The 144,179-nt window shown below is 37.5% G+C and overlaps 1 long non-coding RNA gene across 2 annotated transcripts; it reads right to left on the bottom strand.

Annotated features, from left to right (window-relative positions):
• Positions 1 to 62,895: 62,895 nt before the first annotated feature.
• On the bottom strand, positions 62,896 to 142,744 carry LOC123595917. Of its 2 annotated transcripts, none has more exons than XR_006711429.1 (6): positions 142,611 to 142,744; positions 83,811 to 83,906; positions 82,601 to 82,676; positions 81,979 to 82,069; positions 70,359 to 70,449; positions 62,896 to 63,119 (listed from the first exon to the last, which is right to left on the bottom strand). It is a non-coding gene; the product is annotated as an uncharacterized LOC123595917 (long non-coding RNA). The 2 variants fall into 2 exon arrangements; XR_006711430.1 differs by lacking the exon at positions 142,611 to 142,744 and adding an exon at positions 115,357 to 115,471.
• Positions 142,745 to 144,179: the final 1,435 nt, after the last annotated feature.

Genomic DNA, 144,179 nt, shown 5'->3' with positions numbered 1-144,179 from the left:
GTAATCCAGTTTTAGTTAATTTTTGTATTCAGGATGAGGCAGGAGTCCAACTTCATTCTTTTGCATGTGGATAGCCATTAATCCCAGGATGATTTGTTGAAAAGACTATTCTTTCTCCTTTGAATTATTTAGGCACCTCTATTGAAAATCAATTGACCTTAAATGTAAAGGACTCTATATTCCACTGATCTTAATGTCTATCCTTATGCCACTACCACACTGTGTTGATTACTGTTGTTTTGCAGTAAGGTTTGAAATTAGTAATGTAAGTCCATCAAATTTGCTCCATTTTTCCAGATCATTTTGCCTCCTCGGATCCTTGAATTTCAAAATGAATTTTAAGATCAGTGTGTTAGTCTCTACAAAGAATAAAGTTGGGATACTGACTGAAATTGCATTGAATCTGTAGATCAATTTAGGGAGTATTTTCAGCTTAAAAGTATCAATCCTCTATAAACATGAGATGTATTTCCATTTACTTAGATGTTCTTTCATTTATTTCAGCAATGTTTTATCACCTTCAGAGTATAAATTTAACATTTCCTCTTTTAAGTTTATCCATAAGTGTTTGTTTTAGATGCTATTTTATTTTTTTAATTTTTCTATTTGAGTGTAGTTGGCACACAATGTTACATTAGCTTTGGGTGTACAACATAGTGATTCAACTTCTCCATATGTTATCTATGCTTACCACAAGTGTGGCTATCATCTGTCACCATACAATACTATTAACTAGCACTGACCATATTCCTTTTGCTGTAAATACCTATTCTCAAACAATTCCAAGAAGAAGAAGAAGAAGAAGAAGAAGAAGAAGAAGAAGAAGAAAGAGGAGGAGGAGGAGGAGAGCTTCCAAATACCTTCTACAAGGCCAGCATTACCCTGACACCAAAACCAAAGACATCACAAAAACAAAACAAAACAAACAAACAAAAAAAAACACTACAGGCCAAAATCTCTGATGAACATAGATGCAAAAGTCCTCAACAAAATATTATCAAGCTGCATTCAACAAAACACTAAAAGAATCATTCACCAAGATCAGGTGGGATTTATTCCAGGGATGCAAGATAGATCAATATTCACAAATCAATCAACGTGATATACTACATCAACAAAATAAAGGATAAAAATCATATGATCATCTCAATACATGCAGAAAAAAGAATTTAACAAAATTCAACATCCATTCATGATAAAAACTCTCAACAAAGTATGTTTAGAAGAAACATAATAAAGGCCATATACACAAAATCCACCGCTAACATCATATTCAATGGCGAAAAACTGAAAGGATTTCCTCTGAGATAAAGAACAAGGTAAGGGTAGGTGTTCATTCTCACAATTTCTATTTTGCATAGTGCTGGAAGTCCTACCCACAGCAATCAAACAAGTGAAAGAAAAAAGAAGCATCCATACTGGTAAAGAAGAAGTTAAACTGTCACTATTTGCAGATGACATGATACTATAAATAAAAAACACTAAAGACTCCATCAAAAATATATCAGAATAAATGAATTCAGTAAGGTTTCACAATACAAAATTAATACCCAGAAGTTGTTAGTGTTTCTGGGGCACCTGGGTGGCTCAGTTGGTTAAGCATCTGAGTTTGGCCCAGGTCATGATCTCGCAGTTCATGAGTTTGAGCCCCATGTCAGGCTCTAGATTAACAGCTCAGACAGAGCCTGGAGCCTGCTTCACATTCTGTGTCTCCCTCTCTTCTCTGCCCCTCACCACTTATGCTCTGTCTCTCTCTCAAAAGTAAACAAACATTAAAACAGATATTTTTAAAGAAAAAAATTATTAGTGTTTCTCTACACTAATAATGAAGTAGCAAAAAAGAAAAATTAAGAAATCCATTTACAATTATACTAAATAGAATAAAATACCTAGCAATAAACTTAACCAAGGAGCTAAAAGGCCTGTACTCTGAAAATTATATGCTATTTTAAGTAAAATTATGTTCTCAATTTCACTTTTGGGATTGTTCATTGTTAGTGTCTAGAAATACAGTTGACTTTTGTATATCGATCTTGAATCCTCTAAACTTGGGGGACTCATTTGTTACTACTAAAAGTTTTAATGAATTCCTTATATTCAGTATCATGCCATCTTTGATTAGAGAAAATTTTACTTCTTCTGTTCTAATTTGAGTGCCTGTCATTTCATTTTGTTGTCTAAAATTTCTCTGCTAAAATCTCTAGAACAATATTGCATAGAGATGGCAGGAGCATACATCTTTGTCTTGCTTCTTATCTTAGGGGTAAGATATTCAGTCTTTTACCATTCTGTATGATCTTAGCTGTGGGTTTTTCACAGATAGTTTTTATCAGGTTAAGGAAATTCTCTTATATTCCTAGCTTGTTGAAATAGTGTTGGATTTTGAGAAATGCTTTTTCTGCATTTAATAAAATTATCAGGTTGTTGTTTTTTTATTCTTTATCTACTGATATGATGCATTACATTCAGATGCTAAACCAACTTTGCTTTCCTGGGATAAATCCCACCTGGTCTTGGTGTATAATTACTTTTCCTATATTCCCAGATTCTTTTGCTGGCATTTTGTTAAGCATTGTTTCATCTATATTCAAAAGAGATATGGATCTACAGTTTTCCTTTTTGTTGTTGCTTTTGACTGTTTTCTTATCAGAACAACTTATATTCTTATACAAAACTTTAGATGCCTTCCCATTAAGATAAGGCAAATACTATACGTCCTCAAATAGCATTACTATTTAACATAACATTCGAGGGCTTAGGCAACTCTTTATTATAATAAAAGGGTGAAAGAATTTTATGAATTAAAAGAAAATAAATTTAACTTTTGTTGTTTGCAGATGTTATCATCATTTATGTAGACACTGAACTATGCCAACTGTTAAAACTAATATGAATGCTCAATAATATTGCAAGCTGCAAATCCAACCTAAAAATGAATACTATTCCTATATACTAGTAATGGCTAACTGGAAAATCTTGTGCAATCTGAAATATCATCCAAAATAGCAACATAAAATTTAAATAATCTAATAATTATGTGACAGTCTTTTAAATCAATCAGGGGAGCCTGGGTGGCTCAGTCGGTTGAGCATCCAGCTTTGGCTCAGGTCATGATCTCGCAGTCTGTGAGTTCGAGCCCCACGTTGGGCTCTGTGCTGACAGCTCAGAGCCTGAAGCCTGCTTCGGATTCTGTGTCCCCTTCTCTCTCTGCCCCTCCCCCACTCATGCTCTGTCTCTCTCTGTCTCAGAAACAAATAAACTTAAAAAAAAAATTAATAAATAAATAAATCAAAACTCTATTAAAACACATGAAATTAGCCTACACTTTGATTTAAAAAGCATATCATCTACAGATACATATCACATATATAGAGAGAATGACTTAACACTTACTAGGTCAATTATCTCAGATTAGTTCACATATTCATTGCAATTTTGATCAGTATTATAGTCAGATCTTTGGAGGAATTTGGCAAACCTATTCTTAAATTTATATGGAAGGATAAATGCTATTAAATAACTAATTCAATTTAGAAAAAGAAAAATACAGAGATGAAACATTTTACCAAATATCAAGGCAGACAATAAATGCCATAATAATAAAAATAATTATCATGCTTACTCAGGAACAAACAAAACAAACAATGGTACAAAATAAAGTTTAGAAATACAATCATAAATTTTACTTCCACATTTAGATATTTTATTTTTAGTTATTTTATTTATTTATTTATTTGAAAGACAGAGAGAGACAGAGCAAGAGAGACAGAAAGAGAGAGAGATGAGGGGGCAGAGGAAGACAGAGAAAGAATCCTAAGTGGGCTTCCTGCTAAGCATGGAGACCATCATTGGGCTAGATTCCACAAGCCTGGGATCATGACGAGTTGAAATCAGGAGTCAGACACTCAAATTACTGAGCCACCAGTTGCCTCCTACATTTAGATCTTTAATCAAACTGGAAGACTTTATTTAGGGTGCCAAGTAGGCATTTAGCTTTATTTCTCTGCATTTATTGAGAAGGTTTGCCCTACACCATCCATCAAACAATCTTTCTCCTACTGGCAACTGTGTCATATATCAGACTTTTACATACACATGGAATATTAACATATAATCAATTTGTAAACAGGAAAAGATGGAAACATTTGTAAGGTAATGACAGCTTTCTGGGGTTTGATATTTTTACTTCAAGGGCTCTATCTCTGTAAAAAGTTTATTAAAATATTCAAGTATGTACAATATGAGCAGAGGAACTGAAAACAGACATTTTTCCAAAGAAGACAGGTATATAAAAGATGCAATATGCAATAGGCGACAGGTATATAAAAGATGGTCAACATCACTAAACATCAGGTAAGTGCAAACTAAAAACATAATGAGTTATCTCCTCACACTTATTAGAATGGTTATCATCAAAAAGACAAGAGAAAACAAGTGTTAGTGAGGATATAGAGAAAAGAGAATAGTTGTGGACCATGGGAAGAACACAAATAGGGCAGCCACTGTGGAAAACAGTATGGAGATTCCTCAAAAACATTAAAACCAGAACTACTATGTGATCCAGCAATTCCACTTCCAGATATATATTTTAAAAATACTAAAATAAGAATTCAGAGATATATCTACATTCTCATGTTCACTGCATTATTTATAATAGACAAGATATAGAAACCACCTAAGCGTCTATCAATGGGTGAATGGAGAAAAAAGATGCAGTGTGTGTGTGTGTGTGTGTGTGTGTGTGTGTGTATAATGAAATACTTTTCAACCATGAGAAAGAAGGAAATCTTGCCATTTGTGACAATATGGATAGATCTTAGAGGCATTATGCTAAATGAAATAAGCCAGACAGAGAAAGACAAACACTGCATGGCATCACTTACATGTGGAACCTTAAAAAAAAAAAAGTGTCAAACTCTTAGAAACAGTGGTTGCCAGGGACTGTGGGGTGGAGGGAATAGAAAGGTTGGTTAAATTTTAGCTATAAGATAAATACAATCTAGGAATCTAATATAAAACATGGTGACTATAATTGATAACACTGTATTATATAATCAAAATTTGCTAAGAAAGTAGAACTTAAATATTCTTAGCAAAAAAAAAAAAAGATAAATATGTGAGGTGATGGATAAGTTAATTAACTAGATGGTGGGACTCCTTTCACAATATATATATCTAGTTACCATATGTACACTTTAAATATCTTACAATTTTATTTGTCAATGATACCTCCATAGAGCTGGAAAAAAAAATTTCAAGCAAGGATAGCATTGGGATCACACACACACACACACACACACACACACACACACACAACAAGTAAAATGAGGTAAAATGATACCAGAAACTGAAAAGATAATATTGTTAGAAGTGGAGGAGAGACACTGAAGTATTCCCCAAATTGAGAAGCCATTTTGAGACCAGTTTTATCCAGGGTAACTAAGTGACAGGAGTGGAGGTTGGTATCAGCTGGAGGACAGTCTATGGCAGCTGCAGTTATTTTCCACAAAGCCCAGACCTTAGTCCACACATTTTATAAAGAGGACATGCATGGTAGTGAGGGCAAGGGTTTCCACATGCACCTCAAAGGACTTGCATGCACCTAATAGATGGCTTATCTTTAATTAGATCCTGTGGCACCACCTGTGCATCAGGAAGGGGCAACACTACGTTATCTTTAACAGATTCATGGGAGGCCAGAGCAAGCCTTCTTTGTCCCATCCTCAGCAGGCATTTCTAAGGTACACATACTAATCTTCAAGGACCCTGGAACACGGAGCCCCAAGAGAGGTGACCAAGCAAACATGAACAAGATTGAGGGCCAGAGGTGGAGTCAGTATTGTTACAACCCTACGATTGTCAAGAGAGTACTTCCAATTCATTTATTCAAAGTTCTTGTTAAGGAAAACTATATATAAGCCTTTTAGGATTTGATTTTTTAAAAAGATCTTGAATTAGATACAAGTGAAAGTAATGTCTTTTATTGAAACACCTAACCTCTAACATCTACCACAAGAGAAGAAAATCTGTTCTTGCATTCAGTAGCATGTATCAAGTATATTAGCTGAATCACTATATTCTATTCCTGAAACCATCATTATACTGTATGTTAACTAACTTGGCTTTAAATAAAATTTAAAAAATTAAAAATTAAAAAAAGAAAAAAAATGTCCTAGCTTTAATTGATTCAGCTCTAAAATACCAGAGTATCACATCACAAGATGGTGCAAGGAAAGGAAGTTACAGAGGAATAGTGTCAATATAAAACAATCGATAAGCATGGAGGACTAGATTTCAGGAGAGATCCAAAATAGCATCCAAACTGTACGGTGAACTCAAATTCAATATCTGCAGGGGTCTATAATCCAATATAGTGGGTGGGAGGCAGAGGAAATTTTCAAGAAATGGCAACATTTAGAGCTGAGCAAGTGACAATAGGACCCAGAAACCACAGAAAATGAAGAAATGAAGGTAAACCATACCAACTGTATTTCAGTGAAAGGTTTATCTATCCAGATATTTTATTCTACCTGAACAAACACATAGAATAACCTTGAAATGTGCATTAGTTCAAGTCACATGTTTCTAAATATATATGACATAAAGGTGACCAATAGCCAAACGATAGATTGAAACTTCACTGTTGGTTATGGACATCTTGGTGCTATGGGAAAAGATAATTGTGACTGTCTTACACATACTGCGTTGTACTCAAATAATCTGTAAGTGCCTCCTCCAAATATAAAAAAAAACAGTCCACCTAGGAAAGAATAAAAGTGGTGTACCATCTACTTTTGGAAATTCATTTTCAATTATTTTATAGTGTCTTTGTGCTGTAACATTTTTTATATTAATTCTGAATGAAATCAGAGTGAACAACAGGACTGTTTTAAAAAAATAAATGTACAACGTACCAAAGGTGATTCTCATGTAATTGACTTTGACTTTCTAGGGAGGAAATATTTCACTCATTTAAAAATTCTGATTTGAGCTCCATTTCCAACTCAACGGGAAGATCACAATTTGGAAATGACAAGACCACCCATCAGAAAACCTCCCTTTGAATACTTGTTCCACAGGCTCCTGCTCATTGAGTTAGAAAAAGGAAGCCTAGGAGTACAATGACCTTAACTTCTAGAGAAGGGGGTTCTGAAGCCTTTGAGCACATACTAAGTTGTCAGTTCGCTGAATCATAAGTGAATCTATATCTCCGTATCTTTGCAATAGACTTATTTAATATTGTAAAAAGAGGAATCTTGGAAAACATTTTGGGAATGAGATAGAAAGAAGGACTACTATCTACCTGCTTTAAAAAGGGGGTTCTGGGGGCACCTGGGTGGCTCAGTCGGTTGAGCATCTGACTCCGGCTCAGGTCAGGATCTGCGCAGTTTGTGAGTTCGAGCCCTACATCAGGCTTACTGCTGTCTGCTGTACTTGCCTGTCAGTACAGAGTCTATTTCTGATCCTCTGTCCTCCTCTGTCTGCCCCTCCCCTGGTTGTGCTCGCCCCCAAAATAAATTAAAAAATTTTAAAAAGGGGGAGGTTTGATAAGAAGATCAATACAGATTTAGAAAACTATTAAAACTTCAGCTACAAAGGAAATGAAAAACGTGAATTGTCTGTATTCCTGCCATCTCCTCATCCATCCATCTTATAATAGCCTTATTGCAACTAGACATAGGGTGATGAATGCAGAAATGTCAGACAGAAAGGAACATATAAAGATAAAAGACTAAAGGGGGAGGAAAAAAACCCACACAACAAAGAAGTGACTGCATGTTGCTTTTGTCATCATTTTGTTTCCAAAAGCTGCCTGGGTACGAGTTAAAAGCCAGAATTCCATAAAGACAGAAGCAATCCACAAAAGAACCCTAATGTGTCTGAAAAAAAAATTATAATACAGAAAAAAAAATGGATAAAGCTACCACCAACAGGTTCTCTCTCTGTCCCTTTAAAGTAAAGCTCTAAGCTCACACACTGAAAGCTTTTATTTAAGGATCTCAAAGCACTTTACCAGCAAGTAATTATCCTAGCATTTCCTACTAACAGTTGAAAACTTGGAAATCTTGAGACTCAAGTTCAGTAGTGTCTTCAAGTCCTATAATGCAGAAATATAGAGTATAAGTTACTTACTTGAGCACCATAACCATCAATAAAAAACCTATTGTTGCTTTGCTTCCCTCTGCTTTAACCATTCTTTTCTTCCAAAAAATTGCTCATTGCAATCTGCCAGAGATTGCAGGGGGGGGGGGGGGGGGGACTCACCTCCTAAAGAGTCTTTTCTCTGCCAAGACATTAACCTTACACACCAAATATGTATCATCTGTTATACTATAGATTTTAGTTGAACCAAATTGCACAGAGAAGAATTTCTCACCGCTAAAAAAAAAAAAAAAAAAAAAAAAAATCCTAAAGCTCATTAGCAATGTTTGTAAGGACTCTGCTCCTTCCAAATTTTCATTGATCCATAATACAAATATTTAAATAGATTTTCTTTTCCGATTTTACTCCTCCTAATTACACAAGAATTATCTTATGTAAATAATAATAATAATAATAATAATAACACTGTTCCATTTTTTCCCCAAGTGGTACAACATATCCTCTTAAAGGGAAATTTTTTTAGGAAAAATTCATCGATTTGTAATATTAATAGAGAGTCTTCCACAAGAGACTGAATATCATTAGTTGAAGTAAAAGTCCAATAGTAAGGGGATACATCTCTGCACAACAGAAATAGAAGTCTCTGGAGCTTCTGGAGAATATCTAGGACTGAAGTGTAAGAAGGGAAAAGGGAGAGAAAAGAAGGGGGAAAGAAACCAAGCTGGGGACAACAGTCTGTGGATTATGAATTGTTACTCATTCCTAAAATCTCACTCCTCAAAATAACTTCACCAAAGTCAATTTGATTGTCCACTCTAGAAAGTAAATGAAGGCACTTGTCATTGATCCCCTCCACTGCACCAAACCCATCAGATGAAGAATCAGAATGAAGATGAAGCATGGTTGGGGCAGTGGGGAGAGAAGAATGGAATTAAAACTGAAACTGAATTGAGGTTGTTGCTTTTCATTGATAGGAAAAAATAAATACAACTATGGATCTTAATTATAGTGGTAATGAATAGACAATAAAAAGAGAATGCACTCTTTCCTCCCAAGGATCCAGGAAATAAAAACAAATCTGAACAAAGGAAATTTTATCTCCAATCAAAAGTGGGAAAGAAATAAAGCACGGTAAGTATGAATACAAAATAAAGTGTTAGAAATAAGTCCTGACTTACATTAATTATAATAAGTAGAGTTAAGCTCAATTTTTTTTTTCATTTTTTTAATGTTTACTTATTTTTGAGAGACAGAGAGAGAGAGAGAGAGAAACAAAGAAAGAAAGTGTGAGCAGGAAGGGTCAGAGAGAGTGAGGGAGACACAGAATCTGAAACAGGCTCCAGGCCCTGAGCTGTCAGCACAGAGCCCAATACATGGCTAGAACGCAGGAACCGTGAGATCACAACCTGAGTTGATGTCGGATGGTTAACCGACTGAGCTATCCAGGTGCCCTGAGTTAAACTCACTTTTTACGAAATAAAAACTTTCAAAATAAATTTTTTACAAATAAATCCAACAATGTTATTCTAGAAGTCTCAATAACAAAGAAATAGATGTAAAAAGATGCAAAACAAATGGATGAAAATATATGTTAAGCAACATATACCAGCCAAAATATAATTTAAGGTAAAAAACTCCATAAAAGATAAAGATGAACATTTCACCCTGGAAAAAGAAACAACATGCTAATAACTTAATAATCATAAATACAGACACTCAATAATAGAGCCTCAAAACATGCAAAGCAAAAACTTAAATACCAGGAATAAATTAATCTTTAGTTTCAGTAGAAATTCAAACACATTCATCTAGAAACTAACAGATTGGGATGCCTGGGTGGCTCAGTCGGTTAAGTGTCCCAACTTCGGCTCAGGTCATGATCTCGAGGTCTGTGAGTTTGAGCCCCACGTCAGGCTCTGTGCTGACAGCTCAGAGCCTGGAGCCTGCTTCAGATTCTGTGTCTCCCTCTCTCTCTGACCCTCCCCCATTCATGCTCTGTATCTCTCTGTCTCAAAAATAAATAAACATTAAAAAGTTTTAAAAAAATAAAATAAAATAAAAACCAACAGATCAAGCAAAGAAAAAAAAAAGATTAGAAACATATCTTTATGATTTTTTATTGAAGTATAGTTGACACAATGTTACATTAGCTTTAGGTGTTAGAATTATATTTTCAACTTTGGCCTAATGAATATATCAAAAAAAGTAGGTCCAGTAAACATAGAATGTACATTCTTTTCACATACACAGAATATACTAAAAAATCCATCATGAATCAGGTTAAAAAGCAATCTGATGAGGTAAGCATTACCTAATACTAAAACAAGACAGAAAAGAAATCTATAGACCAGTATCTCTCATAAAGAGAGATGCAAAAATTACCAACAAAATATTAGCAAATTGAGTCCAACATGTATAAAAAGAATCATGCATCATGATCAAGTGGGATTTGTCTCAGGTATACAAGCCTGGTTCAATATTCAAAATTTAATTACTATCATCCATTACATCAATAGGCTAAAAAAGAAATGTCACCATATAAATAGATGTAAAAAAAGCATTTAACAAAATCCAATACCCACTCATGATAAAAACTTCCATGATATGAACTAGGAATAGAGGGGAAATCCTCAATTTGATAAAGAAAATCTACAAAAACCTATAGCTAACATCATACTTAGTGGTGAGAAAATCAGAGCTTTCCCGCTAGATAAAGAACAAGGCAAAAAATGTCCTCTCTCATCAACCCTTTACAACACCATACTGAAAGTTCTGACTAATGCAACAAAATAACAAAAGGAAATAAAAGATATACAACTTGGCAAAGAAGAAATAAAACCAGCATTGTTTTCTGCAACTATCACTACAGATGACATGATAATATATGTAGAAAATGTGAAGAGATCAACAAGAAACTATTGGAACTAATAAGCGATTATAGCAAGAAGTGAAGGATACAACATTAATATACAAAAGTTAGTTACTTTCCTATTTGCCAGCAATGACCAACGGAATTTGAAATTAAAAACACAAGGGGCTCCTGGGTGGCTCAGGCGGTTAAGTGCCAACTTTGGCTCAGGTCATGATCTCGAGGTTCATGAGTTCAAGCCCCACATTAGACTCTGTGCTGACAGTTCAGAGCCTGGAGCCTGCTTCAGACCCTGTGTCTCCCTCTCTCTCTCTCTGCCCCTCCCCCATTCTCTCTCTCTCTCTCTCTCTCTCTCAAAAATAAAATAAACTTTAAAAAAAATTAAAAACACAATACCATTTACATTAGTACCCACAAAAATACTTAGGTATAAATCTAACCAAATATGTACAGTATCTGAGGGCAACTACAAAACTGACAAACAAAATCAAAGAATTAAATACATGGAGAGCTATTCCATGTTCACAAATAGGAAGACTCAATATTATCAAGACATCAGTTCTCTTCAACTTCATCTTGGGATTCAATGAAATCCCAATCAAACTCTCAGCAAGCTATTTTGTGAATATTGACAAGCTAAGTCTAAAGTTTATACGGAGAGGCAAAAACCCAGAATAGTCAACACAGTGTTGAAGGAGAAAAAGAGGACTGAGGCTACCTGACATCAGCATTTACTATAAACCTACAGTAATTAAGAGAGTGTGGTTTTGGTGCAAGAACAAACAGATCAGTGGAACAGAAAAGAATACTGAGAAATAGACACACATAAATGCAGTCAACTGATCTTTGACAAAGGAGCAAAAGAAATATAATGGGAAAAAAAATTGGCTTTTAAATAAATGATGCAGGAACAACTAGACATGAACATTAATAAAAAAATGAATCTAGACACAGACACTACACTCTTCGTAAAAATTAATTCAAAAACAGATCATAGGCCTAAATGTAAAAATAAAAAAACTATAAAACTCTTAAAAGACAAATAGGAGAAACTTAGATGTCCATGCATAATCCATGAAAGAAATCACTGATTGGCTGGACTTCATTAAAATTAAAAACTTCTGCTCTTTGAAAGACACTGTAAAAAGAATGAAAAGACAAGCCATGGACTGGCAGAAAATATTTGCAAAGAGCACATCTGACAAAGGACTGTTACCCAAAACATATAAAGACCTTGTAAAACTCAACAAGAAAACAAATAACCCAATTAAAAATGAGCCAAAGACCTTAACATATACCCCACCAAAGAAGATAGACAGATAACAATGAGTACGTGAAAAGGACAACCACATCACATGTCAACAGGGAAACCCAAATCAAAACAAGAAACAGCCAAAATCTGGAATATTGACCAACCCTAAAAGTTGGTGAAGAAACAGAATATCAGACACTCTCATTCATTGCTGGTGGGAGTTACAAAATGGCACAATTTGGAGGACAGGTTGTTTCTAACAAAACTAAATAACTTTTACCATGATATGGCAGTTGTGTTCCTTGCAGTCACTGAAAATTTTGAAAAGTTATATCCGCACAAAAACCTGCTCATTGATGGTTGCAGCCACTTATTCATAACTGCCAAAACTCAGAAGCAACCAAGATGTCCTTTAGTGAATGGATAAACTATGGTGCATCCACACAGTGGAATACTACTCAGCACTAAAGGGAAATGAGCTCTCCTTTGAAGAACACATGGAGGAATTAATAAGTGAAAAAACAATCTGAACAGGCTACATACTGTCTGAATCCAATTATATGACATTTCTGGAAAAGGCAAAACTATGGACACCGCAAAAAGGTTATTACCTGCCAGGAGTTAAGGGGTGAAGGGAAGACTAGGCACAGCATAATTTTCAAGGTAGTGAAACCATTCTCTATGATACTACATAGATACATGCCATGGCACATTTGTCCACACCCATGGAAGGTACAACACCAAGAGTGTACCCTAATGTAAACTATGGACCTTAGTTGATAATAACGTGTCAAAGTAGGTTCATCAGTTCTAACAAACGTTCCACTGCAGTGAATCATAGAGGCCCAATCCTCCAAATGCCAATGTCCAAGCCTGCATGCAGAAACGTGATGTTCAATGCCATCCTGAAATCATCAAATAAGGTGTGTCAGGCCAGCAGAGGACCAGAATGGCAGCTTACCTGATAACACCCGGGCTCTGGAAGCTTCGGCCACCTTCCAAGGCCAGTCAGCATTCTCCTCTTTCTCGTCTTCGTGCAGCCCTGTGTATGGTCCCCTCCAAACCCCACTTGCTCTACATCCACACAAACCACAGGCAATGGAGGCAGGTTGGGCTGAGGTCTGGTCCCGGTGAGTGGAGCGTGAGGTTTCCCTGGGAGGCAAACAGGATGTAGTTGGAGCCAGCGGGGTCTGCATTGTGGCTCTGGGTGTGTGAGGGGCAGTAAGTGTGATTCCAGATGGAAGGGCAAGGAGAGGAAAAGCTGAAATGAGCAGAGCAACAGAGGCAGCTGAGAGAACGGCAGGAGAGGGCCCCAGCCACTGCTGCTGACACCACTCTTCCCAGAGGAAGCCTAATCTCACGGGATCTCAGAAGATCTGTGGGGACTGGATAAGAAACACCTGAGTGCCACAGGTGCCAGAGGTCTCGCATCACAGACTCATAGTTGAGGAGTCCGACACATGGCACCTATCAAGCAAACCCCAGTCCTCATGGACACCTCCCCAAATGCCCTAATCAGAGTCACGATGCGGTGGTGTCTCGCCCCACGGGCCCAGTCAAGCGTAAGGGACCAAGCTCTAGCCCAAAAGCAGTTCAGGGGCAGGACTACCAGAAATCGGAATGGGGGAGTGAACTGCTCATACTTGCAGCGCAAGCCTCTCACCTTCCAGAGACCAAAAGCACCGGGATGGTAACCCAGGCTGCTGGCACTGAACCCTGGGTCCCCAATCCCATGTCTGCTAAGGTCCAAGGCCACAGAAACCTGAATGCACAGTGCCAATCTGAAGTCGGGAACGTCAGGCCAGCAAAGGTCCTGAATGGGAGCTCATCTGGTAATACCCGGTACTGTCACGGCTTTGGCCGCCTACCTCAATCTCCAAAGCTCCTCCTCCTTCTCCTCTTCCTGCAGACCTGAGAATGGTGCCTTCCAAACGGGACCTGCCCCTACCACAGACTGTGTCACCCTCGCTTGTTAAGGCCTCCAATAGCTACTACAGTTTAAAACAATTAGAAATCAAAAGGATAGCAAAAGAAAATGAAATACCATATAATTGAAAACCCATTATCCTACATCCCAAAATCAATGGGTCAGAGTAAATAGCTCATATTATGAAACACTTAAAGTACCATGAAAGGACTGCACACCATAATTTTGAAAGCAAAGTTACATATATAAAGTAAAATGTAGATGAAAACATCTAACAGGGAATAAAATGTCTAAAATTAGTTGAGCATTCAACTCAAAAATTAGAAAATAAGCAATGGAAGATTTTTTGCAATAATACTTTTTAAAACTATGTAAGAAACCAATAATTAAGATAAGAGCAAAAATCAATGAAATGGAAAAAGAAGAGAAAGGATTAACAAAACTAAATCTATTTTTAAAAGGCAACTAATAAGGCAATTCTCTAGTAAGATTCATGAAGAAAAAAGAAAACACTGATAAATAAGCAAGATTCAGAATGAAAGAGGGAAACTCACTGCTTATAAAGCAGAGATTTTTTTTATTATTATTATTATCAATCTTTTGATTGCCAAGATTGGCCAGGAAATATTTCCTAAGAAAAAGGACTAGACAAGGTAAGTAACCATTAAAAGTAATAGGATGATTGGGGCACCTAGGTGGCTCAGTCGGTTAAGTGTCTGACTTTGGTTCAGGTCATGATCTCATGGTTTGTGAGTTCAAGCCCTCCGTCATGCTGTGTGCTGACAGCTCAGAGCCTGGACCCTGCTTCAGATTCTGTGTCTCTTTCTCTCTGTTCCTCTCCTGCTTGCACTCTGTCTCTCTCTCTCTCTCAAAAATAAAGACTAAAAAAATTTGTTTTAAAAAAAGGTAATAGGATGATAGATGAAAACATCTCTTCGAAAGTCTCCACCCAGATAGTTTATCCAGGCAGTTTTTACTAACCATTCAAGGAACACATAATAACCTACAGCTTCTATAATTTTTTTCTAGAGTACAGAAATAGAGACAAAGTGGCCTCTAATTTTTATAAGACCAGTATAACATATATGACAAAATTAGACATTTAAAAAATTAACGTTTTAAATAATTTCCATTTGTGAATATATTTACAAAACTTCTATGTAAGGATTACCTAAATGAGTCCAACAGTATTTTGTAGACACTATAAGTTCTATTGTTTTTATAAATTATACTAATTTTACAAATTTAAAGATGCTCCAAAATTAGGTAACTTATTAGTTACAGTAAATGATTAAAGGGGAATAATATGTCATTTCAAATAATGTAAAAATGAAAATATTCAATAAAATGTAACGTTTACTTATTTGTTAAAAACTCTTATCGGGGCGCCTGGGTGGCGCAGTCGGTTAAGCGTCCGACTTCAGCCAGGTCACGATCTCGCGGTCCGGGAGTTCGAGCCCCGCGTCGGGCTCTGGGCTGACGGCTCGGAGCCTGGAGCCTGTTTCTGATTCTGTGTCTCCCTCTCTCTCTGCCCCTCCCCCGTTCATGCTCTGTCTCTCTCTGTCCCAAAAATAAATAAATGTTGAAAAAAAAATTAAAAAAAAAAAACTCTTATCAAAATAGACAAAGAGGAAATCTTTAACTGTGTTCAGGTGCCTAGAAAAACATACTGCAAACATCATGCCTCCTTCATGGAGACCAATACAATCAAACAAGATAAAAAGAGACTTAAATATTCAAATAAAGGATCAAAATGTCATTTCAAAAAGATAGGATCATGAATATAGAAAAAAAGGAGAATCAATGGATAAACTTCTACAACTAACAACAATGTAGCAATAAGAAACTTAACGTCATACAAAAAAAAAGCAAAGTTACTCTATGCCAATAGTTACTATTTAGAGTAATATGCCAGTCATAATAACAATAAGATCTGTAAGGGTCAGATTTAACCTAACAAAAGCTTTTACAAAGCCATTCTGGAAAACAGGTAAATGGCGTTAAATGGCATTTAATATACATCCAGATAGACCAAAATAGGTGGAGAGATATCCCATACACATGAATCAATGAATGAATGAATGAATAGAAATTCATTCAGCAATTATTTATTGAATTCCTGCTGTGTCAGACTCTTATCTAGGTTGCAGCAGTGAAAAAGAAAATGAAGGAAAATTTGTATCCTCATAGATTATATATAAATATATAACTACATGAAGCCTATAATAAAATAAATATGTCTATTTCTGCCAAGTTAGCCTTCACATTCAGTGGCAAATGCAGTCAAAACATTTAAAGAGTTTAAAGGAATTTACCACAGGACCATATTGTCATAGTTTGTATTCCACATGAATGGTGACCCTTGGACTCATGCGATGTAGCAGTCATAATTTGCAAATTTTAAAATAAAAAAGAAAGTTCTAAAAATAACTGTATAATTCTTGGGGCGCCTGGGTGGCGCAGTCGGTTAAGCGTCCGACTTCAGCCAGGTCACGATCTCGCGGTCCGGGAGTTCGAGCCCCGCGTCAGGCTCTGGGCTGATGGCTCAGAGCCTGGAGCCTGTTTCCGATTCTGTGTCTCCCTCTCTCTCTGCCCCTCCCCCGTTCATGCTCTGTCTCTCTCTGTCCCAAAAATAAATAAACGTTGAAAAAAAAAAAAATAACTGTATAATTCTGAATAAGGAGAGAAAATAGCAGATCTTAAATCAACAAAGATATTAAGATATTTCACAAGGCTATAGTAATTAGGGCAGTGTTATAATAATAGGAAAGAAGCCAGATCTAGAAACAGATCCATGTGTGTGCAAAGATCCATCCATGTATAGTTATCATATCCACTTTACACCAATGTGACTCACAAACATGATAATTTAGACAACATGAAATGTTAGAAAGGACTGTGGGGTTATGAATCATTGGGATCATTTTGAGGTACACGAGTTTGATAGACTAGTGAAACCAAGTATATGCACACCCTGTGCCCTACTCCACTTTTGGCATCTTTTTTTTAAGTTTTTATTTAAATTCCAGTTAACACACAGTGTAATATTAGTTTCAGGTGTACAGTGTAGTGATTCAACACTCCCACACATCACTGGGTGCTCATCAGGACAAGGGCAGCACTCCTTAATCCCCATCACCTATTTCACCCATCCCCCCACCCACCTGTCCCCTGGTAACCATCAGTTTGTTCTCTATCACCAAGAGTCTGTTTTTTGGTTTGCCTCTCTCTCTTTTTCCCCTTTGCTTGTTTGTTTTGTTTCATAAATGGAAGCATCTTTAAATATCCAGGTTGAAAGATAAATAAAATGTTGTGTTAGGTATGATTGCTAAAATTACATATATCAACATAGATCTTAGAAACTAAAGTTTTGTGAAAAATATCAGATGTAGAATGAGAAGTACATCAAAATGCCACTGTATGAATGTTTTAAATACATAACATATATATTAAACATATTACAAACATAAAGTATATTACATATTACCATACATTTTATGATATGCATTTGTATAAAAATAAGGACACAGAAGGTAGATTCGCATGGAAAGTAGATGTGAGTGGGAAATTTTATACAAAAAGATTTTTTTTTAATTTAACGGAGAAACACAAATAAAGTCTATTGTATTCATGAATACTTGCTCGAGTGATATTTTGGCACTGGAAAATCAATTAAAGAGCTAGATTTCACCTTGGAGCGATACACTAAAGAACAAAAACAAAGTAAGAAGAAAAAAAGAAAACTGAAGAGTTCCAGGCTACCTACGTTTTTCATTGCCCTCTCTACACAAAGAATAAACAGACATACTGATAGAGGCTCTGAATTTCTACAGACCATAGAATCGGAGAATTGAAGTCACCATTCTCAGCTAAGTAACACAAGGCTATAGTAGCTCCCAACTGATGTCACACATTAATAACAATCAATCTTTTATTGAGGGCAAAGGCTGTGTCTTCATTTAGTTAATCTCATGAACTCACAGTATGTTTCTTTTTTTTTTTTTTTCAATATATGAAGTTTATTGTCAAATTGGTTTCCATACAACACCCAGTGCTCATCCCAAAATGTGCCCTCCTCAATACCCATCACCCACCCTCCCCTCCCTCCCACCCCCTATCAACCCTCAGTTTGTTCTCAGTTTTTTTTTTTTATTTATTTTATAATATATGAAATTTATTGTCAAATTGGTTTCCATAAAACACCCAGTGCTCATCCCAAAAGGTGCCCTCCTCAATACCCATCACCCACCCTCTCCTCCCTCCCTCCCACCCCCCATCAACCCTCAGTTTGTTCTCAGTTTTTAACAGTCTCTTATGCTTTGGCTCTCTCCCACTCTAACCTCTTTTTTTTTTTTTTTTTTCTTTTTTCCTCCCCCTCCCCCATGGGTTCCTGTTAAGTTTCTCAGGATCCACATAAGAGTGAAACCATATGGTATCTGTCTTTCTCTGTATGGCTTATTTGACTTAGCATCACACTCTCCAGTTCCATCCACGTTGCTACAAAAGGCCATATTTCATTTTTTCTCATTGCCACGTAGTATTCCATTGTGTATATAAACCACAATTTCTTTATCCATTCATCAGTTGATGGACATTTAGGCTCTTTCCATAATTTGGCTATTGTTGAGAGTGCTGCTATGAACATTGGGGTACAAGTGCCCCTATGCATCAGTACTCCTGTATCCCTTGGATAAATTCCTAGCAGTGCTATTGCTGGGTCATAGGGTAGGTCTATTTTTAATTTTCTGAGGAACCTCCACACTGCTTTCCAGAGCGGCTGCACCAATTTGCATTCCCACCAACAGTGCAAGAGGGTTCCCATTTCTCCACATCCTCGCCGGCATCTATAGTCTCCTGATTTGTTCATTTTGGCCACTCTGACTGGCGTGAGGTGATACCTGAGTGTGGTTTTGATTTGTATTTCCCTGATAAGGAGCGACATTGAGCATCTTTTCATGTGCCTGTTGGCCATCCGGATGTCTTCTTTAGAGAAGTGTCTATTCATGTTTTCTGCCCATTTCTTCACTGGGTTATTTGTTTTTCGGGTGTGGAGTTTGGTGAGCTCTTTATAGATTCTGGATTATAGCCCTTTGTCCGATATGTCATTTGCAAATATCTTTTCCCATTCCGTTGGTTGCCTTTTAGTTTTGTTGGTTGTTTCCTTTGCTGTGCAGAAGCTTTTTATCTTCATAAGGTCCCAGTAATTCACTTTTGCTTTTAATTCCCTTGCCTTTGGGGATGTGTCGAGTAAGAGATTGCTACGGCTGAGGTCAGAGAGGTCTTTTCCTGCTTTCTCCTCTAAGGATTTGATGGTTTCCTGTCTCACATTCAGGTCCTTTATCCATTTTGAGTTTATTTTTGTGAATGGTGTGAGAAAGTGGTCTAGTTTCAACCTTCGGCATGTTGCTGTCCAGTTCTCCCAGCACCATTTGTTAAAGAGGCTGTCTTTTTTCCATTGGATGTTCTTTCCTGCTTTGTCAAAGATGAGTTGGCCATACGTTTGTGGGTCTAGTTCTGGGGTTTCTATTCTATTCCATTGGTCTATGTGTCTGTTTTTGTGCCAATACCATGCTGTCTTGATAATGACAGCTTTGTAGTAGAGGCTAAAGTCTGGGATTGTGATGCCTCCTGCTTTGGTCTTCTTCTTCAAAATTCCTTTGGCTATTCGGGGCCTTTTGTGGTTCCATATGAATTTTAGGATTGCTTGTTCTAGTTTCGAGAAGAATGCTGGTGCAATTTTGATTGGGATTGCATTGAATGTGTAGATAGCTTTGGGTAGTATTGACATTTTGACAATATTTATTTTTCCAATCCATGAGCAGGGAATGTCTTTCCATTTCTTTAAATCTTCTTCAATTTCCTTCGTAAGCTTTCTATAGTTTTCAGCATACAGATCCTTTACATCTTTGGTTAGATTTATTCCTAGGTATTTTATGCTTCTTGGTGCAATTGTGAATGGCATCAGTTTCTTTATTTCTCTTTCTGTTGCTTCATTGTTAGTGTATAAGAATGCAACTGATTTGTGTACATTGATTTTGTATCCTGCGACTTTGCTGAATTCATGTATCAATTCTAGCAGACTTTTGGTGGAGTCTATCGGATTTTCCATGTATAATATCATGTCATCTGCAAAAAGCGAAAGCTTGATTTCATCTTTGCCAATTTTGATGCCTTTGATTTCCTTTTGTTGTCTGATTGCTGATGCTAGAACTTCCAGCACTATGTTAAACAACAGCGGTGAGAGTGGGCATCCCTGTCGTGTTCCTGATCTCAGGGAAAAAGCTCTCAGTTTTTCCCCGTTGAGGATGATGTTAGCTGTGGGCTTTTCATAAATGGTTTTTATGATGTTTAAGTATGTTCCTTCTATCCCGACTTTCTCAAGGGTTTTTATTAAGAAAGGGTGCTGGATTTTGTCAAAGGCCTTTTCTGCATCGATTGACAGGATCATATGGTTCTTCTCTTTTTTTTTGTTAATGTGATGTATCACGTTGATTGATTTGCGAATGTTGAACCAGCCCTGCATCCCAGGAATGAATCCCACTTGATCATGGTGAATAATTCTTCTTATATGCCGTTGAATTCGATTTGCTAGTATCTTATTGAGAATTTTTGCATCCATATTCATCAGGGATATTGGCCTGTACTTCTCTTTTTTTACTGGGTCTCTGTCTGGTTTAGGAATCAAAGTAATACTGGCTTCATAGAATGAGTCTGGAAGTTTTCCTTCCCTTTCTATTTCTTGGAATAGCTTGAGAAGGATAGGTATTATCTCTGCTTTAAACGTCTGGTAGAACTCCCCTGGGAAGCCATCTGGGCCTGGACTCTTATTTGTTGGGAGATTTTTGATAACCGATTCAATTTCTTCGCTGGTTATGGGTCTGTTCAAGCTTTCTATTTCCTCCTGATTGAGTTTTGGAAGAGTGTGGGTGTTCAGGAATTTGTCCATTTCTTCCAGGTTGTCCAATTTGTTGGCATATAATTTTTCATAGTATTCCCTGATAATTGTTTGTATCTCTGAGGGATTGGTTGTAATAATTCCATTTTCATTCATGATTTTATCTATTTGGGTCATCTCCCTTTTCTTTTTGAGAAGCCTGGCTAGAGGTTTGTCAATTTTGTTTATTTTTTCAAAAAACCAACTCTTGGTTTCGTTGATCTGCTCTACAGTTTTTTTAGACTCTATATTGTTTATTTCTGCTCTGATCTTTATTATTTCTCTTCTTCTGCTTGGTTTAGGCTGCCTTTGCTGCTCTGCTTCTATTTCCTTTAGGTGTGCTGTTAGATTTTGTATTTGGGATTTTTCTTGTTTCTTGAGATAGGCCTGGATTGCAATGTATTTTCCTCTCAGGACTGCCTTTGCTGCGTCCCAAAGCGTTTGGATTGTTGTATTTTCATTTTCGTTTGTTTCCATATATTTTTTAATTTCTTCTCTAATTGCCTGGTTGACCCACTCATTTGTTAGTAGGGTGTTCTTTAACCTCCATGCTTTTGGAGGTTTTCCAGACTTTTTTCTGTGGTTGATTTCAAGCTTCATAGCATTGTGGTCTGAAAGTATGCATGGTATAATTTCAATTCTGGTAAACTTATGGAGGGCTGTTTTGTGACCCAGTATATGATCTATCTTGGAGAATGTTCCATGTGCACTCGAGAAGAAAGTATATTCTGTTGCTTTGGGATGCAGAGTTCTAAATATATCTGTCAAGTCCATCTGATCCAATGTCTCATTCAGGGCCCTTGTTTCTTTATTGACCGTGTGTCTAGATGATCTATCCATTTCTGTAAGTGGCGTGTTAAAGTCCCCTGCAATTACCACATTCTTATCAATAAGGTTGCTTATGTTTGTGAGTAGTTGTTTTATATATTTGGGGGCTCCGGTATTCGGCGCATAGACATTTATAATTGTTAGCTCTTCCTGATGGATAGACCCTGTAACTATTATATAATGTCCTTCTTCATCTCTTGTTACAGCCTTTAATTTAAAGTCTAGTTTGTCTGATATAAGTATGGCTACTCCAGCTTTCTTTTGGCTTCCAGTAGCATGATAAATAGTTCTCCATCCCCTCACTCTCAATCTAAAGGTGTCCTCAGGTCTAAAATGAGTCTCTTGTAGACAGCAAATAGATGGGTCTTGTTTTTTTATCCATTCTGATACCCTATGTCTTTTGGTTGGCGCATTTAATCCATTTACATTCAGTGTTATTATAGAAAGATACGGGTTTAGAGTCATTGTGATGTCTGTATGTTTTATGCTTGTAGTGATGTCTCTGGTATTTTGTCTCACAGGGTCCCCCTTAGGATCTCTTGTAGGGCTGGTTTAGTGGTGACAAATTCCTTCAGTTTTTGTTTGTTTGGGAAGACCTTTATCTCTCCTTCTATTCTAAATGACAGACTTGCTGGATAAAGGATTCTCGGCTGCATATTTTTTCTGTCTAGCACACTGAAAATCTCGTGCCAATTCTTTCTGGCCCGCCAAGTTTCAAAAGAGAGATCAGTCACGAGTCTTATAGGTCTCCCTTTATATGTGAGGGCACGTTTACCCCTTGCTGCTTTCAGAATTTTTTCTTTATCCTTGTTTTGCCAGTTTCACTATGATATGTCGTGCAGAAGATCGATTCAAGTTACCTCTGAAGGGAGTTCTCTGTGCCTCTTGGATTTCAATGCCTTTTTCCTTCCCCAGTTCAGGGAAGTTCTCAGCTATGATTTCTTCAAGTACCCCTTCAGCACCTTTCCCTCTCTCTTCCTCCTCTGGGATACCAATTATGCGTATATTATTTCTTTTTAGTGTATCACTTAGTTCTCTAATTTTCCCCTCATACTCCTGGATTTTTTTATCTCTCTTTCTCTCAGCTTCCTCTTTTTCCATAACTTTATCTTCTAGTTCACCTATTCTCTCCTCTGCCTCTTCGATCCGAGCTGTGGTGGTTTCCATTTTGTTTTGCATTTCATTTAAAGCGTTTTTCAGCTCCTCGTGACTGTTCCTTAGTCCCTTGATCTCTGTAGTAAGAGATTCTCTGCTGTCCTCTATACTGTTTTCAAGCCCAGCGATTAATTTTATGACTATTATTCTAAATTCACTTTCTGTTATATTATTTAAATCCTTTTTGATCAGCTCATTAGCTGTTGTTATTTCCTGGAGATTCTTCTGAGGGGAATTCTTCCGCTTGGTCATTTTGGATAGTCCCTGGCGTGGTGAGGACCTGCAGGGCACTTCCCCTGTGCTGTGGTGTATAACTGGAGTTGGTGGGCGGGGCCGCACTCCGACCTGATGTCTGCCCCCAGCCCACCGCTGGGGCCACAGTCAAACTGGTGTGTGCCTTCTCTTCCCCTCTCCTAGGGGCGGGATTCACTGTGGGGTGGCGTGGCCCGTCTGGGCTACTTGCACACTGCCAGGCTTGTGATGCTGGGGATCTGGCGTATTAGCTGGGGTGGGTAGGCAAGGTGCACAGGGGCAGGAGGGGCAGGCTTAGCTCGCTTCTCCTTAGGTGATCCACTTCAGGAGGGGCCCTGTGGCAGCGGGAGGGAGTCAGATCCGCTGCCGGAGGTTTGGCTCCGCAGAAGCCCAGAGTTGGGTGTTTGCGCGGAGCGAGCAAGTTCCCTGGCAGGAACTGGTTCTCTTTGGGATTTTGGCTGAGGGATGGGCGGGGGAGATGGCGCTGGTGAGCGCCTTTGTTCCCCACCAAACTGAGCTCTGTCGTCCGGGGGCTCAGCAGCTCTCCCTCCCTTTGTCCTCCAGCCTTCCCGCTTTCCAAGCAGAGCTGTTAACTTATGACCTCCCAGACGCTAAGTCGCGCTTGCTGTCGGAACACAGTCCGTCAGGCCCCTCCGCTTTTGCAAGCCCGACTCCGGGGCTCTGCTTGGCCGGCGAGCCGCCCCTCCGCCCCGGCTCCCTCCCGCCAGTCCGTGGAGCATGCACCGCCTCGCCGCCCTTCCTACCCTCTTCCGTGGGCCTCTCGTCTGCGCTTGGCTCCAGAGACTCCGTTCTGCTAATCCTCTGGCGGTTTTCTGGGTTATTTAGGCAGGTGTAGGTGGAATCTAATTGATCAGCAGGACGCGCGGTGAGCCCAGCGTCCTCCTACGCCGCCATCTTCCCTCCGTCCTCCACAGTATGTTTCTTATGCATAAGATATTGTGCTAGAAGTTGATAGAAAGAACAGAAATGATGTTTTTTAATTGAATCAGTAGAACTTTAATTTGTAGAATGTTCAAAATTGCCTCACATGCTACGTATCGATCACACTCAGAGAAGTTAAACAATTCACCCAATAACCCACAGTTAATAAAGGGAATGAAAATGAGAAGTAGAAATGCCCAAAGTTCTGGGAAATTTACATAAATACTAAGGATAGGATCAGAAGAGTAAATTCATAGCAGTATTCTACTTAACAGCAAAAACAAAATACACAGTATTCATGGACATGAATATATTGAATGATGTGATGTGAAGACTGTGGGAAGATATGATATTGGATGGGAACAAAAGATAGACACTGCAGAATTTTTTTAAAAAAGGAAAAAGACTATAAAGTATGGCAATGACATATCTACACTAGGTGACCTATTTTTCTCTATGTCTAATGTAAATAGTTTGATGTCACTGGGCTGCCTTGCTCATACTCAACCTGTCATCACTTGAGTGCTCTTTCAGCACAGGGCCTAAATCAGCACGGTCTTTTCTAAGTCAGAAAACACCACTGTTCTTTATCATGAATCACAACTTTGAGGTTACTGTGGTGACTTTATCTGGGCAGTAGTAATTACATTATCAGTGCCAGCAATAATTATTCAATTAATCATCTAATTGTCAAGGAACCCAAATTTGGGATCAATAGTAACATGAGGTGCTATTTTTCAACTTTCCACCAGGAGTTTGGAAACTATGGATTTATTGGTGAGGAGGTGAGCACCAATTGAGAATGAACAGTAGTCTCAGCTTTCATCATGAGCAGACTCTGGGGCAGCATTTCCATCCTTTGGATGGGAAATAGAAAATTTTATTCTCATTTCCAGCTCTGCCCAGGGCCACAGGCAGAAATGTGAAGATTATTGTTCTCCAAAAAAGAGACATGAATATAACCACAGGCCAACAACATCATTAGCCTCCCATTCAATACCCCGGTAATGATTGATGGGAAAAGGGAAGCTTTAGTCTCCTGGGATTGTCCAGAGTGGCTCATGACAGGAACAGCATTATTTCAGCCAGCCATAAATCACCAATGTTACTACAGTTCTCTTGAAAACCTCTATAGCCATGGTCTCAAGAGTTTGCACAGTGAGTCTGCCTTGCATTTTAATATTGGCATTTTGATTCAATCCCTGAAAGAGGTCCTGGTACAATAGGAATTACTTTAACTTCCTTATTATCCATAAAAGTTTATTCAACTTGATGTCTTTAAAGTTTGATGTGTTTAAAGTTCTTAGCCAGGAGTTTTCATATTTACTTTAAGGGATCTTATTTACTTCTTTTCCTGTATTTAACTTCTTATCATGGTGTTCTACAGCCCAAATTAGAAGTAAAGTTTACTTCTGAAGAATATATTTAGGATATATAGGACCTAAATTAGAGTATAGGATACTTGTCTTAAATGAAGTAACTTTTTTTTTAATTTCCCAAAAAAGAAACAAATAACAAATTTTCTATAATGTCAGAGGTGAAAAGTATAATTTGTGAGTAGTAAACATATTTTTCCCCACTAAGATGCTACAAAAGTGATAGGAGAACTGATGGCCTCATGGATGGTAATTTTGTTTGTTCTGAGGAACAAGAAAAATATGATGGCTTAGTGGAGCCCCTAAAGTTGTTAACTGAATAAACGGGGGGAATCATGTAAGAAAGAAAGACATCTAGTACAAGAAGGAGGTAAGAGTAAATGTGTTTGCTTCCTTTCCTTCCCCAAATCCCACTGAAATGACAGAAAACATAACCAAAATTAATTCAAATGCTCTTTAAAATATAATTACCCAGGCAAGTAGTTATGAGAACTTTCTGGAAGAGAGAGACAGAGCTTCTGGCATTAGCTAGATGGAGAAATAAGAGCCCAGAAAAATGTAGGCCAAAGACATAAAAGATCTGAAAAAAATAAGAGCTATTCTTTCCAACAGACTTCTGGATTAACTTCTCACAGAGTCATCAAGTACAGAAGGTGAAAGCAAATTGTGGGTAATTAATAATTGTACCAATGGAAATTCTGAACTAGTAGTTCTACTTCTCATGTAGGGGAGATGGATGGAGATGTGAACCGCAGTTTCGCCCTGGACAAATACAAAAGAAAAGGTCTATAAATAAGTAAAGCTGAGGAATCAGTTATTTCCTAGCATGAATGTATATTAACACACACACACACACACACACACACACACACACACACACTCATATACTTATAAAAGAGGAGTTTGTCATTCTCTGTTTTATAAAATGGGACAATATTGTACAAAATTTTCTGAAGCATTGAAATAAAAAGTAGTTCTATTTTAGGATATAAGATGCCTGGCATGTGCCATAATTCAGAATATGTGAAAGAATTTCTAGTGAATAAAAGTTTTTATGTAATTAGTTCAAGTAAAATGAAGAACTACTATTCTAACCATTGCATCTATTTAACAGGACTCACTGGCTGATTTTTAAGAGAAGCTTTTTAACTAACTGTGACATGCCATTCAATTAAGAAAAAATTAAAACTGCAAGTTTTACCAAAGAATAAACCTTGAGATTACTAAATGTGAATATCATATAATTGTAAGCTTGCTATAATGCTCAAGATTGCAATTGTGAGCTAAGAAAAAACTCTGGGTCACCATGATGGCATAACTGCCAATGTCTCACTCTTCTATTGCAATGGTTGAAGAATATAGTTTGAAATTATACAGCTAAATCCATGATGTATATCACATAGCCTTCATTTAGGTGCAAACAACATAATCCCAGCTAATGGTAGGCAAAGTGATAAAGACATTTAACTATCTCACACAACAAGTCTTCAAGTAGACAATACAAGGGCTAATGCAGAACTCAATGACTTTAAATGACAATTTTTTGTACAAATGTATGCTACTATAGAAATACATGATGACACTATTACATAAAAGTAACTGAAGCGATCATCAAATAAATAACTTCAACCATCACTAAGGTCTGCATCAACTTGGCTGTATTTATTTTTCTACCTTCTGTTTCACAATTTACGAGCTTTTGTTATTGATTAAATTTTGTATGCCAATTTCTGTATTTTAAAATGTGAAAGAATTTGACCTTACATATAAAGAAGGAAAAACAAATGGATAAATACAGTACATTATATCTTAGTTCAAAATAATACTTTCAGATATTCAAGGACCCAGAAAGTTCACCATCCACATACTCCTTCTAAAAAGGTTTATTCCTGGACAAAGTCCAGCAAAATAAAAACGCAATCCACAAGACAAACATAGGATCCAAGAAATGGTGAAATCACCTAATGCATCAGTCAGCCTGGGCTGCCATACAAAATACTATAGACTGGGTGGCTTAAACAACAGAAATTTATTTTCTCACAGCTCTGGAGGCCGGAAATCTGAGATCAGGGTTGTCAGTTTCTAGTGAGAACTCTTCCTAGCTCACAGATGGCCACCATATCCCTGTAACTTCTTTGAATACTGTGGAAAGAATGAGCTTTCTACGGTCCCTTCTGATAAGTAACCCACCTTGAAGACCTAATTTAACCTTACTTATCTCCTAAGGTTCTATATCCAAAAATAGTAACATTGGGAATCAGGGCTTCAACATCCGAATTGGTTGGGGGGTGGAGGGGCAGGGAAGGATACAATTCAGTCCATAGCACCTAAGATAAGCAATTTAAAAAAGAAATCTCTGTAGGAACACTGTGTCAGTGCAAAAAATGGTTCCAACCAGAGCAGGAAGTCTGCGAACTTTGTGAAAACTGCCTTCAAAATTAGACTAGATACTACTATACAAATTTTTGAGGAAGAGTGTATAAATTCTAACATGCCCTTAATGAGAAAGTATTTCTCTTCTTAATTCACAAAGAAAGTTTTTAATTATCAACAAATAAACATAAAAAGTTATGATCCAAAGTAATACATGGTATAATTTTGAGCAGCTAAGATTATGAGAACTTTCAGAAATAATGAAGCCACTTAGTCATGTAACTCAGAAAGACAAGTAAGACCAAGCTGATACTCACAATGTATAGTTCTTTGTATGTTTCCTAAAAGTGATTTGTCATTTTACCATACATTTTGCTTACAGATCAGTCTTTTCATATTAATTTCTCTTAAAGAGTGATCCTAAAAGTAGTCTTAAATTTTAAACTTGTTTTTAAATTAACGAAGGATTATCTGATTTTTATTAATAACTGATAGTACCTTAAGTTTTATTATCTGGAAACTTCAGTCTGTGCTAAAAAATGTGCAGTTCCAAGTCTCACTAATAACCACCACCACAACGGGGGTGCCTGGGCGGCTCAGTCAGTTAAGCGTCCAACTCTTGGTTTTGGCTTAGGTCGTGTTCTCACCGGTTCGTGAGTTCAAGCCCTGAGTCAGGCTCCACGCTGGTAGCAGGATTCATGCTAGTAGCGGGCTTCAAGCTGTTAGCATGTAGCTGGAAGCCTGCTTGCGATTCTCTATCTCCCTCCCTCTCTGCCCCTCCCCCACTCATGCTCGCTCACATGTGTGTGCTCTCTCTCCCTCAAAATAAGTAAATAAACTTAAAAATTTTTAATAAACACCACAACAATAAAACTTTATCTAAAATCTTTTCATTTTTTTCTTAGTATTTTAGTTTAACTTTAGTGGAACTTCTAGCAACTGATAATACATATCTTTTCACGTGATTAAAGGTTATTATCCCCTTCAGTTACATTGTAGTATCTTTTTCCTTCTGTCAAATCCAAGTAAAGTTAAACTTAGTGTTTTTAGTTTAAAACGTAAACTATCATTCTTTAGATAGACTATGAATGATTTCAATTTTATCCTTTTTCTTTTTTTATTTCCAAATTTCCCACCATAAACATATTACTCTTTAAATCAGAACAGTCTAAGGAATGCTATTCTATTTAAAGCATTAAAAAATATGGATATTAAAAATGAAATATCTGAGGGGGTATGATGTGGTCATCGATTTAAATCAACTCTGAACCAGAGACAAGAAGAGCAGAATTAAAAGAAATAAGAAAGAGAGATCACTGAACTAAATGTTTCCCACTGTTGGAAACAACCGAGTAGACTAGAATCCAACCTCCAAAATGTGTGAACATCGATCATTTTGGTAAGTAAAACATAACTGCCATAAGTGCTTTTATACTTTGGAAGATATCTGGACCATTTCCTCATCAATTTTATCTTTTTTGCTTATTTGTCTTCTTTGATATTTCCTAGAAGCAATTTGGATTATTTTTAGCAAAAAAATGTAAGTAGAGTGGCCAAGGTCAGTCCCTGAGGTTTATCCTAAGTAATAATAGTAACAATAGCAACTGACATTTGCTGAGCACTGACTATATGACAGGGACTATTCTAAGTATGTTATATTCTTTAGCTTATTTACTCCTCCCAGGTCTGCCCTGAGGTCAGTGTGACTACCCTCACCTTACAGATGAGAGAATGGACACATAAAAATTTGTCACTTGCCCCAGGTCACTCAGATCAAGTGGGAGCTGGACTCTAATCCAGACAGTCTGACTCCTGAGGCTAGCTCTAAACGACTACGACCTCACTAAACTGTCCCTTTCAGGACAAAGAAGACTGATCAATACTTGCTCCAAGATGAACCGAGAGCCACATGAGAGTGAAAGGAAAGCTCGGTTTTCAATTTTCAATTTGGTTTATTAAAAAGACACAAAGCTTCTCTGTGTGAATAAACTTGCTACAAGGAAAATGAAATTGGTTAACACTGGAAAAGCATTTTACGCTTTACAAAGAAGTATTACATGCTAGAACTCACTTAATGGGCCTCAAGATTGGGGAGCATTAGTAGGATCATTATTTTGGAGCTGAGAAATATGAGCATCCAAAAGCCAAGATCATTCTACTGATTATAACAGAGTCAGAACAAAAGCATGCTTTCTAACCTGGATCTTCGGCTCCTTCCGTCATTATTTCCAAGATGAATGCCAATTTTTTAAAAAAAAATGACACAATACTTCAAAGTCCATCTTTGTTTGAGAAGTGCCAGGAGGAAACATAGAATTCCTTTTATTTGTTTCTGTGATATATTTCCCCATTCATCTTTGTTCTCCACTCCTGTCCCCACCACCCACACTCCTGCCCCTCAGGCACCTGTTTACTGTGTTCAACATCTGTCCTTAACCTAGCATGTTTGCTTACAAAATGATGCATGGAAAAAACTCCCATATTTCTCTTCAACTACTCACAATACTTCTGGCCACCAAATGTGTGGGTTTTTGCCCCACCCCAACCAATTCTCTGACACCAGGTGGGTGCCCTCCAATTCAATTAAGTTCTAACACTGTCTAGCTAGAGAGAGTTAATGTCAGATCCCACAAGGATCGTACAAGAGCACTCCCAATTCAGATGCCAGTTGCAAGACACAGGTTGTCACCTGTACTTCTAAACAACTGGCTATAAATTAGAGTTCTCATGATGCCCTCTTCTAGTCTGATCATTTGTTAAGATGACTCCTAAAACTCAGGGGAATACATACTATGTTTACTAGTTTGTTCATAATAAAGGATGTCATAAAGGATACAGATGAACAGCCATATAAAGTGATACATGCTGTAACGACCAGAAGGGTTCTGAGCATAGGAGCTTCTGTCCCTGGGGAGCTGGGGTACAACACCCTCCCAGCATGTGGATGTGTTCACCACCCTGGAAGCTCTCCAAACCCCGTGGTTCAGGGATTTCTATAGAAGCTTCATCACATAGGCACAACTAATTCTTAACTCGATATCCAGCCTTTCTTTCCTCTCCAGAGGATGAGGGATGGGGCTTGAAGCTCCAAGCTTCTAAACATGACTTGGTCTTCCTGATGACCAGCCCCCATCCTGAAGTTCTCCAGGAGCCCACCAAGAGCAACCTTGCTAGAAAAAAGAGATGCTCCCAACACCTAGGAAATTCCAAGAGATTGAGAAACTTTGTCTTGGGAACAGGGCCAATACCAAATATTAGAACAAAAGATACTCCCAGCACCTTTATCACTTAAGAAGTTACAAAGGTTTTAGGAGCTCTGGCCAGGAGCCAAAGACAAAGATTAAATATATATTTCTTTTTATAAATCACAATATCACAAATGGGTTTCTATGTCATGCATTAATTTTTTTTTAATTTTTATTTAAATTCCAATTAGTTAACATAGAGTGTAATATTAGTTTCAGGTGTACAATTTAGTGATTCAGCACTCACCTACAACACCCAGGTGCTCACAAAAAGGCATGTATTAATTTATAAAAATGCACTTATTCTGTGACTCTTATTCTGCTTCCTTATCTTTGTTTTGTCCGTATCTTGTTCGAGATTTGCACGTACACCTAGTTCACCGTTTGCAGTTGTTATGAGATTTTCCTTACTGTGCAGCCACCAGATTACTCATTTATCTCCTAGTGATAGATGCCTACTCTACCTTTATCTCCCCACTACCACAAACAACAGCCTGGTAAAAACTCCTATACAAGTTTCCTTAGTGACCTGTGAAAAAATTTCCTGGCATTTATCCATGGGGGTGAAGGGGTCCTGAAACATGCATATTCTTAATCTTACTAAGGACCGGCACTCTGCTTCCAGGAAAAAAAAAAAAAAATGCACCATTTGCATTCTCAAGCATAGCACAATAAAAATTGTAGTCTCCTACATCCTCTCCAACCTTGGCAGCATACTTCCTTCTAATGATGACTAAACCAATGTATATGTAAAATTGTATCTCAGTGTGTTAATTTCCATTTCTTGGATTACTACTTTGTATACTCAGTGGCAAATCAGGCTTTCCCTTATGTAAATTGCTAATTCTTATCCTTTGCCTATTTTTCCATTTGATTCCCTGCCTTTTTAAAAGAATTTTATTTTTTAGGGGTGCTTGGGTGGCTCAGCGGTTTGGCATCCCGCTCTCAGTTTGGGCTCAGGTCATGATCACAGATTTCATGTGTTCAAGTCCTGCATCAGGCTCTGTGCTGATGGTGCAAAGCCTGCTTGGGATTCTCTGTCTTCTTCCTCTCTGTCTGCCCCTTCCCCACTCACTCTGTCTCTGTCTCTCTCTAAATAAATAAATTTTAAAAAAGGAACTTTATTTTTTTAAAGAATTGTTTTCTAAAGAATTCACTTTATAGTCTAGAAATTGAGCCCTTCTTCATCTTACAAAATTCAGATGTTGTCTCCTGAGGAGCAATTTATCACTTTATTTGGTCAATGGCATCCTTTACTGAGCAAAAATATTTCACTTCAATGTAACTATATCTGACTATTTCCCATCTTAGAACTTGTGCTTTGAGAATCTCATTTAAAAATTTTTCCCTTCCCCTAAATTACAAAATATTTCCTATGTTTCCCTATAAGTGATACTTAGCCTTTCATAATAGTTTCAATCCATCAGATTTACTGTTGGATTGGTAAAACAGGGATCAGATTTATTTTTTCCCGATATGGGAAATCAGATTTTTCTAATGCCATTTGTAACTGTCCCTTCCCCTTGCTTTCTGGTCATTTTCATTATCCATCATATTCCCAAAATATACAGATTTCATAGTGGGGGAGGAGTTCATAATGGTAAAAGGTTTTCACCGAGCCACTAGCCCTAGCCCTAGCTTGGCTATTGCATCGTATGTAAAGGAAATTAATTAGCCTACATTTGGTCTCCTCATTTGGGACTCCACCTTCACTTAAGCTATAGAAACTACATTTAATATGTGTTGTTTAATTAGTAGCTACCTGTTCCCCTCCTCAAATTCACTCATCTTTTCATATGTCCAAACTTCTTCCCCTTGGACAACGCTTCTACTTCAGGGCTTCCTAAAACCCTATGGATTTTTTGGCACAGCTTGCCATTATATGCCCTGTCTATGCAAAACATTGGTCTTCCTTAGCTAAATTGTGAGACTTTCTTATTTAAGAAGAACTGCATGAAGTGACAGTCAAAAACACTACACAGCATGCATAATAATAATATATGGGTAATCAAATCTCATGCTTCAAGAAATAAAGTAATTACTGTGGGATTTAGGAACCAGAGCCTACCACTTCCATAAATAGCTCTGTCCAAATCACTGGAGGCTTTGTGTATAAATGTGTGTGTGTTTAAATATGAGTGCTTATGTGTGTTTGTGTGAAGGAGAAAGACAAACCATGTATATTAACAGAGGCCTTGGAGTGAAACTTTCCCCCTTTTTCCCCCTAAACTTCTGGTATTAGCCAGTAAAAGAAATCGGAGTCTAGAACACATAGAGTTATACTCTACCTGACTGTAATAAATCTCAGATTTTCACTGTTCATCTCTGCTGCATTGCTCACTAGAGAATACTCTCCCCTGAGGCTGTGCCCAGGTAAAAAATGCCAACCAGCATTCACAAAAGAGATTGCTTCTAGAATTCCTCTTGCAAAACAGTAGTTTCTCCCTCCTGTGGTTTGGGTACATTTGACAGACTGGGAGCAAATCTAATATTTTCAACTGTATCACCACTGCATGAAATACTGTAAAAAACAAACAAAAACTGCTTTTCCAGTGTTTTCCCCATAACGCAAACCTACTTCATCTAATGATAATTCATCACAGTGTGGCTAGTAACAACCCATTCAAAAACAGACATGAAGAGCTTTGACCTAATTTCAAAAATTTAATGAAAATCAAATTTATCTAATAAAAGGCTATAGAACATCTTAAAACTAATGAGTTTACTTTGGGACTACATTGTATGAACTCAGAGTACATTGATGTATATCTTTCCCACTAGATTATAAACTCCTTGAAGGAAGGAATATGCTTTATTCACCTTTACACTCTCAGTGCCTGACATGTGACAAAAACATAATAAATTAAACTGCAATTCAATCTGGTTATTAAGATTGATCAGAAGCTCTGCTTGGAAGTTTGCTATTTTATTAATGATAAAAATATGGGACTACAAATTAATTATTAGTTTATAAAGACAGTTTGTCTGAGAGATAGAGTCCACAGAGGAGGATTTATTTTTTTTAAGTTGGAAATCATGGAATTATACTAATCCCTGAATCACCCCAACTTTGGATTTCTCAAATATGAGAGATGAATGTTGAATACCACAAGAACATAAAATGAATCTATGAATAAAACTATAATGAATGTGGGTCCTCAAATAGGTGGACTTATTTTCTTGGTAATTCATCTTTAATGTAGTTATGAGCATATGAGTAGAAACCGTGAAGTAACAATACAATAAGAAAATAATATGCAACCTTGGGCAGAACTAATGGCACCCAGAAATACTTTACCAGGAATTAAATCTGCTTTCTACCACCACCAACTATGCTGCTAGACTTTTAAATTGCTATTAAAGAGGCAGAAATACTCAGGGAAATGTGAATGCACATGGAAGACCAGATGAGATAGAAATGACAAAAGAATATGCTAGGATCAATTTCATAAATAATTCAGGAGGGAATGGGGCATAGTATGTATAGAAAAATCACTCCATCTACTCCATCATGGAAGACAATATCAGATAGGAATCCAGGGTAATCTAATTAGCTAGTGCTCTCAGATGATAGATGATGATAGATAGATACATAGATAGATAATTATGTTCTTGAAGATATTATATTCTTGAATGTTTTTGCTTATTCCTGTTCCAAAGTTCTAGTTTAGTCAAGATTAGGAGAGTAGAATCCATGCAGGAAAAAAACAATATTCATTTGCCAATCTCAGTTTCCAGGTACTAAAAAATGTCAAAAGCAATAATCAAATGGCTAGAACATGATGATTTTGGAAGCATCCTTCTTCACAAATTCTCAAAAAAAGGAATACAATCATTGTCATATATGGAAGCAAGTCAACAAATACTTATTAAGACATAAGATCAAAATTGGTGAGGGGCACCTGGGTGGCTCGGTTGGTTAAGCGTCTGACTTCGGCTCAGGTCATGATCTCACGGTCTGTGAGTTCGAGCCCCACGTCGGGCTCTGTGCTGACAGCTCAGAGCCTGGAGCCTGTTTCAGATTCTGTGTCTCCCTCTCTCTCTGCCCCTCCCCTGTTCATGCTCTGTCTCTCTCTGTCTCAAAAATAAATAAACATTAAAAAAAAAAAAGATCAAAATTGGTGAAAGCTCTTAGTCTGTTAGCAGAGTGTCCTCTTTTTACCTAGATTTCTAAAAATAACATACCGTTTGCCAAACAGAGAACAAAGTCAAGCAGGAGAGGATGGAGGTCCCTGTCCCCAAACCATCACTAGTTTCTACCCTTTCCTACCTTCTTTCAGCAAATTCCATTTAGAAAGAGTTTCCTCCAGGCTCAGACTTTTTGATATTTGGACTTCGTCAGGTACATAATGGCATTTATGCTCCTTCAAGTTTTTCTTACTGGTTTTTTTAGGGAAAAAAAAAATCTTTGAGATGACTATGTTAAGACATGGGCCATTCAGCCCACATCTTGACCTCTTTATTCTAGGAACTCAGAACTGAATCTGTGGCCAAGAAAGGAAAGAGAGCCTACACTGAAGGCCTAATTGAAGATAGTGCTATACAAACTTTTTTTTTTTAAGTTTATTTACTTTTGAGAGAGAGAGAAAGTGCAAGTTGAGGAGGGGCAGAGAGGGAGAGAGAGAGAGCATTCCAAGCAGGCTCCACACTGTCAGCACAGAACCTGTTCAAGGACTCAAACCCACAACCTGTGAGATCATGACTTTAGCCGAAGTCGGACACTTAATCAACTGAGCAACCCAGACACCACCAAACTTATTATGTTGGTGGACACATACTTATTGGCTGAAGTAAAGCATTCACAACCTACAAGTGGTGGATCGACTTAAGTTTTCAAGTTCATGCCTTACACAGGGACAGAGACTATATTTTCCTTATAAATGGAATCAGAACACACCTGACTCAGGAATTTTGTACAGCTTCCTGATGGGATAGGCAGTACAGCAAATGTTATTTGGATGCTTAGGACACTTCAGTGATTTGTGAACCTGCAGGGAAAAATTGGGACAGTTTTTGAAAGTCTGGGATATATGATCTTTACAACTGTGGGAAATTGCAAAGCTAGAGACCATGGCAAGGAGAGGCATAAGGAAAAAAGAAAATTCAAGAGTCAGAGAACTGACTAGGAAAATGATATTATTTTAATTCAAAAGCTTTGGAACATCAGTAGTTAGATACTGAAAGTCTTCTAATGTTCTGAAAATGTGTTACCTTGGGAAACCTGCAATTAACCAAATCAATTACTGAAATATCTCTTGTGCCACAAATGGGCAGAGGGATTTTTATCTAGGAACACTAACATGATTTTATGGATGAAGCATTTGTCTAACTAATCCACTAAAGCAAGGCTGTGTCACCTAGAGAAGAAAAGAAAATGGCTAATGACAGAAAATGTAAACTAGCTAAGACAAGGCTTAAAATGGAGTTTGCACATTCTCAAACCAAATACACCTTTTCTCATTGCCCTTTCTCTCTGAAAAAAAAAAATGAATAGAAAAAACAGATTCTTTAAGAAAGGCACCCTCACAAGCTCACTTGTGTGTGTGCAGCCAGAGAGCTATGGTCGTCAATGTCATTTCAGTCATGCCACCAATATATGCTTTCTCTGCCTCACACTGATTGGAAGGGCTTTCTAATTTCAGTCACCAGTTAGTCTGCTCATTCAGGCATCCTCCTTCCATACGCGAATTCTTCCTTATTACAAGGTCACTTTCACCTTCCATTTCTGCCTTCGTTTTGGATGTGAAATGTCCAGGTGTTCTGGATTATTAAAACATACACACTGCTTACCCTGCTTGAGAAAGATTATATTCATTTTCCATGGAGTTTTACATCTCATAATAAGCTACTTGTGTGACGATCCATTTTCATTTTTAATTAGGATGTCCTCTGAATTCCCTTTTGCTCCTGCAGACAAAAAAAAAATCAATCAAGAAATATCTGGAAGCTCAGAAACAATTAAAATGCAATTCTTGTAGGGGTGTTATCAAATCAAGAGAATCTGGAATTAGTTGTTTGGTGTTATCATAATCAAAGCCAAACCTTCACTCTAAATGTAAAACATGTCTAGATAAGCCTTATTACATAGTTAGAACAGTGTAGTTAGAATAGTGTTTTTAAGAAAGAAAATAGATCCCTGAATCTGGTTATGGGTATATGCTATCAATTTAACAGGGTATCTATTACCAACGAGTGATTATGATAAGTGTTGTCTTGGAAGGGAGCAAATCCTGAAAAGTAATTGGATTTGCTAAATCCAGACTTGCTTTGGCTTTGGTTCTGGCACCTGCAACAAAAGAGGACAGCTGTTCTGGATACCCACCAAGTAAATACTATTAAGCTCATTAACACAAACCTTTTGGCTATGATCAAGTGAAGTATCAGTTTAATCCATTATATGTCTTCTGTCAAGGGACTCACTCGGTCTTGCCCGGCTAGTTTGAGAGGTGGTGGGGTGGGATTTGGCAAGCCAACAAAACCTTTTCTGTCTTTATCAACCATGAATTTTATTTATGATCAAAGTAGAATGGCATGATAATGATAATAATACCTCGGATGGATAAACACCTCAATCCTAAAGAGCTCAGAGGGCTCTGCTGATATTTATCTAATTAATCCTCACCACATGCTTGTGAGTAGGCATGTGGCATTACCCTGGTTCACAAATAAGGAAAACGGGGTAAAAGTGACTAGCCTGGGATCACCAAGTAAACTACTTTGGAGAAAATAATATAGCCAAGACTTCCTATCACTCAGTACAATCCTGTGATTAAAAGAGCAATTGTTAGGGGCACCCGGGTGGCTCAGTAGGTTAAGCATCCAACTTCAGCTCAGGTCAAGATCTCCCAGCTTGTGGGTTCGAGCCCCACATCGGGCTCTGTGGTGACAGCTCAGAGCCTAGGCCTGCTTCTGATTCTGTGTCTCCGCCTCTCTGCCCCTCCTCTGCTCACGCTCTCTTTCAAAAATAAATAAATGTTAAAAAATTTTTAAAGAAAATAGCAATTGTTAAAATTTGAAGATTTGTGGTAATGCCTGTATATGAAACTGCGAAATATTCCTAGTTGGTAATTGCATGAGATTGTTCAGGGAGCAGTAATCAGTTGGAATCAACTAATAAACAAGATAATGGGGAAAGTGGATGTATCATATCTTCAGATGATCTATAAATTCCTCTTTATCCACTTGGTTGACCATTGTTTTTTGGACCAAATTCCAACTTTGAATTCAAAGGGTAAAATGCAGTAATAACTTAGGAAGGCTTTTGAGAATTATTCCAAAAGATTTGAGAGACAACAAATAAACCAATACAGGTAACCCCAGCACTTTTCAAAAGTTCGCATTATGCCACTTCACTTTTTATGAAAGACCTAACATTTGTACCTGTTTTCTCTGACTGAATGAAATCAGAAGAGGATTTTCACTTTTATGAAAAAAGGCAGAAAGTGAAATGACATCCATCACTGGTTTTGGAGCAAGCTCCTCCAGAGGCAGTGCACATTCACTAGGCTCCTTTCCAGGAACTATGCTCAGCATCTCAGCATCCAGCCATCATTGTTCTGAATCTGGGCTTTATCTTTATTTTTGTGTGTCCATTAGCAAGATGTGTCCTAAGGTATCACAAAAGCTTAAGAGAGGTTATTTTGGGGGGGGGGGGTCTGAGAAGGCTCAAAAAATTTGCCATATAATTAATGTGAATTGCTACTTCACTTCCTGCCATCTTGGCTTATGAGAGAGGTTTCATATGAAAGCTCTGTGTTCAGAGAGCAGGGGAAGCCTGTCTGTTCTATGACCTATTTTATATTTATTGTTTAAGCCTCAGGATTTTACCACTTTAAAACTATGTGAAGCAAAACAACAATTGTGTCTGCATTACTAAAACATTATCATAAATAAAACAATCTGGTACATGCCATGAGTCTAAGATTCTCTTAAGTCTCAAAGAAAAGCGACCATATAGACTGAGCGCTGAAAATCAGATACAGAAAGTTTCAGAGCCTCCATTCGAGGAATCAACTTTTCCTCATCCTTTTAGGATCAACTGAGCATTCAGTAACAGCCACTGGAGCTAATCAGCTGAACATTCACCATGACACTGACAGCCCTTTAAACCAATTGAAATTTGACCGTTTGCAAACTATAAAAAACCTATGCATATCTTTAGTAAGCTATTTGTCCTTCGTTTTTGCAGCAATGAAGAGATTTCAGTTTTTAGCCTCTTGCAGCCGGCACATAAAACAATACTATAAAGTAAGCAGAAAGAGCAGAATTGGGTTGAAGTTCAGAAAGAGGATTTTCTTCACAATCCAGAAGCCAGATGGCCCACAATTTAACTTTGTTGGAGGCCTCTGTTTCTGAAGGAGATAGTGACTAAAATATAGAATGAACAGAAAATAGACATATTTTTATAACAGAAGATGTAGTATCTCAGCAAAGGCCCAGTAGCTGATTCATCTGTTAGGGGAGTATTTTTAGTTTTGGTACTCAGAAATCCTAGAGTCCCTAAACTATCTACTCCAAGTTAACTTTCAATCAGAATAAGACTCTAAAAAATATAATTATTAGTTACATGTTGGTCCTTTTTCGATGCTAATACCATGAAAATATGTATCACTTTTCATCTGACAGGCATTACATTAGACATTTACACATTCCTGGGTTATTTAATCCCCACCACAAACTTAATCTTTTCATAGGTAAACATCCAACAAATGTTGATGGAATAAATAAATGAGACAGATGTTACTTTCATTTTACAGACAGAGGTCCATAATAATAAAGTGATTTGCCTAATGTTATACTGCTACTAAATGGCCAGCCCAGTGTGCAAATCCTGACTCTCTTACACTGAGTGCATAGTTGCAAAATCTCATTTATGCAATTGTCTCCCCAAACAGGCAACTCATTTTTTAAAAATACTAAGGGAATTCTGGGACTATCAGAGATGCTACTTGAATTTCATTTCTGAGCCCTAACAATTATAAGTGGGAGACAGGTAACACGCAATCTCATAGAGTCATAACTAAGTCCCAGAAAAGGAGTTCAATTAATAGCTTAATTCCTGTCTCCTCTATTCCTTTCAAAATAGACATTTTGTTCAATAAGTGTGGTGTTAGGAGAACAAAGATAATGACATTTATCCCCAGATCCATCTCCATGGCCATTGGAATACCACTGAGTCTCCTCATGCCTCCTCCTGTCCCTAGTAAGTATCCAGAAAATATAACTGCATCCTGCATCTGACCTTTGGTGGAGGCTGGCAAATTGGAGATCGCCCCCCCCCAAAAAAAATGGTCACTACAATAAACAAGTAGAAAAGAACTAAAAATGAAATAAGGAAAAAGAAAACCAGAGAAACCAATGAGCAATGTTGATGTTTTGTTTCATTTTAAACCACCATTAATGGGCAACTCTTTCAGAAATGGTCTTTGAAAAACCAAAGGCAAAATGTTTGAATGGAAAGACAATGGAAATGCCATATCTAATCTCAACACAAAAAGTTTCAAAATTCAGTATGTATGTTTGTTTTACTAATACATGAGCAATATAAGTAATTTCAAATGCAAACTTCAAAACATTGTCCATTCTACTCATGAAATACTTGAAAAACACATGAATTTCACAGTCACCTTGAACTTAAAAAGATAACTTATGTGTGGTATTTAATTAGAAATTGATGATCTGCTTGTGCATAATTCTAGAACAACTATACAGAAACACTAAATATTGCCATTATAATTCACACCGAAATATTAACAATTGAACAAATCCTGTGTTTACTCATCAAATATATGCTCTCATATTGCAATGTCTTGGTCCTTTTTGGTAAGATTTAGACCTGACATTATAGGATTTGGTGTGGTGTTAAAAATCTCCATGAATTAACTAATTGTGCAGCCGTGGAGCATAGTCAACCCTCCACAGCATGTCTAACGTAAGCCCCTCAGGCATAAAAAGGATTCAGTTTTAATAGACTCCTGAGTGCTGATAATGGACCCAACGGAAATATTAAAACTAAATTATTATAAGATTTTTTAATGTGACCTTGATATGGATTATCATCCTATGCATTCTTTAAACATCATCTAAACAGTATCCTAACAAAATACCATAGACTATGTGATTTAAACAACAAAAATTTTGTTTCCCATGGTTTGGAAGCTAGATATTCAAATAGGGCACCAGTGGGGTCAGCTTCTGGCATGTAGCTAGCTTCTGGATGTGCACCTTCTCACTGTGCCCTAAAATGGTGAGGAGAGAGAAAGAGTGAGTGCATGAAAGCTCTCTGGTATTTCTTCTTATAAGGACACTAATCCTATCATAAGGGTCCACCTTCATGACTTCATCTAAACATAATTATCTTCCAAAAGTCCCATCTCCATATACCACCACACTGAGGATTAGAGCTTTAACATATGAATTTGGAAGAGATACAATTCAGTCCATAGCAGAGCCCTGAATGATAGCAATGAGGCAAGCTCAGGTGGAGGAAATATTCCACGTGGAGGGCATAGAAAATGCCTATGTTATAAAGCAAAGCAAGGACCAGCTTAGAGTGTCTAAGTAACAAGAAGGCCAGTATAGCTAAAATAGAATGATCAAGTGAGAGAGTGGTAGGATGAGGCTGGAGAGACAGAGAGGAGCCAGATCATAGAAGATATTATCAGAGCAATAAGAAATTTAGAGGTTATTCTGAATATAATGTAAAGATACAGAACGGCTTTAAGAGAGAAACTTACTTGATCTAATTTATGTTTAAAAGAAAATCACTCTGTCTTCTATGTGGAGAAGGGACTGTGGGGATAAAAATGGTGCAGGTATACATGTAGGGATACATGAATGGTGGTACCATTTACTCAAAGTAATTCAACATGGAGAGGAGAAGTGATAAGGTGGAAATTAAGAGTTCAATTTAACACATAACATTCGAGATGCCTATTAGACATTCAAGCAGAGGTTGAATATAGAGCAAGCCAAAGGAAAAGCTAAAGATGGACATATAGTTCAGAAGTCACCAGCAGAGACAGGAAATTTAAAGCTACAGAACTGAATGAGATGACCTAGGAGAGAGTCTAGGAAAAGAAGAGACCTATAGCTGAATTATGGTACTGCACATTTAGAGACTGTAACAGGAGGAGAATTACCAAAGAGGCTGATAAAAGGCTGGCAGAACCATAGAGAGAAAATGTGGAGTGATTCTATACCTTCTATAGAAGAACTGTATTGGACCATGTCATAGTCTGCTGAGACCTTATGTAGGAAAAGGACAGCGAATGGGTCATTGGACTTGACAAGATGGCAGTCAATAGTTATGTCCAGTTTCAGTGGACTTTTAGTGAAGACAAAATACTGACTGGAATGGGCTAGAGAGATGACTAGAAATTAGGAAGTGAAGAAAGTAAGTAGAGACAATTCCTTCAGGATTTTTGCTTTAGAAGAAATCAGAGGCATGTGACAGTCACGGGAAGGACAATGGATCGAGGAAGGATTTCCTTAATGGAAGACGATAGCAAGTCTGTGTACTAATGAGAATTCTTCAGGAGAGGAGAAACTGATTAAAGGAGGAGATGGAAAGGGAGAAGAACTACCAGAGCAGAGGCCTTAAGTAGGCAAGAGTGACGAAATCCCATGACCAAGCAGAGACGCTGGTCACAGTCAATAACAAAGAGAATTCATTGAATCTGATATGAAGAAAGCCAGGGTGTGGGTTCATAAGCAGGTGTACTTTGGAAATTTCTTGGAGAAAATATGGGGTAGTTCTGAGTAAAGGGAGAAAAGATTGAATTGGAGGTTTGAGGTAATTATCACAGTGAATGAGAAAGTAAAATTTTATTTTATGATACAATAAAAATGAGTTTCTCTTGGGACCAAGTTCTCATTTGCAATATTGTTTGCATGGATAATTATTTCAAATAATGCCATTTATAATAAAGCCCAAAATTTCCAGGAAATATAACCCTGGTATTACTCAAGTAAGTGGAGTATTCCCTTCTCACAAAACTAATAATACTACGCTAATGAAATTTTGCTAACAAAGTCCACGTTGCTCATTATGACCTATTAAGAAAGACATTTTCACAACTAATACTCTCTCTTTTTATTAAGGAACTAAAGCTAAAACCCTGTTAAACCATGGTAACTTTTTATTTGGGATGACAAAAGTTCTGATTTTTCAATCAAGAGGCAATTCCTTCATAGAAAATAGGTTGGTAACGAAAGATCTCAAATAGTTGAAAAAACAACTTCTCACCATATCCTAATATCACATGAAAGAGTGTGGATGGCAAGTGACAGGTGCCACCTTATTCTCTGAGGACAAACATTTAAAGATCAGCACAGGGCATCAACTACAAGTTCGAGGATGACCAGGCTAACACCTCTACTGCACCCCGTAAGAGTTACTAACCTGGTGATGTCTCTTGGAAACAGAGAACTCTGAGGATTAGAGTTAGAGGATTAGAGAACTCTGAGAGAACAGAGGACTCCTCTGTTCATAATCTAGGAAATGTGACTCCAATAATAATAATGATGGCAATAGTAATAGTAACAGTACTTATAGTAGCAGAGGCAGTAAAACCACTTACCAAGTAATAAACACTTTCTACGTGCCAGATATTGTGTTAGGAACCCTAGCTGGATTACAAAAAGTATGATAACTTCTAAGCATCCTGCTAATAAAGAGCAAAACCTAGATTTGGATATCCATCTATCTAACTGCAAAATATTCTTTTTGCTACGTAAATAAATGTCTAGAGAAAAGGTTACAATCTCACATACCTAAGAAAGTCACAGAAATAATAGTGAGTGAAGGAGACTGCATACAATTTGTAATTCATAATATATTGGATGAGTAATAGAAGCCCAGATAGATCAGACAAAGGGGGTAGTTAATATTCAATTCCATTCAAATGTTATCGTTTAGAAATGTGAGTTCAATGTGGCCGAACATGCCATTTTTTCAAGAAAAACAAAAAATCCTTAGTATTTTGTGAATTTGTCAAATGTCTGTAGTGTTGGATTAATTTTTCAAATGCATAAATAATGCCTTGTGAGTCAAATAAAACATATCTGGAACAAGTTTCATCTACTTCTGAATCAAAAGAATTTGTTCTTTTTTTTTTAATGTTTATTTATTTATTTATTTTTGAGAGAGAGACAGAGCATGAGCAGGGGAGGGACAGAGAGAGACACACACACAATCTAAAGCAGGCCCAGTCTCCGAGCTGTCAGCACAGAGCCTGATGTGGGGCTCAAATCCACGAACCGCTGGATCATGACCCGAGCCAAAGTCTGACACTTAACCCACTGAGCCACCAGGTGCCCTGGTGCCAATCTATTCATGATTAGCTTGGTAGAATTATAACCCTAGAACAAGAATTTTGCACATCTATTTGTATGCACACCAATGGAATGAAGGCAAAAGGAAAGGAGGACTGACAAAAAGCATCAGTGTTAAACCTGGAGTAAAAGCAAAACCACTGATTAGACCGCAGTGGGTGGCAACCAGCATCAACATCAATGAATTTAGCTTAAAAATGGACAATATCAGTTCGGCACCAATGAGGTTAGAGCATAGTGAACACTGGGGCAGGAATTTTTGGACTTGAAAGACTTTTCATATCTATCGTTAAAGGATATTGCCCATGAGAAGGAAAAAAGTTTCCAGAGTAGATCAGATCACATGAGGATCTGGCAGCTTTGAATATTGCCCTAGAAATTAGTAGTAGGAATTGACAGCTGGGTTGTTGCCTTTTGAGTTAAAACAATCAGGCAGACAAGATCCCGGAGCAGCTGCCATTTGGAAATTTCATTAAGCAATCTAACATAGGGAGAAAGCCTGGGCTTTGAACCCAGATAAATACCAGCTGATCACAGCTAACTTGCCGGGTCGTTACAGGGTTAGAAACAAATGTGTGTAAAGCTTCTTGAATGGAGAAGAACAGACTAGCACTTGGCCAGAATTCAGTAAGCAGTGTAAGACGGGGCACATGCAAGAAAGAAAGGAGGCCAGCCTGAGAAAGAAGAGAGGGGTAAAAGTATTTCTACTGACTCATACCCCAAGACTTGAAATGATAAAGTCCTGATCATAAACATAAACAAGTCTAAGCATTATTATAAAGGAAAAGCAACAAATTCGCTGATTAAAATGTTATCAGAGGGGCGCCTGGGTGGCGCAGTCGGTTAAGCGTCCGACTTCAGCCAGGTCACGATCTCGCGGTCCGTGAGTTCGAGCCCCGCGTCGGGCTCTGGGCTGATGGCTCAGAGCCTGGAGCCTGTTTCCGATTCTGTGTCTCCCTCTCTCTCTGCCCCTCCCCCGTTCATGCTCTGTCTCTCTCTGTCCCAAAAATAAATAAACGTTGAAAAAAAATTAAAAAAAAAAAAAATGTTATCAGAGGTTAATATACATTGCCTGGTAACTACACTTGGCTACAAACTGTTGGGCACTTCCAGAAAAAACAAGAGACGGGTACATTTTAAGTGGGAAAGATGGTCAAGAAGCAAGGTTTTTGTCCCAGGAGCAGAAGATCTTAACCATTCTGGTTATACAATGAAGACACTAGGAATTTGGGCTTAGTGAAGGGTCAGAGGGAGGCTGAAAAACTGAAAGGAGAACACTAATGGCCAAATTTTCATATTGATAATATTGTCTGACGACAGTCCAAATAATTGCTTTTTTTTTTTTTTTTTTTAATTTTTTTTTTTCAACGTTTATTTATTTTTGGGACAGAGAGAGACAGAGCATGAACGGGGGAGGGGCAGAGAGAGAGGGAGACACAGAATCGGAAACAGGCTCCAGGCTCTGAGCCATCAGCCCAGAGCCCGACGCGGGGCTCGAACTCCCGGACCGCGAGATCGTGACCTGGCTGATGTCGGACGCTTAACCGACTGCGCCACCCAGGCGCCCCCAAATAATTGCTTTTAATAGATCAAAGAGTGCAGGAATTACCCAGGGATGTCACCTTTGTTAAGAAACTCTACCTCTAAAAGACATACTGGTATATAATGGAGATAGCCCTAGACTGAATATGAGGATACCCAGATTCTAGTCCTTAGTGCCACTCACTAGTCTTGTGGCTTTGGACAATTAGCTTAACCACTTTGAGTATTTTTTTCATATAAAAATGGAGATAATTACACCTGCTTGTCTTTATCACACAATTATTAATGAGGATTTTGATAAATTATAAATTCAATCACTCAGAAAACTTATGCAATCCTGTACCAACGTATATAACAGTTATGTTCCTTTAAAATCAATTTTCTTTGATCCTATCACTCATGCTTTGTAAATTCAAGGATTGTCCATTGTCTGAAAAAAAAAAAAAAAAGCATCTTGAACACACCTATTCACATTTTTAGCTCCAACTATTCGCTTCTGAATTCTCCATACCAGCATAAAAAGTACTTTCACCAGTGCTTTTGCTCAGTCTGACTTCAGAGAAAAAAATCCTCAGGCTTTGCCTGCCTTCTCAAATGAACCCAGTCTTAACAATCTCCTTACATGTGAACTCCAACATCCTTTACTATTGATACCATCAATTCAGTAATTAACAGTATTCTTGGTTTTTTTAACCATGTTTCTAATGCTGTTGTGCATTTTTATCCCATATGGAATTAAAATCTTCCCTTGCTTATGTCTGATCTCCCCACCTATACTATCCATAAATGGAAGATAGCAGGGACTGTGGCTTTGGGGTGTTTGCATTTCCTTCATCACTGGGTGGTAGAAGGCTCTGTTAACTGAATCAATCTCCCTGCTACTGCTGTGATCACCCCACCGTTGTAAATCTGCTCTGCAGCAAGGCTCTCAGCTTCATGGTCACAACCCACTGCAGCTCAGCTTGGCCTCCCAAGTGCAAAAAAAGTTAATCACAATAACATTCTGACCTGGGCTTCTTCCAGGACTCACTTCGTTCTTCGTGGCCCTACCTGTGTTGTCGCCACAGTTAATATTACAGGGTTACCCATGATCACTGAGCTTGCTTGCGTTACTAATGTTCCTGCTTCCACCTTCCAAGGAGAGACTCTCAAAGCAGGAGATCTGGCCCAAACAACAAACATTGCCATGAAATTCAACTTCTCTTGCCATCTTTTCCAATAGTTGGTCGACGCAGATGGTTGTCAAGGAGCAACCACTTAATTCTTTTCTTTCTTTCTTTTTTCGTTTTCTGTTTTTTGTTGTATTTTTTTTTTTTCTCCATGAGTAGGAAAAGTAAAGCAGAGACAAGTGAGCAGCTAAGGCTTTTAATGAGACTAAACAGGTGAAGGCTGAGGTCCACAGGCTCTGGGCACCTACTTTCTAGCCCTGAGATTACCATTACCTACCAGCCACATGTGGCTATTAGGCACTTGAAATGCAGCCAGTGCAACTAGAAACTGAACTTTTGATCTTGTTTAGGTTTAATTAATTTTAATTTATAAACTGAAGCAGAGCAAAATAGTTTTTCATTAAATATGACTTTACTGTTTTGCCAGGACTACTTTTTACTCTGCTGAAAATTTACCATTCAAATTGAGATGTGCTGTACGTATACAACACATATGGGATTGTGAAGACTTGGTAATAAGGGAGGGAAAAGTAAAATAGCTCTTTAATAATTTTCTTATCGACTACATGTTGAAATGATGTTTGGACATAGTGGAGTCCATAAAATGTATAATTAAAATTAATTTTATCTATTTCTTTTTTACTTTTTAATGCAGTTACTGGAAAATTTTAAATGTGTACCTTGCATTATATTTCTACCAGACACAGCTGTTCTAGCCCATCACCTAATATGTTTTAAAGTGTTAATAGCTAAGAATATTATGTACATTATTTCATCTTGTGCTCAACACAGATTCTTGAGGTACCATCCCTATTTTACAGATGACAAAACTGAGGTGTAGCAAGATTAAATTACTTGTCCAATAACCACAGCTAGCAAGTGATAGAGCTGAGATTCATACTTAGATAGGACGTGCACCAAAGCCCATATTGAATAATTGATTGGGATACTTACCTCCCTTGAATTATAAAATTATTGATCAAATATGCTCAAAAATTTATTTTTTTAACATAGTCCAAGTCATCTAGCCAATTACAAACAATGAAAAACTTCAGGCAGAAGTTGAGCAAAATCCAGTCTCATTTGTTTCCGAAACAGAACCCAGACTGGGCCAGCCGAGTATGATAATGGCAAAACAGTGGGAAATAACCAGCAGGGTCACAGAGCAACCAAAATCTCAAATTAGCATAGGTTTGAATATTTCCCAAAGCACTGTGTCACAAACATGTACCAAAACAATGAATACAAATTACTCATTTCTCACAGTTTCTTCATTTCATTCCGGGAGGAATTTTTCCAAGCAATTCAAAGTCTTGGCCAATTGGCCTTCGTCAAAATAACAGGGAGAGTACAGGAATACTTTCTGAAGGTGAAGAATTGCTCCACGGGAGGCTAATTATTTGAAACTTGAATTTACACTCACTGCACGTTAATTTCTGCACTTTACCAGGCTCGCAAATTGCCTTTAGAAAATAATAGTGACAGTGAAATCCAACCAGATTCCCTGATGCTGCTTTAGAGACCCATTAGCGTCTGGAAGTGGAATATGATTCTGTCACCCATTTTGTAAATCTGAACTGTTTTCTATAGCTATTCAAAGGTGAGAGTAAGACCAATACATGAGATTGGTTGATATTGATTGGTTGATAAATGAGATTGGTGGCTCATCATGTCATTGGAGGCGCTGACCCTCCAGGTTTACTTCCTGGGTAAATAATATAGTATGGTAATGTGGCAGTGTCTGAAACTCTGTATCTGGGCTCTGTGAATTATTGGTCAGACTCACAAGCTCAAAGAAACCCTTGTGAATTTTTTCCCCAACTACACACACACACAGAAACTCATTTTCATGTATATCTTTGCATATATATGTACCTTTGCTTGTATAGGTTGCACTTTGCTCTAAGACAAAAATACTTCTATGGAATGAATCAGAGGTACCATTTGAAATAAGGTTACAGGTCTCTTTCTATAGTGACAGCAGGTGAGACCAGATTCTTTTTGTCCATGCTAGCTGTATCCAGACGGTAAAATGGGAGTAGCTGCTCCTAACTCTTCCGAGTTGGATTGAAATCGACACTCCTCTTGAAATCTGAAGTACACCTACCCAGATATCCCATCTGTGTCCCTTTCCAAAATGGCCCTGCGCATAACTAGTTCTCAGCCAAACATACAGTTAAGTGCATTCCATCACAAGAGCTATTTACATTTTTTATAAGAAACTCTTGAAGTCTGAAGAGGTTTATGCCATTTGGGAATAAATATGTAACAGTGGAAGTTTCACAGGCAGGTATTGTGGAGTAAATGAAGAAACAGTTTACTTCCTCAGATGTTGCCATTTTGCCTGCAACCTATTCACTACACCAGTCTTGGTCTCCCGAGTACTACTTAGCTGGAAATTTACACATAAGTTTTACCCTCCATCCAAACTTCCCTCCCATTTTCCTTCTTTCCTTCCTTCAGCAGATATTTATGGTGAATGCCAAGTATTTATTATCTATACCAGGCCCATGGAAACACATGCCTTTCAGGGGTGGGTTTAGGTGGTGTGTATAAGCATAAGGAATAGTCAGAGCCGGCACACGGTAAGCCCGTTAAAAATAGTGGCAGAGATAGAAAACTGGAGGCCCACGCCTTTCCTGTCGGAAAGGGAACATAAAGCTGGAATCTTTCAGCTCTCTTTGAAGCCACTGCTGCTTGTTTTGCTCCTATAGCTTTCTCCAGCTGCTGTCACATCTGTCGGAGATCACAGTAAGCTCGGCTACTTTAATACCCTGGTATCTGTTAACTCCTGCTGGAACCTGGCACCTCAACTCTTCTATCAGCCCAGATCATCATCATTACCACCCAGGCTGACCTCAGGCCCAGCCAGCAGCTCTCATGCGACTCCCTGTCAGAGGCACACCTCAGGCAGCAGACAGTCACAGTCACAAACTACTCCCCATGGCTGTGGGAAGAGGTGACAAGCTGCTAAGCTCAGTCATATTTTATCAAAGCCTTTGATCTCCGGTTTGATCTTTGCCAAGATCTGTGACACAAACAGGTCTCTACCCACATGGCAACCGGTGCTTACTAACTCAGTTCCTCTTTTCGTTTTGAGCACCCTACTGCCTATATATTAATGCTGCCTAACAGGAACCGGGGTCAAAGTAAATAAAGTAAAAATAGGCACTTTGTAAGAGAGAACATTTTTCCATTCACCCTATTGGCTCATTTCAGAGCCCCACATTTGTGCAAGGCTTTTATTTGTACTTTCCTGAAAGGCATCATTAGGTCATTTTCTGTCAGGTCCTTTTTGGCTTGAACTAAGTAAGTTCTAAGAGGAGCCATGAGGTAAGATAATTCTAGCTGTGCTGCACATTAACTTTATTAGATAAAATTTAACACATTAAACACATATCGTAACAGATTATACTTCAGCAAGAAATGACAAAAATCATCTTGTTTTTCTTGTATTTCCAGTGGCTCTTTAAAAAAAAAAATAGGCCTGATGAAAGGAAAATTCAAAATAATTGTGAACAAAAGAATTCTGAAAACCTAGGAAAAGTGAAAGAAGTCAGACATGTTGAATGGGACGAGAGAAAGGAAATCATTCAGAGCTCCAACACCTGACAGGGCAAAGACTGTGAACTTAATTCTTTAGGGAATGGGAAGCCGCTGTGGGATTTAAGAGTAAGAATGGAAATGCCAGAACCTCAGAAAGAATCATTTGAACACTGGCAGTAGGCAGGAATGGAACAGATGGACTGCTTACAAGCAAAGTGTTTCAGTGAAGAGAATCATTCAGGTAGAGAGCTGGGCAGCAGTGGAGGGAGAGAAAAAAGCTACAAATATAAAGGGAAGCAGTGAGATTTGGCAATCAATGCAACAAGTAAAGGGCAAAGATATATAAAGCTATCGCTGAGGTTTGGGGTTTGGATGTCAGAAAGACTAAAACTCGAAGCTGCTGCCTCCTGTGAAATACTATTAAGGAGATAATTACAGTGGGAAGGACAGGAAGAAGGAAAAAAATCACATCTTACCCTGGTTCCAAACATCACCAGATTGACCATCACCAGGCCTTAATAGGCACATCAAAAGTAGACCAGACGGCACTCCAAATTCAAGAAATCTAGTTTCAAATATGTGACAAAAATATGACCAAAGTCAACCAAAACAAAAACAAGCACATCAGGCATTAACACTGGTCAAGAGATTAAGTTCGATTTAGACACTGATTGCCTCAGCTTCTCACTTTTTATTTTGCAGTAAAATATTAGCCATAAATAAGAATTAGGAAAAGGGCAGCATGGCATTATAGACACGACTTGTCTAAAAGCTAGGTAACCTAGGATTTAATGCCTGCCCGTGGACCTCCTTGACATTACCTCCCCTATTTTTCTTTCTACCTCAGTGTCTGTTGTTCCTCAGCCTTTATTCCTGTCTATTCCCTCTTTCCAAAATCTGAATTTTGGAGGGGCCCAGGACTTAGCTTTCAGTCTTCAACTCCATCTGCTCTCCTTCCTTAAGAGACCCTATCTTGCCCCAGGGTTTCCGATACCCTCAGCATGCAGATGACTCCCAAATTTCTCTCTGCTGTGCTGACCTCATTCAGCTCCAGACTTACACTCTAACAGCCCAATAGCCTACTGAAAATCTCTATGGACATATCTCACAGGCATCTTATAGTTCATGTGTCCACAAGAGAATCCTCAGTGTCTTCCCCAATACATCTATTCTTTCCCCAGTGTACCTATCTCAGCTTACCAGCATCCCCATCAGCCTAGATAATCAAGCAAAAAACTAGGAGGTAACCTAATTTCTCTCTTTTGCCTCACCTTGATATTCAAAATATATGATAACCATGCTCTTCTCTCAAATCCACATCTCCCACTATCATTATCACCTTTCACTTAGCCATACAGTTGACCGACGCAGGGGTTAGGGGCACCAGTCCCCACACAGTTGAAAGTCCATGTATATAACTTTTGACTCCCCCAAAACTGAACTCCTAACAGCCTCCCTTTAACTGGAAGCCTTACTGAGAACATAAACGGTTGATTAGCGCATATTTAGTTTGTTATATGTGCTCTTACAGTAAACTAAGGTAAAGAAAGCCTTAAGAAAATCATAAGAAAAAATACATTTATAGTATTGTACTATATTTATCTGAAAATAAAAAATCTGTCTATAAAGGGACCCAGGCAGTTCAAACCCATGTTGTTCAAGGGTCAACCATAATAACCTACTAGGTTATCTTCCCTCTGCCAGAATGGTATTTCAGAAATATACAGTAGATTTTATTCTCACACCATGCATATGTGTCCATACACATGCTGTGTATAGTATGCAATAAATGGGAGTATAAATATAAACAAATTTCCACAATTAAAAATCAAACTACTCACTAATACCTGGAAGGCCTCAGCGATCTGGCCCTTCCCACCTCTTCAATTTCTTCACACTCCAGAGACATAGGCCTTATTTCTGTTTCTCCTGCATGGCAAACTCTAGTCTCTACCCTTGCTGTCCCTCTGATTTAAGTGTTCTGCCTCATATCTTTGGAAGCATGACTTCTCCTCTTTCGGGTCTCAGTTTGTCACCTCCTCAGGTAGAATTCCTTAAACACTAACTCTCAAGTGGCCAATCCCCAAACAGTCACTTTATTTCCACTATTTCCTCTTTTTCTTGGCTCTCATCACTCTCTGAAATCTTGCCTTCTGTTTTTTCCTCTCTCTGCTCCTAAATATAGGCTCTGTGAGAGGACAGGTTCTTCCCGTGTTTCATTAGTTCCCCACTCTACCCCTAGCACCTAAAAAAGTGCTTAGTCCCTGGTAGATGCTCAAGAAATATTTGTTACTTAATCAATCTGGGCCTCAGTTTCTTCATTTGTAAAATAAAAGGACTTTATTAGATGACCTTCAAATTTCTTTCCACCTCCATCATTTCTTTTGAATAAAACGGAGTATGTAACGGGAAAACTTTAATAGATAGACTACCAGGTTAACAATATATAGTTATTTAATAGGTGTTTGCTAAACAACTAAAATGATTTCCAAGCTGTTCCTTTATATGCGTGCAACAATGCAATCACTAGAGCCTCTGACATACTGCTCCTCTGTGTGCAAAAGGACAGTTTGATTTGCTTCCCATTAATCTAATCTTTTCTTATTCTCCTGAGTAAATGCCACCTCAAGGCAAAATCTAACAAACACCAGACAATGAGAGCTGACATCCAGCTGGTATGCACCAGAGCGCCATATTCGTATTGTGGCTGGTCCTTCTCCATTCCATACGGCCATTAAATATATTGCCACTCACCCATCTCACTATTCTCCAGTCCAAGGCTTTTTTTAAGCATGTAAATACCCAGCGCTTTCAAATAAGGGTCTTAGTTAAAGACTTTCCGTTAATATACCAGGAAACAATAGACACTAAGCCAATTTACTATTCTAAACCAAGGACCAGAAAGAGTGCGTACAGAATGTTGGTCATATTTGTTTATAGCATATTCAACAATAAAATCAACAAAGTCTTTCCCCAAAGTTCTTATTTGATTCCTCATAGATTGTTTTTGAGTTTGTGGACTTTCTTTTTCTTTCTGTTTTGTTTTGCATTTTTCTGAATTGAATTTTGATGAGCCTGTTCTTCCTCCTAGAAATACTGTTCCCAGTTATTACACATCCAGTGGTGTAATGTGTATTCGTCGAAGCCGCAGCTGAGAAGCACTTGAGAAAGTGATTTAAAGATGTTATTGCTGCCATTTGTTTATGAGTTTACTGAGGAAAGCCTGGGCATCATAGGGATTTCTGCCATATCAAGAATTACTTTGCTTTTAAAAAGTTCAAATGCTGTAGGTGCATAATGGACCATTTTTTGTGATCTGTTCTCAGTCTCTCACAAAGATATTGGAAATAAATAAAATCTAATTAGAACAAAAAGACGGAGCAATATGTAGGCTCAGCTTTTTCAGTACAGCAATGAGTCAGCTTTATAATTATTTTAAAGTGTCAGAACAATTTGTCTTCATTTCATTATAATAACTTAACAATTAGTGCTCATTGGCCATTCTCCACCTCTCTAAATTTCATCATAAGTGAAAATTCTGTTTCATAATGAAATTTCTACTTAAATATCTGGGTTTGTTAAAATAAAACAAAATGGATATTTAAGATATAAGCGAAGCTGTTCAATTTTTTAAACAAAGCTTAATGTGTTAAGGTCTCCATACTTACAATATTCAACCCCAGGAAAACATTGAAAGTATTTTCAAAATCACTCATAATTTACTGGGTTGTTTTTTATGTTATTTCGTGGTGAACACAAATGTAAGGTAACACTTCCCATTGTAATTATCTGTCCATATCTTATATATATAATAGATTGTGAGTTTTGGGGGGAAAAGAACTTGTGCTCTGTGTCCTCCAGAGTACATGGTAACTTGTATATGATGGGCACTCCATTTAAATTAAAGTATGAAATTTCACAATATTCTTCTTTTGCTTGGGCAAGCAAAAATCAATGAGACTGTTTTGATTAGTTTTTTCCAGCCATGACATTCAAGAGACATTGGCCAAACAAATCTACTTCCCTAATGGGTATTCATATTCATGTTGCAAGAATTGTTGCTGTTACAGGCAGCAACAACTTCAGAAACATCAGAAACAAATTATAGCAAGGCCAAAAACTCACCTGCAGCTTAGATTCACTGGGTCACAGTTTGGTCTGAAAAAAACTTTTCCTTAGTTTAAAAAAGTAACCTATTAGGAAGCCCCCAAATTGGCCAATCCCTAGGATCTTTTGTAGTTTGAGTTAGTATAAAACTAGACTTCTTGGACCTCTTCAGACAAGTGTTGACTCCCTGGCTCAATAACAGATCCAAAAGGGTCCTCCGTCAGGGAACATCAACAGAAGCTACCCAAAGTGCCCATTTTAAATTTCAAATTCAAAAAAAAAAAAAAAAAAACCTACATATCTTTGATGATAATGAAGTTTTATTTGTTTTGCTTTTTATAGTTTTGTTATTGCTTCCTGATATAAAGTCTGTTTGGAGCAAGTAAAAATGTACTTTGTTATCCTTGATCATTTTTATTAAGCCCACCAATCAAATAGGCATCACTAAAGCACATAGAAAGAAATCTTTGATCTAATATTTAAATGTTATTAAGGTGATAATGATGGGAGATATTAATTGTCCCCAATAAGATGAGCTCTGGAACACTCTTTGTTCAATTTCAATCACCTCATTACTAGATATTTGCAGACTTCTATAAATAGCAGTCAGAAGGGCTGAAGGCTAACGTGATTCATTCACATGAAAAGGTCAAAAGAACATCAGGGAAGGCATACAATTAATCCTCATTAATCTGGCCTCAGATTATTCAAAATCAGGGCTTTGCAGAAGTCAGAGAAAACCTAGACTTTTACATAGTTTAGGCATGAATGATTTTGTATTAAATGATGATCAAGGGTTACTGAGTATGGTTAAGATGGATAATTTGTAAAAGGCAAGATAGTCTATTCTGGATAATTTGGGGACAGAATACTAAATTAGCTGTGTCTTGGTACATTTATTCCTCAATTTCACACATACAAAACAAAAACAAAAACAAAAACCTGTATTGTAATCATTTCACTCAGGGATGATTTGATGTCTAGAAAACTGGTTAATGCTAAGCGCGTTCAAAATTGGATAACATATAAAACATAATGCTAAGATTTACATTTTCACTAAGAAGATTTTCAAAAAAATTGAAATAGATCATACACACATATATAATAAGAGGTCAACATTCAAAATATATAAAGAACTCATACAACTCAATTGCAAATAAAAAAACACTCACAAATAATCCAATTTAAAAATGGATAAAGGACCTGAATAGACAATTGACTGCAAACAGTCAATAGGTATATGAAAATGTGCTCAAAGTCACTAATCATCAGAGAAATGCAAATCAAAAGTCATAATGAGATATTACTCACACCTGTTATGATGACTATTACCTAAAAACCACAGGTTAGCAAATGTTAGCAAGGATATGGAGAAAAAGAAACACTTGTATACTGTTGATCAGAATGTAAATCTGTGGAGCTACTATGGAAAAAAGTATGGAGGTTCCTCAAAAAGTTAAAAAGAAAATCACCATCTGATCCAGCAATCCCACTTCTGAATATATATTCTGAATTGAAATCAGAATCTCAAATAAATACGTGCACACCCATGTTCATTGGAGAATTAGTCACAATAGGGAAGATATGGAAACAACCCAATGTCCGTGAATGAACACATGAAGAAAGAAAAGTGCTATGTACATACAATGAAATACTTCTCAGCCTTAAAAACAGGAGGAAATCCTACCACTGGCAACAAATGCATGGACATTATGCGCCAGTGAAATAAGTCAGACACAGAAAGCCAAATACTGCATGATCCCACTTACATGTGAAATCTAAAACAGCCAAACACATGGGACACCTGGGTGGCTCAGTCAATTAAGTGTCAGACTCTTGATTTCAGCTCAGGTCAGAATCTTCCAGCTGTGAGATCAAGCCCCACATTGGGCTCCACGCTGAGCATGGAGCTGCTTAAGATTCTCTCTCTCTCCCTCTCCCTCTGCCTGTCCCTCACTTGCTCTCTCTCTCTCTCTCTCTCAAAAATAAAATAGTCAAACATATTGAAGCAGAAAGTAGAATGGTGGTTGTCAGTGGCTGGAAAGAGAGGGATGTGGGGAGGTGACAATCCAAGGGTATAAAATGTCAGTTATGCAAAATAAGTAAGTTCTGGAGTTCTATGGGACAACACAGGGCACACGATTAATAATATTGTATTATATAGCTATGAATTTGCCAAGAGGGTAGGTAGATCTTATGTTAAGTGCTCTTACCATGAAAGGAAACAAAAACCAAGGGGTGTGTGAGGAAACTGGACATGACAGATAGGTTTATGGCATTGATAGTGATGATAGTTTCATGGGTATATACTTATCTCTAAAAATATTGAGTAGTATACATTCAATATCTACAGCTTTTGGGGTTTTTTTTCCTTTTTTTTTTTCCTTTTCTTTATATGAAATTTATTGTCAAATTGGTTTCCATGCAACACCCAGTGCTCATCTCCACAGGTGCCCTCCTCAATGCCCATCACCGACCCTCCCCTCCCTCCTACCCCCCATCAACCCTCAGTTTATTCTCAGTTTTTATCTACAGATTTTTGTATGTCAGTCATATCTCATTAAAGTGGTTAAAAAATAAAATTACATAAATAAAATTAAGTAAATAAATAAAATAATAAAAAAAATGGATTCACAATCAGAGGACTGCTTGGTAAAACTATAGTTAGAATACAGGCAAGACTGTGTTTCATTAAAGTAAGGATAATTTGACCTACATTGCAACAAAAGTCAGGTTACAATTAGTTCCATCCATTAGGCATTGATTCTTGTTAACATTAGTTAAGGCATTTTCTTACTTTGGCCCTAAATATTAAGATGCATAGTTTACTTGCAGGTCATATCATCACTTATTCAAATTACACATTGAGCAAAGGTACGTTTTAAGCAATAAAGTTCTCCATCTTCAAGCATGACCGATGATTTCCGTGGCATAACGTATTGTTTTCTACTATGTAGCTGTACATAGGCTTAAATAAGACTTTAAAGTGGTAATTATTTGAGTTTTAAGAAGGAATAATAAGAATGGATATATTTTGGTTTTCATGAAGTAATATCTTTGTTTTGCTTTGGTATTGAGTAATTAAATAATTTATTCTTTCAACTCTACTACTCGTCAAGCACTGTGCTAGGGCTAGGCACTGGGAATTTTAGAGTGAACGTGTAGAAGTAGACTTTGCCTTCATAGATCATTCTGCACTTAATGGTGGAATAATATAGCTCACATTTTTGAAAACAGTGTTAAGTTTCCTCCACTTAGTGAATTTCTCTGAATACCTGGTATAACTCATGTGGTTAGTTAGACACGCAAGTCTCATAAAGTCAGTGAGAACTCCCAAGGAAGTGGAAATTGTATAATGTGTTTTAATATATGGGTGTTTAAAGAAAATGTAAATTAATTGTCTACTTGATTATTTTCCTGCTATAGGGGAGAATAATCGCCCACTGATGGTGGGCACTGATAATCGCCACTAGCAGAAAGTTATTTGAAACAGATATTTGTTGTTCTTCACCATGCCTTTGAGCCCAAATATATTGATGAGACTACTACTATGAAATTATAATAAAAGTCAATAGGAAAATAAAAATTTATATTGAATTTCTACTTTGCTAACCTCTCAAATATATATCTAACACAAAAACACATTACAAATATAGTTTTAATGATTAAAAAAGGGGAGAAGAGAAAGAAAGGGTAGCAAAAAACTAATTTAAAAAGCAACACATAAAATAATGGAAGAGACAAGAAAAGGCTAACATGATTATAAGTAGCTAGGACAAGGAGACCTGATTTCAATTCACTTTCACCAACATTTACTGAGCTCTCCTAGGTGCACGGCACTGTGCTAGTTTGGAAGGAAATACAAGAGAAGTAAGAAATAGCTGTGCTCCCCAGGGTTGCACAATTTTGTGGGGATTTATTTTCTTCTCGTTCTAATTTCTCTCAGGATGCATAAAGAGTATCTGATTCTAAACGAATATCCGGCCCTCCCCCCATATTACTGGATTGTCTAAGAGTTAATGAGAGGTTTAAGAGGAGAAATTAAAACATTCACAAGAGTCCTCCTTTGGTCAGACCCCCTTGCACAGTGATTGAGCTTTTTTGATGCATTTTCATAGCAATACCTCTCTGGGTTGTTTGTGAGTTTGCCTCATCAGTAAGAAGAATCTCATTGTGCCACCCACCAAGCACGCACTTGCTAATCACTGTTAATTGCCTACAATTGAGATCAGCAGACTGTTCACTAAGTACAGTGATGGGCACTTAACTTATTGGCACTGAGGCTTCCTGTGTGCCCATTTCTACTAATGGATCATTTGTCCTCAAAATTGGAAGTCCCAGCATCAATCACATAAACAGGCTCAGTAGGCAGAAGTGCTTACCTTCCTCTTCACCTCCAGAAGGAGGGCAATACAGACAGGCGCATACATCTGGCCAGAAGATGCACAGCCTTTGTGGAGAGCCAAAGTCCTTTGCTCCACTGGTAAAGCTCAAAATAAGGAACTCCTAGAGAGGCAAAACATTCTGACACAGAGATGATGAGGATGATGAGAAGCAGAATCTTTCCCTGTCATCTCTTTGTTTTCAGACTCCCTGTCAACATGCCACAGCACTACAGGAAAAGTCAAAGAATGCCTCTGGAGATTACTGAAATGGCAGGCTTCACAACTGCCTCAAAAGTTGCTTCCTTTTAAGAGGCTACTATCATTGTACATATGGAGACAAAATCATGGTGATCAGAGACTACTGACAGCATATGCTTCTGATGCACAAGGAATGAGGAAACAGTGCTTTCCATCACCAGTCATGCCTAGATGTCTTCCTCCAGAGGTCAGAAGGGGTAGAACTACACCTGTGTTTGATGTGATTTATATTTCCTTATAGCTGTAGCATATATGGCTTAATACTGGCACCCTTTAAAGAGGGGCATTTGCCTGGAGTTTGTTAGATCCTTTGCATACAGTAAACAATAAAACCTTATCCTCTACATTCCCAAGACATCCTACCCTCCCTTCCCATGATTACTATTTACCATTAAATCTTCTTGTTTCAGGTCGTTAAAGAAAAAATTGCTCTGACACTTGTTAAAATGGCAAGGAAGCCTTTATTCAAGACTATTGTGATAGATGTCAAGACTCTCAAAATAGGGGAGAGAGCTCAGGCTCAATTCTGAATACAGCAAAAAAGCTGGGGATTTATAGCCAGTGAGGGTGTCCATGGATGGAAAATTACTAAGAGGAGACAAGTAGTGTAGGGAGAATCCTACTAAACTGACCTAACAGGATAATTGCTGACGGCAGGCCAGGGTAATCAGGGATCAAGGGTGAGCAGGTTCTCACTAAACTGACTTAATGGCATTCACCCTAAAAGTGGACTCAGTAGACTGAAGGGAGGGCCCAAGGATGAGACCTAGTAAAAAAAAAAAAAAAAAAAAAAAAAAAAGGGCTCAGAGGAGCATGCCAAATGTTTGGTCAAGGAAAAAGTCTTTGTCAAGGGGAGGCAGTGACCCTTATAATAGGCTACCCTCTGTTCAGAGGCTACAAAGTTTTAAAACATATTTCTTAGGCCAGTTATTGGCCTGATTGTCACTATCCCTTCTTGAATTCTGTTCCTTGTTCCTGTGTGAGCTAATGTGGAATTTTTCGAAACCCTCCATACACATATCCTTTCACCTAGATAAAGTCCACCAAGATCATCTGTAGGATGAGATTCTTCTATTTCCTTGATTCAAAACAGCTGTGAGCTTTGAAACCGTGGTACTCTTGCATGGTCATGGAGGCTATGGAAAAGAAAAAGAACTCCTCTTTTGGGGGCTCAGTCGGTTGAGCGTCCAACTTCGGCTCAGGTCATGATCTCATGGTCTGTGAGTTTGAACCCCGCGTCAGGCTCTGTGCTGACAGCTCAGAGCCTGGAGCCTGCTTTGGATTCCATGTCTCCCTCTCTCTCTGCCCCCCACCCCCGCTCATGCGCTGTCTCTCTCTCCAATAAATAAACATTAAATAAAACATTTTTAAAAATTTAAAAAAAGAAAAAGAACTCCTCTTTAAAATGAGGGTCTAGAATCTGCAAAATTCTTGCAGAGAGTAGGCCCTATGAGAACTTTTGCACTCTTAGGATTATAAAATATCATCTGTGTCATGTTATTTTCAATAATCAATTAATGTTCTTTTTTTATGTTTTCATTTCTTTCATCTCCACAGCCACAATTTCCCATCTTATTCCTTTCCCCACTCCAAGAACCTGAACTTGAGAATTAAATTTACCGAAATGGTATTGTACTACACATCTATTATAATGTTCGCCATTCAAGTTTTCTCCCTGTGAATTATCCATTTGTACACTTTGTTCAATTTTTAAAAAAAAAAATTTTATGTTTATTTATTTTTTGACAGAAAGAGACTAGAGTGTGAGTGGGGGGGGGGAGGGGGGACAGAGAGGGAGACAGAATCTGAAACAGGCTCTAGGCTCTGAGCTGTCAGCACAGAGCCCGACACAGGGCTCAAGCCCATGGACCTTGAGATCATGACCTGAGCCAAAGCCAGACGCTTAACTGACTGAGCCACCCAGATGCCCTACTTCGTTCACTTTTATACTGGGTTGCCTGACAGTTTTCTTCTTGACTTGCAGGTTCTTTACACTTTACACTATTAATCCCCTTTCATTCACATATTTAAAAAAATATTCTCCAGTTGTTTTTTAATGTTTATATTTGCTTCCCATTGTTAAACAGAAGTCTTTAATATTACTATAACCAAATCTATTACTTTTCCCCTATTTGTGATCAATCCATTTGTTTCTTATTTAAAAAATATCTCCCAGGCCCAAGGTCAAAATGAGATTCTGAATTTTGTTCTAATGATTATAAACATTTCCTTTTATGTACAGGTCTTTAATCAATTTTGACATTAATTTTTTTATAGCTGCAAGGATGAAGTCTATTTCCCAATAGTATTCGTTAAGTAATCATTTTTCTACTTACATCACTACTGTGGATGTGCCAATATACATACATATGAGTGTTTGATACATATATGTATATGTACGTGTATGTGTATATTTATACATATACACAATCTGATTATCTATCTGGCAAAATAATATTATTATTTGATCAGGTAAATCCTCTCTCTTTACTTTGGTGGGTATGAAAGGTCTTAATTATCAACTGACATTTGCTCCTCCATAAATTTTAGTGTTACTTTGTTTAATTCTCAAAACTATCACATTAGAATTTTAAGTAGAATTTCACTATGCTTATAGATTAGTTTTGGAAGAACTAACATCTTTACAATGTTAAGCTTTCTCATTCACAAACATGTTAATTTTTTCTTCAAATAGCAGAAATAGGAAACAATATCCCACATCTACCCCCCAAAATTTTTAGATAATGACAAAATGGTCTAATTAGGTTTTACATAGGTGCTGGATACTTGAATAAAGATTAAAGATTTATTTGGAAGAAATTAAGACCTATTTCATTTAGTTTTCTCGTTTATAAAGCAAAAACTACTATCTCAGTGCTAGTCAAAATAGCTGGTCATGACTTGATTCCACTGATAAAGGGAGATGAGATACCTATACCAGAGTTCTTATTTCATCAAGGAAGTCTTCTAAGAAGAAAAAACATCCACATAATTAGTGGAAATGATTTCTAGATTCCCTTTTAACTGTTTCTATTCAAAAGCTATTTCTATTAATTTTTCAAATTTCTGAAAGTGCTTTGATTCTTTATGGGTTATTTTAACAATTTTGTTTTCCTCTAGTCTTTCACATATCAATACTTTCATTGATTATAAGTCATCTTTACAGAAGAGGAAAGAAGAAAGAAGATATAAGTTAGAGAAAATAAAGCACATTATCATTTCTGTGTCCCAGTGGCACAGGGAAGCCAGTTAAAAACAAACAGTAGTATTAGTTGATTAATTGAAGAACCCAGAAAATCAGCACAACTTTATTTTACTTAAGCATGTTGTTCTAATAGGTGTTTTCTGGAGAAACACTTTATAGGGAAAAGTGGTCTGTCCTCAAGATACCTTCTTCATCCATAAGCTTCTGAATTCCTTTTTCCTTCCTCTTAGACAATTTCAGTAGTTGATATTTTTCTTCTCAATCCAAGCCTCTTTGTTTAAATGCCTGTATCATTATTGTCTTCTGTAGGGGAGAACTGGAATCAACACGTGATTAGACAATGTTTACCACCAAAGTGAGGGGGGCAAAAGGGATGAAATAGTTAATGGCGTTTGTATTTCAGAATTATGGCAAGAGTAAAGAAAGTATGAAACACTTTTTTAATGCTCCTTTGTATCCTTCTCCAGCCAACTCTGACTGACCTGCAAATTTACGTATGGAATTTCTTCAACATATAGAAATAATTCTATAGAAATAAGATATAGAATAATTCTGACTATACAATGTGGCTGGAGTGGAACACAGATGTGTATACCCGTTTTAAAACTCTACAGATGATAGTGACATGGAACTGTAATTATGGTTTGTGATGGGAGCTCATGTGCCTAATTATATATCTAATTCTTAAATCAAATCAATAACACCCTATCAAGCTGTCCAGCATATTATTGAACCCCCTCAATGACAATGAACACGTTTTCCAAAGCAACCTTATCCAACTTTAGACAGTTCAGGATCCAAGAAATTCCTCCAAAATCAGTCTCATGACGACTTTCAGAAATTGGTCTGATGTCTTTCCATTGAAGCTATTGAAAATAAGTCCAATTCACTTCACCCAAGATGGCCTTTCAAATTTTTCAACTAGATTCACTTCTGACACACCCTTTTCCAGGCTCAACACCTTCATCTCTTTAAGCTTTTCCTATATTACAACATTTGCAATCCATCTCACCAGCTCTGTTCTTGCTATCTGAACACATTATGGTTTGTCTGTATCTGCTCTTAAAAGGCATCCTCAGAACAGATGAAATCCTTCAAATGAAATCTCAGAACCTGGGAGATCAAAACTAGTTTTCACTCAATTTAGATACTATACTTAAATGACTGTATTTTAATATTTTATTTGTACTGCTCTTTGCAGTGTCTATATCACACAAATAACTCACGTTTAACCTAGGTAACCTAAAATTCCTAAATGAACAACTCGCTTTCCACAAATTTATACTTGGTGCCAACTTTTGGCTCTTAGAAAAGGACATTGCATTTGTTACTAGAAATATCTATCAAATTAGAGTTGATCTACTGTTATTGCATTACCATTTTGGATTTTGCTTCTGTCATCATTTCTAGTCCTCTCTGCTTCTGTGCCTTCTCTATATTCATTCACGTCACTAATAAAAGTGCTCAAGAGAAGAAAGACTCGGATGGAGCTCTGGCACTGACAGCAGGAATTGTCCTCCAGACAATGACATGGGTTCATTGGTTGAGCAGCCCTGATTGTATCCTTTGAGTACGTTTCTTTCAATAGCAATTAATTTATTTAGTTGTATTAGGTTCTAGTCCATATTTCCAAATGATTTCCAAACAGGCATAGCAAGAGCTTTCCAAACATTCTGGTCCAAACATTCTAAGCTTACCATACTATCCTTCTAACTCTTACTGTAAAAAAAGCAAATGAGGGTTCAACTTCGGCCCACTGACAATTGACAGCTTTTACAAATGCTGCTTTTCTACTCATGGTGCACCAAACTATCCGTTTAATAATCTCGCCTAGAGTCATGCCCAAATTTGATGATAAAAACCTACCCCTGTCAACATCAGGCATACCTAGGCTCTCCCCATGTTTCTTACAGTTTCTTCTCACTATGTTATAATTATTCATGTATCTGTGATTGAAGGCAAGAGCTGTATCTAAGGACCATGCCTGATATATGAAATATTTGTTGAATGAAAAAGTGAAAAACCCTCAGTCATTTATAGTAATTAAAAATGGAGGCATTGACAAGATTTTATATATTTTTTTTAATATTTATTTATTTGGTGGGAGAGTGCACAACTGGGCAGGGGCAGAGAGAGGGAGACAGAGGATCTGAAGCAGGCTTTGTGTTGACAGGCTGACAGCAGCTAGACCAATGTAGGGCTTGAAATCACGAATCGCAAGATCATGACCTGAGCTGAAGTCAGATGCTCAGTCGACTGAACCACCCAGGTGCCCCAACAAGATTTTAGATAACAGGTGTAGTGGAAAGACTAGACTAAGGTGGCACCTATGATTCCTACCATCTGGTATTTACGCCATGATATAAGTGGAACCTGTGACTTATGTCTAACCAAGTGAATACAGCAAAGGTGTCGGGATATGTTTGTTTACAAGCATATAAATATACTACATAACACTGCAATGCCCATCTTGTGAGGAGACTCCCCCTTCATTGATGGTTTTGAGGAAGAAATCATTGGGGTAGAACTACGTGGCAAGAAACCGAGGGCAGCTCCTAATCAACAGTCATCAAGAAATTGAGGTTCTCAAGCCAATAATACACACACACACACACACACACACACACACACACACACACACACACAAATGAATACTGCCAATATCATGTGAGCTTGGAAGCAAATCCTTCCCCAATCAAACCTCAGATGAGATCTCACCAATTGGCCCCTTAACTTCAGTCTTAGAAGTGACTCTGCTAAGCCGTGCCTTGACTTCTAAGCCACACAAACTGTATATCCAAATCATCCAGGAAGCTTTGTAATCACATACATGTTCCAACCTCAACTTTTAGAGTATTATGAAAATGCCCCTTGGGAATTCTGATGTTTACCACTGTGATGAACCCCTGACCTAAACTAACCACCAATTTTATTATAAAAATTAAAAATAAAATTATGTAAGAGTAATACCTTTCTTGTTACCACAGTGCTAATGACTAGCAGTCAGGACTTACTTTTCCCCTTTCACATTAATACCTTCATACATACCCTATGTACTGACTACTCTGTCCTTAAACACACAAAGGATCCCACATTAACAACAACAAAAAAAAAGGTGGGAGAAGACTTTGTCACACCTTCCCTCTGTTTCCATTCCATTCATTCTTTTTAAAGGAAGTTCTAGGCCTGTTACTGCCATTTTACCACTCACTCCCATGCTCTACAACTTTTGAACTTACTAAATCCACTCACTAAGATACCTGTAACCTCTTATAATCCACAGGAAACCATGCTCACCCTGTTCTTTTTCTTCTATTATGGAGGCACAGCCCTAAGTGATAATAAATAAAGGACAGAAGCAAAGATCAAGAACAAAGATTACTGCCCTACATCTTCCTTGGGTTGGGCTGGTTTATGCCTTCTCAATTTCAGCAATAGCATGCCATTGAAGATGGCAGGAACTACCATCAATCCCAGGGTTTATTTAATAGTTGACTTCACCAACCAGCCCCCTTGCCTTCTAGTGATTAGAGAAAACTTTGTTTTACATTCTCAGACTTACCAAAGAGTAAGTAAGCCAGAAGATATTTGGGTATCAGTCTTCTAGTCCTAAGAAACTATGGACATTATAAAAACAATACTGTTGGAGGGACCAGCCCAGGGACAAATATTCTGGAATTCTCTTCCCCAGCAGGGTAGGCCCTTATTTTCCTGTCTTCAAGCATCCCTGTGGCCTGAGGCCTGCAGCAGTGAGAGGTGAAGGATGGTTCAGACACAGATGGCAGTCCGCTCAACCCATGTGAAGACAATAGTCCTATTGGTACAATTTCTTTCCTTGGCTACAAAGGTAATCTCCTCTTAAGTGGTTAGTGATAGAAATTTTGGTTTGGTAATACTACATTAATTGGAAGGGAGGAGTAAATCAGATCTAAGATTGTAACTGGATCCCTCTCACAGCCAGGCAGAAACCAAGAGAGAAGGTACTGCCTAATGAATAGGTGCTCTAAATGAATATAAAAGAGACAAGAGATTCTGATTCCAGCAACGTCCAAGCAGGGTATTCAAGGTATGCTTTATTCTTCAGCGATTGTGCATTTAGTCTTTGCTTTTCCCTAAAGACTCTGCAAGTTGTGTTGAAGTATGCCTATCAGTATTCCACTAACAGACACATATCTCCACATTTTTGCTATTTTGTTCATATTTATCATAAGGATCTTGGTCTCCTAGGCCCATCTGTGACCTCTTGGTCTTGATTCCAGAACCACCTTTCTTATCTGAGATTATAGATTTTGAGTGCATCTAGGTCATACCTGCTTATCGTATAATATCCTTGCCTCTGGCATGCATCTGCCTTTCTTGTAAAACAATCTTTTCTGGACTTTCCTTAGGTATCTTTTACATGCCCCCATTTTTAAACAATTCATGCCATGCATGCTAACTTCATCTTACCACCTCAACTCATACTCTTCAATGCGCCCTCTGTAAAAGCCCCTTTCTTATTCTGAAGCAAGAGGCTCAGAAGTTACAGTGACAAAGTTTCTGGTACATCAGTGTCCATGGCTGCAGTGATGCATTCTTTACCTAATCTAGTTTATATCTGTCCTCTCAGTTCCTCTGAAAGAGATAAGCTATTCTATTAACAAACAGGGCAGACTGTGTCCTCCTGGCTATCCCCAGATTGAACTATAGTTCCACTAATGAAATTGTGCTCCCTCATTTGGATAACCAGAGCTCGAACTTGAGAGGTTTCCTTTCAAACTTATAATCACTCTTTCCCTATAAATCTGCTCAGAACTGACCTCAAAACTATAATTTCCCTCTCGGGCCTCTGGATTCTTTCTTCCCTGAATCCATTTTGGTTACGCTCTTTGTGTCAATATTTGTATACACCCCAAAGTTTTGACAGGACCCAAATTTGTCTCTAAATGGATCCATCCAGTATAGCATCAACTTTCCCTAGATACATCTGATTTTTCCTTCATACAGTCATTTGGAAAGACGTCCAACTCTTCTCTGTCTCTCCATTTTTACTAGGAAAAGAAAACTACTTTATAATAATTTATTTAAACCATCATGTATAACCATTTGCAACAGATTTTTAGAATGGCATACCAGATTAAATATATATATATATACATATATATATATTTTCTTCATATTAAACATGTTAAAATATAATCTTCCAATAGATAAAAAATAAATAACATGAGATTTCCATTTCAAATTAAGTCTTTTAACAAGCCAAAGGCTTCTAATCCAAGACCATGGATACCATAAAGAATCAACAACTTCATAATGAAGAGAGACCCTGTGCCTACACAATAGTGATGAGCACTGTCCATTTACCCAGCATCTGCTGAAAAAACAGGTATGCAGCGAGAATGAGAGGGAACAAAAGAGTTTGCATCCCCTGATTCTCCTTCTCTACCCTTCCGGTGATCCCAGGAGTCACATCATTGATAGCATTTCCATCAGGATGAGTTTCTCCTGTTTGGGAATGTGGCATACAAGGGAAAAGTTAAAGAGCTGCACCTAATAGCAAAACAAATCCAATTATGTACCAGCGATTTTAATGCCTTTCTGAGATTGAAGTGGCTCACTAAAGCTCAGACTGTAAAGATCCAGGGAGCATGTTTATTTATTTATACCATGACTCCCTCCAAATAGGATTTGAGGCAGCTCAGTGAGCATGTTAATAATGCTTATTCTCAAGACCCTATTTACCGCGTTGTGCTGCAGGAGATATCATTACCCCTGTTTGCTCTTAGAAAATCTGACTTTTTGGAGGGTTTTTTGTGGAACTTTCTGGAATTCAGAAGGGACCTTGAGGACTGCCTTCCTCTGATCCTGAAAGATTGTGAACATGGGAGGGAAATAACCCAAATACTGGGGTGGAGCCATCACAGAAGGCAGGAATAAAATGAGCATGCAGGGTTTGAGGATGCCCAGGTAAGTCTTGGTGCACAGAAGTCAGTGCCCACACAAGGCCCCCATCTGGAAAGGGAACTTCAAGAATTAGTGAATGTGTTCCTGACACCAGAGGATGAGGCTTGTTATGGGTATTAAAATTTTCTTCTTGATATATGTGATGAGAGCACTGTATAGTTTGGAAGCCTCTGCTGTCTAGAAATGAATGTTTCTCATATTTCTGGCTGGGAAAACAGGTCAAGAGAGAAAAAGTGCTGACTGAGAGCTCACTAGGTACCTGGTACTATGCTTGGTGTCTTCCATATGAAGTTTCAACTGAACTGTGTAAGAAATCTGCCAGATTGGAGCTGTTGTTCCCCTTTGTGTGGTTGAGTTCCAGAGAAGGGGAGCTCCTTTGTCAAAGGAGAGGCAGCTGATAAGTGATGAGGCTGGAAGTCAGGCTTGAATCCATTTGTGACCCAGAGATGTCTTATCTTTGTGCTAAGCTGACTGATACCCAACACTGTGCCTAGCATACAGCAGGCATAAGACATGTTTGATTGCATGAATGACACAAAAATATAAAAACTACTCATTCCACAGATATTGACGGAGTGCCTACTATGTGCCAGACACTATGAGTCAACATAGGATAAATTCAGCACTAAAATTGCAATTCAAATGTAAATCAGCTTTAATATGAAAATGAAATTAGGCCAGCAGGGAGGCCATAAATGAGCCTATTATAATACATCCCATAAGAGGAAGAGCAGCCAGGAAAAATGAGGTGAAGGGATGATGAGATAATGTAATTTTAAAATTGGCTTCTGTTCTCCTGAAATACTTTTAAGATTTTACTGCAAAATTACACAGTCATCAGGAATATGCCATTTTTAAAAGACTTTCTCACTTGGGTCAGTGCATAAATAATAATACATGTTTAAAAATGCATGACTATTCATTAAACCATTGACCACTTCCAGCCTATTGAGTACATAAGTATTTTAAAAATTACTTTAATACATATTTACCCAATAGACCAGAAAAGTTCCTTTGGTACATGATGTGCATTTAAAAAGCTGCCTGCATAAGGAGTTATCGGATCTAAACCAGAGTTGGCTGCCGACTACATAATATGCATTTTAAAGAACAACCTAATTATGTGCTTACCCAAGAGAACAAAGTTAATACTGAGGGTCAATAATTATTACCTTCCTTTACTACCTTTTATTTTTTTCTGTCAAATAAAATAGAGAAAAAGAAGTTTATACCTGCCCTCTCATATGTTTTATCTTGACAACTACTGCCATGATGCCTTTCTCACCCCCACTTTCAAAAAACAAAAACAGAGTGGGGGGGAGGAGAAGAGACAGAGAGGGGAGGGGACAGAAGGGAAGAAGGGAGAGGTGGTTGTTGTTTTCTTTTCTTTTTTTAAGAAAACTATGTGTAATTAAAAGTAAGTACCTTTATAGCAAATGCAGATGGTCAAAAATCCATCTTTTAATGTTTGCTATTTTCTTCCCTTCTGTACTAAAAGCTTATACTATTAACCACAGTTTACTAGTGTTCCCTGTGTACTTTTACAGAAACATGACTATCTTTCCCCTTTCTCTTTGGTAAGACACAATGATAGAGATTTCTTTCTTACCTTGCACAGACGCAAAAGTCCTCTGTTATTTAGTCATGGAATCTGTGTCTACCAGCACGATGTGGGAGAGTTCTCAGCACAAAATCTATTCCTGTTCACAAACATGTAAAAATTAAAAGGTGTATTTTCAACAAATATTCTAATTCACTAGTTTCTCTGCTCACTGCTCTTATTGTACTACACTGATGTGAGGGGTATCACCCCACCAGTAAATGGTGCTGACAGACCAGATAGCAACCTTCACAACCTCATTCTAGAGACAACATTCCCCCTTAATTTCTAGTAATGTAGAATCACCCCGTTAGCTCTAAAGAGCACACCCAACATGCAACTACCACTTTGTATTTATTTTTTTTTTATTTAACGTTATTTTTTATTTTTTAAAATTTACATCCAAATTAGTTAGTATATAGTGCAACAATGATTTCAGTAGATTCCTTAATCCCCCTTACCCATTTAGCCATCCCCCCTCCTACAACTCCTCCAGCAACCCTCAGTTTGTTCTCCATATTTATGAGTCTTTTTTGTTTTGTCCCCCTCCCTGTTTTTATATTATTTTTGTTTCCCTTCCCTTATGTTCATCTGTTTTGTCTCTTAAAGTCCTCATATGAGGGAAGTCATATGATTTTTGTCTTTCACTGACTGACTAATTTCACTTAGCATAATACCCTCCAGTTCCATCCACATAGTTGCAAATGGCAAGATTTCATTCTTTTTGATTGCTGAGTAATACTCCATTGTATATATATACCACATCTTCTTTATCCATTCATCCATTGATGGACATTTGGGCTCTTTCCATACTTTGGCTATTGTTGATAGTGCTGCTATAAACATGGGGTTGCATGTGTCCCTTTGAAATAGCACACCTGTATCCTGTGGATAAATGCCTAGTAGTGTAATTGCTGGGTCGTAGGGTAGTTCTATGTTTAGTTTTTTGAGAAACCTCCATACTGTTTTCCAGAGTGGCTGCACCAGCTTGCATTCCCACCAACAATGCAAAAGAGATCCTCTTTCTCTGCATCCTCGCCAACATCTGTTGTTGCCAGAGTTGTTAATGTTAGCCATTCTGACAGGTGTGCAGTGATATCTCAATGTGGTTTTGATTTGTATTTCCCTGATGATGAGTGATGTTGAGCATTTTTTCATGTGTTGGTTGGCCATCTGGATGTCTTCTTTGGAGAAGTGTCTATTCATGTATTTTGCCCATTTCTTCACCGGACTCTTTGTTTTTTGGGTGTTGAGTTTGAGAAGTTCTTTGTAGATTTTGGATACTAACCCTTTATCTGATATGTCATTTGCAAATATCTTCTCCCATTCTGTCAGTTGTCTTTTAGTTTTGCTGATTGTTTCCTTCACTGTGCAGAACCTTTTTATTTTGATGAGGTCCCAGTAGTTCATTTTTGCTTTTGTTTCCCTTGCCTCCAGAGACGTGTTGAGTAAGAAATTGCTGTGGGCAAGATCAAAGAGGTTTTTGCCTGCTTTCTCCTCGAGGATTTTGAAGGCTTCCTGTCTTACATTGAGGTCTTTCATCCACTTTGAGTTTATTTTTGTGTATGGTGTAAGAAAGTGGTCCAGGTTCATTCTTCTGCATGTCGCTGTCCAGCTTTCCCAGCACCACTTGCTGAAGAGACTGTCTTTATTCCATTGGATATTCTTTCCTGCTTTGTCAAAGATTAGTTGGCCATATGTTTTTGAGTCCATTTCTGGGTTCTCTATTCTATTCCATTGATCTGAGTGTCTGTTCTTGTGCCACACTTTGTATTTAGGTATTAGATGTCAACTGGTTGTAGAACAGTGAGTCACACGTCTATGAGTACAGATGGTTCCTATACATACTATTCCTAAGTGTTATTCTTTATCACTCAATGGTATTTTATTTCTAAAAATCTATTTTGAACAGGTTTACTTCCTCTCTTTACCACCATTCCCCCATTGCTAAATCAATTACATTCTATCTACAATAATTAACACAGAAATCTTTCATGAATTCTATTTGAGCCTTAAGAATTGTCTACCTTCTATTCTAGATGTGTTTATTTCAATCAGTCCAGAGAGATGAATTCAGGTTTGTTAAAGATGGATAAAAAGACTAAAGTCAACTTATTTTTTAAAATTTATCCCAATAATTTATAATTTATTCTTCCTTCTTTTCATTTTTAAATCATTGTTTCATACCTGAAGAATACCCCAGAGATTTAAAAGCTGGTGTGAGTTTCTTAAATACACTTGGTAATTTTATAGAGGAGGGGAGAAGTCCTAGAAGAGGCTAAGTGGACCATAATTAAAGCAAAGTTTATTTTATATCAGCACAGTAATTAAAATATAATTAATATTTAAAGAAACAACTCTAATACTAAAAACATATATCTAAACTCCCAAGCAACTATACTAATGGGCTCAATGATTCAACTTCATGTACTCATGCTTCTTACTCTCCAGTTTACAAGAATAACAAGCATAATTGGAAACATTTTGTAAATATAAAGTCATTATTTTTATTGTGGATATGGATATAGATGTATAACAAAGAGCTAAATAAAATTTAAAAATAAGGTCAACATCATAAAGCTAAACCACCTCCTATTACTCAGATTGGCTTATTTTAGACACATCACTCTCTATGAACAGTAAACTCTACTCAAGGGTCAGGTTCACTTTCTCCTTTTAAAACAGCTGTAAGATGCATACTAAAAATTAGAACAAACTAGAAGACTTTAGAGTCTCTAGGCTGTTTGCTGTGTGTAGTATTTTTCTAAGCCTCTGAGAAATACATCAGTACCTGTTTGTTTGAGAGCATGCTCTCCTTCTGTTCTAATAATTTTTAAATACATTTTGCATTATTTTTAAATTCCTTTGGCCATAATTAGATTCACTGACAAAACAAAACACACCTTAGTCTAATGGCATGAATTTTCTCTGTCACCATCTGGGTTGAATTGCGGTATTGGGAAAATCAGTTTAAATGCACATCACACAATCTTTTTGCATGTTCTTTCTCTAGGAGTTTTCTTCCCAAAGTTGCACTTTCTCTTGCCCAACCACATTCCTCCCTCAGGCATGATATGGTGCCCTCTCTTCACAGAACTGGAAAAGCATGACTCAAAAAGGAAACCAGATTTATTTTTTAAAGATGAGATTACACCACACTTTGTTTCTAAAACCTAATGAGAGAGTGAATGAGTGTTTAATTGAGAAAGACAGGAAAAAGAAAGAATATGGATGCTCAAGATAGTATTTAAGAGCTTCCCTTCTTATTCTAAGTTGGATTGCCAGATTTAGAAATATAAGACTACAAGTTAAATTTGAATTTCAGATAAATAATGAATATTTTTATGTTGGTCCCATGCAGTATTCATATATACTTTATACACTAAAAAAAATTTTTTTATTACCTAAAATTCAAATTTAAGTAGGTTACCTATATTTTATCTGGCAATCTATCTCCCAGGTTCTCCTTAGTGTAATACTCAACTTATTTTATTATAAACAAGTACTTTGGGGATGGGCTCAAGCTAAGTACTCCCCTAAAATTGGTCCAAGTTTAGCAACTTTTTTCCTTGAATTGGAAAAAACTTTTTAAACAAGAAAGGCAATCTTGAGCTGCAAAATTGAGAAATTGCATGGGTTCAGACTGCCCAAGAGCTCATTATTTCTCAGAAAATTAAGAGAATGAGAAATGAAACCATTCCATTTTTCATCCTCCACCTACAAATTATCTATAATTACACCCATTCTTATCTACTACCTTCAGTTTTAGAAGTGTCTCTCTTTCTGTAAGTCCTTCAGATCTTATGCTAACCCATTGCTTTTGATTTTCAATCAAATGTCCCTCTCTTCCCTAAACTCTCAAACTTTGACTTTCATCTACTTCTATCCTCATTCTACATACATATTCATCTCATATTCAGACCTACATCTCCACTAGTTGCATCTTCATTAATCACCATCTTTTCACAGACAAAAGTAGGCAACAGTGTTGACTTCCCTTCTTCTTCCTATCACTCATCATTAAGCGCTGAACCAGGGAAATAGATGAGAGCCCATACATCCTTTGTATGCCAAAATAACATTCCTAAACTTCACTGTAATGTTCCAGCACAAGCACCAACCAAAATATTGTATTTCAACTGTCAGGAAAAAGATAAAACTTCAAAAAGACATGAGATTTACTGTGTGAAATTATAAAACTTATGTTATATTCCATTTAGTTCTACAACTAAAAAAAGAACATATTTTCATCCAAACAGAAAATAAAAAGAAAAACTTCCATCATGATATAATGAAAAGACGTATAATTATTACATCCAACGTTTCTGAGCTTCATCTTACAAATTCCTTTTTCATATATGTCTGTGCTTCAACTCACTCCATTCTCATTTCTTCCCTCACCACCCCATTGAAGCTACTCTCAGTTAAGGCCATCAATCTCTTCTTATTCTTATATGAAAGGAACATCTGTTAGCCTTTATTTTATAGTCTCTGATGTGATTGAACACTAGATTTTCCCATTCATGAAATCCCCTTCTCCACTGGTATATTATAAAGACACTCTTCCTGTCCATTTTCCTACCTATTCAACACTTCCTTGTAGCCATGAATTCCCTCCTTAAATATGTGTGCTCCTTTACATTCTATACATTTTCCCAGACAAGTCCTAAATCTATGGTTTCAATTGCCACTTACAAGCTGATGACTTCCAAATGTTTATTCCCAATCCAAAACTCACTCTTTTTTTTTTAATGTTTATTTATTTTTGAAAGAGAGAGGGTGTGTGAGCAGGGGAGGGGCAGAGAGAGGGAGACAGAGAATCCCAAACAGGCTCCGCACTGTCAGTACAGAGCTCGACGTGAGGCTCGAACCCACAAACCATGAGATCATGATCTGAGCCAAAATCAGGAGTCAGACACTTAATCTGAGCCACCCAGGCACGCTTCTAACCCAAAACTCACTTGTAACTTCCTTCTTGATATGTCCACCTGGATATCCCCAAATTCAAACAAATTGAAAAGTAAACTCATCCTCTTTAAACTTAAATCTACTCTTCCTCTTTTACTTAATCTTTCAAAAATAACATCTTTCTTCCTTCCTTCCTTCCTTCCTTCCTTCCTTCCTTCCTTCCTTCCTTCCTTCCTTCCCACCTGCCTGCCTTCCTCATTTCTCAGAAAATTAAGAGAATGAGAAGTGAATCCATTCAATTTCTCATCCTCCACCTACAAATTATCTATAATTATACCCATTCTTCCTCTCTCCCTTCCTTCCTTCCTTCCTTTTCCTTCCTTCCTTCCTTTGTTTGCAGAAATAGCATTTATTTAGTCACAAAAGTCAGGAATACCTAACAGAGGGCCATAACAGATTAAGGACCTCTTGCTTATAATGATATTTGTCTTATAGTAATTTGTGTGCTGATTTTTATTTCTCATGGGATATAGTAAGTTTATCATTGATTTCCTAGAAATAGCATCCAATAAAGGTTTGGTGGATGAATAATGAAAAATTTAATTTATCTAGAAAAACACTGATGACTAGTATTATCAGCTGGGATTACATAGATCATGCCTAGTCTACAGGGATTTGTGTCTGTGTCCACAGGTTCAGCCCAGCCTCCAAAACTGCTGGCACATAATAGGTGCTCAATAAATATTTGTTGAATGGAAGAATTAAAGTGTGTTTTGATAGAGACTATACTTTCCACATTTTTCTGAAGAAATCTATGACTATAAGAGTGTCCTAATCACAATTCACATTATTTACCTATTACTAGATAATGTTACCCCAAAAACTTAGCGGCTCAAAAAGACACAGAATCCTGTGATTCAAGAACCTGGGTGACAGCTGAGTTGTCTGGCTCTGAGTTTCTCACAAGGCTGCAGCCATCTAAAGGCTCAACTGAGAAGGGTCTCTTACTCTCTCAGATGGTTGTTAGCAAGATCTAATTTCTTACAGCTTGTTTGAGACCTCAGTTTTTTTTTGTTTTTTTTTTTTTTGTTTTTTTTTTTTAATTTTTTTTCAACGTTTATTTATTTTTGGGACAGAGAGAGACAGAGCATGAACGGGGGAGGGGCAGAGAGAGAGGGAGACACAGAATCGGAAACAGGCTCCAGGCTCTGAGCCATCAGCCCAGAGCCCGACGCGGGGCTCGAACTCACGGACCACGAGATCGTGACCTGGTTGAAGTCGGACGCTCAACCGACTGCGCCACCCAGGCGCCCCGAGACCTCAGTTTTTAATGAGCTTTTGGCCAGAGACCTCCTTCACTGTTATTTTGTTGTAAATAAACAGAATTTTTCCCTAGAGACAAAGAAGAAACCTTTCTTCTCTCTTCTCGACATTCAAGAATGTCTTCAAGAATGAGATCAAATCAAGTTACAAGCATATTTTTAAGCCCTGTTGTCCACATCCAGACTTCCCCCTTCCTTCTGTGCACAGGCCAACCACCTATATAAAATGGCAATGAGATGCTAGACTATCATCAATTTGGTCAGTCTGACTTGAGCTGGACTCAAAGTTGAGGACCAGAGGTAGATACAAAGGTCAATATCTGTCTGGTTACAACTTCTCCCAGACAAATGACCTATTGACTAACTCTTAGGTAAATTCCCATCAATAGTTTCAAATTCCACATAACCTCAAAGGACATTAAATCTATTCATTTCTGTACTGCTGAGTATCCACAGTAGATGCAGAAGGATTTAGAAATGATTAGATAGGGGCGCCTGGGTGGCGCAGTCGGTTAAGCATCCGACTTCAGCCAGGTCACGATCTTGCGGTCCGGGAGTTCGAGCCCCGCATCAGGCTCTGGGCTGATGGCTCAGAGCCTGGAGCCTGTTTCCGATTCTGTGTCTCCCTCTCTCTCTGCCCCTCCCCCGTTCATGATCTGTCTCTCTCTGTCCCAAAAATAAATAAACGTTGAAAAAAAAAAATTAAAAAAAAAAAAAAAGAAATGATTAGATAAATGGTGGTTGGTTGTAGGAGTCAATTCTATTATTTGGTAGAATTTGGACAACACATCAAGTTTGGAAGTTAATAGAATCATGTGCAGGAATTTAGAGTATTCAGAGGATTCTTTTGGACATGGACAGTTAAAGCTGCCTGGTTAAAAAGATTTCACAGGCTTCCCTGTATAGCTTCTAAAGCAAAAGCAGATTCTCTGTATATTTAACACCTACTACTGTCTATTCATTTTCCATTCATACTCTAAAATCAAAACCTTGCCAGAAATTGAGAACAAAGAAGATTTTGAATTTTTATTGGAAGACAATCATTTGAGGTGACTGATTATGAGTTAATTGCCTCTGAGCATTTCTGGAATTGCTGCTTATGCATTTTCTTACTGCTGACAGGATCCCTAATACTGACAGTGGGAACTGTTTCAAGTAAGATCATGCAACATAGTTTTGCATCCTTTTTTTAGATCTGTTTGTGTGGCAGTAATTGAGTCTCTTTTGAGCAGCTCCTGGGGTAAAAATTTATATATTAATGGCCTTGGATTTGGGGACACCCAGAAGTAGGAGAAATTGGGAACTAAAGAGCAATTCAGTGCTTTATATGTCAGAGAAACCTTGAAGGAAATGAGGAAAGAGAGGTACATGACTCAGACTCCAAAATAGGGAAGGAGGGTGAATGCATTAAGATTCAAAGGCTATAGCTTGACAACAACCTAGTATGGCAGCCTTATAATGGGAAGGACTCTGATCTGTGATTGTAATCCTACCTCTACCTCTATTCCCGCTGTGTGATCTTGGGGCTAGGCTTTGTAATCTACAAAATAAGAGTATTGAAGTACTTGATCTGTAAGAACCATTCAAGCTGTAAATTTCTCTACTGTGACCTGATAGAGGAAACTCAATCAATTTCTGGCCTACAACCTCCCTATCAGTTTATATTTCTCTCCTCTTGGCACATTCCTCCCAGAATTCTCTCCAGCCTCCAGATCTTATCCTGCGTGAATATTTTCACTCTTCAGCAGTCAAACTCTCTGGTAATTAATGCTGCATAGTTGACTAGTAATAAAGATGTGAGTTGATAATGGCTGAATGAATGACCCACAAGTAATAGCATTTTAAACATAAATGGACTCTCAAAGACTAACACATTATGACCCAAAAGATTGAAATTATAATGATGAACTGAAAGGAAGTAGAGTTAATTTTTTTGAGCTTAAGCAATCATCTACCCTGATTACTCATAAAGCTGTCCTGGCTGATTTGTCCAGAGTGAGTAGTTCAAGGTAGAAGAGTTGAAAGAATGCCATATTAGCACAGACTTTGAAAGCAGACAGATGTGGAGTTAAGTCACTGTTCTACAATTTGCTAGCTGTTTGACTTTGAGCAATTTACTCATCTGATCTTAAATTTTCTCCTATAAGTGGAATTAATAGTGCCTATGTCCCACAATTATTTTAAAGAATAAAAAAGATAATATATCTGGGACACAGTACCCATGTAACAAACGCTAACTATCATTATTACTACCTCTTCTTTGGGAACTTAATGATAAACTTCATTTTTAAAATCAAATGATGCTAGTTTCACTCTCAAATGGAGACTACAAAAAGCTTTGCTGTTTTAAAAAATGAATATACAATATAATATCTCTGCCTATTAAAAAAAGTGACACTGACCCAGTATAAGAAAATCAGTCTGATTATTTTATAGTTACTTGTAATTAAGTCTTTGAATACTGCTTTACCTCACGAAATCAAACCTTTCCACTTTCAATGGAAACCTTGAAGTCCCTCATTAATGATGGATAATTTCCCTAAGTTTTCAAAATTCTCTGTCCTACTTAGATAATGTTTAAATGATGGAAATCAATTTAATTTAAACAGGAAAGGACTGACCTCATGCTATGGATCAAATAAGTACAAATGAGAAACTAATCCAAAACATAAGCTCCCTGGATCTGCATACTTTATTAGTCCTTGGACACTGACTATTCAATATCATTATTGTAGCATTACTTCACTACATAAATCCCTTTATGTTTTATTCAGATCTAAAGCTTTTGCCTTTAACACCAAGTGCTGAGGAACTATGGAGCAATGGGCTGGGGGAGAGCTCCCTCCACCAACAGGGGCCAAGAGGGAGGCTTACACAGGGAGACCTTCATGTTCAAAGTAAGGTCGCCCTCTGGCCTCCCCAAGCTTTTTATCCACAGGGTCCAGAGGGGTCCCCAAGTGCTAATAGTAAGCCTAACACCCCTGGTCTTTTACACCTTCACTGCTTAGTGTCAGGTTAAAGCACTAAAACTTTACAACTCCAGGTAAGACTGCCATTTTTTTGTCCTGCCTCAACACTGATGGTCCAATCTAGTCTTGGGACTAATTTCAAAATGCCTTTCATTACTTTCTTTGTCTTCATCACAGGAAACCCTGTACTCTTTGGTCATTTTTCTTCCCTGAACTATCTTCTTATTTTCCCCTGAGAAAAAGGAAACAATCAGATGAGTTTCACAAGTTTCACTACTATATCCTCCCACCTATCTCTCTTTCTTCTCTCATTACAGTGAGCTAACGTCAATGTCCCTGGCTAAGCTTAACTGTTCTACTTAGCAAGGAGTATCATCAGATCTTGCCTGCTTGAGAATATTGGTATGGCTGATTTCTTCTCTCTATTGCATTATGAAGGCTACTTTTTCTGGTACCTCTCTTCTATCAACACACAGGCATGGTATTATTTCTCCCATTAAAATACACAAAAATTGTCCCTGGACTTCACCTCCCCTGCCAACCACAGACCACTTTCTCTCCTTCCCGCTACAGCAAATACCTATACAGAAGTCCCTGTGCCTACTTGTGTCCTGTTTCTCACTCCCTATTTTCTTTTAAATTCTTTCCAATAATGTTTTTGCCTCCACGACTCCATGGAAAGTCCTCTTTTTCTTATGGTTGTCAACACATTTTCATCATTACTAAATCCAAGAGTCAATTTTCAATCCTCATCGTACTTCACCAAGCATTTAACATATTTGATCATTTACTCCTCCTTGTCATGGTTTCCAAAACCCCACACTCCCCTGACTTTCTCATCACTCACCAGGCACTCCTTTCACTCTCTAAGGTAGTTTCTCCTCAGCTCACCAAGCTCCTAACAATGGAATAACCCAGGACTTGGTGATCCCTAAACCTCACCTATTTTCCCCCTACACCTATTCCTTGGTGATTCCATCCAAGCTTTAATTATTCCCACTATGCTGATGGCTCCCAAATTTAATCTCCAGCCTGCACCTTACCTTTCCACTTCAAACTGCCACTCGGTGCCTCTCCATGCATGTCTAATAAGCATCTCCAGCATAAAATACCTCAACTGAATTCCCAGACTGGTTCTTTTCCCCAAACCTTCCACCAACACTTTCTCAGGGGTGAGCAATTCCTTTCTTCCAGTTGCTCAGGCCAACGCCTTGGAGTCACTCTTGACTCTTCTTCTCACACATATACGCTCTTCTATTTTATGCCATCCAACACCAAATCTTATTAACTCTGTGTTCAAGATATATCCAGAGTATTACCACTTTTCACCACCTCCACCGCTATTATTCTGGTCCAAGCCATCATTACATTTTGCCTACATTTTTGCAAAGGCCTCCTAGCTTCCTTCCCTGTTTCTTTCCATGAATTTGCAACACTGTAGCCACAGGAATCCCAGGAAAACATGTATAAATTGGACAGATCATTTCACTCTTCTGCTGGAAGTCTTTGATATCTCAGTCAAATTAAGAACCAGTGTTTCTGGGGGGCGCCTGGGTGGCTTAGTCAGTTAAGCATCCGACTTCTGCTCAGGCCATGATCTTGCAGTTGGCAGGTTTGAGCCCCACGTCCGTCTCTGTGCTGACAGCTCCGAGACTCAAGCCTGCTTGGGATTCTGTGTCTCCCTCTCTCTCTGCCCCTCCCCAATCCATGTGCATTTTCTCTCTCTCTCTCTCTCTCTCTCTCTCTCTCTCCCTCCCTCCCTCTCTCTAAAATAAATAAAAACATTTTTAAAAACTAAAAACAAACAAACAAAAACAATGTTTCTGAGATTCCTGGGAGGCTCAGTTGGTTAAACATCCAACTCTTGATTTTGGCTCAGGTCATGATCTCGTGGTTTGTGACTTCAAGCCCCACAATGTGTTCTGTACTGACAGTGCAGAGCCTACTTAAGATTCTCTATCTCCCTCTCTCTCTCTCTCTCTCTCTTTCTCTGCCCCTCCCCCACTCTCTCTCTCTCAAAATAAACACATAAACTTAAAAAAAAAAAAAACCAACCAGTGTTTCTACAATAGCTTCCATAGCCCTACAGGATCTGCTCCCTGCTCACTCTTGTCCTGTAATCTCTCACCCTCCCTGTGTTCCATCCTGCTGGGCACCTTGCTCCCCCTCAGACTTGCCAGGTGTGTTTTCACATCAGAGTGTTCACACTTGCTGTCCTCATGTCCTGGAATGTTCCTCCCCCAGATATCCACATGACTCAGTCCTTCACCTCTTTATGTATATATAGTCTTTTTCAGGTACTGTCTTCTCAGAAAGATTTTCCCTGATCACAATACTTAAAATTATAAACCCCAACTTTCATATTCCGTCCTCCTCCACAGCTTTTTTCTTTTGCATTTTCACCATATAACATACTATTATTTTACTTACATTCTTCATTAACTGTCCATCTCTATTAGGATGAAGCTTCTTGAGAAGAAGAATTTTTTAGTTTCATTTTATTCTCTGCTATCTCAGGTGCCTAAAGCAAAGAAATTATTAAAACATGAAAAATTCATAGATATTCAGGAAGTATATAACATAGTCTATTATAGTGTTGTTAATAATAATAATAATAATAATAATAATAATAAGCACTGTATAATGCTTATTATGTGCCAAGCACTGTATTAAGGGCTTTATGTATGTCTATTCATGTCATTGACTCATTTCATCTCCATTTCCACATGAATGTACAAGTAGGTAAGACTTTTGTCTGTATTTTAGAGTTGAAGAAATTACAGCCCAAAGAGGCTAAGAAACTCTTATACTGAGAGTATGTGGGAAATCAGAATCTGAACATGGAATTTATACATTACTTCTCTAGGTTCTGATTCCTCTATTAAAATCAGGAAAATAAGAATTTTCTTGTGGAAATTATAGATAACATATACAAAATATAAAGACAATAGCACAGTGTCTAACTCTGGCAAGTCAGTATGAACGTGGAAGCAATAATTATACCGCAACTATTCATACAGAGTAAACTCTAGTATAAGGAATCTTAAAATACCTTTCTAAATGGAAGTGCTGTGTTATTCAATCTCCCAATTTGTGTTTTGATTGGTGGTACCAGACTTAAGGCAGTCCTTCAAAATCACACAAATGAGAATTAGTCTTTTCTGTCTATCTATGGAAAAAATAATTGGGGCTTCATTTTTGTTTTTGTTTGTTTCCTTAGCTTACCAGCTGTATTATATAAGCCTACGTCAATGTACATACAGTCTAACAATGCAAGCATATTTGTTTTTCAAATCAAAGGGGGAAGACTTTATAAGCCAGTCAGTATTCATCTTATTTGTGTAAGACTCTAAGCTGCTCTTCATTTAAGCTTACAGAGCTCCAGTATGAAGAAATCTTTAAACCCTAGGCCTACTGATTAGCACAAGCTCTGTTCCAGTACCACAGAGGAGTAAGAAATAAGGCTTCATATAGGGGCTCCAAAATAGAGTGGGTAGATTGATGTCCCCACTTGTGTTTCAGTGCCCCCAAAATACCTTCACAGCATGTGCAACAGTATGGGGGCTCTACTGAATTTGTATTCTGGAAAACAAACTAAAAGGTCAACATGCATGTATATTTATAATGGAATTGGTATTTGTTAATCAATGAGGGGAAATGTTTCTTCCTTTGTAGCAAGTTCTCAAACTTTTCTGGGGAGAGCCTGCAGTTAGCCTTAGAAAGCTCTTACAAATTATACATCAATATTTTCTAAGATACTTGGGACAAAGCGCTGTTAAACTAATAGTCTACTGGCTTTATAATTTCAATACTAAAACTAAGATGCAATATTAGACTGGTACATTTTTCATGTTCTTTAAAGGGAGAAAATATACGAGGGTAAAAGTGGAGTAGAAAATTTTAAAAAATAACAATAATTTTTTGAAACCACACCATAGTGTAAATACCCTCAGATTGGCAAATATTCTTTAGCTGGAAACTATGGGTGAAGCATGTCAATATCACAGGGGACAATAATCGTCAACCAGCTTTATCAAAATAGAGATCATACCTTAATGTAAGTCTTCTCTAATAAGAATGGTAAAAGCAGCATTTCACCCCTAACTCCCAATTTTATACTTATAATTGATTAGTCATTTTTTTTACCCCAGGTTAACTAGTTCTGAAAACATTTGTTTGTATGACTCATAGAGATTTCTAGAAAAATAATTAATCATGAAAGCATCACTTCAGGAATATAAAATGAGAGTTTCTCAGTATACCTCCATTTGGTTTATCAGGTCAAGTTGTCTGATAAGATCATTTCTCCCAAATCCATATCCTTCATACCAGGTGACTCCTGTTACCGAACACAGCACCTGCACCAGACAAAGTGGTGCGAATAGTGGACCATGAGTTCTCCACCTCTATTCCCTCTATTGTTTGCTATAGTCATTACATCATCTCTCTTTTTCAGCCCACCAACTGTCATAATCCTTTACAATTTCACCTTTGGAGATTATTTCATATACTTTTAGTTCTAATTTTCTAAGTCCTAGCAACATAGAAGAGAATCCCTTGCAATTATTAGTCACATTATCCAAGCCACATTCTCACTTCTAGGAACATCTGGCAACCTTCAAGATTAATGTCTTCTTGCAAAACTTAATCACTGAAGTCAGCACTTCTTGCCTGACCTCAGCCCCCTGCTCATTTATTTATTCTTTCTCAGATAGTACTTAGCACCCACTACTTTGCATATGATACTCAATAAATATCAGATTAAATTGAGATTCACCCAGGGGCACCTGGGTGGCTTAGTCAGTTAAGCGTCTGACTCTTGGTTTCAGCTCAGGTCATGATCTCACAGTTCGTGGGGTCAGCACGGAGCCTGCTTGGGATTCTCTCTCTCTCCCTATCTCTCTCTCTGATCCTCCCTCACTCATGTACTCTCTCTCTCAAAATAAATAAATAATTTTTTAAATTAGATTTATCCTTTTCTTTATTATAGTTCCAGTAACTTTGTATTATAAGTGAACTTCTGGGTTGTAAATGGGTTTTAGTTTCAGACATGAGTGGCTTGGAAATCAGTGGATGGAGTAATTAAGCAGCAAACTTAGGTTAGTAGAGAAAAACTACAGTAACTGAATAGGAGGTAAAATTAAAAGGTTATAGGAAACACACTCAGAGAAGACAAAGCTGATACTAAAGTGAGTCTGGGAGAAGATTTATAACTCATACAGTATAATAAAAATAAATTTAAAAGTTTTGCTAGCACATATATGTAAAATGTGAGCTATAGTGGAAGAAGGTTGATGAGCAGTGTGATATGATATTATGAAGAGACAATGGGCAAAAGAGAACTTGAAAGGGGGATTGTTATGAGGTTACAGTTGCAGTTAACATGTGTTATCCAGGTACAGTGATATTCTGTCATGAGGAAGACATTGTAAGTTTAAATTTTTCCTCCTAATAAGAGGTTTTTGTTTACTAATAAAGCAAAATTGCTTTGTTGTTTCAAATAAGGAGTTACTAGTCATAGTAAGAGCACTTATACAATTACTTGATAATGTCTCAATATATTGTGACTGCCTTCATCCCATAGTTCTATTGACTTGCTTTTGAGGGAAATGGAAGAACTAGCGATCCCATCTCTTAGATTGACAAATAATGAAAAAAAAAAAAAAACAAGCTTCCTTAAATTTGTGCAAACAAAATTCAAATGGAAGTTAACCAATTTGTGTACATTATTATAATAACCCTGCTGGGAAGCAGCTGCATATAATATTTTAAAGCATAGGCTTTGGTGTTGAATGAACCTGGGCCAGCCATTGCCCCACTATTCATTAGCTGTGTACCTTTGGGAGATTCATGGCACCTCTCTGGGCCTCAATTTTCTCATCTGTAAAATGAAGATAACTCCTACGCCACAGGGTTAGTTTGGAAATTAAATGATGTGGTACATGTAAGATAACAGCTATGTAAATTGAACTATTTATGACAATAACAATGATGGTGACAATATCATATTGTGACATCAGCATCAAAGCAGCATGAGTCATTTCTTTTTCTCTCCCCTTTGATGTGCAACTAATCCAACGTTCATAACTGAAAAAAGAAAAGTCCCTCTGTACAACATACCAGGACACCTCAAAGATCCATTCATCTGTTCACCAGAAGTGGGTGGGTTGGACAGCAGAGGAACAGCAGAGCAAGCAAGAGGTGGTGATGGCAAAGAAGGCTACAGCCCATCTGGCAGCAAGCAGGCATGATCTGTCTGCAAAGAGGTTGGAAGGTGAAGGCCATGAGTGGGGATCTGCCCTGCCATACATACTGTAGCTGGAGATACCAGTCGCTATCTCTGAGGAGAGGCCACAGTGATGCCAGGAGAGAAAGGAAAGGAAAAAAGCAAAAAAAGCTGAAAACAAGAGTCTCCTACTGGAGATAGATGTCTCCTTCTAGAGACAAGAGGGCTAACTCTAGACCTCTGGGACCCTTCCTGCACCTTCAGGATACCTGTAGCAGGCAGTAGGCACACCCAAAGCCTCAAGTGCTAAGCATATGCCTCCTTGTACACCTCTGTTCCAACTCTGCCATCACTCTTTGCCCCTTTGTGGTGTGTATGTGTGTTTGTTTTAATCCAATCTTAGCAGTGAGTCACATTGTCAGGGAAACTAAAACCTTCTGCTATATCGCCACCTTCTGGAAAACAAAAATAAGGCTTCTAATTACCAACCTGGTAAACTGATTCTGAATCAAAGTAAAGAAAAATCTTGCCTAAATAATAAAGGTCTTTCTTGCTTCAAATGTAGTGTGAGAGGCACTTTTCATCAATACCATGAAACACCAGAATATAGTATCGCAAAAAGAAAATGAAAATTTTCTAGTAACTGAATGCAAAGTCATGGAATATTACAATCCAACTGATAATTTAAAATAGTTGCTATGAATAAATCTAATGAGCTACAGGGAAACTCAGAAAGTCAATACAATGCTCATAGATCTAAAATTAGTGAACAGGAGGAGTACTTTACCAAACAGACTGGAATTCTAAAACTTAACCAAACACATACTGGAGCTGAATAACTCAATAAATGAAATGGAGAGTGCATCAGATGCATTGGAAATAGGGAAGATAACATGGAAGAGAGAATTAGTGAGCTGGAAGGTAGAAATATAGAAATAATTCAGGTGGGAGAGCAGAATCAAGATTTTTAAGAAGTGAAGAAACCCTACAAGAACTATCTGATTTCGTTTAAAAAGACAACATAAGAATAATGGGTATTCCAGAAGGAGAAGCAAGGGAGGAGGGAAGAGAGGGTTATTTTTAAAAAGAATAGGGGATAACTTCCCAAACCTGGGGAAAGAACCAGATATACAAGTCCACGAAACTAATAGAACACCTTATTATCCCAACACAAAAATACCTCTCCAAGACACATTATATTAAAATTGTCAAAAATCAACTATAAAGAAAAAACTTAAAGGCAGCCAGGGAGATTTAAAAAAAGAAGAGAAGAAAGCAATCTACAAACAAACCAGTATGCCACTATTAGGCTATTGGCAGATTGGCAGATTTCTCATCAGAAACCCTATAGGACAGGAGAGAGTAGAATGACATACTCAGAATATTTAAAGATAAAAACTGCTAGTCATGAATACTCTATTGAGCAAAAGCAATCTTTAGATATGAAGGGTAGGGGCTCCTGGATGGCTCAGTCAGTTGAGTGTTCGACTTTGGCTCATGGTTCATGGGTTCAAGCCTTGCATCAGACTCTATGCTGACAGGTCAGAGCCTGTAGCCTGCTACCGATTCTGTGTCTCCCTCTCTCTCTCTGCCCCTTCCCTACTTGCATGCTCTCTCTCTCTCTCTCTCAAAACTAAACATTAAAAAAAATTAGACATGAAGGGTAAATAAAGTCTTTCTCAGACAAACAACAGCCGAAGGAGTTCACCACCACTAGACCTGCGTTACAAGGAATGTTTAAAGGACTTCTTCATGCTGAAACAAAAAAACAAAAGTATACAAAATTCTGATTTTGTGATTAAGGTGATAGTCAGGGGGTTCTTGGGTGGCTCAGTCAGTTGAGTGTCCATCTCTTGATTTCGGGTTGGGTTATAATCCCAGAGTCATGGGATTGAGCCCCTTGTCAGACTACACACTGATCATGGAGCCTGCTTAGGATTCTCTCTCTCCCTCTGCCTCTCTCCTCAACTTATGTGTGCTCGCTCTCTCTCTCTCTCTAAAATTAAAAAAAAAAAGGTGATAGAATTAGAATACTCTGACTCTTTTTTAGAATAGCGTATTAAATTCTTAACTATAGAATAAAATTAAAGGAAAAGAGTATTAAAAATAGCTACCTACTATAATTTGCTAACACAATCACAGCATAAAAAGAATATCTGACCTCAAAAATATAAAAGGGGAAAAGTAAAAGGATGAAAACCTTAAAGGTAAATGAAGATAAATTGCTATCTACAGAAAAATACTATTATATCTATGAGATGTTTTATGCAAACCCCATGGTAACCACAATGCAAAACTATAGAGCAGACACACAAAACATAAGAAAGGAGGGAGATTAGCAAATCACCATGGACAATCACCAACTTACAAAGATAGACAGAAACAGAAGGAAAAAGAAACAATGGAGAGACAAAACAACCTGAAAGCAAAGATAAAATAGCAGTGCATTTTATCTCTGTACATTACATATCAATGTGCATATCATTGTACATAACATTACATATCAATAATCAAAATGTAAATGGATTTTACTCGCCAGTCAAAAGGCAGGGTAGCTAGATGGGTTAAAAAAAAAAATAGACCCAACTATATGCTGCCTACAGGAGACTCATTTCAGCTCTAAATACACATAAAGGCTCAAGATGAAAGGATGGAAGATGATTTCCAAGCAAACAAAAATGAAAAGAAGGTAGACTTAGCCATACTTATATCAGACAAAATAGACTTCAAGCCAAAAAGGGTGATAAGTCACAAACAAGGTCATTTTCTAAGATAAAGGGGTCATTATATCAAGAAGATATAGCAATCATAAGCATATACACTCCAAACACACAAGCACCAAAATATATTAAGCAAGTAATAATAGATCTTAAGGGAGAAATAGAAAACAATAAAATAGTTGTAGGAACTTCAATATCCCCATTATCAGCAATGGATAGATCATCCGGATAAAATCAAAAAGAAAACAGTGGAACTGAACCACACTTTGGAACAAATGGACCTAATGCAGGACATTCCATCCACAGCAGCAGAATACACATTCTTCTCAATTGTACAGGGGACATTCTCCAGGATAGATTATATAATAGGCAAAAAGAAAAAAAATTCTTAACAAATTTAAGAAGATTGAAATCACACCAACTATCTTCTCTGACCACAATGGCATGAAACTAGAAATTAACAAGAGGAAAATGAGAAGATCTACAAATACGTGAAAACTAAACAACACACTTTTAAGCAACCACTGGATCAAAGAAAACATAATGAAAAGGAAAATAAAAATATTATCTCAAAACAAATGAAAATGGGAGTGCATCAAATATTGTGGCATATAGCAAGAGCAATTCTTGGAAAAAAGTTTATAAAAACAAATGCATATATTAAGAAATTAGAAAGTTCTCAAATTAAAAAACCTAACTTTACACTTTAAGGAACAAGAAAAGAGCAAACTAAGCCCATAGTAGCAGAAGAAAGGAAATACTGTGGATCAGAGTGGAAATAAATGAAAGAGCCGAAACAATAGAAAGGATTATCAAAACTAAGATGTCCTTTGGAAAGATAAAAATTGACAAACATTTAGCTAGACTAAGAAAAAAAAAGAAAACTCAAATAAATACAATTATAAATAAAAGAGGTAACATTGCAACTTATACAAGATCATGAGACTGCTATAAATAATTATATACCAACAAATTACATAAAATTTATCCTCAAAGAAATGGAAACATTTCTAAAAACACACCAACTATCAAAACTGAGTCAGGAAGAAATAGAAAATCTGAACAAAGAAATAACTAGTAAAGAGATTGAATTAGTAATCAAAAAGCTCTTGTACACTCACTTGTCATGAGTATTTATTATGTAACAGATACAAAAGTAGAAAATTTTAAAGGATAAAATAAAAAATAAGTTAAAAATCAAAGGAGTACCTAAAATTTAAGCCTATTTAACCACCAGGCCACAGACTTTGTCTTCTAGGCTACACTTAGGGCATGTTCTCAAAGGGAGGGCAGTACAGGGCTTGGCATATAGGCATTCAGGTAGTACACTATTCAAAAGTACTACCTCCCTACATGTTAGACTTTTGCTAACTTACATGAGTGTGGAAGAGAAGGAATAGAGATCCTGAGGCTTCCAAATGAGTCTTGGAAAGAGGAAAAGAAACCTTCCTACATAAGCACTGACCCTTAAAGTTTGCACATAGGATCTCATACACATGCTCAAACACACACACACACCACACACACACACACCACACACACACACACACACACACACACACACACACACACACACACGGCTAAGTCCTGGCCAGTCCTCACCTGCCCTAAAGGTCACAGAACTCAATTCCTGACCTCCAAAGAAGGTGGCAGGAGGGGTGTCAGGAATGTGTGCAGTGCTAGTGGCAGGTACACACGGAAGTTAGAAGGGCATGAATGGGTAAGGGAGTGGGTGTGTGCACACAACCAGCTACTCCCACATAGGGCTCTACAGATTGGATAATAATATTGTCAAAGAAATTGGACTTAAAAAAACGAATCTCTTCTAATTCAAACAGAGGTGTTAATGGGTGAGTGGGGGGTCCTAACCCTGAGGCCAGACCTGGAAATACGACACAACACAAGAAGGAAGGAACAGGAAAACATATGACAAACGAAGCAGGCAAATCAGGCACCAGCTCACAAAATGACTCAGGCCAGTGGGACAAGAGAAGGCAGGAGACAAGGAGCAGAGAAGGGATACTCGGGTGTCTCCGAAGAATGTTGCATCTTGTTGCTGCTTTCCTAGACTGCCTCAGCTCAAATTCCTATGTAGCCACTCACTACACTGTGACCATGGACAAGTTGTTTAAACTCCAAGTGCCTCAATTTCCTCATCTGCAAAATGGACATGAAGATACTACATTTGTCATAAGGTCTATGTGTGTTAAATAAATTAATGCATGTAAAGCGCATAGAAATAATATTCAAGAAATGATATCATCAGGATCATTTTTATTATTATTATTCACAGTTTATTAGCAAGCTCCCAAAGCTGTGGATTGATTTGTACCAAAGCCAGTCCTTCTGCCTGGCTCCTGTCCATGCCATGAGAAATCAGTAAGCACCACTACATCCTTCCAAACCTGTACGTCCTAAGTGACCTTCCAGCAGGACCAGAGCACATTGGAGAGGGACAGGCCCTGACAGACACCTGGGGCTCAAAAGAAAACTCTGTGCTGTTTTTCATCTCCATTTTCTAAGTCAGCAGGCAAAGGACAGTATCCAGAACCATGAAGCCACTCACCTGGGACCTTGGCCAGGTGCACAAAAGAGAGTGCATGATGTGCAATTAATCATGCACAGTATTACAGTTGAATACAGTAGTATGAACTGCCAGTTAGGTATTTCATACCATAACATATTAAGGGAATTGTCCATTGAAGCTAACATTTTTATTAAAACCCAATGCAAAACACTGTCCCTAAATTCTAAGCTTCTGGGACAAAACATTTTCCAGTGGTATCATGATTTAAAAATTTGTGTTAAGTAAAGGCTTTTGTTAAAAAGTGAACCTGGTAACATCAATATATCCCAAACTAAACCCAAGACAATGCTTCCAGTTTAGGAGATCTGGATCAACCATCAATAACACAAAAAGCTTCTCGAACTCCTCCAAATCATAATGAACCTAACGTAGAAGCACAAGATTATGAGTAATAAACAAGCTTACCAGGACAAATGTGATACACATCATAGCAAAACCCCCATGGCATCAAAACTAATGATGAAGCACCACATAGTTGAGCAGGGTGCTGCAGCAGCTGGCAGAACAGCATGGTATACAGATATAAGCCACAGAGTAATTGTGTTTAAGTAGAGTTACCGTGCACACTACGCACCTAGGGATTGTGCAGGCACCTCCGATCGCATCTTTAATGACTGTTCAGATGAAGACAGGATGATTAATGATATACGTTCTCATTTTTTTTTCAATATATGAAGTTTATTGTCAAATAGGTTTCCATACAACACCCAGTGCTCATCCCAAAAGGTGCCCTCCTCAATACCCATCACCCACCTTCCCCTCCCTCCCCCCCCCCCCATCAACCCTCAGTTTGTTCTCAGTTTTCAAGAGTCTCTTATACTTTGGCTCTCTTCCACTCTAACCCCCTTTTTTTTTTCCTTCCCCTCCCCCATGGGTTTCTGTTAAGTTTCTCAGGATCCACATAAGAGTGAAAACATATGGTATCTGTCTTTCTCTGTATGGCTTATTTCACTTAGCATCACACTCTCCAGTTCCATCCACGTTGCTACAAAGGGACATATTTTGTTCTTTCTCATTGCCACGTAGTACTCATTGTGTATATAAACCACAATTTCTTTATCCATTCATCAGTTGATGGACATTTAGGCTCTTTCCATAATTTGGCTATTGTTGAGAGTGCTGCTATAAACATTGGGGTACAAGTGCCCCTATGCATCAGTACTCCTGTATCCCTTGGGTAAATTCCTAGCAGTGCTATTGCTGGGTCATAGGGTAGGTCTATTTTTAATTTTTTGAGGAACCTCCACACTATTTTCCAGAGTGGCTGCACCGATTTGCATTCCCACCAACAGTGCAAGAGGGTTCCCGTTTCTTCACATCCTCTCCAGCATCTATAGTCTCCTGATTTGTTCATTTTGGCCACTCTGACTGGCGTGAGGTGATATCTGAGTGTGGTTTTGATTTGTATTTCCCCGATGAGGAGCGACGTTGAGCATCTTTTCATGTGCCTGTTGGCCATCCAGATGTCTTCTTTAGAGAAGTGTCTATTCATGTTTTCTGCCCATTTCTTCACTGGGTTATTTGTTTTTTGGGTGTGGAGTTTGGTGAGCTCTTTATAGATTTTGGATACTAGCCCTTTGTCCGATATGTCATTTGCAAATATCTTTTCCCATTCCGTTGGTTGCCTTTTAGTTTTGTTGGTGGTTTCCTTTGCTGTGCAGAAGCTTTTTATCTTCATAAGGTCCCAGTAGTTCATTTTTGCTTTTAATTCCCTTGCCTTTGGGGACGTGTCAAGTAAGAAATTGCTACGGCTGAGGTCGGAGAGGTCTTTTCCTGCTTTCTCCTCTAGGGTTTTGATGGTTTCCTGTCTCACATTCAGGTCCTTTATCCATTTTGAGTTTATTTTTGTGAATGGTGTGAGAAAGTGGTCTAGTTTCAACCTTCTGCATGTTGCTGTCCAGTTCTCCCAGCACCATTTGTTAAACAGACTGTCCTTTTTCCATTGGATGTTCTTTCCTGCTTTGTCAAAGATGAGTTGGCCATATGTTTGTGGGTCTAGTTCTGGGGTTTCTATTCTATTCCATTGGTCTATGTGTCTGTTTTTGTGCCAATACCATGCTGTCTTGAGGATGACACCTTTGTAGTAGAGGCTAAAGTCTGGGATTGTGATGCCTCCTGCTTTGGTCTTCTTCAAAATTACTTTGGCTATTCGGGGCCTTTTGTGGTTCCATACAAATTTTAGGATTGCTTGTTCTAGTTTCAAGAAGAATGCTGGTGCAATTTTGATTGGGATTGCATTGAATGTGTAGATAGCTTTGGGTGGTATTGACATTTTGACAATATTTATTCTTCCAATCCATGAGCATGGAAAGTTTTTCCATTTCTTTATATCTTCTTCAATTTCCTTCATAAGCTTTCTATAGTTTTCAGCATACAGATCTTTTACATCTTTGGTTAGATTTATCCCTAGGTATTTTATGCTTCTTGGTGCAATTGTGAATGGCATCAGTTTCCTTGTCTTTCTGTTGCTTCATTATTAGTGTATAAGAATGCAACTGATTTCTGTACATTGATTTTGTATCCTGCAACTTTGCTGAATTCATGTATCAGTTCTAGCAGACTTTTGGTGGAGTCTATCGGATTTTCCATGTATAATATCATGTCATCCGCAAAAAGTGAAAGCTTGACTTCATCTTTGCCAATTTTGATGCCTTTGATTTCCTTTTGTTGTCTGATTGCTGATGCTAGAACTTCCAACACTATGTTAAACAACAGCGGTGAGAGTGGACATCCCTGTCGTGTTCCTGATCTCAGGGAAAAAGCTCTCAGTTTTTCCCCGTTGAGGATGATGTTAGCTGTGGGCTTTTCATAAATGGCTTTTATGATCTTTAAGTATGTTCCTTCTATCCCGACTTTCTCCAGGGTTTTTTTTTAAGAAATCATGCTGAATTTTGTCAAATGCCTTTTCTGCATCACTTTACAGGATCATATGGTTCTTATCTTTTCTTTTATTAATGTGATGTATCACGTTGATTGATTTGCGAATGTTGAACCAGCCCTGCATCCCAGGAATGAATCCCACTTGATCGTGGTGAATAATTCTTTTTATATGCTGTTGAATTCGATTTGCTAGTATCTTATTGAGAATTTTTGCATCCATATTCATCAGGGATATTGGCCTGTAGTTCTCTTTTTTTACTGGGTCTCTGTCTGGTTTAGGAATCAAAGTAATACTGGCTTCGTAGAATGAGTCTGGAAGTTTTCCTTCCCTTTCTATTTATTGGAATAGCTTGAGAAGGATAGGTATTATCTCTGCTTTAAACGTCTGGTAGAACTCCCCTGGGAAGCCATCTGGTCCTGGACTCTTATTTGTTGGGAGATTTTTGATAACCGATTCAATTTCTTCACTGGTTATGGGTCTGTTCAAGCTTTCTATTTCCTCCTGATTGAGTTTTGGAAGACTGTGGGTGTTTAGGAACTTGTCTATTTCTTCCAGGTTGTCCAGTTTGTTGGCATATAATTTTTCATAGTATTCCCTGATAATTGCTTGTATCTCTGAGGGATTGGTTGTAATAATTCCATTTTCATTCATGATTTTATCTATTTGGGTCATCTCCCTTTTCTTTTTGAGAAGCCTGGCTAGAGGTTTATCAATTTTGTTTATTTTTTCAAGAAACCAACTCTTGGTTTCGTTGATCTGCTCTACAGTTTTTTTAGATTCTGTATTGTTTATTTCTGCTCTGATCTTTATTATTTCTCTTCTTCTGCTGGGTTTAGGCTGCCTTTGCTGTTCTGCTTCTATTTCCTTTAGGTGTGCTGTTAGATTTTGTATTTGGGATTTTTCTTGTTTCTTGAGATAGGCCTGGATTGCAATGTATTTTCCTCTCAGGACTGCCTTTGCTGCGTCCCAAAGCATTTGGATTGTTGTATTTTCATTTTTGTTTGTTTCCATATATTTTTAATTTCGTCTCTAATTGCCTGGTCGACCCACTCATTCTTTACTAGAGTGTTCTTTAACCTCCATGCTTTTGGAGGTTTTCCAGACTTTTTTCTGTGGTTGATTTCAAGCTTCATAGCATTGTGGTCTGAAAGTATGCATGGTATGATTTCAATTCTTGTATACTTATGAAGGGCTGTTTTGTGACCCAGTATGTGATCTATCTTGGAGAATGCTCCATGTGCACTCGAGAGGAAAGTATATTCTGTTGCTTTGGGATGCAGAGTTCTAAATATATCTGTCAAGTCCATCTGATCCAATGTCTCATTCAGGGCCCTTGTTTCTTTATTGACCGTGTGCCTAGATGATCTATCCATTTCTGTAAGTGGAGTGTTAAAGTCCCCTGCAATTACCACATTCTTATCAATAAGGTTGCTTATGTTTATGAGTAATTGTTTTATATGTTTGGGGGCTCCAGTATTAGGCGCATAGACATTTATAATTGTTAGCTCTTCCTGATGGATAGACCCTGTAATTATTATATAATGCCCTTCTTCATCTCTTGTTATAGCCTTTAATTTAAAGTCTAGTTTGTCTGATATAAGTATGGCTATTCCAGCTTTCTTTTGACTTCCAATAGCATGATAAATAGTTCTCCATCCCCTCACTCTCAATCTGAAGGTGCCCTCAGGTCTAAAATGAGTCTCTTGTAGACAGCAAATAGATGGGTCTTGTTTTTTTTTTATCCATTCTGATACCCTATGTCTTTTGGTTGGCACATTTAGTTCTTTTACATTCAGTGTTATTATAGAAAGATACGGGTTTAGAGTCATTGTGATGTCTGTATGTTTTATGCTTGTAGCGATGTCTCTGGTACTTTGTCTCACAGGATCCCCCTTAGGATCTCTTGTAGGGCTGGTTTAGTGGTGACAAATTCCTTCAGTTTTTGTTTGTTTGGGAAGACCTTTATCTCTCCTTCTATTCTAAATGACAGACTTGCTGGATAAAGGATTCTCGGCTGCATATTTTTTCTGTTCATCACATTGAAGATCTCCTGCCATTCCTTTCTGGCCTCCCAAGTTTCAGTAGAGAGATCAGTCACGAGTCTTATAGGTCTCCCTTTATATGTGAGGGCACGTTTATCCCTTGCTGCTTTCAGAATTTTCTCTTTATCCTTGTATTTTGCCAGTTTCACTATGATATGTCGTGCAGAAGATCGATTCAAGTTACGTCTGAAGGGAGTTCTCTGTGCCTCTTGGATTTCAATGCCTTTTTCCTGCCCCAGTTCAGGGAAGTTCTCAGCTATTATTTCTTCAAGTACACCTTTAGCACCTTTCCCTCTCTCTTCCTCCTCTGGAATACCAATTATGTGTAGATTATTTCTCTTTAGTGCATCACTTAGTTCTCTAATTTTCCCCTCATACTCCTGGATTTTTTAATCTCTCTTTGTCTCAGCTTCCTCTTTTTCCATAATTTTATCTTCTAGTTCACCTATTCTCTCCTCTGCCTCTTCAATCCGAGCCGTGGTCATTTCCATTTTATTTTGCATCTCATTTAAAGCATTTTTCAGCTCCTCCTGACTGTTCCTTAGTCCCTTGATCTCTGTAGCAAGAGATTCTCTGCTGTCCTCTATACTGTTTTCAAGCCCAGCGATTAATTTTATGACTATTATATAAATTCACTTTCTGTTATATTATATAAATCCTTTTTGATCAGTTCATTAGCTGTTGTTATTTCCTGGAGATTCTTTTGAGGGGAATTCTTCCGTTTCGTAATTTTGGATAGTCCCTGGAGCGGTGCGGACCTGCAGGGCACTTCCCCTGTGCTGTGGTGTATAACTGGAGTTGGTGGGCGGAGCCGCAGTCAGACCTGATGTCTGCCCCCAGCCCACCGCTGGGGCCACAAACATACTGGTGTGTGCCTTTTCTTCCCCTCTCCTAGGGGCAGGATTCACTGTGGGGTGGCGTGGCCCATCTGGGCTACTTGCACACTGCCAGGCTTGTGGTGCTAGGGATCTGGCATATTAGCTGGGGTGGATCGGCAAGGTGCACAGGGGCGGGAGGGGCAGGCTCACCTCACTTTTCCTTCCGAGATCTGCTTCGGGAGGGGCCCTGCGGCACCAGGAGGGAGTCAGACCTGCCGAGGGATGGATCTGCAGAAGCACAGCGTTGGGTGTTTGCATGGTGCAAACAAGTTCCCTGGCAGGAACTGGTTCCCTTTGGGATTTTGGCTGGGGGATGGGCGAGGGAGATGGCCCTGGCAAGCACCTTTGTTCCCCACCAAGCTGAGCTCTGTCCTCTGGGGCTCAACAACTCTCCCTCCCGTTGTCCTCCAGCCCTCCCGTTCTCCGAGCAGAGCTGTTAGCTTATAACCTTCCAGATGTCAAGTCCTGCTTGCTGTCGGAACACACTCCATCCAGCCCCTCTGCTTTTGCCAGCCAGACTCGGGGGCTCTGCTTGGCCGGTGGGCCGCCACTCCGCCCCGGCTCCCGCCTGCCAGTCCGTGGAGTGCACACCGCCTCTCCACCTTTCCTACCCTCTTCCGTGGGCCTCTCGTCTGCGCTTGGCTCCGGAGACTCCATTCTGCTAGTCTTCTGGCAGTTTTCTGGGTTATTTAGGCAGGTGCAGGTGGAATCTAAGTGATCAGCAGGACGCGCAGTGAACCCAGTGTCCTCCTATGCCGCCATCTTCCCAGGATCCTCCCATTCTCATTTTTTTAAGTGCCAAATATGAAGCCAATCCTACATAAATCCTGTTACCTTGCAGAGAGTGCAACAATCTTCATTACCATATACTCCCATAAATCACATGGGATTGCATGGTAGGAACAGCATAGCTGGGCCTTTAATTCTCTTTTTGTGTGTGCATGTGAGTGTGCGCTGACACATGTATATGAGGAAAAGAGAGAAAGAGAAATGGGGCTGACATCCACCTTATAAAGTCCTTTCAAGTAAAAGTAACTAGTGTTATAAGTGTTCAATGCTATGTTTTTCTTCAGAAACAATGTAGTATTTACAGGCTAGCACAATGCCTACCACAGAGTACCTATCCCGTAAGTGTTTGTGTAAGAGAAAAGGAATAAAAGGATAAGGAAGCAGAAAGTAAGAAAGAAGAAAAGGGAAGGGAAAAGGAAAGAAAAATGACCAGAAATGTTTTCAGATCAGTCTGACCAGCTGAAAGGTCAGCTCTGTGTGCTTTTCACATGGGATATGGCTCAAAGAGTATTGGTGGGAAAACTGTAGCTATTATCACATAGTTCCCTGGTGAATTATATGAGCCAAGTGAAGATCCAAAAGGTCCCCGAACTGGTCAATGGCAGAGCTAGACCTAAATTCCAAGTATCCAAGTTCCTAAATGCTTTGAGACACTAAGGTGAAAGTTTATGTATTACACACCATCTAACCCTTTCCAAGAGCCTCCCACCAATCTGATGTGGTATCAGAGGGCAAGACATCAAATATCAATTCTAATTGTTTCCATTAGACAGTTATACTGAGTTGATTTCAAATATAAAAACAACTGAACTATTTCTGTCTCTTCAATTTCCACCATTTTTCCCTCATAATTCAGGAAACTTTCTGAATTCACAGACTTCAGTTCTCTTGAGTTAGAAACAGCTCTTTACTTCCACGAGGTGCTTCACAGATGTGTCTTGCGACCCTTTCAGCTTTGCTGTTTACTGCTAACCACAGTGTTCTCCCCAATCAGCAAGTCTTTGTAATGTGTTAAACCATTAGGGTGACTGAACTGGGTTACAGAGTGAACTGAAGTGGATATAGAAAAAAAAATTAGTGTCACAAGTCATTTGCATCCATTATTCTAATGGATTTTAAAACAATGAAATTATTTCTTATCAAAGCATATTGAAAATGTGTGCAGTTTAGAAGCCATTTGATTTTCATATACTCTATATTTTAACATTTAACAATGTGACAGTCTAAAAATGGCACATTGTCACAGTTGAAAACCACTTTAGAAATTCTGAGATACTAAGTTAAGTGTGGGGTAGGCCACATACAATTATCTTTGGAATTTCAGGGCAATATTGGTTCTCAAGGACTTTGATGACAATATAGTGATCATATGACCCATATAACTGTTCTTTTCTCAAAATGTTTTTCTTAAAGTGTAAACTTCTTATGAATGTATTTTCAAACCAAAAGTTTACAATTGAGGCCACATTGATTAAAGACAGTTAAATACTAGATTCTAATTCTCTAGTGTTTAGCCAACCTATAGGTTTCAAGTTTTTTTATTTTCACATGTCTGTTTATCTCCTCAAAGTGAAACTTCAAAAATACTTCACTCTTCATGAATTCAAGAAATGAAACTTCCCTAGGGTCACTGAGAAGGGGAGAAAATAAGTTCTAGAAAGCAAGACCAAATGATACAAGGAAACTCAATAAAGGAAAGACTAAAATAGAGAATGATAGAATTTAAGGAATAAGAATGCTGAAAAAGATTGAATTTGAAAATAATAAATTAAAATAAGTGAACATTAGTATGTTTTTTTAATCTGAAGTGGGGAGAGGGGCAGAGGAAGAGAGAGAGAGAACCCCAAGCATGCTCCACACTCAGTGCAGAGCCCTACATGGGGCTCGATCCCATGACCCTGGGATCATGATCTGAGCCAAAATCAAGAGTCAGATGCTTAACCAACTGAGCCACTCAGGCACCCCAGTTTATATGTATGTGTGTGTGTGTGTGTATATATATATATATATATATATATATATATATATATATATATATATAAAGAAACAAATTAGAAAATACAGAATAGGGGCACCTGGGTGGCTCAGTCAGTTGAGCATCCTACTTCAGCTCAGGTCATGATCTCACAGTTTGTGAGTTTGAGCCCCACATCGGGCTCTGTGCTGACAGCTCAGAACCTGGAGCCTGCTTTGGATTCTGTGTCTCCCTCTCTCTCTACCTCTTTCCCGCTCACACTCTGTCTCTCTCTCTCTCTCTCTCTCTCTCTCTCTGTCTCAAAAATAAACATAAAAAAAAAAGAAAATACAGAATAGAAATACAAACATGGAGGAATCCTGAGAACAAAGTACTACTAAGCTACCAATTGTATCACTCTTGTGAACCACATTGAAAACTTCCCACCTTACCCCTGTGTATTATATTTGAATGGATCTGTCCATCCCTTGAAGTCCCCAAACCAACCTCAGTGCACAAATTTGAGAAGCCATAACATTTGATCTTTGGCAAAGTGATGGCCAGCTGATCCTTCCTTACTTATATAATTACTATATTCCTAAGTCAATACCCTAATATAAGCCCATCCAGCCATTTATATTCACTATACATTCGTCCAGATTCTGCTGGGTACTTATCTTCTGTAACAGTCTTTTACTACCCCTCTCCAATCCCATCTACTATGTACCCCGGAACTTGCATTCCATGATTAACAAACTTCCCAAAATCTTTCACCCCTTGAATGAATTTTCCTTTTATTACATGGTTTTAACTGAAACCTTTGTTTACCACTTGAAGTAGACATTACTAATGATCATCAACATTTCCTATTTTCTTCTCCTCCCTGAATGTTTATGTATGGGTACCCCCTTGAAGTTAGGTATAGACCATGTAATTTTTGCGGTCCAGTGAAATGTGAATCAAAGAGACATTGCATTTCTTTGGATGAGCATTTAAAAGCCAGTATGTGACTCTCTCTATTCTCTTCCTTTAGTGTGGCATTTGTGGAAACTTATCTTGATGTTCAGGTTACATAACATGAAAACATGCAGGAATACTGAGCCACCCCATGAAGCACAGCTGTCCTAGAGAGTCACTCAACCTGACAGTGAGTTTTCTGTGCTAAACTCTTGTTATGTAAAACCTAAGACCTAGATGTTGTGTGTTTCAGCAGCATAACCTAGCCTATCCTGACTAATACACTCTTGAATAAAAATATCTTATTGAGTTCTCTCATGAGCAGTGTGTTCATTTATGTATTCATAAATGCCTCAGAATTGAGATCCCAAATCTACCATCCCCTCCCTCCTCCTCGTATACCACACTCATTTGAGAATCATGCCATTTGATGACACAAGCCCTAGAATTTCATCTCTTACATGACCTATATTCAACTTGGATGCTTTCAGTGTTCATATGTATCATCAATTCACCAATTTATCCAATCAGTTGTTTCACTGTCCCACTTCAGTGATCTCAATACCATTTCATCCTCACATTCCATAAGTGTACACACATATTTTCATCACCTGGATCAGGGTTTCCACTGATAATGGATTCATTTATCTCACTTTCTAAACACAGCCTCTTACCCTCCAAGTTCATTCACTTAATCATTTCCTATGATACCAATTCTTTAATCTCATCAGCACTCCTAAGATACTGACCTTTATCTTTTATCTTTTACCTTTTTATCATAGTGACTATTGACCCTATGGGCTTTTTTTTTTTTGTCCTTAGTAATTCTAATTTTTATAATTTTGCAAATATTCTCAGTGTCCTTTGTTTTCCTTTCCTTCCTTATGCCCCCACCCCAAAACACTTTACATTGAATTAACAAAAATGTCTGTCTTCTCTGTATCTTCACCTTAGAAAATATCTATAACTGGATAAACTGATTCAAGTATAAATTTGTGCTCACCAACATCAACTGGATCCTCCTTCACTGCTTAGAAATATTAATGTTCTTTTTAACTCACTCTTTCATTCTTCACAAAAGTTCACCATTCTCCTGAAATCTCAACTTGACCCTTTCTTATTTTTATCATACAAATGATAAGAAGAGAACCCCCCCATGTTCCCAAACAAAAAACCTACAAAGTATAAGCATTAATAATCAGTCATCCTTTTCTTTGTCATTTACTCTGTTGCTTTTCTCTCCTCCTCCTTGTATCTCCAAACTCTCCCTTTTCTAACTCCTCCTTAGCATTTAACTATGATCACAATTCTTTCCTACTTTATAATTACCTAACCACTAAAATTATCTCTTATAATTCCACCTAAATTACTTTCATCCATGTCTTGAGTGCTGCTAAATGCAACAAACTTCATCATCCAACAGTATTTTTATACAGGTGACCACTTTTTTTCTTGGCTTCAATTGTCCCACACTTTCTTGATTTTCCTTTAATATTTCTGCCTGTGTTATCTCAGCCCAGTTTACAAAATCATCTTCTACTTCCAGTTCTTTAATTGTCAATATACATGTAGATTTCATTCTGAATGCAAAATTTCTTAATCCACACACTCTTTCTGGGTGGTCACATTATACATTAATGACCTCTACTATCTACATAGATTATATGTTAATGGTTAACAAATACTTACCTAGAGAACAGACCTCACTCCTAAGCCCCCTCTAACTGCTTACTACACAGCTCCATGCAGGTGTCTCATAGGAATATCATATACAACCTAAACAGATTAAACTTCTGGAACAAACCAAAATGATCCAAGAAACAAAAAATAGAGCATGTTAAGTCATAAGGAATTTTCAGGTTGATGGTTAAGGAAGTGCATAAGATGAATCTGTGCAACAAAGAGAGGTCAGCCTACCCAACTGAAATGGGAAGACAGAGGCAGAAGGAAAGGTCTCCAAGATGAAAATGAAACTGGTAAAATATGAACTGTGTTTAAAGAACTTTAGAAGAAGGCTTTATAAATAAAGTGCAGATTAATTACCAAAGAATACACAGAAAATGAGATAAATTCCAACATTAGAAAGTAACTCCAGGAAAAGCAAAAAATTAATAAGAAATATAATTATAGAATAGTTTTTGAGTCATCAGTATATAATGGTTATGTTATTATAAAAATGTAAATACTGAATGTTGATATAAGCAAATATTGTAACATAACTATATTGAATAAATGAAAGAAATAGAAGGCTAATAAATAATATGTAAATCTGAATAATCAAGAAATATCAATATAAACAGAGGGCATTTCTCAGAATAATTAACTAAAAAGATGTGAGCATGGCTATCAAAAGGTAGTAGAAACCAGGAGAGAAGAGAATAAGGCACATGACCATTATTAAATACTAGTCTTCTCGGAGTGCCTGGGTGGCTTAGTCGGTTAAGTGTCCAACTTTGACTCAGGTCATGATTTCACAGTTCATGAGTTCAAGCCCAGCATCAGGCTCTATGCCGAGCACTTGGAGCCTGGAGCCTGCTTCAGATTCTGTGTCTCCCTCTCTCTCTCTCTCTCTCTCTGCCCATCCTCTGCTTGTGCTCTGTCTCTCTGTCTCTCAAAAATAAATAAATGTTAAAATTTTTTTTAAAAATATTAGCCTACTAGGTTTACTTGTTAAATAATGTACAGGTACTATTTTGATAAAAATTTTTAAGTGGTAATAAAATTTTAAAACTATGTGTCTTGCTTTTGTCTAGATGCAGGTGGCATGAGGTACAAATCATTGCCTAGGTAGGAAAAAATAAAATACTAGAAAAAAAGTAACTAAGTTGATAAAAAGGAGATTGTAGCACATTGGTGCATATAAAGTAAGAGAGCATTTGGTTGGTTGATTGGGTAGTTTGGAAAACTAGGAAACAAGAAACAAAATAAACATCTACATAGGAAATTGTTGCTAAACTCCTTGACAGTAAATAATATGTATAATTTTCTTTGTTTACAGTAAGTAGTCTGAAACTAATACGAAATCAAATATATTTTGAAAAATATATTATGAAAAGAGATATATTTTACATTAATAAAATATATGAAAAGTAGTTGAAAGGACATTTAGAGCAAACTTTAATAATGATGAACCCCTATAATGATAACTGAAAACTTATTTTCTGAATGCTTTGAAAGTGTTGGGATGGAAGATAAACTACCATTGCAATATAAAATGTAAAATGCCCAGTTAAATTTTAATTTCAGAAAAGCAACAGACTTCTATCTTGATGTCCCAAACACTGCATGAACTTAGTTAGCCACAGCAATTAGACAAGAAAAAGAAACAAGAAGTATCAATATTGGTAAAGAAGTTAAACTGTCACTATTTGTAGATGACATGACACTATGCAAGGAAAATCCTAAAGATTCAACCAAAAAAACTAATAAACAAATTCAGTAAAGTGGCAGGATACAAAATTAACTCAGAAATTAGTACTGTTTCTACATGCTAACAACTAAGTCACAGAAAGAGAAATTTAAAAAACACCATTTACAATTGCACTAAAAGTAATAAAATACCTAAGAATAAACCTAACAAAAGAGGCAAAAGACTTTTACTCTGAAAACTATAAAACACTGATGAAATAAATTGAAGATGACACAAACAAATAAAAAGATGTCCCATGTTTACAGATTGGAAGAATTAATATTATCAAAATGTTCATATTAACTAAAGCAATCTATAGATTCAATGCAATTGCTATCAATATACCAACAGCATTTTTTGCAAAACTAGAACAAATACTAAAATTTGCATGGAACCACAGAAGATCCCAAATAGTCAAAGAAATCCTGAGAAAAAAGAACAAAGCTGGAAGTATAACAATTCCATATTTCAAGACGGAATACTATACAGTTGTAGTATAGTTGTAGTTATCAAAACAGTATGATGGCACAAAAATAGACACATGGACCAACAGAACAGGGTAGAGATCATGGAAATATACCCACAAATATATGTCGAATTAATCTCTGACAAGGGAGATGATAATATACAATGAGGAAAACTAGTCTTTTTAATAAATGGTGCTGTAAAAACTGGACAATTATATGTAAAAAAGAATGAAACTGAAGTGCTTTTTAACACCATATACAAAAATAAACTGAGAGTAGATTGAAGACCTAAATTTGACACCTGAATCCACAAAAATCCTAGGAGAGAATACAGATGGTAATCTCTGACATCAGCCATAGCAACATTTTTCTAGATACATCCCCTAAGGCAAGGAAAACTATTTTGCCCCTAAGGCAAAAATAAACTATTAGGACTACATCTAAATAAAAAGCTTTTGCACAGCAAACAAAAACATCAACAAAACAAAAAGACAATCTACTGAATGGGAGAAGATACTTGCAAATGATATATCTGATAAGGAGTTAATATCCTAAATAGATAATACATACAACTTGACATAAAAAAAAAAAAAAAAAGAAATCTGATTAAAAAATGGGCAGAGGACCTGAGTCAACATTTTTCCAAAGAAGACACACAAATGGCCAACAGACACATGAAAAGATGCTCAACATCATCACTCACCATCAGGGAAATGCAAGTCAAAAACCACAATGAGACCATCTCACATCTGTCAGAATGGTTAAAATCGAGAAAACAAGAAACAACAAGTGTTGTCAAGGAAGTAGAGAAAAAGAAACCCTCATGCACTGATGGTGGAAATGTAAATCAGTACAGCTACTATGAAAAACAATATGGAAATTTCTCAAAAAAATTACAAATGGAATTACCACATGATCTAGTAATTCTACTACTGGATATTTACCCAGGGCAAATGAAAACACTAACTCTGAAAGATATATGTATCCTTATGTTTATTGCAGCATTATTTACAATAGTCAAGATATGGGAGCAACCTAAGTGTCCATCAATAGACAAATGGATAAGGAAAATGTGGTAGATATATACAATGGAATATTACACAGTCATAAAAAAGGCTGAGACTATGCCATTTCAGACAACATGGATTGGACCTAGAGGGTATTGTACTAAGTAAAATAAGTCAGACTGAGAAAGACAAATACCATATGATTCCACTCATAAATGGAATCTAAAAAAATAAACAAACAAAAAGCAGAATCAGAACTATAAAACAGAGAAGCGATGGTTGCCAGAGGGGAGGATGGTAAGGGGTTGGGCCAAACAGGTGAAAGGGAGAGGAAAATACAGGCCTCCAGTTATGAAATGAATAAGTCACAGAAATAATAATCAGGGCATAAGGAATACAGTCAATGATATTGTAATAACAATGTAATGGGACAGATGATAGTTATACTTGTGGTGAGCATAGCATAATGTATAAACCCACCAAATCATTAAGTTTTACACCTGAAACTAATGTAACAAATAAAAATAAATAACTTTAAAATACCCAAAAAAATTATTTGTTGTTTACCTAAAATTTAAATTTAACTGATAATCCTATATTGCTATTTGCTAAATATGGCAACCCAGGTATAAATCAATTGTTAAAGACCTGAAAGATAAATACAAAATACAAACATTCTGGGCAAAAGTAAGAAATTATAATTGCTAAAGTTTTTAAAGTTCACTTAATAACCTAAAATGAAGAACAGGGTGACAAACATTCTAAAGGAAATACCCTGATATAAGAGTTCCCCTTACTCTTGGTGAACACCAAAAAACAGTTTGTTTTTATATAGTGATGGTAGTTTTCCTGACTGGATGAACGTCATCATGAGGCCAACTTCCTGTCTCATATTCAAAGGAATCAACTTTCTCCCTAATAGACACATCTAAGTTTCTAGCAAAGAGCAATTTAGAATAGAGAGGGGAAAAAAAAAAAACTTACTACCTGATCCTTTATAGAAAAAAGTTTGCCAACTGTTACTCTGAAGGCTACTTTGACCAGCAGAACACAAAAGAATTAGGAAACAAGAAAGTCTGAGCAGGCCTAAAACTAACTCTTCTTTCAATAGCCAAAGTTTCAATCTGAGTTCTCATCAGATTGAGAAGACATCAAAGTTAGAATGAGTTAATTGGTGATTATTAAAAGCATTTACAGAGGGCCACCTGGCTGGCTCAGTTGGTAGAGTTGGCTGACTCAGGGTTGTGAGTTTGAGCCCCACATTGAGTGTGGAGCCTACTTAAAGTAAAATTTTTTTTTAATTTATTTAAAAAAACATTTGCAGATTAAAGAGTTTATTTCAGATCATCTTTCTTCAAGTGACATTTTCTCTTATTTTTAGTATCTACTACTTTAATTATTTGATTTTATTAAAAATGTATTCAACTAGATCATACACTCTTTTCAAGTCTTCATTTGGTCTTTCTTGGCAAAGAACCTGCTCTTGAGTTCATTTTCAAGACACTTACCTGGCTGCAGTGGCTGACACAAAACCATAGGTCAAATGGTCTTGGAATGGAAATGATGGGTAAGATTTAAAGAAATTACAAATCCAACATATTTCAATAATAGCAAGCATCATATTATATAAGAATTATAATTTATATTTTCATTTTTAACTATTGAGTCGATTTGAGCTTTTGTAAAAACATAGCCTTGGTACTGGAAATTATAAAGCTGTTTATAGGATGAAAGTTGCTCGCTTGCTCAAAAAAATTTTTTCTTATGAAATCTTTTCACTGAAATGTCTTAGGTAAAGAGAAAAATCTGTTTTCTACCAAGTTGCACAGATGTAGATGCATCTTTAAAAATTCCTATACAGGGGTGCCTGAGTGGCTCAGTTAAGCATCTGACTTTGGCTCAGGTCATGATCTTATGGGTCATGGGTTCAAGCCCCACATCTAACAGTGCAGAACCTGTTTGGGATTCTCTCTCTCCCTCTCCCTCTCTCTCTCTCTCTCTCTCTCTCTCTCTCTCTCTGCTCCTCCCAACTCATGCTTTATCTCTGTCTCTCTCTCAAAATAAATAAACTGTTAAAAATAATAATAAATTAATTAAATACATAAAAATTCCTATACAATAAAAATGGATTTATTTTCTTCCATACATTTACCACGAACTTACTTTCTCATTAAAATATGAAATATGCCAAAGGAGGAAACATTTTAGGTTCTAATTAACTTCTTTAAGTTAAATAGTATAACTTTAAATTATTTCTTGGAGTCAAAGGCTTTGCCTTTTCTCCTTGTAAGAAAAACATAATTATCAATAAGTACATCAATTTTAAAAGCTTAAGTGTTTTTACATAAACGTTTTTTAAATGCTCACCTTTTTACTTGTTTGAAAAGCTTTCTTGAGATATAATTAACATACAATCTGTCCATTGTAAGTATACAATTTGATATTTATTTACTACAGTAGTCACAGGGTTATGCAGCCACATCACAATCTAATTTTAGATCAAGTTTGTCTCCTTCAAAAACAAAACAAAACAAAAAATGCCTTTGCCCTTATTCCCCTCCTCCCCACTCCATCCCAGCCTTCGGCAACCACTTACCCATTTTCAGTCCCTGTAGATTTACCAGTGGTGGACAGTTTATATAAATAGGATCATACAACATGAGGTCTTTGTGACTGACTTTTTCACTTAGCATGTTTTCAAGTTTTATCTATTCTGTAGCATGTATCAGTACCTCATTTCTTTTTATTACTGAGTAATATTCCATTACATGTTTCTACCACATTTTCCTTTGCCATTCACCAGTGAATGCACATTTGGCTTATTTCTACTTTTGGCTATTTTGAGTAATGTTGTTCTGAGCTTTTGTGTACAGGTTTGTGTGTGAGTGTGTGTGTGTGTGTGTGTGTGTAGATATATGTTTTTATCTATCTTGGGTAGATACTTAAAAGTAGAACTGCTAGGGCATATGAAAACTCTGTGCTTAATATTTTGAGGAAATGCCAAGCTTTTTAAATTCCAACTAGCAACATAAAAGAGTTCCAGTTTCTGATGTTCTTAATAATATTTGCAATTGTCTTTTTTTATTAGATCTATCTATTGAATATGAATTATTACCTCACTGGGGTTTTGATTTGCAGGTCTGTAATGATCAATGATGCTGAGCATCATTTCAAGTGCGTACTGGTTATGAATCTTCTTTGAAGAAATGACTATTCAAATTCTATGTCGTTTTTCTTAAATTGAGTTATTGAGTGTTTTCATCATTGAATTATAATATAGATAGATAAAATACAAGTGCCTTATCAGACATATGACGTGCAAAAATTTTCTCTCATTTTGTGGATTATCTTTTCACTTCTTTGATACACTGATTTCAGCACAAAAGTTTTAAATTTTGATGTATCCAATTTACCTGTTTTTTTTTCTTTTGTAGCTTATATTCTTGCTGTTGTATATAAGAAAACATTGCCTAAAGCAAAATCATGAAGATTTTTTTCTTCTAAGAGTTTTAAAGCATTAATTCTTACATTTAGGTTTATAATCCATTTTGTACTATTTTTGGACATAGTATGAGGTAGGGATCTAACTTCATTCTTCTAATTTGATATTCATTTTCCCAGTACTATTTGCTGAAACATTATTCTTTCCTGACTGACTTGTCTTAGCACCCTGGTCAAAAACCAAGTGATTGTAAATGCGAATTTCTCTCTGGAATCTCAATGCTATACCATTGATCTATATGTCTGTCCATATACCAGTACCACACTGTCTTGAGTACTATAGGCTTGTGGTAAGCTTTTAAATCATCAACTGTGAATTCTCCCATACTCCTTTTCAAAATTGTTTTGGCTATTCAGGTTCTCTTACATTTTCATAAGATTATTAGGATCAGATTGGAGTGGAGCTCTTGCCCTTTGAGCAGTGGCTAGGTAGAAAAAGGGACATCCAATTCTGTCTGGGAGGGATGAGAAATGGCAACCTGTCCCTCCAGAAGTGAAACTTTAACCCTAGACTGGGAGCTAGAGGAAGTTAAAGCCTTAATTTTTTATCATTTTCATCAATAAATTGTTGTTTCTTAAGAAGAGAGTCTACCAACATCCATATTCTGCCATTCTAAAAGTCCCTGCCCCCTTTGCATAAACTTTAAAAATCTACTTGATTATAACTTTGCTTTGAGTTGAGGAGTAGCTGGTATTATTCCCATTTTTCAAATAAGATGAAACAGGTTAAATGTAGAAATGGAAATTGTATAGCAAAAACTAGAATACATGTCCCCCAACCAACAGGTCTCATCAGTTCAAGCTGCCTCTGTGGTAGAGTAAGTCTGGAGAAAGAGTTCAATGAATTTCATTTACTTTCTAAAATCCTGTGATCCTGTGTTTTTATTCTGCCATGGAAATGTTCAAGAACTTTGCAAACATGGCCAGAACTAGCCAGGTAGCAATTTTATCAAATATTTTGTCAAAGGTGTAACACTTTACATGTTTAGAAAGACTCCTCCTTAAGAGAATATGTCAGAAACAGATAAATTAGTAGTAATCAACTAAGTTGAAGAGATAGGAAAGATTTCTAATGGTTTTTCTGTTGGATACATGTTACAATTAAAAGAAAGCAATGACAGAAAATCACAGATGCATATAGACAGCTAAACTCATAGGGCAACCTACTACTTGGAGAAAAATTATAGGGTCAATCCAAGACAAAACTGTGATATAGGCAATTTTTCTTCTTCAATGCCTTTTTCCTTTTGCTCTGATAACAATTCCATTTCCCCAGCTCCAAGTGTTTGATGAATTTGTATTCTTCTCCATGATCTCAAAACGCATGGCAGCCATTTGAACGTTACCTATTTAAGTTATCCACATCCCTACTTAAGCTTGAATTAAAGACTACAGTTTCATCTTTGGCATTTTGGGCATCATCAAGGGAATAAGAGAGAGCTTTTGGAATACACTGAAGCCGTCTCCCCTTAGAGCTGAAACCACTCACATGTGGGTGGTTTCCACTCTACTTACGCATAAGGATTGCTCTACAAGAAAGATACCATTTCTGTTTGTATAACAGAATCACTCTCCTGAATTTACAGCTTCAATCCCCCTATCAGTCATTGTGACAGCACTTCACAGCAATACAACAGGAGAGATTGAAGACAAAGACAACTGGTCTGCCTACCAGTCAGATGTGATTACAGCTCTGAACATCAATGTTTAGACTTACAAGGCAATGTGTATCATCTTTATCACAATGTAAAATCAGATAAACTATTTGTTGTTCTTCATTATCTGGGGAAAGCCCAGAAGAGAACACATAGTGCCAACCATATTATGTGTCACCTTTCTTCCAATAAAAAGTAAAATTGGAAGACATAAATAAAAATTTACCAATTCAGCGGAGCAGAACTCTACTTCATTCTGCAATTAAACATTAGAGACCTATACGCTTCTATTTCAGTTCTTTGAATATAAGATCTATCTAAGAATACGGGGCAAAGGACCCTGACAATGCCTCTAAATTTGTTTCCATCTCTGGTCAAGTTCAATATCAGATAGGAAATATTGAAATGCAATAGAAAGTTGCCTTCACTTAGCATTTTATGACTCTTTCTGGAAGATTCAACCTAACAATCCTATTTGAAACCTACCTGCCTTATTATGTAAAAACCCCACAAAGAAGAAAATAAAGCTAGTGGAGGATAGAAATAGAGTCTGTAATGTAATTTGACTCAATCTATTGCCCATCTACCCAGGAATCTACTACAACTGTGTCACAAACAGAAGTGTTATAAGAAAGCATGGCGGTCTTTTAGAACTCCATGAGATATTTTATCTTCAAATTTCTAACGATATACTTTTCAATGTCAATGCAAGATAATTAGTTGACCATACATTATATACTTTTCTGACTTTTAAAGGTAATGGTACTGAATGACTAATGTGATATTTTGCATGTTTTAATAAATTTAAGTCAATTAAGTTTTTAGTCTAGTTTTATAATTGATAATTAGTACCACACTCCATATATTTGCTCAAGCTCAAAACCTAGGAGTCATCTTGTTTGTTCTCATGCCTATGCACCCACATCTAATCCATCAGTAAGTCCCGAGAGTTCAACCTTTAAAAAATACCACAAATACAGCACATATCACCACAGAGCCACCTTCATAACTCAGGCTATTCCAGGAACCTTTTATTGCTTCTCCTTGCTTCCACTTTTGTTGTGCTTCAGGCAATTTTCTACACAGTGAACATTTTAAAATAAAAATCAGATAGTTTCACTCCTTTGCTTAAAATCTGCCAATGTCTTTCTTCTTCTCAACTTATGCAAAAGAAAATTCAAACTCCTAATCATGGCCTAAATGCCTTATATATTTCAACCTCTCCCACTTCTATTCAAGCCACACTGGCTTCTTGCTCCTCTTTGATCATAGCCTTTGCATTAACAAAATGGGATTTATGTTTTACAAACTAAATACCACAGTGCTTTTGTGTGAAGTCATGTGCTATAGAATTCTTTTGTATGATACTCTCTTTGAACAACAACATCAAGTAACACTTCTTCAGGCATAAGTAGTACATAAAAGAGTGATAAGTCCTCTTATTAGATGATAGAAAAATGAATGAGAATCTCCTACAAATAAACAAAATCACCAAAGAGGAAAAATGTTATAAAACAACATTGAATGCATAATTCTGCATACCCACTGGCATCCAATTGGATCACAGAAGTTGTTTTTCAGAAGATATTAGTCTTGGCAATGAGTTTTCGTAACTGATTCCAAAAGCAAAAATAAACAAGTGGGATTACATCAAACTAAAAATAAATGAATTAATTAATTAATTAATACATAAATAAATTGGGGCGCCTGGGTGGCGCAGTCGGTTAAGCGTCCGACTTCAGCCAGGTCACGATCTCGCGGTCCGTGAGTTCGAGCCCCGCGTCGGGCTCTGGGCTGATGGCTCAGAGCCTGGAGCCTGTTTCCGATTCTGTGTCTCCCTCTCTCTCTGCCCCTCCCCCGTTCATGCTCTGTTTCTCTCTGTCCCAAAAATAAATAAACGTTGAAAAAAAAATTTAAAAAAAAAAAAAAAAAATACATAAATAAATAAATACATAAATCTGCACAACAAAGGAAACAATCAAATTGAAATGAAAATCAAATCAAAATGAAAAGTCAACCTACTAAATAAGATAAAATATTTATGAATCATATATCTGAGAAAGGGTGACTATCCAAATTATATAAAGAAACTCATACAACTCAATAGCAAAAAACACAACAACAACAACAACAACAAACCACAATCTCATTTAAAAAATGGGCAGAGGACCTGAACATTTTTCCAAAAAAAAACATACAGATAGTCAACAGCTTCCTCAAAAAACCTGAAAACAGAACCACCATATGATCCAGGAATCCCAATTCTGGGTATTTATTCAAAGAAAACATTAACTTGAAAAGATACATGTATCTTATGTCCACTGCAGCATTATAATAGCCAAGACATGGAAACAAACTGTGTCCACTGACAGATGAATAAAGAAAATGTGAGATACACACACACACACACACACACACACACACACACACACACACACACACTAGAATATTATTCAGCCATAAAGAAGAATGGAATCTTGCCATTTGTGACATTAATGCACTTTGAAGACATTATGCTAGGTGAAATAAGTCAGACAGAAAAAGAAAATACCATATAATCTCACTTATATGTGGAATCTAAAAACAAAAACAAAAACACCAAGCTCGTAGATACAGAGAACATAAAAAAACAAAATGGTGATAGCCAGAGGTGAAGGGTGGGCTGGGAGGTGAAATGGGTAAAGGAAGTCAAAAGGTGCAAACTTTCAGTTATAAAATAAATAAATCATGGCGATGTAATGTGCTGCATGGTGACTACAATTAATAATACTGTATTGCATATTTCAAAGTATTACCTATTTAAAAGTTGCTAAGAGAATAGATCTTAACAGTTCTCATTATGAGAAAAAATTCTGTAACTGTGTATGGTGATGAATGTTAGCTACATATTTTGTGGTAATAATTTTGCATTATATACAAGTATCAAATCATTATAATTTCTGTTTGGTTTTGAAGCAAAAAGTTTTATTATCAGAAGGGAAGCCTAATGAGAAGGCTGGAGAGCATTCCCAAATCTGCCTTCCAGATTTTTTATAATCATAGAGATTGACATTACATACAAATTGATGAAAAGGTCAGGAATATATGACTATTCATGAGTTCAACAGAAAAAACAGAACATACACATTGAGCAAACATATATGCAACAGACATCCTACTTTCACTTTGGGGTGGAAACTTACCATCAGAAAAAAGCAAAATTCAGGAGGTTATCTTAAAACAAGGAGATGGGGCTCTCAGCATAAACTGGATAGGGTCTTGGGCTCTTATTTCAGGTAAGGTACGCAGGGCCTTGGGGCACCTGGGTGGCTCAGTCAGTTAAGCAGCCAACTTGGGCTCAGGTCATGATCTCACAGTCCCCGAGTCTGAGCCCCCATTGCGCTCTGTGCTGACAGCTGGAAGCCTGGAGCCTGCTTCGGATTCTGTGTCTCCCTCTCTCTCTCTGCCCCTCCCCCACTCACACTGTGTCTCTCTCTCTCTTTCTGAAAAATAAAAATTAAAAAAATAAAAAAGGTATTTAGGGCCTTGCGTGTTCGTAGACTTGAGTCCTGGCTTATGCAGAGACAGCTAGTGTATTCGTTAGTGGGGTCAAGGAGGTGCCTATGGCCCTACTTGGAAAACCAGTGACACACTCCCCATAAATGCTGTGACAGAGTGCTGGGTGGGAAGCCATCCTCAGTTTGAATGAAATACCGCAAACCTTTGTCCAGGATCCCCACCAGAATCTCACACTGAAAACTGGAGAAAATGTGCTTCACCTCCGGCAGGGGAGGGGAAAAGTAATAGGCCCAAAGTATTCTGTTCGTCTCAATGAGGCCTGTCCACAAGAGAAACTATTTTATCAACCCTCAAATCATTATGTCATATACCTGAAACTAATGCAATGTCGTATGTCAATTATATCTCAATTTTTTAAAAAAGAAAAAAAGATACTAATACTAGTATTAAAATCCCTAAAAAAAGAAAAAAGAAAATATGAACATTCATCTCAATCTTACATCAGAGAAGGAAATTAGACATTTTAAATACGTATTTATCACACATTATCTATTTGGGTAGATACTTTGAAGTCCAATGGATTTCCATATATAAGGAAAGGATTCCCTTGTGAGTATTAAATAGAAGTTGCTTAAAGTCCGTTGCATATTACATGTAAATAGAGTGTTTAACACATATATTTTACTCCTTACAGATGCTCAAAAGTTTTTAATCTAGGGATTTACTACCATAACAGTAAACCCTCTTGGTATATATTTATAAAATATTACCTAGTTATTATAGTTCTATCCCCACTCTGACTAATGTTTTAAGAGTAAAATGGTTACTTTACAACACAAAAGTTAAACTTCAAAAAACTTAAGTATATAATATTTCCTAGAGAAAAGAACTGTAATTCTCAAGCTGATAGGAACTGGGGAGATTTAGTGATACTCAATCCAGCTTAAAATAAAGTTGCTGTCCTGTCCTTTCCTACGGCTTAGGTCTCTGACAGCAAACATAATTAAAGCTATAGAGAGAGAAATCACCAGTTGTTCTGAATCAGTGAAACGTGACAGCCAAGAAAATAATGCTAAGGTTTTTTTTAAGTCCCAAGTACTGATTCTACCCACAGTCCCCTTTTTTCTGTGTCATTCTTAACAGCAGAAATAAATACAGAACAAACATGAATCAATAGAAAAGGCTGGGGAGAGAGAGAACAATTTAGGGAATTTCTGTGATGTATTATAGTTCATACCCATGCAGTCATCCAGTGAGCCTGGCGTTCCCCTCAGCTCTGCCCGGCTGGCACCTGCTCACTCTTATAGTCAGCTCAATGGCTTCTCCATGTCACTTCCCTCCCGTAGACTGTCCGTTCGGGTGCCAGAAAAAGTAGGGTTAGTACTTCCACATCTGTTTCCTACTAAAGTCACAGAAGTCTCTTGTCAATGACCTACTCCTTGGCTTTGTTAGTAAAAGGTGGATATGAGGTAGAAGACTGGTACGATGAAAAGAGGCTATTTTAAATTGCTGTCATCGTGATTAAATGTGATTTTCTCCAAAATGCCCCAGGGGCTTATTTTGAACCAAATCTTCTCCAGCTGGCATGTTTCTGATTCACTGGCATTACCTTCCTGTATGCCAGGGATATGCCATCTTTAAAGGAATTAAAAAGGGTGATCACCATGAATTCAGACTGTGTTGTATTTAACGTGTATATAATACGTATTCTTGAAACTGCTATGAAGACTGTGGTTTTCCTGAAACTAGTTTTTGCAGGCTGCATGATTCTTGGCAGTCTCCTAGAAGCAACACAGGAATCATCCGCATAATTCTGCCACTGGCTCTTAAACTCAGAAGTGGGCAATCGGCTAGTACTTATTTTAGAAAGTCTGGCAGGTCCACTGAGTTTGCTCACAACTGTGCACCTCTTAGAAATCTCGTGCTAGTGAGCTCAATTATTATTAAAAGACCGAACTATAATTAACACACAACACCATGCCACCTTGTCACCTTTTGGGCTAACCATTCCTCACAGTGACATACTACAGAAAGCCTGCTCCTTCGTGATATGGCCATTACACTGTAAGAACTGAAATTTTATGTCAGGGCGCCTGGGTGGCTTTGTCAGTTAAGCGTCCCACTTCGGCTCAGGTCATGATCTCCCAGTTTGCGGGTTCAAGCATCTGCGTCAGGCTCTGTGCTGACAGCTAAGAGCTTGGAGCCTGCTTTGGATTCCTCTCTCTCTCTACCCTCCCCTGCTCAGTCTCTCTCTGTTTCTCAAAAATGTATATAAAAATTTTAAACAATTTTTTTTAAAAACTGAAATTAAGTCAATTATTTTTATTTCTTAAAACTATGCAAGGTTACAGACATTTTCCCCTACTAACAGATGACATAAATCCAAAGTTCCAAGACTGATTTGTTTTATCTTGGTATGTTTTATTATATATGTGTGTCTGGCAGATAAAAGGAATGAGGATTGGACTTCTGGTCTTGGGCCTTTCACTTCCTTACGATGCAGCCTTGCATAAGTCACCTTAGTTTCATGATTTTTATCTGTCAAATGGAAATAACAATACACATCCTACCTATCACACAGAATATAAAATTGTAAAGTGCTAGATAAATGTAAGGTTTGTGCATTGATGAAAATGCCTTGAGTTAATAAACATATGTTTATAAAATATGCATTTTTATTGAAAACATATATATTAGTAAAAGGACTGTTTGGCAAGAAAACTGGCTGGGAACCAAAGACTCATGCTGCAAATTGCCAATTCCAAGTGGCTTGGCAGAAAATCCAGACGGAAATCACATACCTCCCTATGATGATTAACTTTATGTGTCAGTTTGGCTGGGTCCTGGTGTCTAGATATTTGGTCAAACATTTTTTCTAGATGTTTTTATGAACATGTTTTTTGGATGAGATTAACATTTGTATCACTGGACTTTACAGTTAAGCAGATTGCCCTCTGTAGTGTGGGTGGGCCTCATCCAATCAACTGAAGTCCTGAATAGAAAAAAAAACTGCCCTCCCCAGAACAGGAAGGAATTCTGCCAGCAAACAGCCTGTAGACTTCAAGTGCAACCTCAGCTCTTCCCTGGGTGTCCTGCCTGTTGGACTTACCCTGTTGATTTTGGACCTGCCAGCCTCTATTATAATGTGAGCCAATTCCTTAAAATAAAGTTTGTTCTTTCTCTCTCTCTCTTTTTCTCATTCTCTGTCTCTACACACACACACACACACACACACACACACACACACACACCCTCAGCTGTTTTGTTTCTCTGGAGAACCCTAACTACTATACCCCTTAAATCTATGTGGAGTGATTGACTAATCCTGGCCAATGGATAAGTGAAGCGTGTCACTTCTGCAGTGAGGTATCTAATTACCTGGTGTGCTCTCTCCACTTTGTCTTCTTCTCCTGTGGCATATTTGGAAGCCACATGTGGAGGATAGCTACATGTGGTGCACAAGATGGATGAAGCCTGAAGATTGGCCCAATATGAGGCAACAGAGATTTGAGGATTATCTGCTACAGCAGCTGGAACTAGTTACCCTGACTAATACAGGTATATGTTATTGTGTACAAATTGAACTAAAAAGGAAAATTCTGCATTATTTGGAGCATAAAAGAAAAAAAAAAACAGCTCCTGACACCTGGAAACTATCCTGAACACTTTCTCACAGAACACCAACATCGGACAAAGCATTCTCTGACCATGATATCAAGAAAGAAACAAGCCATGGAATGAATAAGTCAGGGCAATCAAAGGTACAGCGTAGGGAACACAGTCAATGGTATTCAGTAGTGACGGATGGTGGTTACATTTGTGGTGAGCACAGCATAACCTACAGAGATGGTGAATCACTATGCTCTACGCATGAAACTAATGTAACATTGTGTGTCAACCATACTCAAATTTATAAAAATAAAGACAGAAACCAGACCACTCTGTAATCATGTGTGAAGACAGAGAAAAATGTAAATGTTGTCCAAACAATTCAATTCAACATCCCCCTATCTCGAGTAACATGAATGAATGCTGCTCATTTTAGCTTCCCTCTAGTCTTCCCTCCTTCTAAGTCAGATATTCTAAATACCCAATCAGGAGAAGCCCTGCTTCCTGACAGCATGCAATCCAGAAAAAAAAGCCTCAGAACAAAGACTTAAAATTCCTTATATCTTCCCCCAAATCACCTAACCAACACTGAAATCCTATTTTAAAAGTCCTTTCCAACACTTACTGAGATGCCCTGTGATTTCCCAGCACCAGTTGTGTGGCCTCCTTCAACTGCTCATGACAGCAGAAATCTAAATTGTCCAACGACAGGTGTGTTCCTAGTAGTCTTTAGCTGGAGAGTATCAATACGGGCAATAATTGTACCCTCAGAAAATGCAGACTATCTATTTGATTCTAATCTCCTGTAGTCATGCTGATTTTCAGAGTGGGTAGATGAAAACAGCTTTGCTTTAAACCACACTGTGAGACTCTATAATCAATAACAACATTGTATCTGGATTAAATTGTTATTTTAAGAAAAACTTGGGTTTTTTTCTGGGGGAATTTTTTAGCTTGAAATATGTCCAATTGCTTATTAAAAACTTGTTACTTTAGGGACACCTGAGTGGCTCAGCCAGTTAAGTGTCTGACTTCGGCTCAGGTCATGATCTCGCAGTTTGTGGGTTCAACTCCCACAACTGGATCAGCACTGATCTTGCAGAGCCTGCTTGAGACTTTCTCTCTCCCTCTGTCCCTCCCCCACTTGCTTGCTCACTCTCTCTCTCTCTCAAAAATAAATAAACTTAAGAAAAATAAAAAGTAAAAAAAATAAAATAAAATAAACTAGACACTTTATATTTGATCTTCATTTATTGAAAAGTCTTTAATGGAATACATAAAGAATTACGATTTGTGTTTTGACAAATCAATTGTCAACTTTATTTTTCTTTAACAAGAAAGAAAATGTTACTCTCCAGAAACCTATGAATTGCCAAACTTGGAATTAAATGTATGGGGGAAAGTTAAAAAGACTTCACTACCTGGCAAACTTTTTAATTGGCTTTAGAACAACTGGAAAGCCTCTTGGCTAAAGACAAAATTAGATCTGCACCTCACATCATGCACTAAGATAAACTTCAAAAGGATCATATATTTAAAGTAAAAAAATAAATTAAAATTTTACAGGGCACCTGGATGGCTCAGTTAGTGGAACGTGCAATGATTTGGGGGTGGTGGGTTCAAGCCCCACGTTGGGTGTAAAGATTACTTAAAAAATAAAATCTTGAAAAAATTAATAAAAATTTTACATGAATTGGAAGATGATATAGATGAATACCTTTCAACCTGGGGTCAGGGAAATTTCCCAACTATCTCAATACCCAATAACAATTCAAGAAAGAAGAATGAATAATTAACTAATAATTTAAAAGTACCCTGCAGAGCAGAAACACTGTAAACAAAGTTAAAATGTACATAAAAACTTGGAGAAATTACTTATAACTGATAAAAGGGAGTGGAACAAAGGCCAGCATAAATGATATAATAAGAGCTCCCCAAACTCTCAAATAAAAAGACCAACAATCCAACAGAAGAATTATTAAAGAATATGAACAGGTAGTTCACAGAACAAGAACACAGAAATGACTCTTAAAGATAAGAAAACAATGGCCAATCTCCCTTAATAAGAAAAATTCTAAATACCACTATTGTGACAAAATATTGCTTGCCTATCAGATTGGCAATATTTAAGTTTGACAATAAATCTGTCAGGGAAAATGTTAGGAATGGGAATGTTTCTCAATTTCTAGTGAAAATGCAAACTGGAACAGCCATTAAGATAACAGTTTGGCAATATATAGAAAAAATAGGGAATTAATAAGTGATTATAGCAAGCTTTCAGAATAGAAAGTTAAAAGGTCAACGAACTGTAAACAAGTTGAATTTGAAATTACAAACGCATTGTCATTTATATTAGCACCTTCAAAAAACTGAAATACTTAGGTATAAATCTAACAAAATTATGTACAAGATCTATATGAGAAAAACTGCAAAGCTCTGATGAATGAAATTAAAAAAGTAAATAAATGGACACCATATTTCATGTTCATGAATAGAAAGAGTCAAATATTGTCAAAATGTCAGTTCTTCCCAACTCCAACTACAGATTCAGTACAATCCTAAATTCCATCAAGTTATTGTGTAGATATCAACAAACTGATTCTAAAGTTTAAATGGAGAGGCAAAAGACTCAAAATAGCCAACACAATATTAAAGGCAAAGAACAAAGTCAAAGGGTTGACACTATGTGACTTCATGATTACTATAAGACTATGTGGTATTGGTGAAAGAACGGACAAACAGATCAATGAAACAGAATAGAGAGCTGAGAAATAGACCCCATAAATACAGCCAGCTGATCTTTGACAAAGGACCAAAGGCAATACAATGAAGAAAAGATGGTCTTTTAAATAACTGGTGCCGGAACAACTGGACATCCAAATCAAAAAGAAGAAGGAGAAGGAAAAGAAATAGCTACACACAGACTTTGCACCCTTATAGAAATCAACCCAAAAAGGATCACAGAGCTAAATGTAAAACACAAAACTACAAAACTCCTAAAAAATCACATTGGAGAAAATCTAGATGACCTTATGTCTGTAATTACTTTTTAAATACAACAGTGAAGGCATGATCCATGAAAGAAATAATTAATAAGCTGCAATTCCTTAAAATTAAAACTTTCTGGGGCGCTTGGGTGGCTCAGTTGGCTAAGCGTCTGACTCTTGATTTCGGCTCAGGTCATGATCTCACGGTTCATCAGATAGAGCCCCATGTGGGGATCTGCACTAGCAGCTTAGTGCCTACTTGGGATTTTCTCTCTCTCTCTGCCCCTCCCCTGTTCTTGCTCTCTTTCTCTCTCTCTCTCTCTCTCTCAAAATAAATAAACTTAAAAAAAAAATTTTAACTTTCTGCTCTGCATAATATACTATCAAAAGAAAGCAAAGACAAGCCACAAATTGAGAGAAAATATTTGCAGAAAACCCATGATAAAGGACTGTTACCCAAACTATACAAAGAACACTTAAAACTCAACAATATGAAAACAAACAGCCCAATTAAAAAATGGGCCAAAGACTTCGACAGGCATCTCACCAAGTGAGATATACAGATGGTAAATGAACATATGAAAGAGTTTCACATCAGATGTCACTGGGGAAACGCAAATTAAAACAATTGAGAAACCACTACACACTTATTAGAAATTATCAAAATCAATTGATCTAACAATGAAAAAACTGACAATACCAAATGTTGGCAAGGGTGAGGAGCAACAGGAACTCTCATTCATTGTTGGTGGGAATGCAAAATGCTACAGCCACTTTGGAGGATACTTTGGCAGTTTCTTATTAAAATAAACATACTCTTACCATACAACTCATCAATCTCACTCTTTGATATTTACTCAAAGGAGCTGGAAATATATGTCTACACAAAAAATCTACATTAAAAATGTGTGTAGCAGCTTTATTAATAATTGCCAAAACTTTGAGGCAATCAAGATGTTCTTCAATAGGTGAATGGATAAACTGTGATACATCCAGACAGTGGATTAATATTCAGCACTAAAAAGAAAGATCTGTTAAGCCATGAAAAGACATGAAAGAAAATTAAGTGTATATTACTAGGTAAAAGAAGTACTATTATATGATTCCAATCATATGACATTCTGGAAAAGGCAAAACTATGGATACAATAAAAAGATCAGTGGTTGCTAGGGGCCTGGGGGCATGGGATGAACAGGCAAAGCACAGAAGATTATTAGGACAGGGAAAATGCCCTGTATACTATAATTATGGATACATGTCATTATACATTTATCCAAATCCATAGAATGCACAACACCAATTAGACTGTACCCTAATGTAAACTATGGACTTTGGGTCACAATAATGTATCAATGTAGGCTCGTCACTGGCAACAAATGCACCACTCTGGTCACGGATTTTGATAAAAGGGCAAGTTGTGGATGTGTGGAGGCAGGGGGTTTAGGAGAAATCTCTGTACCTTCTGTTCAATATTGTTGTGAATATAAAACCATTCTAAAACTTAAAGTCTGTTAACATATTTACCCAAAAACATGATTCTACCCTTGACATTTCTACCTCTACGAATTTATCCCAAATATACACTGGAAAAGTATGAAATGAAATACAAACATTATTTACTGTGAAATTATTTATAAAATTAATTACTAGCAACAATAAAAATATCCATCAACAATTTCACAGAAATCCCAGGATACAAAATCAATATATAGACATCAATTGCATTCTTTTACACTAATGATAAAGAATCTGAAAACAAATAAATACAACCATCCCATTCACAACACCATCAAAAACAATAAAGTTCTTAGGAATAAATTTAACACAAAGAAATAAAAGATATATACAACAAAAACTACAAAATTTAGCTAAAAGAAATCAACACAAAAAGTGGAAAAATATCCTGTGTTCATGGATCAAAAGACTTAATATTGTTAAGATGGGCATAATACCAAAAGCCTTCGACATTCAGCATAACCCCAACCAAAATACCAATAGCATTCTTCACAGAAACAGAAGAGAGAACACTAAAATTTGTGTGGATCCACAAAAGACCTAAAATAGGCAAAATAATTTTGAGAAAAAAGAGCGAAGACAGAGGTACCATGTTTCTGGATTTCAAGCTATACTACAAAGCCATGGTAAAACAAAAACAAAAACAAAAACAAAAACAAAACAGTACTGGCACAAAAATAGACACAACCTATGGAACAGAGTAGAAACCCCAGAATTAAATACCAATATATACTGCCAACTAATATTTGCCAAGGAAGCCAAAAACACCCAATAAGGAAAAGATAGTCTTTTCAATAAATAGTGCTGGGCGAACTAGAGAACCACATGCAGAACAATGAAATTGGACCCCTAACTCACACCACTCACAAAAATTAATTTAAAATGGGAGTTCCATCAGAAGTAGGAACAGAGAGTGGACCCCAGAGAGCCCTGAGCAGTCCCACTGCCTCCACAGTCCTAGTTATCATCACACCCCAGGAGGAGCCCAGCTACCTAATCTGGCCCCAGTCACCATCACCATAGCTGTAAGCACGGAGGCTGAGACCCAGTAGCCAACTGCAGTCCTTGCCCTCAGCACTGCTGACACCAAGCCCGGTACGATGGGCAGTGGCCTCATGGGGGACACTAGCCAGCAGCCACAAGATCACTGCAATGGAAGGTTTGGGAACAGTAAAATGGTTCAACGGATATGGAAGAAACGGATATGGTTTCGTCAACTGGAATGACACAGAGGACAATGTACAGCAGCTTACCATAAAGAAGAACCTAGGAAGTACCTTCCCAGTGCAGGAGACAGAGAGGCTGGAGTTTGATGTTGTCAAAGGAGAAAAGGGTTCAGAAGCAGCTAATGTGACAGGCCTCAGTGGAGTTCCACTGCAAGGCAGTAAGAATGCAGCATACCATAACCATTATAGGTGCTATCCATGTCACAGGGGTCTTTCATGCAGTTACCCACAGAATTACCAAAATAGTGAGAGTAGGAAAAGAAGAAGGGATTGGAGGTGCTCCCAAAGGCCAGGCCACATAGCATAGGCCCTACCACAGATGGTGGGTTGGATTCCACTTTACTATGTGCAGAGGCCCTATGGGCATGGACCACAGTATTCTCAACCTCCCTATCCAAGCAGGCTGCAACAGAACAAGATAAAAAAGTGAGACAGAATATTACTGGGGCTATAGATCATGATTCCACAAGGGGTCCTCCTTGCCAAAGACAGCCTGGGGCACTTGGGAGGATCAGTCAGTTGGGCATCCCACTTCAGCTCAAGTTATGATTTCACAGCTCATGGGTGTGAACCCCCATATCAGGCTCTGTGCTGAAGCTCAGAGCCTGGAGACTGCTTAGGATTCTGTGTCTCCCTCTCTCTCTGACTCTCCCCCACTCGTGCTCTGTCTCTCTTTCTCTCAAAAATAAATATTAACAAAAAAAAAATTTTTAAAGACAGTCCAGAGAGGACAACAATGAAGAAGATAAGGAAAAATCAAAGAAATGAGACCCAAAATCACCAGCCACCTCAACCTGGGTACCGCAGCAACTTCAATTACAGAGGTAGATGCCCAGAAAACTCTAAACCACAAGATGGCAAAGCAGTGGATCCACCAGCTGAGATTTCGTCAGCTTCCAAGGCTGAGCACAGTGGGAATGAGTAAATGCGGCTTACCATTGCTACCATGATCAGGTTTAGTCATCCAACAAGAAAAAATCAATGTGAAATCCCTGCAGTAAGAAATGAGTGGCACCTGGGTGGCTCAGTTGGTTAAGCATGGGAGTCTTGACTTTGGCTAAGGTCATAATCTCATGGTTCCTGAGATAGAGCCCCACATGGGGCTCTGTGCTGGCAGCACTGAAGCTTGCTTAGGATTCTCTATCTTGCCCTCCACCACTCATATTCTCTCTCCCTCTCTCAAATAAATAAACTTAAAAAAAAGAAAAAGATTTAAGAAATGAACAAAAGATTGGAGCTGAAGACCTTAAGTGCTTGCTTTTATCCCATTAAGCAGATAAATAGAACTATCTGCATTATCTATGCAGCATGGGTGTTTTTTTTTTAATGTTTATTTATTTATTTTGATAAAGGGAGAGAGAGAGAGAGAACAGGGAAGGGGCAGAGAGAGAGGAAGAGAGAGAATGCCAAGCAGGCTCCATGCTATGAGAACCCAATGCCAGGCTCCATCCTACAATCCTGGGATCATGACCTGAGCTGAAGTCAAGAGTAGGATGCTTAATTGACTGAGCCACCCAGACTTTAAAGTTATCTTTACAGTTAAAGATAAAAGAGAGAATCTTAAAAGCAGCAAGAGAAAAATGACTTGTTACATATAAGAGATCTCCCTCATAAGACTAAGAGCAGAATTCTCAGCATAAACTTTGCAGGCCAGAAGTGAGTGCCATAATATATTCAAAGTATGAAAAGGAAAAAACTCAACCATGAATACACAACCAAGGTTATTATTCAAAATTTAAGGACAGATAAAGAGTTTTACAGAAAACTAAAAGCTAAAGGAGTTTGTCACCACTAGCCTTACAAGAAATGTTACAGAGATTTCTTTAAGTTGAAGAGGGGCCATAATTACTAATAAGAAAACATATGGGGGATGCCTGGGTGGCTCAGTTGGTTGAGCATCCAACTTCGGCTCAGGTCATGATCTCGCAGTTCATGAGCTCAAGCCCCGCGTCTGGCTCTGTGCTGACAGCTGGGAGCCTGGAGCCTGCTTTCAAGTCTGTGTCTCCATCTCTCTGCCCCTTCCCCGCTCATGCTCTGTCTCTGTCTCTCAAAGATGAAAAAAAGTTAAAAAAAATTTTTTTTAATTAAAAAAAGAAAAAGAAAACATATGGAAGGAAAAACCTTGCTGATTAAGGTGTGTGTGTGTGTGTGTATGGTATATACTATACTATTTATACTATATATAAAGGTGTGTGTGTATATATATGTATTTGTGTGTGTGTGTGTGTGTGTGTGTGTGTATATATATATATATACATATATATATATATACATATATATAGTAAAAGTAGTGGACTAATCACATATAAAGCTAGTATGAAGGTTAAAAGACAAAAGCTGTAAAAATAAAATATAACCATAATAATTAGCTAAGGATACTCAAATTAAAAAGATTTAAAATGTGACCTCAGAATACAAGTATTTACCTCTTTGGGTAGGTTTATTCCTAGGTATCTTATGGGTTTTGGTGCAATTATAATGGGATCAATGCCTTAATTTCTCTTTCTGCTGCTTCATTATTGGTGTACACAAATGCAACAGATTTCTGTATGTTGATTTTGTACCCTGCAACTTTACTGAATTCGTGCACCACTCTAGCAATTTTTTTGTGGAGTCTTTCAGGTTTTCTACATAGAGTATAATGTCATCTGCAAATAGTGAAAGTTTGACTTTGTCCTTACCAATTTGGATGCCTTTTATTTCTGTTTGTCGTCCGACTACTATGGCTAGGACTTATAGCGCTATGTTAAATAACAGTGGTGACAATGGACATCCTTCTCTTGTTCGTGACTGTAGAGGAAAAGTTCTCAGTTGTTCCCCACTGAGGATGATATTAGTTCTGGGTTTTTTGTATACAGCCTTTATTTTGTTGAGGTATGTTCCCTTAACCCTACTTTAGTGAGGGTTTTTACCATGAATGGAAGTTGTACTTTGTCAAATGTTGTTTCTGCATCTATTAAAAGGATCATATGGTTCTCATCCTTTCTTTTATTAATGTAGTCAAAAAAATAAATAAAATATGACATTATAAACAAAACATTCCAGGGATGGGGGGAGTAAAAATGCAGAGTCTTAGAATGTTTTCAAATTTAGATTATCAACTTAAAATAGACTCATATATAGGCTTTTATCTGTGACCCTCATGGTAACCACAAAGCAAAAACCTATACTAGATATACAAAAGATAACACAAAAGAAATCTAAACATAACACTATAGAAAGTCACCAAACCACAGCAAAGATATCAAGAGAAAAAGAAAGGAACAGAGAGGATCTACAGAAAACAATTAACAAAATAGTAATAAGTATGAAGCTATCAATAATTACTTTAAATGTAAATGGATTAAATGATCCATTCAGAAGACAGAGTGACTGAATGGATTAAATAAACAAAACCCACCTATATCTGCCTATAAGAGATTCACTTAAGATGGAAGACCACAAAGTGACTAAAAGTGAAGGGAAGGAAAAAGATATTTCAGGCAAATGGAAACCAAAAGAAAGCTGGGGTAACTTTACTTAGACAAAATACTTTAAAACAATTACACTAATAAAAGACAAAGATGGGCATTAATTAATAATAATAAGGGGAACTAGACAAGAAGATATAACATTTGTAAATATTTGTACACCCAGCATAGCAACACCTAAAAACATAAAATAAATATTAACAGATCTAATTGACAGCAATAATAGTAGGAGACATTAAGAACCTGTTTACATCAGTGAATAGATCGTCCAAACAGAAAATCAATAAGGAAACATTTGCCTTAAACAACACATTAAAGGATGGACTTAGTAGATATATACAGAACATTTTATCCAAAACTAGCAGAATACACATTCTTCTCATTTGCACATAGAATACTGTCCAGGATACATCACATGTTAGGCCAAAAAATGAGTCTTAAATTCAAGAAGACTGAAATTACATCAAGCATCTTTTCCAACTACAATAGCGTGAAATTAGAAATTACAAGAAGAAATGAAAAGCCACAAATATGTGGAGACTAAACAACATGTACTGAACAAATAATGGATCAATGAAAAAAATCAAAGGAAAAATCAAAATATACCTTGAGAAAAATAGAAATGAAAATACAACATACCAAAATCTATGGGGTACAGCAAAAGCAGTTCTAAGAGGGAATATTATAGCAATAGAGGTCTACCTCAAAGAACAAGAACATTTTCAAATAAACAATCTAACTGTACACCTAAAAGAACTAGAAAAAGAAGAACAAATGAAGACCAAAGTTAGTAGAAGAAATAAAGATCAGAGCAGAAATAAAATTAACACTAAAAAGGCAATATAAAAGATCAATGAAACTGAGCTGGTTCTTTGAAAAGATTTTTTTTTTTAAACCTTAGGAGAAGGGCCAAGAAGGTGGAGCAGCATGGAAGGGTTTTTTTGCCTCTCTTGTCCTTGAAATGCAGCTTGATCAGACCAAAGCATCTTGAACACCTAGAAAACTGATTTGAGGATAAACACAACAATCTGCACAACTTGAACCACAGAATTTGGCAGGTATGTGGCACAGAGAAGTGAACTAGGGGAGAGAGAAGCCGCAGAGGGCAGGGAGCTATTTTTGCTTGTGGAGAGAGGACAGAGACAGGGAAAGAGTACAGGAAAAGCATTCCCCCTGAAAGCAGCTGGAGAGAAAGAGAAAGAGTGGAAACATTTAAAAAGGACTGAACAAGAAAGGGAGAAAGGAGAAAGGAGATGGCTTAAATTCCATTAAGACTCTGTAAACAGGAGCACATCATCTGAAACTCTGCAGCTCTTGTGGGAAGGGCAAATCCCCAGGAGCAGACAGTGAGGTCCAAGGGGCCCTCAGGCCACATGGGGAGAGGCGGTTCCCTTGTTGGGAGGACATTTTGTAGAGGCTGTGTGGCCTCCCCACAGGCAAATGTCCCAGTGGACCCTGGAGAACAGCCACATTTGCTGGTGTTGGAACAAGAACATTAAAGGGGAAGCCTGTCACCAGATGTGTGTTGTGATTTTCCATAATTCTTGAAATGCTGCTGCTAGATGATCACTCAAACTTTTCCTGGAGCAGACTGGTGCCTGGCCAGAGTCTCTGGGCATCTGCAGCAGCATGGTCTCATGAACATTCCTGGGGGCAAGCTAGTACCCGGCCATTGCTCAGGGAGATCCTCCCCTAGAGGGTCTGAGTGCTCAGAGCTGCACGGCCCTCAGAAGTGAGGGGTTTGGAAACACAGCCCCATCTGAAATAAAACTCAGGAGGGAGGTGCTTCCTGGCCGGCTGACAGCATGGTCACAGACAGGGTAGAAACAGGTAGTGGATGGAAGCCAGAGACAAAGAGCGGTGTTGGATTGCCAGTCAGCAAGAGTACAGAGTTCTGATACTAGAGACTGTGTAACTGGATGACACCATTTTGACCCCTCCTGCACATGCACATACATGCATACATGTGCCACAAAGATCCACCCCAGTCAACTAAGCTGTGCCATCTAGTGTAGAACAGAATCGCTACAACAAGCCCCATCCAACTTCACTCTAGAGGAACACCACAGTCTCTCCACCTGCTTAGTTTATGGACTATAAAGTGTTTCATAGTTTGACTTCTAGGGGAAAATGGATGTATTTTTAATCAATTTCATTCTCTTAGCTGGTCCATGTATTCATTTTTTTTTCTTTTTCTTCTCTTTTCTTATTCTTGAATACAAAAAGAGAAAAAAACTAATTTTTATTTTCTGTTTATATAAGAACAATTTTTCTTTACTTTTTCTACTATATTCTTTACTTTTTTGTAAACTTTTAAAAGTATATTTTACTTTCATAATTTCATTTTATTCTATTTTATTATATTTACTTTTTTAACTTTCAAACATTTCCCTTTTTTTCCCCTTTTTTTTCTTCTTTCCCTTTTTTCTCTATTTTATCAAGCCTTTTTCTAGAACCAGACCAAACCACACCTAGGATCTAGCATCCTTCATTTAATTTTTTTGTGTTCTTTTTAAATTTTTTTTACTTTTTATTTTTCTTTTTAATTTTATTAATTATTTTTCTTCCTTCCAAATGATTAAATGAAGGAATTTACCCTAAAAGAAAGAACAGGAAGAAATGACAGCCAGGGACTTAATCAACACAGATACAAGCAAGATGTCTGAACCAGACTTCAGAATCACAATATAAGAATAATAGCTGAGGTTGAAAACAGATTAGAATCCCTTTCTGCAGAGATAAAAGAAGTAAAATCTAATCAGGATGAATTTAAAAATGCTATAACTAAGATGCAATCTTGAATTGATGCCACAGTGGTAAGGATGGATGAATCAGAGCAGTGAACTGGTGATACAGAGGACAAACATGGAGAATAATGAAGCCAAAAAAAGAGGGAAACAAAGGCAAAAGAACATGATATAAGAATTAGAGAACTTAGTGACTCATTAAAAAGGGATAACATCTGAATCATAGGGGTCCCAGAAGATGAAGAGAGAGAAAAAGGGGTAGAAAGTTTATGTGAACAAATCATAGTGGAAAACTTTCCTAACCTGGGGAAAGACACAGGCATCAAAATCCAGGAAGCACAGAGAACTCCCATTAGATTCAATAAAAACCGACCATCAACAAGGCATATTATAGTCAAGATTACAGAATACTCAGGCAAGGAAAGAATCATGAAAGCAGCAAGGGAAAAAAGTCCTTAACCTACAAGGGAAGACAGATCAGGTTCACAGCAGACCTATCCACAGACACTTGTCAGGCCAGAAAGGAGTGGCAGTATGTACTCAATGTGCTGAATCTGAAAAATACACAGCCATGAATTCTTTACCCAGCAAGGGTGTCATTCAAAACAGAAGGAGAGAGAAAGGGCTTCCCAGGGAAAAAACAAACAAACAAACAAACAAACAAACAAACTAACTAAAAGAGTTCATGACCACTAAACCAGCCCCACAAGAAATTTTAAGAGGGACCCTGACGGAAGAAAAGATGAAAACCCAAAAAGACCAAAAGCAGCAAAGACTAGAAAGGACCAGAGAACACCATAAGAAACTCCAACTCTACAGGCAACACAATGGCAATAAATTCATATCTTTCAGTACTCAATCAAAAGACATAGGGTAACAGAATGGGTAAGAAAACAAGATCCATCTATATGCTGTTTACAAGAGACCCACTTTAGACCTAAAGACACCATCAGATTGAAAGTAAGGGGATGGAGAACCATCTGTTATGCTAATGGTCGCCAAAAGAAAGCCAGAGTAGCCATACTTACAGCAGATAATCTAGATTTTAAAATACTGTAACAAGACATGAAGAAGGGCATTATATCATAACTGAGGTGTCTATCCACCAAGAAGATCTAACAATTGTAAACATTGCTCCAAACATGAAAAACCCAAATATAAAAATCAATTAATCACATACAGAAATTCATTGATAATAATACCATAAGAGTAGGGGACTTCAACATCCCACATAGAGCAATGGACAGATGATCTAAACAGAAAATCAACAAGGAAATAACGGCTTTGAATGACACACTGGAGTGGATGGACTTAACAGATATATTCAGAACATTTCATTCCAAAACAGCAGAATACACATTCTTCTTGAGTGCACATGGAACATTCTCCAAAGCAGACCACATACTGGGACACAAATCAGCCCTCAACAAGTACAAAAAGATCAAGATTATACCATGTATATTTTCAGACCACAATGTTATGAAACTCAAAATCAACCACAAGAAAAAATTTGGAAAGACAACAAATACTTGGAGACTAAAGAACATCACACTGAAAAATGAATGGGCTAACCAAGAAGTTAAAGAGGAAATTAAAAAGTACATGGAAGCCAATGAAAATGTTAATACCACAGCCCAAAATCTCTAGGAACAGCAAAGGTGGTCTTAAGAGGGAAGTATATAGCAACTCAGGTCTTCCTAGAGAAGGAAGAAAGGTCTCAGATATACAACCTAACCTTACATCTTAAAGAACTGGAAAAAGAACAGCAAATAAAACCCAAAACCAGCAGAAGACAGGAAATAATAAAGATTACAGCAGAAATTAATGTTATTGAAATGAAAAAAATAGAATAGATCATTGAAACCAGGAGCTGGTTCTTTGAAAGAATTAACAAAATTGATAAGCCACTAGCCAGTTTGATCAAAAAGAAAAAGGAAAGTACCCAAATAAATAAAATCAATAATGAAAAAGGAGAGATCACAACCAACCCTGCAAAAATACAAACAATAATAAGAGAATATTATGAGCAATTATACACCAATAAATTGGGAAATCTGGAAGAATTAGACAAATTTCTAGAAACATCTAAACTACCAAAACTGAAACAAGAAGAAATAGAAAGTTTGAACAGACCCAGAACCAGTAATGAAATAGAATTAGTAATCAAAAATCTCCCAACAAACAAGAGTCCAGGGCTGGATGGCTTTCCAGGGGAATTCTACCAAACATTTAAAGAAGAGTTGACACCTATTCTTTCGAAGCTGATCCAAAAAATAGAAATGGAAGGAAACTTCCAAATTCATTCCATAAAGCCAGTATTTCCTTGATTCCGAAACCAGACAAAGACCCCACTAAAAAGGAGAACTACAGACCAATATCCTTAATGAACATGGATACAAAAATCTTCAACAATATACTAGCTAACTGGATCCAACAATGCATTAAAAGAATTATTCACTGCTACTAAGTGGGATTGATACCTGGGATGCAGGGCTGGTTCAATATTTACAAAACAATCAATATGATACATCATATCAATAAAAGAAAGGACAAGAACCATATGATCCTCTCAATAGATACAGAGAAAACATTTGACAAAATACAACATCCTTTCTTGATAAAAACCCTCAAGAAAGTAGGGATAGAAGGAACATACCTCGAGATCATAAAAGCCATATATGAATGACCCAATGCTAATATCATCCTCAATGGAGAAAAACTGAGAGCTTTACCCCTAAGGTCAGGAACGCAACAGGGATGTCCATTCTCACCACTGTTATTCAACATAGTATTGGAAGTCCTAGCCTCAGCAACCAGAAAACACAAAGGAATGAAAGGCATCTAAATCAGCAAGGAGGAAGTCAAACTTTCACTCTTCACAGATGACATGATACTCTATATGGAAAACCCAAAAGATTTCACCAAAAACCTCCTAGAAATGATCCATGAATTCAGCAAAGTTGTAGGATATAAAATCAATACACACAAATTGGTTGCATTCCTATCCACCAATAATGAAGCAACAGAAAGAGAAATCAAGGAATCAATCCCATCTACAATTGCACCAAAAACCGTAAAATACCTAGGACTAAATCTAACCAAAGAGGTGAAAAATCTATACACTGAAAACTATAGAAAGTTTATGAAAGAAATTGAAGGAGATGTACAAAAAAATATGAAAAATATTCCATGCCCATGGATTGGAAGAACAAATATTGTTAAAATGTTGATACAACCCAAAGCAATCTACATATTCAATGCAATCCCTACCAAAATAACACCAGAATTCTTAACAGAGATAGAACAAACAATCCTAAAATTTGTATGGAACCAGAAAAGACCCCAAATAGCCAAAGAAATCCTATGAAAGAAAACCAAGCTGGACACATCACAATCCCAGGCTTCAAGATGTATACAAAGCCATAATCATCAAGACAGTATAGTTCTGTCAAAACAGACACAAAAACAGACACTCAGATCAATGGAACAGAATACAGAACCCAGAAATGGACCCACAAACGTATAGCCAACTAATTTTTGACAAGTTAGGAAAGAATAACCAATGGAATAAAGACAGTCTTTTCGACAAATGGTGCTGGGAAAACTGGACAGTGACATGCAGAAAAATGAACCTGGATCACTTTCTTACACCATACACAAAAATAAATTCAAAAAAGATGAAAGACCTAAATGTAAGACAGGAGCCATCAAAATCCTAGAGGAGAATTCAGGCAAAAACCTCTTTGACCTTGGATGCAGGAACTTCTTACTCAACACGTCTCCAGATGCAAAGGAAACAAGCAAAAATGAACTACTGGGACCTCATCAAAACAAAAAGTTTCTGCACAGCAAAGGAAACAATCAGCAAAACTAAAAGGCAACTGACAGAATGGGAGAAGATATTTGCAAATGACACATCAGATAAAGGGTTAGTATCCAAAATCTATAGAGAACTTATCAAACTCAACACCTAAAAAACAAATAATCCAGAGAAGAAATGGGCACAAGATGTGTATAGACACTTTTGCAAAAAAGACCTCCAGATGGCTAACAGACACATGAAGAAATGTTCAACATTACTCATCATCAGGGAAATACAAATTAAAATCACAATGAGACCACCTTCTCACACCACCTCAAACCACCTCAAACCACTCAGAGTGGCTAAAATTAACAACTCAGGCAACAACAGATGTTGGCAAGGATGCGGAGAAAGAGGATCTCTTTTGCACTGCTGGTGGGAATGCAAACTGGTACAGCCGCTCTGGAAAACAGTACGGAGATTCCTCAAAAAATTAAAAATAGAACTACCTTACGACCCAGAAATTGCACTACTAGGCATTTATCCAAGGGATACAGGTGTGCTGTTTCAAAGGAACACATGCACCCCAATGTTTATAGCAGCTATCAACAATATCCAAAGTATGCAAAGATCCCAAATGTCCATCGATGGATGAATGGATAAAGAAGATGTGGTATACATATACAATGGAGTATTACTTGGCAATCAAAAAGAATGAAATCTTGCCATTTCCAACAAGGTGGATGAAACTAGAGGGTATTATCCTAAGTGAAATTAGTCTGTCAGAGAAAGACAAATATCATATGACTTCACTTATATGAGGAATTTAAAATACAAAACAGATGAACATAAGGGAAGTTAAGTAAATTTAAAAACAAGGAGGGGGACAAAACATAAGAGACTCTTAAATACAGAGAACAAACTGAGGCTTGCTGGAGGGGTTGTGGGTGGGGGGTTGGGCTACATGGGTAAAGGGCATTAAGGAAGACACTTGTTGGGATGAGCACTGGGTGTTATACATAGAGGATGAATCACTGGAATCTACTCCTGAAATCATTATTGCACTATATGCTAACTAAATTGGATGTAAAATAAATAAATAAATAAATAAATAAATAAATAAATAAACAAACAAACAAACAAACAAACAAAGGTTAAAAAAAAGGAACCGCAGTGGCAAGTTTATCATAGATTATCTCTTAGAAGTAATCATTTTACAGATGAGGAAAGGAGACCAAATGAAATTACATTTTGTCTTGGGCTATTTGCCTATTTAATTGCTACATAAGAATAAGAACTCAGCTTTTCTGAATCCCTATCACACTAAAACCATCTACCCATGGATTAGGCAAGTAGTGGTCAAAACTACTTGGCTACACTCTGGGATAGAAGCTGTTAATCCTTCCAGCCCCTCCCAATGGGAAAGGCCTAACTAAGTCCCTAAATTTAAGTAGGTAAAGTATTTTAATGGTTGTTATACTTCCAGAAAATGATGTATTTTACCAGGATTTGGAAAACAACAACTATATACAAGATGCTTCCTACCACCAATAACAATACTGCTGCCATAGTATATCAAAATGTATTGAGATTTTTAAAGTACCTGATATTTTAAGATTACCTGATGACAAGAAGACCAATAATAAAATATAATTTCCACACAGTGCTTCATAACTTATAAGTTGTTTCATATACGTTATCTTATGAAACCGTTTGACATGGGATTTAACTCCTACTCATCCTTCAGTCAGTTTAAAATCTCCTTCATCTGGAAAGCCCTCTCTAACCTCAACAGACTGAATCAGGGGACACTGTCATATGCTTCTCTAGCAATTAGCTTCCTTGTCTCCTATGTCAACAACATTTGAGTTCTCTGGATACAGAAACTATTTCCATCTCATTTATCACTGTATACTCAAAACCTAGTAGAATCTCTGGCACATATTAAAAGCTACATAAGTACTTGTTGATGAATGAATAAATGAGCAAGAGAAATATTTCAACAACTTGGGAGTAAAGGGGAAAAAAGAAGTTTGAAATATCAAGAGTTTACTATAAAAGACAGCTATACAAGCTGAGAATCAGGTCCTCTAAGTGGGTGTTTCCCCCATCTCTGTAGCAACAAATTTACTAAAACTTCCAGACATTATCATAATGGCTTCAGTAGCTGCAGTTCTAACAAAGCAATGAGAATAGAGCTGGATTATATATGTATGTATGTATGTGTGTGTGTATATATATATATATATATATATATATATATATATATATATAACTGATCCATCTACAAAATGTTTTTAAGTGAGAAACTGCATGAAAGCTTCCTTTCTAGCAAATGGTACTATTGCTATTCAATAGGAACAATTTGCTTTTGGTACATTTTGTACCATAGCCGTATACATTAGCTCCCTTTATCAAACATACAGAACACACTAGAAGAAAGATGGTAGAGATAATCTCCTCCCTATGACTTTGTAAACCTCACATAAGGGCTTGAAGGTCTGGGAAGTGACAGATAGGGGATTTTATCTTCAACAAAATAATCACAAATGTAGTTAAACCAACTACACTCTAGAGGCCCATACTGATTTGTAATGGGAAGTAAAAGTCACATGGCCCTGGTCAGAATGTGGCTTTTTCAATCCCAAGATAGCTGATCAATAAAATAATTTTGGCACCACTTAGGCTAGAATAAAATGGCTAACAGAAATGTGTACTATAACTAACATCCAAATTTCTACATCAAATAAATGATACTATTTCCCCCACTTCTTCCCTCCTCCACTCCATCCCTCTCCCTGTTTAAGCCCTCCTAGGAATCGTTTGTCATCCCTGCAAACCCAAATGGCTGACTTTAAAAATACATGTTTATAAAATACTCATACTACGTTCTGCCTCTTAGACTCCCTTGAAATAAAGCAGCCATAATCTCTGTGACAGTTGCCACCATTAATGCCGATCATAAAAGCTGGTAAAGAGGCAGAAATGCTGATTTACCATTCATTGCTACGCTCGTATATCCTCTTTCTAATAAAAATCAGTGGAATTATTAGTTTCTGAGAGCTTAGCACTTCAACATTTGTATTTTGAACCTCCCCCACTGTAAGATTTCCGTGTTCCCCATGCTATTTTTTTCCTCCCAAGGAGCTGCCAGCGAAAATGTGCCACACTTGGGCTCTACAGCATACTGAGCTGAAAGAGCATATGTCCTACATCTATAGTGGAAAATTTGGTGTTTAGGGAGCAATGAAGCAAGCTATAACTCAGACTTTAGAGATGAATGCTGTTTGAGACTCCAGTTCTGTTTATAGATATAATTTGAAAAGCTTAGATATCTTTCCTGTAAGAATTTTTACTCCCAAGACTGGGTAAAAAATAGTGGTGCTACAATGTCTGATATGAAAAATACATTCCTCTTCATTTCTCCTTTATTTAAGTTTTATCTAACACATTAATGTAAATGAAGTCAAACAGCACTAAAAGTATATGGCAATAAGGTGTACCAAATGCTGAAATCATTGGCATATGCATCTGGATAAGATGTAGGACTCCAAGAACACACAGTATTAATTTGATTTAGCTTGATGCTTTATGTGCTACTTTCACTTAACTCAGAATTATATTGTAGAAACACTGAGAGTTTTTAAATGAGCTTTGACCTAGCCATATTACCAGTTGTAAAAGTGTATCCTCTCCAGAATACCAGAGTCATTCAATGGGAAGTGATCACCAGGTTACAGTTGCACCCCATCCTATCACACACACACACACACACACACACACACACACACACTGAATAATGCCTACACACTCTTGCCTTAAAAGAAACCAAAAGGCAAAGGTCTAAACTGGAACATTGTTTCATATTACTTCAGACCAATCATACCCCTCTCTACAATACAAAGTCATGTCAATTCCACAAGTTGTTTACTTATGCTTTCCTTTAGCAAAAGTATATTGAGTACTTACTAGGTAGAAATCACTCAGCTAGATGTTACAGATACAATGTATTTTCTCTTTTAAGAATAGAGATTTAAAATTTTTGAGAGAGGGTGAGGGGGAGGGCTAGCACGAGCAGGGTAGGTACAGAGAGAGAGGGAGACACAGAATCCAAAGCAGGCTCCAGGTTCTGAGCTGTCAGCACAGAGCCCCACATGGGCTCGAACTCAGATTGTGAGATCATGACCTGAGCCAAAGTCAAATGCTTACCTGACTGAGCCACCCAGGAGTCCCAAGAGTAGAAGTTTAGATAAGAGATAAACTACAAAGCAAAGTAACTTGAGACTATCTTCAGTGTCATAAAGAAAAGTATAGTATGATGTGACAGAGCACATTGTCCTTTTCAGAGGTACCTCGCTTCATATTATATTGACATTGTGTGTACCATTTGTCTCTCCAGTAAATTTACCATCATCACCCATTCCTACTGATTGAAACAGGATTAAGCTATTCGAGTAAAGCTTTTACTCAACTCTGAAATACACTAGAGAGTTAGAAAAATTAAAAAGTTATCAAAATGATAGACACAGAAGACAAGACTGTGAGCACTTTGGAGGGAACGGGAGTGAGCCCTGAGTGAGGTCAGGCACACATAGCAGATAATCTCAATGCATGGAGAGATGATGGATGGATGGATGGATGGATGGATGGATGGATGGAAGGATGAAGAAGAAACGCAGAAAAGGAAGGGTCCTTAATTCAATACAAACAACAAACAATTACTAAGTGCTCACTGTGACACAGGCATTGATTTAGAGCTCAAGGACATATAATAATAATAATAGCAATAGTTCACATTTATTGAGCACTTACTAAGTGCCAAGCACTGTGCTAAGAACTTTTATATACTTCCTTGTTTAATGTTCACAACAACCTCAGTGACAGTTATTATTATTTTCATTTTGCAGATGAGAAGCTATGAAGAATTTTTTTTAACTTCCTTGCCCAAGGTCACACAGTTAACAAATATGGGATTACTGTCAGGACATTCACTCCATTCTTCAACATCTTATTTTTATAGATGTCCTATTTGTATAGATCAGCTTACAATCTACTGAGGGAGGAAGGTTCTAGATAAATATGCTAGTAAAATGTAAGATAAATACCATGAAACACTATAAATGAAATTTGATGTTTTTTTCAAAGTAAATATCATGTCTAGTTGATACTGTAAAAATCTATAGCCAGAAGATGCAATTACCAGACTCAGCAACACATTCTAGGTCTTACCACAGCATAGTGTTTGAAACAAGTTACTCTGCTAACTTCTTCCACTAATTGAAATATGCTATTTCTCTTTATTCATTTTAAAATTTAGCTGAAAATGACATATTGGACAAAGGGCTAGTATCCAAAATCTATAAAGAGCTCACCAAACTCCACACCCGAAAAACAAATAACCCAGTGAAGAAATGGGCAGAAAACATGAATAGACACTTCTCTAAAGAAAACATCCGGATGGCCAACAGGCACATGAAAAGATGTTCAGCGTCGCTCCTTATCAGGGAAATACAAATCAAAACCACACTCAGGTATCACCTCACGCCAGTCAGAGTGGCCAAAATGAACAAATCAGGAGACTCTAGATGCTGGAGAGGATGTGGAGAAACGGGAACCCTCTTGCACTGTTGGTGGGAATGCAAACTGGTGCAGCCGCTCTGGAAAGCAGTGTGGAGGTTCCTCAGAAAATTAAAAATAGACCTACCCTATGACCCAGCAATAGCACTGCTAGGAATTTATCCAAGGGATACAGGAGTACTGATGCATAGGGGCACTTGTACCCCAATGTTCATAGCAGCACTCTCAACAATAGCCAAATTATGGAAAGAGCCTAAATGTCCATCAACTGATGAATGGATAAAGAAATTGTGGTTTATATACGTAATGGAATACTACGTGGCAATGAGAAAGAATGAAATATGGCCTTTTGTAGCAACATGGATGGAACTGCAGAGTGTGATGCTAAGTGAAATAAGCCATACAGAGAAAGACAGATACCATATGGTTTCACTCTTATGTGGATCCTGAGAAACTTAACAGGAACCCATGGGGGAGGGGGAGGAAAAAAGAAAAAAAAAAAAAAAAAGAGGTTAGAGTGGGAGAGAGCCAAAGCATAAGAGACTGTTAAAAACTGAGAACAGGGGCGCCTGGGTGGCGCAGTCGGTTAAGCGTCCGACTTCAGCCAGGTCACGATCTCGCGGTCCGTGAGTTCGAGCCCCGCGTCGGGCTCTGGGCTGATGGCTCAGAGCCTGGAGCCTGTTTCCGATTCTGTGTCTCCCTCTCTCTGCCCCTCCCCCGTTCATGCTCTGTCTCTCTCTGTCCCAAAAATAAATAAACGTTGAAAAAAAAAAAAAAATTAAAAAAAAAAAAAAAAAAAAAAAAAACTGAGAACAAGCTGAGGGTTGATGGGGGGTGGGAGGGAGGAGAGGGTGGGTGATGGGTATTGAGGAGGGCACCTTTTGGGATGAGCACTGGGTGTTGTATGGAAACCAATTTGACAATAAATTTCATATATTAAAAAAAAAAATTTAGCTGATCTTGGGGCACCTGGATGTTTCAGTTGGTTAAGCATCGGACTCTTGGTTTCGGCTGATGTCATGATCTCACAGGTCATGAATTCAAGCTCTGCATCTGGCTCTGTGCTGATCGTGCTGAGCCTATACCCAGGATTCTCTCTCTCTCCCTCTCTCTGCCCCTCCACTGCTTGTGCTATCTCTGTGTCTCTCAAAATAAACTTTTAAAAAGAAATAATAAAATAAAATAAAATAAAATAAAATAAAATAAAATAAAATAAAATAAAATAAAATAAAATAAAATTTAGCAATCTTGGGGCATCTGGGTGACTCATTCGGTTAAATGTCCAATTCTTGATTTTGGCTTAGGTCATGATCTCATGGTTTGTGGGATCGAGCCCCACGTCAGGTTCTGCACTGACAGCATGAAGCCTGCTTGGGATTCTCTTTCTCCTTCTCTTTCTTCCCTTTCCCTGCTTGTGCTAACTCTCTCTCTCTCTCTCTTTCTCTCTCTCTCTCTCTCTCTCTCAAAATAAATAAACACTTTTAAAATAATAATAAATAAAATTTAGCTAATCTTTCCTTTATCTGTTTATGGGGTGTTTTGTACATATTTTTTATTTATTTTTAATTTTTTTTAACATTTATTCATTTTTGAGAGACAGAGAGAGACAGAGTTCAAGAGAGGGAGACACACAATCTGAAGCAGGCTCCAGGCTCCAAGCTATCAGCATAGAGTCTCATGCAGGCCTTAAACTCATGAACTGTGAGATCATGGCATGGGCCAAAATCAGACTCTTAACCAACTGAGCCACTCAGGTACCCCTTGTACACATTTTGTATTATTATCACTTGCTTATAGATCTGCTTTCCCCTATAGATAAAGTCCCTGCAAGTAAGAACTCTCTCCATACTTTCCCCCTAACTCACTGCCTAGAATTGATATGTAGCAAATAGCCAATAAATGTTCATTCAGTAAACAGTAAGGTGCCTTAGCAGCCATCCATATGTAACGCAACAGTATGGCCTCAATTTAAATGCAATAATTGTAATTCAATTCTGGATTAAATGACTTCTTAATGCACAAAGACTTTCGAGATGACATTCAGGCATTATTTAGTATGGTTCCAAATAGACTATTATTGTACTATAATGAATAGAATGCTAGAACACTTAAAAACACTAATATTTTCTCAACATTATGAATAGATCTACCAGGAGGCAGACTAAACATGGCAAGTACATGTCACGTATGCTACGATACTCCTACCCTACAAGAGACGCTGCTAGTCAATCATGACAGTCATTTCTTCTGAGCTTGAGCTGATCCTTAGCCACCTTTCCAGCATGACATTCTAGCAGTCAGTGCCAACTGATGGGTGCTTCATTATCACTTGACACTCACTTGTCAGGCTTGACCTGGATCAAGTCACATAATTTTCCTATCTGCAACATTTCACCATTTAGTACTTCTCCTTTCAGTGACGAAAGAAAGCACGTGGCTGTCTCAGGGAAATCTCAGATAACCAGGGCTCCAGATTTTATTTGAGCCAGCTGTGTCCCGAGAACCAGTCTATAGACACTGCTGATCTGCAGTTGATTCTTCACCACTTCATGGGGGCGGGGGGGGAAAGAAAAGAAGAGAAAAATAGCGTACGTACTAATCTGGCTAGCTGGGGAGCTTTTTAAATATATAGATCACCAGTCTTGAATCAACATCTCTAGAGATCAAGTCCAAAACTCTGTGAATATACGTACATTGTGAAGTGCAGTCAGGTTGAGGTAGTGCTGGGTATTTGTGTCTGTAGGAGTATTTTCAATTGTATATTTTTGAAACAGATTATGTTTTTCTAAAACTATGTCATTTTTTATCATTCGTAAGTTTTATCCTTCATTTATGAAATAATGGATAAATAGAAGTAGTGAGGGTATTTTGGATTACCTTTTTTAATGCCATAGTAAGCAAAATAGAGCTGCAACACCTATATAAGTCCATTTTTTTCTGAAATTTTGCTGATCTTTTAAACCAAAGGTTCTAAAAACCACAGAATCTAGTGATACCCACTTCTCAGATTAGACAAGTATGCACATTCAGGGTGAAATGGTGGGTGGATAATAAGCCTGCCAGAAATCTATTTTCATTCCAAACTGAATAACCTCCCAGGAGACGACACCACAATAGAAACGCAAAAAGAAATGTCAAGAGGACAAGCTAGGCTAAACAGCAGAGGCCTCTTCCAGGAAAGGGGGGCGATGATTCTGGTGCACATCACACGCCTGGCTCTGATACAGCTTCAGGCAAGTCTAGGTGCTGTGCAGTACGGTTACGAGAGTAAAGGGAAAGGGAAGGGGTCATGAAAAGAAGAAGAGCCAGGTGCTTACTAAAACCTCTGTAAGATATTGACGTTTGGAAACACCTTTAACAGTGTAGCACACAAAGGGGCAGAGGCATCCCCCACGCTTTTCCATGTGCCACTGGGTAGCTTGGCCACCTCAGAGCCTTCCTCATACCTGTGGCAGTGGCAGCTTGGTGGCAGACAAACAAGGGGCTGCCACGAGCAGGGAGAAACCACTGTGCCCTGCCCAATAGGGCAGCTGAGCCCAGATCAGGGATCAACAGTACCTGAAAAACAGCAGATCTGAGGTGTGACAGCAGTGCTCAGCCACGACAATGACACTTAGCAGGCACTGTGGAGCCCAGCAGCCATGTCTTCTGTGGAGCCGTGCTCAGGGAATACCACGTGGTTTTCTTTTCTTTTTTTCTTTCCTTTTGAGAGAGAGAGAGAGAGAGAGAGAGCGCACATAAGCACGAGCAGGGGAGGGGGCAGAGGCAGAGGGAGAGAGAATCTTAAGCAGGCTCCACGCTCAGCGCAGAGCCCAATGTGGAGCATGATCTCACAACCACGAGATCATGACCTGAGCCAAAATCGAGAGTCGGTCATGTACGTGACCGAGCCACCCACGTGCTCCTGCCATGTGTTTCCAATGAGCATTTATGAGAGACCTCCTAAAAACACTTGAGATAAAGAGGGAGAGGTCTTCACAGGAGGCTTAGGACTGACATTAGAAGTCTCAGGCAAAAGTCCAAGTAGTTTTGATACATAATCTGTTACCCCATTTGGAATCCCAATAGACCCTGGAGTACCTTTCAAATCCCCGTGCAGTGCAGCCTGCCATGCAGTAGCCTCTGTGAAATGAGAATGTAAGACACATTAGCAAATTTCACAGGAGCATTCTCCCACAATCCTCTGGGTTGTAAGTTTCTCTTTGGTCACATACACAGAAGGTCAAATGAGTGGGAAATTAGAAATGACCCTAGTAAAAAAAAAAAGAAAGAAACACACACACACATCAAAACTAATTCAAACCATGACCCAAATGACCTCGGGGAAAGTATTTTTCACAACTACGAAATTTTTACACTAGAAAATAAAAGGATGGCTGCCTTTGCCACAGTAATTCTCTGTCATATGTGCATTATCCCAATTAGTCTGGCAGAAAGACTTCACGACCTAATCAAAGCAATGAGCTGATAAAAACCTTCCTCCCTGGCTGTAGCAATTGGTACAAGAACCAAATTAGCATTCTTTCCTAGCTTTTTTCCATTCTTTTCCTAGATGAGAGAGATGACTGTGTTTTTATTGTTATGTTTTTACAGATGGACCGGAAAGAAACCCATGCCACCAAAAAAAAAAGTTCATCTGCAGGAGGAACAATGAGCTTGACAGAGAAGGAAGCAAAGAGGAGAAATGGAGAGGGAAGTATACAAGGTTGTTGAAGACCCTAGTTTCCATCTCTGAGTTCCTTAGAACAACCACCGTTCTTGTAGCAATTCATTTGACTTCATAAACTGCCTAAGTAATTTCCCTGGTTTGAGCTGGGTTTCTGCCACTTGCATCCAAAAGAATTCATGGCTGAACTATTAGTTAAGATGCTTTCATCTGCAAGTAAAGAAAAGTTACGGGTGGTATCTTAAACTTTAAGAATATGTGTTGTTAACAGTAGTACCTGGTTGGCTTAGTCAGTGGAGTGTGGACTCTTAATCTCAGGGTTGTGAGTTTGAGCACCATGCTGGGTATACAGATTACTTAAAATCATTTTTAAAAAAAGAATATTTATTGTTAACAAGCCTAAAGTGATCCCATTTTCAAAAATGCCATCAAAGACCAAGTTTCCTCTTCTCCTGTTCTGT

The sequence above is a fragment of the Leopardus geoffroyi genome, chromosome B1 (genome assembly GCF_018350155.1).
Source record: "Leopardus geoffroyi isolate Oge1 chromosome B1, O.geoffroyi_Oge1_pat1.0, whole genome shotgun sequence".
Lineage (NCBI taxonomy): Eukaryota > Metazoa > Chordata > Mammalia > Carnivora > Felidae > Leopardus > Leopardus geoffroyi.
Note: the sequence above shows the minus strand (reverse complement) of the source record. Positions and strands in the feature narration are given on the sequence as shown.